Raw genomic sequence first — 121,896 nt, 5'->3', positions numbered from 1 at the left:
ATTTTTAAAATGTAAGTTTGTTAGACACCATTCAGAAAATATAAACCAAAAGAGGGGAGTATTGAGTTACATCAACTGCAGAAACTGTTGAAAGCTATGTGTTGAGAATTAATAAATACCAAAAAAATGTTTGACACATAGGCTACTGTCTGTAAGATTTTTTTTAATTAATGCTTTTACTCAGCAGATTTGAAGATTTTTTTCTTGAGCAGCAAATCAGCATGTTAGAATGATTTCTGAAGGACATTGTGACTGTAGACTGGAGTAATGATGCTGAAAATTCATCACAGGAATAAATAATATTTTAAAGTTTATGAAAATATAAAAAAACTGTTATTTTGAAAAAACAAAAAAACAAAAAAAAACAGTTAATCAAATGCAGCCTTGGTAAGCATAAGAGACTTTTTCAAAATAACAAAATAAAACAGGAGACAGGAGCTAATGGGCTCAGTGTCATTTTTATTAAATAGTTAAGGAACAAAAAACTACACACTGAAAAACCTACAACTCCTGAACACGGTGGATGGAGCCGACAGTAGGATGCATGGCATTCCAGTCACTGAAGCGGCGGAACTCGCCTCTCTCCAACAAGTACTGGTATCCCCTGTAGTTAGGATGCTCGAAGAAGACCCAGGCTCCATCCAAAACGTTACAGGACTGGACCTCACGGTGATGGAAGCGGTCATAGAGATAGGGCCAGTCCTCAATGGACTCCATAATCTGACCCTGAAATTCAGGCTGCTTATACAGACGGATACGGAAAGCTCCAGTGTGCAAAAACAGAGAAAGTAGTTTCCCAAATATCATAACAAATTCTTTTACGAAGAGCAAACAAAGCAGCATATCCAAAATACAAATCATCATAATGTTAATGCTAAACCTTCAATAGGGGTGGTTTAAATGGTTTACAGGACCGTCCACCACCCCCTTATTAAGTTGGTTTGTGAAAGCCAACTTACTGAAATCCTATTTAAACTTCTTCTTCTTCTTCTTCTTCTTCTTCTTCTTCTTCTTCTTCTTCTTCTTCTTCTTCTTCTTCTTCTTCTTCTTCTTCTTCTTCTTCTTCTTCTTCTTCTTCTTCTTTTTCTTAACCAAAATTTTCTGACTCTAACTCCTCCTAGAGTTTTAACTCTACAAACTCCAAACTCGGGTCAGACCTTCAGACTTTTCTGACTCGAGTTGCTATATCTTTTCAGACTGATTTGACTTTCAGTTTTCTTAAAAATTAATATTAAAAACCATAAAAATCCCATTGACTTTCATTGCAACAGTTCAAATTGAGCCATGGCTACGGTGGCCCAGTAGTGTACAACACAAAAACTCAAATCTAAACTCCCTGAAGCCCTAGATTCAATTAAACAACCATTCTATATGTACTAATGAACTTCTATCTATCTATCTATCTATCTATCTATCTATCTATCTATCTATCTATCTATCTATCTATCTATCTATCTATCTATCTATCTATCTATCTATCTATCTATCTATCTATCTATCTATCTATCTATCTATCTATCTAATAATCTTTCTTTTTTTCTTACTAATCTTTTTTCTTTCTAACTAATCTATCTTTCTTTCTTTCTAATTAATCTTTCTTTCTTTCTTTCTTTCTTTCTTTCTTTCTTTCTTTCTACTTAATCTATCTTTCTTTCTAACTAATCTATCTATCTTTCTTTCTAACTAATCTATCTTTCTTTCTCTTTCTTTCTAACTAATCCATCTTTCTTTCTAACTAATCCATCTTTCTTTCTAACTAATCTATCTTTCTTTCTTTCTCTTTCTTTCTTTCTTTCTTTCTTTCTTTCTTTCTTTCTTTCTTTCTTTCTTTCTTTCTTTCTTTCTTTCTTTCTTTCTTTCTTTCTTTCTAACTAATGTATCTTTCTTTCTCTTGCTTCTTTCTAACTTATCTATCTTCCTTTCTTTCTAACTAATCTATCTTTCTTTCTTTCTAACTAATCTTTCTTTTTTTTCTAACAAATCCATCTTTCTTTCTAACTAATCTTTATTTCTTTCCAACTAATCTTTCTTTCTTTCTAACTAATCTATCTATCTTTCTTTGTTTCTAACTAATCTTTCTTTCTTTCTAACTGATCTATCTTTCTTTCTAACTAATCTATCTTTCTTTCTTTGTTTCTAACTAATCTATCTTTCTTTCTTTCTAACTAATCTATCTTTCTTTCTTTCTAACTAATCTATCTATCTTTCTTAGTTTCTAACTAATCTATCTATCTTTGTTTCTAACTAATCTATCTTTCTTTCTTTCTAACTAATCTATCTATCTTTCTTTCTTTCTGACTAATCTATCTATCTATCTTTCTTTCTTTCTTTCTAACTAATCTTTCTTCCTTTCTTTCTAACTAATCCATCTTTCCTTCTAACTAATCCATCTTTCTTTCTAACTAATCTATCTTTCTTTCTTTTTTTCTAACTAATCCATCTTTCTTTCTAACTAATCTATCTTTCTTTCTTTCTATCTAATCTATCTTTTCTTTCTAACTAATCTATCTTTCTTTCTAACTAAACTTTCTTTCTTTCTAACTAATCTATCTTTCTTTCTAACTAATCTATCTTTCTTTCTTTCTATCTAATCTATCTTTTCTTTCTAACTAATCTATCTTTCTTTCTAACTAAACTTTCTTTCTTTCTAACTAATCTATCTTTCTTTCTAACTGTTACGTGTGGGTTTTTGTTGTGTCTTGTATATCACGTGATCGCTTGTTTGTCATGTGATCCTGCCATGTGTCTTGTCTTTTGTTTGTTGTTGCTCAGTGTCCACAGGTGTTCCTCGTCCATCTTTATTAGTCTCCCCAGGTGTTTCTCATTAACCGCGCCCCCTTGTTATCTTGTTTAGCTTGTTTGTCTGTGTATTTAAACCCCTGTGTTTCAGTTGTTGGCTGTCGGTTGTTCTTTATGTTACTTTTGTCCTGTTCTGAATTCCCTGGATTACCTGTTTGTTTTTGTTTAATTAAACGTGCTTGCGATTGGATTCGCTCTCTGTCTCGTTCCTGACTGGATGTAACACTAACTAGTCTATCTTTCTTTCTAACTAATCTATCTTTCTTACTAATCTCTTTCTTTCTAACTAATCAATCTTTCTTTGTTTCTTTCTACTTAATCTATCTATCTTTCTAACTAATCTATCTTTCTTTCTTTTTCTTTCTTTCTAACTTATCTATCTTCCTTTCTTTCTAACTAATCTTTCTTTCTAACTAAGCTATCTTTCTCTTTCTTTCTAACAAATCCATCTTTCTTTCTAACTAATCTATCTTTCTTTGTTTCTAACTAATCTTTCTTTCTTTCTAATTAATATTTCTTTCTTTCTAACTAATCTTTCTAACTAATCTATCTTTCTTTCTAACTAATCTGTCTTTCTTTCTTTCTAACTAATCTATCTTTCTTTCTTTCTAACTAATCTATCTTTCTCTTTCTAACTAATCTTTCTTTCTTTCTTTGTACTTAATCTATATATCTTTTTTTCTAACTTATCTATTTCTCTTTCTCTCTTTCTAACTTATCTATCTTTCTTTCTAACTAATCTTTCTTTCTTTCTAACTAATCTTTCTGTCTTTCTAACTTTTCTTTCTTTCCAACTAATCTTTCTTTCTTTCTAACTAATCTTTCTTTCTTTCTAACTAATCTTTCTTTCTTTCTAACTAATCTTTCTGTCTTTCTAACTAATCTTTCTTTCTTTCTAACTAATCTTTCTGTCTTTCTAACTTTTCTTTCTTTCCAACTAATCTTTCTTTCTTTCTAACTTTTCTTTCTTTCTTTCTAACTAATCTAACTTTCTTTCTAACTAATCTTTCTTTCTTTCCAACTAATCTTTCTTTCTAACTAATCTTTCTTTCTAACTAATCTTTCTTTCTAACTAATCTTTCTTTCTAACTAATCTTTCTTTCTAACTAATCTTTCGTTCTTTCCAACTAATCTTTCGTTCTTTCTAACTTTTGTTCTTTCCAACTAATCTTTCTTTCTTTCTAACTAATCTTTCTTTCTAACTAATCTTTCTTTCTTTCTAACTTATCTATCTTCCTTTCTTTCTAACTAATCTTTCTTTCTAACTAAGCTATCTTTCTTTCTCTTTCTTTCTAACAAATCCATCTTTCTTTCTAACTAATCTATCTTTCTTTGTTTCTAACTAATCTTTCTTTCTTTCTAATTAATATTTCTTTCTTTCTAACTAATCTTTCTAACTAATCTATCTTTCTTTCTAACTAATCTGTCTTTCTTTCTTTCTAACTAATCTATCTTTCTTTCTTTCTAACTAATCTATCTTTCTCTTTCTAACTAATCTTTCTTTCTTTCTTTGTACTTAATCTATATATCTTTTTTTCTAACTTATCTATTTCTCTTTCTCTCTTTCTAACTTATCTATCTTTCTTTCTAACTAATCTTTCTTTCTTTCTAACTAATCTTTCTGTCTTTCTAACTTTTCTTTCTTTCCAACTAATCTTTCTTTCTTTCTAACTAATCTTTCTTTCTTTCTAACTAATCTTTCTTTCTTTCTAACTAATCTTTCTGTCTTTCTAACTAATCTTTCTTTCTTTCTAACTAATCTTTCTGTCTTTCTAACTTTTCTTTCTTTCCAACTAATCTTTCTTTCTTTCTAACTTTTCTTTCTTTCTTTCTAACTAATCTAACTTTCTTTCTAACTAATCTTTCTTTCTTTCCAACTAATCTTTCTTTCTAACTAATCTTTCTTTCTAACTAATCTTTCTTTCTAACTAATCTTTCTTTCTAACTAATCTTTCTTTCTAACTAATCTTTCGTTCTTTCCAACTAATCTTTCGTTCTTTCTAACTTTTGTTCTTTCCAACTAATCTTTCTTTCTTTCTAACTAATCTTTCTTTCTAACTAATCTTTCTTTCTTTCTAACTAATCTTTCTTTCTAACTAATATTTCGTTCTTTCCAACTAATCTTTCTTTCTTTCTAACTTTCTTTCTTTCTAACTAATCTTTCTAACTAATCTTTCTTTCTTTGTTTCTAACTAATCTTTCTTTCTTTCTAACTAATCTTTCTTTCTTTCTAACTAATCTTTCTTTCTTTCTAACTAATCTTTCTTTCTTTCTAACTAATCTTTCTTTCTTTCTAACTAATCTATCTTTCTTTCTAACTAATCTTTCTTTCTTTCTAACTAATCTTTCTTTCTTTCTAACTTTCGTTCTTTCCAACTAATCTTTCTAACTTTCGTTCTTTCCAACTAATCTTTCTAACTTTCGTTCTTTCCAACTAATCTTTCTAACTTTCGTTCTTTCCAACTAATCTTTCTTTCTTTCCAACTAATCTTTCTTTCTTTCTAACTAATCTATCTTTCTTTCTAACTAATCTTTCTTTCTTTCTAACTAATCTTTCTTTCTTTCTAACTTTCGTTCTTTCCAACTAATCTTTCTATCTTTCTTTCTAACTAATCTTTCTTTCTAACTAATCTTTCTTTCTTTCTAACTAATCTTTCATTCTTTCGTTCTTTCCAACTAATCTTTCTTTCTTTCTAACTAATCTAACTTTCGTTCTTTCCAACTAATCTTTCTTTCTAACTAATCTTTCTTTCTTTCTATTTAATCTATCTTTCTTTCTTTATAACTAATCTTTCTTTCTTTCTAACTAATCTTTCTTTCTTTCTAACTAATCTTTCTTTCTTTCTAACTAATCTTTCTTTCTTTCTAACTAATCTATCTTTCTTTCTAACTAATCTATCTTTCTTTCTAACTAATCTATCTTTCTTTCTGACTAATCTATCTTTCTTTCTAACTAATCCTTTCTTTCTTTCTTTCTTACTAATCTATCTATCTTTCTAACTAATCTATCTTTCTTTCTCACTAATCTATCTTTTTCTTTCTAACTAATCTATCTTTCTTTCTTAACTACTCTATCTTTCTTTCTGTCTTTCTTTCTTACTGATCTTTCTTTCAGATCGATCTTTCTGTCTTTCTAACTAATCTTTCTTTCTATCTATCTTTCTTTCTAACTAATATTTCTATCTATCTTTCTTTCTAACTAATTTTTCTTTCTTTCTTTCTAATAAATCTTTCTTTCTAACTAATCTTTCTTTCTTTCTATTTATCTTTCTACCTAATCTTTCCTTTCTAACCAATCGTTTTCTTTCTTTCTAACTATTCTTTCTTTCTGACTAATCCATCTATCAAAATTCAAACTACTTTAAACTTCCAACTACTTTAAACTTATTCAAACTCTCTGGTCCAGCTTTCTCAAGCCAACTTAAAGTTTGTCTCATCAAACTTTTTTTTTCTAGTTATTCTTCTTCTTTTTCTTAACCAAAATTTTCTGACTCTAACTCCTCCTAGAGTTTTAACTCTACAAACTTCAAACTCGGGTCAGACCTTCAGACTGTTCTGACTCGAGTTGCTATATCTTTTCAGACTGATTTGACTTTCAGTTTTCTTAAAAATTATTATTAAAAACCATAAAAATCCCATTGACTTTTATTGCAACAGTTCAAATTGAGCCAAGGCTACGGTGGCCCAGTAGTGTACAACACAAAAACTCAAATCTAAACTCCCTGAAGCCCTAGATTCAATTAAACAACCATTCTATATGTACTAATGAACTTCTATCTATCTATCTATCTATCTATCTATCTATCTATCTATCTATCTATCTATCTATCTATCTATCTATCTATCTATCTATCTATCTATCTATCTATCTATCTATCTAATCTTTCTTTCTTTCTAACTAATCTTTTTTCTTTCTAACTAATCTATCTATCTTTCTTTCTTTCTAATTAATATTTCTTTCTTTCTTTCTTTCTTTCTTTCTTTCTTTCTTTCTTTCTTTCTTTCTTTCTTTCTTTCTTTCTTTCTTTCTTTCTTTCTTTCTTTCTTTCTTTCTTTCTTTCTTTCTTTCTTTCTTTCTTTCTTTCTTTCTTTCTTTCTTTCTTTCTACTTAATCTATCTTTCTTTCTAACTAAGCTATCTTTCTTTCTCTTTCTTTCTTTCTAACTAATCTTTCTTTCTAACTAATCCATCTTTCTTTCTAACTAATATATCTTTCTTTCTAACTAATCCATCTTTCTTTCTAACTAATATATCTTTCTTTCTAACTAATGTTTCTTTTTTCTAACAAATCCATCTTTCTCTCTAACTAATCTTTCTTTCTAACTAATCTTTCTTTCTTTTTAACTAATCTATCTTTCTTTCTAACTAATCTATCTATCTTTCTTTCTAACTAATATTTCTTTCTTTCTAACTAATCTATCTATCTTTCTTTTTAACTAATCTTTCTTTTTTTCTAACCAACCAATCTATCTTTCTTTCTTTCTAACTAATCTATCTTTCTTTCTTTCTAACTAATCTATCTTTCTTTGTTTCTAACTAATCTTTCTTTCTTTCTTTCTAACTAATCTATCTTTCTTTCTTTCTAACTAATCTATCTTTCTTTCTTTCTAACTAATCTATCTTTCTTTCTTTCTAACTAATCTATCATTCTTTCTAACTAATCTATCTATCTTTCTTTCTTTCTAACTAATCTATCTTTCTTTCTTTCTAACTAATCTATCTTTCTTTCTTTCTAACTAATCTTTCTTTCTTTCTAACTAATCCATCTTTCTTTGTTTCTAACTAATCTTTCTTTCTAACTAATCTTTCTTTCTAACTAATCTATATATCTTTCTTTGTTTCTAACTAATCTTTCTTTCTAACTAATCTTTCTTTCTTTCTAACTAATCTATCTTTCTTTCTAACTAATCTATCTATCTTTCTTTGTTTCTAACTAATCTTTCTTTCTTTCTAACTAATCTATCTTTCTTTCTAACTAATCTGTCTTTCTTTGTTTCTAACTAATCTTTCTTTCTTTCTAACTAATCTATCTTTCTTTTCTAACTAATCTGTCTTTCTTTCTTTCTAACTAATCTATCTTTCTTTCTTTCTTTCTTTCTAACTAATCTATCTTTCTTTCTTTCTTTCTAACTAATCTTTCTTTCTAACTAATCTATATATCTTTCTTTGTTTCTAACTAATCTTTCTTTCTAACTAATCTTTCTTTCTTTCTAACTAATCTATCTTTCTTTCTAACTAATCTATCTATCTTTCTTTGTTTCTAACTAATCTTTCTTTCTTTCTAACTAATCTATCTTTCTTTCTAACTAATCTGTCTTTCTTTGTTTCTAACTAATCTTTCTTTCTTTCTAACTAATCTATCTTTCTTTCTAACTAATCTGTCTTTCTTTCTTTCTAACTAATCTATCTTTCTTTCTTTCTTTCTTTCTAACTAATCTATCTTTCTTTCTTTCTTTCTAACTAATCTTTCTTTCTAACTAATCTATCTTTCTTTCTTTCTAACAAATCTATCTTTCTTTCTAACAAATCCAATCTTTCTTTCTGACTAATCTTTCTTTCTTTCTAACTAATCTATCTATCTTTCTTTGTTTCTAACTAATCTTTCTTTCTTTCTAACTAATCTATCTTTCTTTCTTTCTAACTAATCTATCTTTCTTTCTAACTAATTTTTCTTTCTTTCTTTCTAACTAATCTATCTATCTTTCTTTGTTTCTAACTAATCTTTCTTTCTTTCTAACTAATCTATCTTTCTTTCTAACTAATCTATCTTTCTTTCTTTCTAACTAATCTATCTTTCTTTCTTTCTGACTAATCTATCTTTCTTTCTTTCTTTCTAATTAATCTATCTATCTTTATTTCTTTCTAACTAATCTGTCTTTCTAACTAATCTATCTTTCTTACTAATCTCTTTCTTTCTTTCTAACTAATCTTTCTAACTAATCTATCTATCTTTCTTTCTAACTAATCTATCTTTCTTTCTCTTTCTTTCTTTCTAACTTATCTATCTATCTTTCTTTCTAACTAATCTATCTTTCTTTCTCTTTCTTTCTTTCTAACTTATCTATCTTCCTTTCTTTCTAACTAATCTGTCTTTCTAACTAATCTATCTTTCTTTCTCTTTCTTTCTTTCTAACTAATCTTTCTTTCTTTCTAACTAATCCATCTTTCTTTCTAACTAATCCATCTTTCTTTCTTTCTAACTAATCTTTCTTTCTTTCTTTCTAACTAATCTATCTATCTTTGTTTCTAACTAATCTTTCTTTCTTTCTAACTAATCTTTCTTTCTTTCTAACTAATCTATCTTTCTTTCTAACTAATCTATCTTTCTTTATTATAACTAATCTATATTTCTTTCTTTCTAACTAATCTATCTTTCTTTCTAACTAATCTATCAATCTATCTTTCTTTCTAACTAATCTATCTATCTTTCTTTCTTTCTAACTAATCTTTCTTTCTTTCTAACAAAACAATCTTTCTTTCCAACTAATCTTTCTTTCTTTCTAACTAATCTTTCTTTCTTTCTAACTAATCTATCTATCTTTCTTTGTTTCTAACTAGTCTGTCTGTCTTTCTTTCTAACTAATCCATCTCTCTTTCTAACTAATCCATCTTACTTTCTTTCTAACTAATCTCTCTTTCTTTCTAACTAATCGATCTATCTTTCTTTCAACTAATCTTTCTTTCTTTCTAACTAATGTAACTTTCTTTCTAACTAATCTATCTTTCTTTCTTTCTAACTAATCTATCTTTCTTTCTAACTAATCCATCTTTCTTTCTAACTAATCCATCTTTCTTTCTAACTAATCTATCTATCTGTCTTTGTTTCTAACTAATCTTTCTTTGTTTCTAACTAATCTTTCTTTGTTTCTAACTAATCTATCTTTCTTTCTAACTAACTAATCTTTCTTTGTTTCTAACTAATCCATCTTTCTTTCTTTCTAACTAATCTATCTTTCTTTCTAACTAATCTATCTTTCTTTCTAACTAATCTATCTATCTATCTTTCTTTCTTTCTAACTAATCCATCTTTCTTTCTAACTAATCCATCTTTCTTTCTAACAAATCCATCTTTCTTTCTAACTAATCTATCTTTCTTTCTAACTAATCTATCTATCTGTCTTTGTTTCTAACTAATCTTTCTTTCTTTCTAACTAATCTATCTTTCTTTCTTTCTAACTAATCTATCTTTCTTTCTTTCTAACTAATCTATCTATCTTTCTTTCTTTCTTTCTAACTAATTTTTCTTTCTTTCTTTCTAACTAATCCATCTATCTTTGTTTCTAACTAATTTTTCCTTCTTTCTAAATAATCTATCTTTCTTTCTAACTAATCTATCTTTCTTTCTTTCTAACTAATCTCTTTCTTTCTTTCTAACTAATCTATCTTTCTTTCTTTCTAACTAATCTTTCTTTCTTTCTTTCTAACTAATCTATCTATCTTTGTTTCTAACTAATCTTTCTTTCTTTCTAACTAATCTATCTTTCTTTCTAACTAATCTATCTTTCTTTATTATAACTAATCTATATTTCTTTCTTTCTAACTAATCTATCTTTCTTTCTAACTAATCTATCAATCTATCTTTCTTTCTAACTAATCTATCTATCTTTCTTTCTTTCTAACTAATCTTTCTTTCTTTCTAACAAAACAATCTTTCTTTCCAACTAATCTTTCTTTCTTTCTAACTAATCTTTCTTTCTTTCTAACTAATCTATCTATCTTTCTTTGTTTCTAACTAGTCTGTCTGTCTTTCTTTCTAACTAATCCATCTCTCTTTCTAACTAATCCATCTTACTTTCTTTCTAACTAATCTTTCTTTCTTTCTAACTAATCGATCTATCTTTCTTTCAACTAATCTTTCTTTCTTTCTAACTAATGTAACTTTCTTTCTAACTAATCTATCTTTCTTTCTTTCTAACTAATCTATCTTTCTTTCTTTCTAACTAATCCATCTTTCTTTCTAACTAATCCATCTTTCTTTCTAACTAATCTATCTATCTGTCTTTGTTTCTAACTAATCTTTCTTTGTTTCTAACTAATCTTTCTTTGTTTCTAACTAATCTATCTTTCTTTCTTTCTAACTAATCTTTCTTTGTTTCTAACTAATCCATCTTTCTTTCTTTCTAACTAATCTATCTTTCTTTCTAACTAATCTATCTTTCTTTCTAACTAATCTATCTATCTATCTTTCTTTCTTTCTAACTAATCCATCTTTCTTTCTAACTAATCCATCTTTCTTTCTAACAAATCCATCTTTCTTTCTAACTAATCTATCTTTCTTTCTAACTAATCTATCTATCTGTCTTTGTTTCTAACTAATCTTTCTTTCTTTCTAACTAATCTATCTTTCTTTCTTTCTAACTAATCTATCTTTCTTTCTTTCTAACTAATCTATCTATCTTTCTTTCTTTCTTTCTTTCTAACTAATTTTTCTTTCTTTCTTTCTAACTAATCCATCTATCTTTGTTTCTAACTAATTTTTCCTTCTTTCTAAATAATCTATCTTTCTTTCTAACTAATCTATCTTTCTTTCTTTCTAACTAATCTCTTTCTTTCTTTCTAACTAATCTATCTTTCTTTCTTTCTAACTAATCTATCTATCTTTTTTCCTTTCTAACTAATCTTTCTTTCTTTCTAACCAATCTATCTTTCTTTCTAACTAATCTATCTTTCTTTCTTTCTAACTAATCTATCTTTCTAACTAATCTATGTCTTTCTTTCTAACTAATCTATCTATCTTTCTTTCTAACTAATCTTTCTTTGTTTCTTCCTAACGAATCTTTCTTTTTTTCTAACAAATCAATCTTTCTTTATAACTAATCTTTATTTCTTTCCAACTAATCTTTCTTTCTTTCTTTCTTTCTATCTAATCTATCTTTCTTTCTTTCTAACTAATCTATCTTTCTTTCTTTCTAACTAATCCATCTTTCTTTCTAACAAATCCATCTTTCTTTCTAACTAATCTTTCTTTCTTTTTAACTAATCTATCTATCTTTCTTTCTGTCTAACTAATCTATCTTTCTTTCTAACTAATCTATCTTTCTTTATTATAACTAATCTATATTTCTTTCTTTCTAACTAATCTATCTTTCTGTCTAACTAATCTATCTATCTTTCTTTCTTTCTAACTAATCTTTCTTTCTTTCTAACTAATCTTTCTTTTTTCTAACAAAACAATCTTTCTTTCTAACTAATCTTTCTTTCTTTCTAACTAATCTATCTATCTTTCTTTGTTTCTAACTAATCTTTCTTTCTTTCTAACTAATCCATCTTTTTTTCTTTCTTTCTTTCTTTCTTTCTTTCTTTCTTTCTTTCTTTCTTTCTTTCTTTCTTTCTTTCTTTCTTTCTTTCTAACTAATCTTTATGTCCTTCTAACTAATCCATCTTTCTTTCTTTCTAACTAATCTTTCTTTCTTTCTTTCTAACTAATCTATCTATCTTGCTTTCTAACTAATCTTTCTTTCTTTCTAACTAATCTAAGTTTCTTTCTAACTAATCTATCTTTCTTTCTTTCTAACTAATCTATCTTTCTTTCTTTCTAACTAATCCATCTTTCTTTCTAACTAATCCATCTTTCTTTCTAACTAATCCATCTTTCTTTCTAACAAATCCATCTATCTTTCTTTCTAACTAATCTATCTATCTGTCTTTGTTTCTAACTAATCTTTCTTTCTTTCTAACTAATCTATCTTTATTTCTTTCTAACTAATCTATCTTTCTTTCTTTCTAACTAATCTATCTATCTTTCTTTCTAACTAATCTATCTTTCTTTCTTTCTAACTAATCTATCTTTCTTTCTTTCTTTCTAACTAATCTATCTTTCTTTCTTTCTAACTAATCTATCTATCTTTCTTTCTTTCTAACTAATCGATCTTTCTTTCTAACTAATTTTTCTTTCTTGCTTTCTAACTAATCTATCTATCTTTCTTTGTTTCTAACTAATTTTTCCTTCTGTCTAAATAATCTATCTTTCTTTCTAACTAATCTATCTTTCTTTCTTTCTAACTAATCCATCTTTCTTTCTAACTAATCAATCTTTCTTTCTAACAGATCCATCTTTCTTTCTAACTAATCTATCTTTCTATCTAACTAATCTATCTTTCTTTCTTTCTGACTAATCTATCTTTCTTTCTTTCTAACGAATCTATCTATCTTTCTTTCTTTCTAACTAATTTTTCTTTCTTTCTTACTAACTAATCTATCTATCTGTCTTTGTTTCTAACTAATCTTTCTTTCTTTCTAACTAATCTATCTTTCTTTCTTTCTGACTAATCTATCTTTCTTTCTAACGAATCTATCTATCTTTCTGTCTTTCTAACTAATTTTTCTTTCTTTCTTACTAACTAATCTATCTATCTTTCTTTGTTTCTAACTCATTTTTCCTTCTTTCTAACTAATCTATCTTTCTTTCTGACTAATCTCTTTCTTTCTTTCTAACTAATCTATCTTTCTTTCTTTCTAACTAATCTATCTCTTTTTTCCTTTCTAACTAATCTGTCTTTCTTTCTAACCAATCTATCTTTCTTTCTAACTAATCTTTCTTTTTTCTAACAAAACAATCTTTCTTTCTAACTAATCTTTCTTTCTTTCTAACTAATCTATCTATCTTTCTTTGTTTCTAACTAATCTTTCTTTCTTTCTAACTAATCCATCTTTTTTTCTTTCTTTCTTTCTTTCTTTCTTTCTTTCTTTCTTTCTTTCTTTCTTTCTTTCTTTCTAACTAATCTTTATGTCCTTCTAACTAATCCATCTTTCTTTCTTTCTAACTAATCTTTCTTTCTTTCTTTCTAACTAATCTATCTATCTTGCTTTCTAACTAATCTTTCTTTCTTTCTAACTAATCTAAGTTTCTTTCTAACTAATCTATCTTTCTTTCTTTCTAACTAATCTATCTTTCTTTCTTTCTAACTAATCCATCTTTCTTTCTAACTAATCCATCTTTCTTTCTAACTAATCCATCTTTCTTTCTAACAAATCCATCTATCTTTCTTTCTAACTAATCTATCTATCTGTCTTTGTTTCTAACTAATCTTTCTTTCTTTCTAACTAATCTATCTTTATTTCTTTCTAACTAATCTATCTTTCTTTCTTTCTAACTAATCTATCTATCTTTCTTTCTAACTAATCTATCTTTCTTTCTTTCTAACTAATCTATCTTTCTTTCTTTCTTTCTAACTAATCTATCTTTCTTTCTTTCTAACTAATCTATCTATCTTTCTTTCTTTCTAACTAATCGATCTTTCTTTCTAACTAATTTTTCTTTCTTGCTTTCTAACTAATCTATCTATCTTTCTTTGTTTCTAACTAATTTTTCCTTCTGTCTAAATAATCTATCTTTCTTTCTAACTAATCTATCTTTCTTTCTTTCTAACTAATCCATCTTTCTTTCTAACTAATCAATCTTTCTTTCTAACAGATCCATCTTTCTTTCTAACTAATCTATCTTTCTATCTAACTAATCTATCTTTCTTTCTTTCTGACTAATCTATCTTTCTTTCTTTCTAACGAATCTATCTATCTTTCTTTCTTTCTAACTAATTTTTCTTTCTTTCTTACTAACTAATCTATCTATCTGTCTTTGTTTCTAACTAATCTTTCTTTCTTTCTAACTAATCTATCTTTCTTTCTTTCTGACTAATCTATCTTTCTTTCTAACGAATCTATCTATCTTTCTGTCTTTCTAACTAATTTTTCTTTCTTTCTTACTAACTAATCTATCTATCTTTCTTTGTTTCTAACTCATTTTTCCTTCTTTCTAACTAATCTATCTTTCTTTCTGACTAATCTCTTTCTTTCTTTCTAACTAATCTATCTTTCTTTCTTTCTAACTAATCTATCTCTTTTTTCCTTTCTAACTAATCTGTCTTTCTTTCTAACCAATCTATCTTTCTTTCTAACTAATCTATCTTTCTTTCTTTCTAACTAATCTATCTTTCTAACTAATCTATGTCTTTCTTTCTAACTAATCTATCTATCTTTCTTTCTAACTAATCTTTCTTTCTTTCTTTCTTCCTAACGAATCTATCTATCTTTCTTTGTTTCTAACTAATTTTTCCTTCTTTCTAAATAATCTATCTTTCTTTCTAACTAATCTATCTTTCTTTCTTTCTAACTAATCTATCTTTCTTTCTTTCTAACTAATCTATCTTTCTTTCCTTCTAACTAATCTATCTATCTTTTTTACTTTCTAACTAATCTGTCTTTCTTTCTAACCAATCTATCTTTCTTTCTAACTAATCTATCTTTCTTTCTTTCTAACTAATCTATCTTTCTAACTAATCTATGTCTTTCTTTCTAACTAATCTATCAATCTTTCTTTCTAACTAATCTTTATTTCTTTCCAACTAATCTTTGTTTCTTTCTATCTAATCTATCTATCTTTCTTTGTTTCTAACTAATCTTTCTTTTTTTCTAACTAATATATCTTTCTTTCTAACTAATATATCTTTCTTTCTTTCTTTCTAACTAATCTATCTTTCTTTCTTTCTAACTAATATATCTTTCTAACTAATCTATCTTTCTTTCTTTCTAACTAATCTTTCTTTCTTTCTAACTAATCCATCTTTCTTTCTAACTAATCCATCTTTATTTCTTTCTAACTAATCTATCTATCTTTCTTTCTAACTAATCTTTCTTTTTTTCTAACAATCCATCTTTCTTTCTAACTAATCTTTATTTCTTTCTAACTAATCTTTCTTTTTTTCTAACTAATATATCTTTCTTTCTAACTAATATATCTTTCTTTCTTTCTTTCTAACTAATCTATCTTTCTTTCTTTCTAACTAATATATCTTTCTTTCTAACTAATCTATTTATCTTTCTTTCTTTCTAACTAATCTTTCTTTCTTTCTTTCTAACTAATCCATCTTTCTTTCTAACTAATCCATCTTTATTTTTGTTCTAACTAATCTATCTATCTTTCTTTCTAACTAATCTTTCTTTTTTCTAACAAATCCATCTTTATTTCTAACTAATCTTTATTTCTTTCTAACTAATCTTTCTTTCTTTCTATCTAATCTATCTATCTTTCTGTCATTCTTTCTAACTAATCTATCTTTCTTTCTAACTTATCTATCTATCTTTCTTTCTTTCTAACTAATCCATCTTTCTTTCTAACTAATCCATCTTTCTTTCTTACAAATCCATCTTTCTTTCTAACTAATCTATCTTTCTTTCTAACTAATCTATCTATCTGTCTTTGTTTCTAACTAATCTTTCTTTCTTTCTAACTAATCTGTCTTTCTTTCTTTCTAACTAATCTATCTTTCTTTCTTTCTAACTAATCTATCTTTCTGTCTAACTAATCTATCTTTCTTTCTAACTATTTTTTCTTTCTTTCTTTCTAACTAATCTATCTATCTTTCTTTGTTTCTAACTCATTTTTCCTTCTTTCTAAATAATCTATCTTTCTTTCTAACTAATCTATCTTTCTTTCTTTCTAACTAATCTATCTTTCTTTCTAACTAATCTATCTTTCTTTCTTTCTAACTAATCTATCTTTCTAACTAATCTATGTCTTTCTTTCTAACTAATCTATCTATCTTTCTTTCTAACTAATCTTTCTTTCTTTCTTCCTAACGAATCTATCTATCTTTCTTTGTTTCTAACTAATTTTTCCTTCTTTCTAAATAATCTATCTTTCTTTCTAACTAATCTATCTTTCTTTCTTTCTAACTAATCTATCTTTCTTTCTTTCTAACTAATATATCTTTATTTCATTCTAACAAATCTATCTTTCTTTCTTTCTTTCTTTGTTTTTAACTAATCTTTTTTTCTTTCTAACTAATCTATCTTTTTTCTTTCTAACTAATCTGTCTTTCTTTCATTCTAACAAATCTATCTATCTATCTTTCTAACTAATCTATATTTTTTCTTTCTAACTAATCTATCTATCTTTCTAACTAATGCATCTTTTTTCTTTCTAACTAATCTATCTATCTTTCTTTCTAACTAATCTATCGTTCTTTCTTTCTAACTAATCTATTGTTCTTTCTTTCTAACTAATCTATCTATCTTTCTTTCTAACTAATCTATCTATCTTTCTTTCTAACTAATCTATCATCTATCTTTCTTTCTAACTAATCTATCTTTCTTTCTAACTAATCTATCTATCTTTCTTTCTAACTAATCTATCTTTTTTCTTTCTAACTAATCTCTTTCTAACTAATCTGTCTTTCTTTCTTTCTTTCTTTCTTTCTAACTAATCTATCTATCTATCTATCTATCTATCTATCTATCTATCTATCTATCTATCTATCTATCTATCTATCTATCTATCTATCTATCTATCTATCTATCTATCTTTCTTTCTAAGAAATCCATATTTCTAAATAATCATTTCTTTCTTTCTAACTAATACTTTCTTTCTTTCTAACAAATCCATCTATCTTTCTAACTAATCCTTTCTTTCTTTCTAACTAATCCTTTCTTTCTTTCTAACTAATCCTTTCTTTCTTTCTAACTAATCCTTTCTTTCTTTCTATCTAACTAATCTATCTTCCTTTCTTTCTATCTATCTAATCTATCTTTTTTCTTTCTAACTAATTTTTTCTAACTAATATATCTTTCTTTCTTAACTACTCTATCTATCTTTCTTTCTTTCTTACTGATCTTTCTTTCAAATCGATCTTTCTGTCTTTCTAACTAATCTTTCTTTCTATCTATCTTTCTTTCTAACTAATGTTTCTTTCTATCTTTCTAACTAATCTTTCTTTCCAACTAATCTTTCTCTCTTTGTATCTTTCTAATTAATCTTTCTTTCTAATCTATCTCTCTTTCTTTCAAACTAATCTTTCTTTCTTTCTAACTAATCTTTCTTTCATTGAAACTAATCTTTCTATCTATCTATTATTTATCTATCTTTCTAACCAATCATTTTCTTTCTTTCTAACTATTCTTTCTTTCTAACTAATCCGTCTATCAAACTTCAAACTACTTTAAACTTCAAACTACTTTAAACTTTTTCAAACTCTCTGGTCCGGCTTTCTCAAGCCAACTTAAAGTTTGTCTCATCAAACTTTTTTTCTAGTTACTAATTACTCTATTAAACTAACTACTCTCCTCCATCCCCAGCTCCTCCTCTCGTCCAGTCAGTATTTGACATTCTAATTGCCCTTTGAATCAGAATAAATTCTCGAAATAAGCTGTCCCTGCTCTTATCTATACTAGGCTGCATGGATGCGCAGGGAGTTCTTGCCCAGAACAGAACCATTCCGCCAATCCTAACTGTATTCTAATTGTCAATCATATTTGTCGATAGTGGTCCTGGCAGAAACAGTGTTATTCAGCATCTAGTAGAGTTTATGGCCAGTCATACTGTTCCTGAATGATTAGTGTCAAACATATGTCCAGCATAGGTGACTGATTTTGCTGGAAAAGAGGAAAACAGACCTGCAGGGTTGACTCACATTTCGCACCATGCGGCAAGACCTAATAGAGTCATTGAACCCCATCCAGCGCTGGTAATCAGGATACTCTCCCCTGGTTAGAATGTACTGGCAGCCCATGAAGTTTGTATCCTCATACAAAACCCAGGCCCACCTCTTGACTTGGATGGAGTTACAGTGGCTGAAGTGGGACGACAGCTCTGGGCAGTCTATGCTGCATTCAAAGGAACGTCCCTGAAAGTTTTTGTCCTCATAAAAGACAATCTGTATGGGAGATGTAGAAACACAGATAAGCCATAAACAAGACTGTAGAGCCAGTTTATGCAAGCAAAATATTTCTTACTTTTCCCATTTTGTCCATGTTTGGGGATAATTTGATACCTCCTTTTGCTGTATGCTGTGTATTAAAAGGGCAATGAGCGAGATTTATATGTTTCACATTGAGTTGCTCTGCCAGGCAAATCATTGTTATATGAATGGCTCCAGCAATTGCATCATCAACAGCTGATACTGCGATTGTTTCTAGATTGTTCATGTAGATTAATGCAGTGGCCATTGTATGAAACCCTGACCTTTTGATTCTGCAATGGCTGAGTCCAGAAAATATTTATTGGGCCAAGTAAATTGTTTTACAGCTGCTGGTACTGGCAGAGTTCAAGCAGCATTGGCATCTAGTCACATTCTCATACTGTATGAGGCGTAACACTTCCTTTTGAATGAACTGATGCATTAGTGTTTGTGCTCCACCCCTAAATGTTCTGCTGTTGGACAGCAGGTTCATTTAGCTGCACAATAACACAGAAACTGTGAAACACAGAAACTAAGAGTAGGCTATACACAGTCATAAACACAGTCATTTATATATATATATATATATATATATATATATATATATATATATATATATATATATAACATAAATGTATGTATGTATGTACATACATACTATATATGTATGTATGTATGACACTGTGTATGAAACTGTCACTTTAAGCTGTTGTGAGTCTTTTATTAAGCACAACAAAACACCAGAGGCAATCAAGCTGCCATGATGTAAACCATCAAAATGGCAACAGATTAAACAAAGGTGTTTTGCTGTTTTCAGAAGAGGAATAAAATATGTTCCCTTTCAAGGGAACTCGAGCTGCGTCAAACGCTGTGGGAACGCCCCTGCCTTGTGCATCATGAAGCACGTATGGAATCAGCCCAATGGAGAGATGGAACGTCATAGGCGGTTGACGTCATCGACCAGGAAACTATAAAGCAACCCATAAACACAAGCGCAACAGCTTTCTGTGCCTTCAGTCGTGCTATATGTGAATCTGTCCCTGTGTGAATATTGTCTGTCTTTACATACTCTGCACCACACAAACAATTTATATATATATATATATATATATATATTAAGAGAGATATGGCAAACGAACAGCAGTTTAGGAAGTGTGTCCCTCCCTGCTCGCGTTATTTTACGAGTGGGGATACACACGTTCTTTGTGTTGTTTGTTTGGGAGTGCAGCATGCCCAGTCAGCTCTCGAGGGAGCTGATTGTGAGCATTGCGAGCGTCTGCCATTAAGGACGCTCCGCTCCCGCCGGGCGCTCTTCGAGGAGACCGGTTCGGTGCGCGCTCCCCGCGGTTCGGGTCCCGCTCTTGCCGAGCCAGAGCGATGACGCGTATCGTGGGGATCGCAGATGGATCTCTCGGCGGGGTTAGAGACGGGCTCTGCCTTATCTCTCCCTTCACCTGTGAGATCCAGTGCCTCAGTCCCGTGTTCGGAAGCACGCGCTGCGGTTTCTTCCGCTCGGGCTGAGGCACCAGTTATAAATGAGGGAGATGTGGAGGATTCGCCACCTTACACTCCCGAAAGTGATGAGCTAGTGGAGGTATTAACAAGAGCTGTAGAAAAACTCAGCATTGTATGGCAAGTGACTAGACAGGAGTCTGTTTCTAAATCAAAATTAGTTGAGAGATTTTTGCCGTCACGAGTGCAACCTCCACGCCGGTGCTTGCCGTTTTTTCCCGATCTCCACACTGAGGTGTCGAAATCGTGGAAAAAACCGGTGTCATATAGAGTGTTTAGTCCCCAGACTTCAACATATTCTAATATTGTGGGGGCAAAATCATATGGTTATTCGGCTATGCCTCGCGTGGAAGAGACGCTTGCGAGTTTTCTCTCCCTTGAGGCTGCGTCATCTGTTAAGGCACCGGCATTACCCACCAAGCCTCTTAGAAATATTTCGGTTTTTATGGGTAAAGCGTATTCGGCGGCGGGTCAGGCTGCGTCATGTCTGCATACTATGTCTATTATGCAGGCATACCAGGCTGACCTGCTGAGGGACGTGAGTGAGAGTGAGGAGGTCAGTGCTGACGTGGTTCGCGAACTGCGTCAGGCTGCTGATTTATCCCTGCGCGCAACCAGAGAGTCGGCCAAGCTAGTGGCTCTGGTGGCCGCAGAAAGACATCTGTGGTTAAATCAGACAAATATAAAAGAAAAAGAAAAAGCTTTCCTTTTAGACACTCCTCTCTCCCCCCTGGGTTTATTTGGCGATGCTGTAAATTCTGTCATCGATAAATTCCAGGAGAAGGAAAAGCAAACAACAGCTTTTAAGAAATTTCTCCCTTTAAAAATTCATGTCCCTGGGGCTGCTGGGCGGGAGCAGCCCCGGCCGTCTGCGAGCTCATCATATAGGGCGCTGAAGCAGAGTGTCGCGTCTCGTGCTCCCCCTGCTGGACAGTGGGCTCAGCCGCGGCACTCTCAGCCGAAATCTCCCAGTAATAGAACTGATCTGAGGACAGTTATATTAGCTAAGAAGGCTTCGGCTAAGAAGAAGTCCTGGCGTCACGGCGCGCAGGACACTGAGGGTGGTCCCCACCGAGGCGGAACGGTGTTCACCTCTTTCTACGGTGCCCATTCTACCTCGGTGCCCTCAGGGGCCCGTTCTGCCAACCCCGCCTTCATGCCGGGGCGCAGACGGTCCCAGCGAGCGATTTCCCGAGGGACGCTCGCTCCCTCTGAGGAGGGTTTCAGAGCGGTTAGACCAGTTGTTCCCTGCCGGTGTGCCGTTACAGGGCACTGCGTTTGCTGCTCAAGTTACACCAGAGGCCGGTCTCTAGAGACTGGTACCCTTAGTAGGATTTCTGGCAGAGTGGAAAAGCCTTCCAAAAATATCTCATTGGGTCCTGCAGACAATAGAAAGGGATCTGCTATTCATCTGAATAGCTATCTGAATTCCTATCCAATTCAGGTGTCGTCCACCAAGATTCAGAGGGGTTCTGCCTACAGTGGTGGGCCCCGAGCAGGCTTTGGTTATGGAACAAGAGGTGAAAGCACTCCTTCAAAAGGAGGCTATAGAACGGGTTCCTCCTCCCAGTGTGGAGTCAGGCTATTACAGCCGATATTTCATCGTTCCAAAATAGGTTGGGGGGTTGCGTCCAATTTTAGACCTGCGCCTATTGAATCGCTCGTAGGGAAGCCAAAATTCAAGATGCTCACTATCAAGCAGATCGTGTCACAAATCAGTTGCGAGGACTGGTCTGTCACGATAGATCTAAGGGACGCGTACTTCCACATTTCCATCCTTCCACAACACGGGAAGTTCCTGAGGTTCGCCTTCGGGGGCGAGGTGTACCAGCACAGGGTTCTTCCGTTTGGCCTAGCTTTATCTCCCCGCACTTTCACGAAATGCATGGACGCAGCACTAGTGCCCCTGAGGCTTCAGGGTGTTCGTGTCCTCAATTACATCAACGATTGGTTGATTTTAGCTCAGACAGAGCAGATGGCAGTTCGACATTGAGATGTCGTTCTCGTTCATATCAGGAAGTTGGGGTTGAGACTGAACGCAAAGAAAAGTGTATTATCTCCTCAGAAGACCACTTTTCTGGGTGTTGTTTGGGTTTCGGTTTCGATGCAGGCGCGACTCGCTCCGACCCGCATCGTTTCGATTCTCTCAGCTGTGAAACAAGTAAAGCTAGGCCAGCTACTTACTGTAAAACAGTTTTAGAGACTGTCGGGTCTGATAGCAGCGTCCGACGTTATACCTTGCGGCGGTGTTCCAGGCTCTGAAACACTTCCTAGCAGACCTGAGAGGTCATCATGTGTTAGTTCAGTCAGACAACACGTCGGTGGTCTCTTATAAAAATCATTAGGGGGGCCTGCGGTTTCGCCGGCTTTACAAGTTGACCCGTCAGATCCTCCTGTGGTCCCAAGGGAGGATACTATTTCTGAGAGCAATGTATCTTCCTGGGTATTTGAATGTGGTAGCAGACTCCCTGTCGAGACAGGGGCCGAGGCCGGGGGATTGGAGACTCCATCCCGAGGTGGTGGAGCTCCTTTGGTTAAGTTTCGGTCGCGCCGAGGTGGACCTATTCGCTTCCAAGGAGACCACGCATTGTCATCTGTGGTTTTCCATCAGATCCAGCCTCTGGGGTTGGACGCTATGGTGCAGCCGTGGCCGAGGTCACGTCTGTTCGCCTTTCCCCCGATTGCTCTGCTACCTGGAGTTCTGGAGAGGGTTCGCCGGGACGGGGTCAGCCTACTATTAGTAGCCCTGTTCTGGCCGGCCCGAGTATGGTTTGCGGACCTGATTTCTCTCCTGGACGGCTCTCCCTTGGAGCTCCCGGTCAGGAGGGATCTACTCTCTCAGGCGGGCAGCATGATATTTCACCCCCGCCCAGTATTGTGGGCTTGGCCTCTGAGGGGGCCCAGCTTATGAACTCTGGTCTCTCAACCGAGTTTGTTGAGACCATTCTTCACTCCAGAGCTCCAACCACGAGGAAGCTTTATGCCTTGAAGTGGAAACTCTTCACTTCTTGGTGTGGAGAGCACCTGCAGGACCCAGTTAACTGCCCAGTGGGTGCAGTGCTGGAATTCCTGCATGAGCGCTTCTCCACAGGGCTATCCCCCTCCACACTAAAGGTGTATGTGGCGGCACTGGCTGCTTACCACGTCCCTTTCAGTGGAGTTTCTCTTGGGAGACACCCGCTTATAACTCGTTTCCTTCGTGGCACACTGAGGCTGAGGCCAGCAGTTCGTACGAGGGTGCCGGCCTGGGATCTGGCCATCGTATTAGAAGGTCTTTCCCTAGCTCCTCACCTATCGAAGAAGTTCCTGAGAAGTTTCTCACGTTTAAGACTATCTTTCTTCTTGCTATCTCCTCAATAAAGAGAATCAGAGATTTGCAGGCTCTGTCGGTTTCACCCTCTATCTCAAAGCCTTACTGTCAGGAGTTTCCCTCAGTGACGTTTGTGATGCGGCTGGATGGTCTTCACCGCATACTTTCATTAAGTTCTACGACCTAGACTTAAGTTCTACCCCTGGGGCACAGGTGCTCTCGTCCTCTGTGCGCTAGTTCTCACATGGCGGTCACTTGGTCCTATGGCGACGTGGGTATTAGCGTTCCCACAGCGTTTGACGCAGCTCGAGTTCCCTTGAAAGGGAACGTCTCGGTTACGTATGTAACCCTAGTTCCCTGATAGGGAACGAGACGAGGCTATCTCACTTGCCTATGAGTCGGCTGGTCAGCCTTCACCTTTGGCTGTACGAGGCCACTCTACCAGGAGTATGGCGGCTTCTAAAGCCTTACTGTCAGGAGTTTCCCTCAGTGACGTTTGTGATGCGGCTGGATGGTCTTCACCGCATACTTTCATTAAGTTCTACGACCTAGACTTAAGTTCTACCCCTGGGGCACAGGTGCTCTCGTCCTCTGTGCGCTAGTTCTCACATGGCGGTCACTTGGTCCTATGGCGACGTGGGTATTAGCGTTCCCACAGCGTTTGACGCAGCTCGAGTTCCCTTGAAAGGGAATGTCTCGGTTACGTATGTAACCCTAGTTCCCTGATAGGGAACGAGACGCTGCGTCATTCCACCATACTCCCGGCATTCCCGCTAGCGCTTCCTTCAGGCCTATCAGAAGCTGTTTGCTTGTGTTTCTGGGGTGCTTTATAGTTTCCTGGTCGATGACATCACCCGCCTATGACGTTCCATCCCTCCATTGGGCTGATTCCATACGTGCTTCATGACACACAACGCAGGGGCGTTCCCACAGCGTTTGACGCAGCGTCTCGTTCCCTAACAGGGAACTAGGGTTACATACGTAACCGAGACGTTTTCATGACAGCCTACATAGTCTGATGAACAGGGCTTCAAACTTGTTTTCATGAAACATAATAGGATCCCCCTCTTTTAAAGCACAAAACATGCATGTGTAAACAGAATATTAAAACAAGGTAGCAGCTATTTATTGTACACTGAGTAAAAAAGGAGTTTGCAAAAGGATACCATTGCATTTAGTACAAATAGCAAAATACAATATTTTTACACTTAAATACAGCAGTGTAATCACTATCATGTTTATAATGTAAATAACATCATCAATAATCTAAATTATAAGGTAAAATATCTGCGCAATGGTGGACGGAATTACTGAAAATAACCTTTTGCACTCAAGAGTTAATTTACACTTATGTTATCTTAAAAGAAAATATGTAATCATTTATTTTTGTTTCTTGTTCAGAATATTTGGTGGAAAATAAATTACAATACACATTTTTATTAAAATAATACTTATGAACTCACAAAGCAGTCATTATTGGAACTATACATTAAAGACTGGTGTATAAGAATGCTTTTTAATATAATTTTCAGATTACATATGTTTCGAGCATTTCGGTTCAATTTAACTGGCAACAAGTCAAAAAAAAAACTCCCATAAATTGATGCCTCTTAAATTTTTTTATTTTTCAATACTTTTTCAGTAGTTGTGATAACGTTTTAATTTCAACAGTCTGTGCTGATCTGGCGAATGGAGCCCACAGTGGGATGCATGGCCCCCCATTCAGTGTGGCGTCTGTACTCTCCCTTCTCAAGGAGGCACTGACGGCCACGGTAGTTTGCATGCTCGAAGAACACACAGGGACCTTCATAGACCTTACAGGAATGGACCTCTTTGCAGAGAAAACGTTCCTGAATAGATGGGGTGCTGTCCGTAACTTTCCATGTTTGGCCATCAAAATTGGGCCTCTCAAAGAGTTGTAGTATATATATATATTTTTGTAGTATATATTTTATAGTCCCTTTAGGGAAATTCTTTTTCACATTTCCAGAAAACGTTTAGCCTCATACATGTGTATATTCACGGCACATATAGACATACATATTTCATACACAATAGACATTTGACATAGCCATATATGGGAGAAACATATATTATTACACTTTATACGAGTTTCAGCTTGAGATGTCCAGTTACCTGCAGGAAATACAAATCATGTCTCTATGTATACACCCAATCACACTGTTAACTTAGTTATTCAAAGTGATCATGTGTGGTGTTATTGGACTTACATGCCTGACTAAACGTCATTGAAGCCAATCCAATGGTGATAATCTGTAAATTGCCCTGGGGCCAGTATATACTGATAGCCCATGTAGTTTGGCCGCTCATACAGAACCCAAAAGCCCCCCTTCACCCTTGCAGAATTACAGCGGCTAAAAAAAGAATGAAGATCACTTGTGTCCCCCTTACACTCATAGGATCTTCCCTGGAAGTTCCTGTCTTTGTTGAACACGATCTGTCAAACACAGCAATGACAGTTTACATTGAGTTAAAACATTATGACAGACTGTGGGATAGGACAATCAGGGAGAAAGAGGCACTTACGCTCTCAGTCGTCATTGTCAGATGTGAAATGTTGGATGGAAAACTGCATGTAGTCTCTTTATATAAGTCCTGAACAAAGGCACAGGTTGTAAAAAAATGTAATCAGCAATTCAAAAAATGTATCCAAGCTCAATGTATTGTTTTAAAGCACTGAATCATAGATTTGTTCAACAATAAAATTGTGAGTACCAAGCATCCTAACCAAAACCAATGAATCCCATATTCAGGCTTTACAACATGCACATTGTTGGTATACTTAGTCAGCTCAGGCTGATTATTTGTTACTACAGAAATATCTTCTACATTCAAATATTTGCCAACAGCATCCTCACACTTACAGTTTCAGCAAAATAACTGTTTGGCAACGATTAGCAACCTTGATATTAAATTAAATTTAATTGAATGAGGCATCTATATAGCACTTTACTATGTACTACTACACCCAAAGCGCTTTACAATCATATCAGGGGTCTCTCCTTAAATACCAGTGTGCAACATCCACTTGGATGATGCAACGGCAGCCACAGAACAACAGCGCCAGTGCGCTCACCGCTATAGGTGGAGAAGAGAGAGAGAGAGTGATTGAGCCAATTCAATGGATGGGGATTATTAGGAGACCACGCTTGATAAAGGCCAATGGAGGGAATTTGGCCAGGACACGGGGGTTTCACCCCTACTGTTTTACGAGAAGTGCTATGGGATTTTTAATGATCACAGAGAGTCAGGACCTCAGGTTAACGATGGTCTTGTTACAGTATAGTGTCCCGTCACTACACTGAGGCATTAGGACCCACACAGACCACAGGGTGAGTACCCCCTGGACCCATACTCCCATGTCTCCATCCTTCCACAAAACAGGAAGTTCCTGAGGTTTGCTTTTGGGGGCAAAGCATACCAGTATCGGGTTCTTCTGTTCGGCCTAGTTCTATCACTACGTGGATGCAGCTCTGGCGCCTCTCAGACTGCAAGGGATTTACATTTTGAACTATATAGATGACTGTCTTATTCTAGCACAGTCGAAGGAGATAGCGGTTCAGCATCGAGATGTCATTTTCGCTCATATAAAGAAATTGGGGTTGAGACTGAATGCCAAGAAGAGTGTGCTTTCTCCAGTACAGAGGACCACCTTTCTCTGTGTGGTTTGGGATTTAGTGATGATGTGGGCCATGCTATCGCCTGCTCTTGTTGCTGCTAACCTCACAATCGTAAAAGCGATAAACCTAGATCAGTCGCTCACAGTTTCAGAGACTGTTGGGTCTGATGGAAGCTGCGACCAACGGGATACCTTTTGGATACCATGAGGCCCCTGTAGTAGTGGCTCAAGACCAAAGGGTTTTCTCCGAGGGGGGGACCTAATTCGTATGATCATACACTGTTCGTTCGTTGGCTAGATGAGAACTGGCCCCCTGACTGAGCCTGGGTTCTCCCAAGGTTTTTTCTCTTTTTCATCTGATGGAGTTTTGGTTCCTTGACACTGTCGCCTTTCTTCGCCTTTGTCGCCACTGGCTTTTGGCTTGCTTAGTTGGGGACATGTTTTTAATTGTAAAGCTGCTTTGAAACAATCTGTATTGTAAAAAGCGCTATATAAATAAAGATGAATTGACCTGACTTGACTCTGGTGACTTGTCCCAGAGTCCAGTGTAAGCGGTAATGGAAGGCCGCTCAGCTCAGGGTCTGTGGAGGAGTCATCATATTTCGAGGCATATACATTACATGGAGATAATGGAGGTCTTCATGGCATTGAAGCACTTCCTTCCCGTCCTCCCAGACCTAAGAGGCCATCATGTGTCCGTACAGACATCCAATCAGTGGTCTCTTACAGAAATCACCAGGGGGTGTCTGCGTTCGCGTTCACTATGCAAACTGGATTCTGAATGCATCAGAATGTAGGAGCAGACATCCTGTAGAGACAGGAGCTGAGGCCCGGGCAATGGAGACTTCACCCGAGATGGTGGAGCAAAAATGGGAGGTTTACGGTCAAGCAGAAACACGTCCACTGGGGCTGGACGCTATGGTTCAGAAAAAGCCGAGGCTACGTCTGTACTCCTTCTCCCCGATTGCTCTACTACCAGGAGTTCTGGAGAAGGTCTGCCAGGATGGAATAAGTCTACTGCTAGAAGCACCATACTGGCTGATTATGGTTCTCAGACCTAGTGTCCCTCCTCTGCGGCTCTCCCCTGGAGATTCTGGTCAGACGGCCTCAACGCTGACACACTAGAGCAGTTGTCCGGGGAGGCTCCTCAAGGGAGCTTCGCCAAATTTGTGGAGTGAGTGCTGGTTTCCAGTGAATCAGCGTTCGCTGTTGAGGACGCCGCCAGCCTCACTCCCAATCCAGCACTCAGCCAGAGCCACCCAGCCTACGAGGATCGACAGCCTGAGCCCACCATAGGCAGCTCTAGGGAATCCCCCGTGACGTTAGAGCCAACGTCCGAGAAAACAACCAAGGACCAAATCGCCGCGGAGCCCGAGCAGCGCGTGGTTGACCAGGTGTATGAACCGGCTAAGTCATCCATCGCCGGCGGACTGTTTTGTAAGTGAGCCCCGCCCACTATGCCGCTATTGAGAGTGAGCTGTTGGCAGAGGCACTGGTAAATTTTGAGTTTGGAGAGGATGTTATTTTGCCCTCATTACTATTATCTGAACCAGTCTGTCTTATGCCTGTCTCGCTGACCCCACCCAGCCCCCCTCCCACTACCTCTCCAGACAGAGTTTTTGAACGCATTTTTTTTTTTTTGGGTTTCTGTTTTCTGGTTTTCTGGTCTCCAGTCTCTTCCTCAGTTCTCAGTGTGGACCATCGGCCATTTGGTATTTAAGTATAAAGATAAAACTTAGAGGCCATGTCCTAAATGGCACACTTCATGTGCACTTGTGGACTCACAATGGCCGCTGCGTGCTTGTGTACGTTAAGTCAACAAGATCGTAGGGTGTCCCATTTGTAATTTGGGGGTGGTGATGGCGCAGTGGATAAGACACATGCCTTTGGTGTGAGAGACCCGGGTTCGAATCCACTGTGAGACACCAATGTGTCCCTGAGCAAGACACTTAACCCTTAGTTGCTCCAGAGGCGTGCGACCTCTGACATATATAGCAATTGTAAGTCGCTTTGGATAAAAGCGTCAGCTAAATTAATAAAAGTAAATGTAATTTTAGGTTTCAGAAGTGTGCTTGCGAGCGCCCCTTGGCATCTGACATACTGCATCTTGTCAATCCAAGATGGCGCCGCGGATGGCTGCCTCGGTGTGGAGCTCTCCAGCTATTGTGTTGTTTTTGTTCGTTTGTTCTGCGTTTAGTCATTCTTTTCCTATCAGTTTCACCAAAGACGAAGTACTGGACATTAGGAAACACACACCAGAAACCTTTTCTACAGTTTTTGATTATTCTGACGTTTTGCTGGACATTCTCGTCGGAGGGGCAGCGATGTTGTTCAAACGCGCGTTCAGACGCAAACGCGGGAAGCGAGCCGGCGCGCTGGTTAAACTCCGCGAGCGCGGCCTGCGCACTGCACTCCCCAGTATTCATCTCGCGAATCTCCGATCCCTTCCTAACAAAACGGATGAACTTCTTCTCCTCACCCACACTAACAAGGATTTTTTAAACTCTGCTGCTTTGTGCTTCACTGAAACCTGGCTGAGTGAAGCCATACCGGACAACGCAATACATCTGCCGGGCTTCCAGCTGTTCCGAGCGGATCGCATCGCGGAGCTAACGGGGAAAACGAGAGGTGGTGGATTGTGTTTCTAAATTAACGAAAGTTGGTGTTCAGATGTAACAACACTGAAGAAGATGTGCACTCCTAATTTAGAGGCACATTTCATAAACTGTAAACCCTTCTACTCGCCTCGGGAATTTTCCTCTTTCATTCTCGTGAATGTTTACATCCCTCCAGACGCGTGCGTGAGCGCGGCGCTACAACAGCTGGCTGAACAAATATCTGAAACGGAACAAAGGTACCCAGACTCTCTTTTAATCATTCTTGGGGATTTTAACAAAGCAAATCTTTCCCGTGAACTACCAAAATACAGACAGCACGTTACATGTCCCACCAGAGACAGTAATATACTGGACCACTGTTACACCACAATAAGAAATGCGTATCACTCCGTCCCACGGGCAGCTTTGGGGCTCTCTGATCACTCTTTGGTTCATCTCATACCGACCTACAGGCAGAAACTGAAATCAGCTAAACCTGGAATAAGGACTGTAAAAAGATGGACTAATGAAGCAGAGCAGAATCTACAGGCCTGCTTTGATTGCACTGATTGGACTGTTTTTGAAGCTGCTACCAATGATCTGGATGAGCTCACAGATAATGTAACATCATATATAAGTTTCTGTGAGGATACATGCATTCCTACCAGGACATTTTTATCATTCACTAATGATAAACCATGGTTTACTGGGAAACTCAAACACCTTCGTCCTGCCAAAGAGGATGCTTACAGAAGTGGGGATAAAATCTTGTATAACCAGGCCAGAAACAGATTGACAAAGGAGATCAGAGTTGCTAAAAGGAACTACTCTGATAAACTGAAAAAACAGTTTTCATCCAACGACCCATCATCAGTCTGGAATGGCCTGAGGAACATCACCAACTACAAGTCACCATCCCCTCGATCTGTGGACAATCAACACCTGGCTGACGATTTAAATTCATTTTACTGCCGGTTTGAAAAGCCCTCATTCACACCACACACCCGGTCTGATCTGCACTTCACACATTCACCATCACCTCCTGCACTCCAATTATCACTCCCCCCTCCTGCCATCCAACCTGAGCTTAAGGTCTGTGTGGAGGACGTGAGCCGATTCTTCAAAAAACAGAAGACTAGGAAAGCCTCAGGCCCAGACGGCATCTCATCTGCTTGTTTAAAAGCCTGCGCTGACCAACTGGCCCCGGTCTTCACGCAGATCTTCAACAGATCATTGGAGCAGTGTGAAGTTCCCTGCTGCTTCAAACGCTCCACTATCATTCCTGTCCCCAAAAAACCCCAAATCACTGGACTTAATGACTACAGACCTGTCGCTCTCACGTCTGTGGTCATGAAGTCGTTTGAAAGACTGGTGCTGGCCCACCTGAAGGACATCACTGGACCCCTGCTGGATCCCTTTCAGTTTGCTTACAGAGCAAACAGGTCTGTGGATGATGCAGTCAACATGGGACTGCATTATATCCTGCAACATCTCGACAGACCAGGGACTTATGCAAGGATCCTCTTTGTGGACTTCAGTTCGGCCTTCAATACCATCATGCCTGGTCTTCTCACAGCCAAACTGACCCAGCTCTCCATACCATCCTCGATCTGTCAGTGGATCACCAGCTTCCTGACGGACCGGCAGCAGCGAGTGAGACTGGGGAAACACATCCAAGACACTCACAATCAGCACCGGAGCCCCCCAAGGGTGCGTTCTCTCCCCACTGCTCTTCTCCCTGTACACTAATGACTGCACTTCTAAAGACCCCTCTGTCAAGCTCCTGAAATTTGCAGACGACACCACTGTCATCGGTCTCATCCAAAACGGTGACGAGTCTGCTTACAGACTGGAGGTTGAACAGCTGGCTGCCTGGTGCAGTTATAACAACCTTGAGCTGAACACGCTCAAAACAGTGGAGATGATCGTGGACTTCAGGAGGAACAGCCCAGCACTCCCCCCACTCACCATCATGAACAGCACTGTGGAAGCAGTGGAGTCATTCAGGTTCCTGGGCACTATCATCTCTCAGGACCTGAAGTGGGACAATCACATTGACTCCACTGTGAAAAAGGCCCAGCAGAGACTGTACTTCCTTCGCCAGCTGAGGAAGTTCAACCTGCCACAGGATCTGCTGATTCAGTTCTACTCAGCCGTCATTGAGTCTGTCTTGTGCGCTTCCATCACTGTCTGGTTTGGTTCAGCTACCAAATCAGACATCAGGAGACTACAACGGACAGCCCGGACTGCGGAGAGGATCATTGGTGCCCCCCTGCCAAACCTCCAGGACCTGTACTCTTCCAGAGTGAGGAAGAGAGCAGGTAAAATCATCGCAGACTCCACTCACCCTGGACACCACCTGTTTGAACTGTTACCGTCAAGACGGAGACTCAGATCACTGGCCACAAGAACATCTCGGCACAGGAACAGTTTCTTCCCACAGGCCATTTCCCTCCTGAACAGTTAACACTCCTCCCAAGGCATATGTAAGTGCAATACTCCCACTGTTTAGTGCAATATCCTACAACTCAGGTGATACTTATATGTAGATTTATTTATTTATAATATTCAAAACACTGTAAATAGGTTCATAATCTGTAAATCTGAAAATGTCTATTCTGACTAAACCCAACTGTGATAGTTTTATTCTCATATATTTATATTTTTATTTTTTATTCTTATAATTTGTAGTATTATGTTTCATGTTGTATTTGTATTTGTATATGTCCACTGGAAGCCTCAATACCAAAACAAATTCCTTGTGTGTGCAAGCACACTTGGCAATAAAGCTCTTTCTGCTTCTGATTCTGCATCACTGTGCACTTTTTCTGAGCCTTTACTGAAGCGAGCAATGCAGCAGACTTCTACCCAACATTCAAAATGGCATTTCATTGTGAAAGTGTGGACTCAGAGGAAGATCAGAAGGCGTTTTTAGCCAGTTGAAAATGCTAGACGCTCTGCTGAAAACGCCTTGCTGTGGGTGCTTGAGAGCGTTTTGGCAGCGCTGCATTTTTTCACTTGAGACGATTCGTTGCTATGATACAGAATAAAACTCCCATATTTGCTCCACCGCCTCAGGGTGGAGTCCCCTGGCCTCAGCTCCTGCCTCGACTGGAATATACAGTGCCCTCAGATAGCGTATTTTCTTGAGGGACCAAAATAAGAGGCCACCAACTTGAGATATGGAAGTATGCGTCTTTCAGATCTATCCTGACAAACCAGTCCTCGGATCTGATTTGAGTCACGATCTGTTTGAGTGTCAGCATCTTGGACTTGAGTTCCAGCACTGAACACTTCAACAGACGAAGATCTAGTATGTGACTCAGTTCTCCATCCTTTTTTGTAACAATGAGATAACGACTGTAAAGACCGACGCAATGTCAGGTGAGTACACCTGCTCTATAGCTTTCTTTGCTAACAGGGCCTTTACCTCTTGCTCCATTACTAGAGCCTGCTCGGGATGCACTAACGTGAGCAACACCCCGTTGTAACCTGGAGGACAAGAACCAAATCTGCCTCTTACTACCAACTGCAGGACCCATAGAGATATATTCGGCAGTAGCTTCCGAGCTGCCAGAAAATCTACCAAGGGAACCAGCCCCTCGAGGCTGGCCTCTGGTGTAATTGAGACAGCCAGTTTAGTGGGCCTGAAGCATACTGGCAGGAACCACCCGAACTGACTATTTTCGAACCCCCCTCAGAGGGCGCGAGTCCGACGCAATGTCGAGTTGACGCTGCGCCAGAAGCTCGCTGGAGACCGCTGCGCCCCGAAGCACCAAGGGTGGCGGGGTTGGCAGAACAATCCCCTGTGGGCACCGAGATGGAAAGGGCACCGTATAATGAGGTGTACACCGTTCCACCCCGGTTGGGGCTGCCCTCACTGGTCTGACGCAGGGGGCGCCAAGATCTTTTCTTTTGAGCCGAAGCCTTCTCAGCGTGAAGAACGGTCCTCGGATCCGGCTTCTGCTTTGAAGGCTTTGGCTGCTGTGTTGCGTATGAGAAACAAGACGCCTGGTGCTGCTCACGCCCAGCTTGTATCTTTCTCCATGATTTCCATCAACTTGAGCCAAAGGTGTCTCACAGTGACCACAAGGGCTGCCATAGACCGCCCAAATGTTCAGGCGGTCTCCTTAGTATCCCTGAGAGATAAATCTGTGGCCCGACAAAGTTCTCAAACCCCATCGGGACAAACTCCCTCACTTCTGTCCAAATACCCCAGCCGGTCTGCCTTATATGCTTGTAGCACTGCTATAGTGTGCAAGCAGCCTCCTGCTAGACCCACTGGCGTAAATGCTTTTCTCACTAGATTAAAAAATATATATTTTTTTAATGGTTTAGTGAGACAAGCCGACGCCTTCAGGGACGATACTAAACCGGGAGACAGATAGCTAGCAAGCGTCTGTTCTACCCGGGGTATTGCCCTATAGCCATACTCTCCAACCCCCTAATATCTGAATATACATGAACTTAGGGGCAAAAATACAAGAAGAATAAGGCTTTTTCCATGATCTAGACAGCTCCCTGTGCAGATCGGGAAAAAATGGAGGCCCCGTGATGGAGGTGAAAAAATAGAGGGAAGGAAACGCGTTCTTTATTTTTAGGACGAGCTCCCCTTTATTTCTGCTGGCCATTAAATATTTAATTTATCTACAGCCTTGGTAAGCACCTCCACCAGCTTTATTTTATTTTTATTTTATATATATTTTTTTTTTCTTTTTTTTCTCTTTTTATTAGTGCTGTCAAACGATTAAAATATTTAATCGCGATTAATCGCATTAATGCCATAGTTAACTCGCGATTAATCGCACATTTTTATCTATTCTAAATGTCCCTTGATTTCTATTTGTCTCATTATTTTTTCTAATTTTAATGCTCTTATCAACATGGAAAAGTGGATCAGCATTAAGTTTTTTCTTAGCTGTGGTATCCATGTGCTTCTGTCTGAAGTCATCCATTGTAGAGCTTAGATCGGGCCCAAAAAAATCAAGCCCGACCCGAGCCCGTGCGCATTGTGTCCGAGCCCGGCCCGACACATAAACTGTAATTATGAGCCCAAGCCCGATTTAAACCCGTCAATTTTTTTCATACGTGGGTCGTTATAACTGACGTTCTCAACTATTTTCTATGTTACTTTCTCCCGCCCGCAACATTTTTGTCCCGCTCCCGCCCGCAAATACACTCTTTTTTTTGTAGGCTACCTCCAAATACTTTCGCCTACGTGTCGCCACCATACACATCATCATAAATGCTCCTGATAAATTATTTGTTATTAAAGCATTAACACACAAACCACTGTTATAACATAAAAGCAAGCAGGCTACTGAGTGCATGGTTTGGCATGACTGAATGCGCGCAAAGTGCACTCCCTTAATAATTCCTAAAAAGCTGACATCAGTTCATCGCAATCTCACACATCTGTTATTATCAGTGAAGCTGACTGCACAATGCATCTTTCATAATATATACACTTTGTTTGTTATAATTTGAGGATTTGCCAGCTTACAGAATTCAGCACTGAACAAAAAGTCTGTCTTGAGCGGTGAGGGGAGTCTATTTTAAATGCTTCTGATGCTTCTTCATATGTCTGTGATTGGCTACATCCCTCAACGCTGCAAACATGTTATAAAAAGAAACTCTGGCCTGTAAATCGTTTCTATTTTGTTTTATTTGTTCTTGTAGTTTTTCTGCAACATATGAATAAAAATGTATTAGTTTTTATGTTTTATTCATAGATATTTCTAGTTTGCGGGAGTCCCGCGAATCGTTTTATTCTCCCGTATCCGCACACAGAGTGAGTGCATTACCGCTCGAGCCCGCCCTCGCACTCGGCCATCAAATCTAGTCCCGCGCCGCACTCTATTGCGTTGAGAGTGCACGTCTCTAGATCGGCGTCTCGCGCTCGCGCCATCCACTCAAAACGTACCGTTAGCCTACTACTCTTTGGCCGGCGCGCAAGCCCAAACAAGTACGTGCGGCGTGCCTGTTGTTTTGTTTCCGGTCTAGCTATCCGGTGTGGTGTTGTTTGCTAGGCCAAAAAGAGCGTTAATCTCGCGATAAAAAAATTTACGCCGTTAAAATGTGTTTGCGTTAACGCCGTTAATAACGCGTTTAACGCACAGCACTACTTTTTATATATACATTTATTTTATATATATATAAACTATTATATATGTGTATATATATTTCTCATACGCTGGGGAAAGAGATGGCAAATCCACTTCCCCCATGTAATGTGCTATGTTACTTTCAATGCCCAGCACATCTACCTCCTCAGAGGCGGAAGAGACCGCAGCACGGGCTTCCGAGACCGGAGAGAGAGCAATGGATCCCTCGTGGAAAGGGAGGAGATAAGATCCGCGGACCCGTCTCAAACCCCGTAAAGAGATCTGTTGTGTTTGTGTAGGACTCAATAACCACACCGTGAGGCTTCGTTCATGTTGGGTTTACTGAACTGACGCAAAACTCACATTTGTTGACCCTTGCCGTCAATCACTGCCGAAAGCCTTAAAGGCCCCGTAACATGTCACTAGCAGTGAATAGCATACAGAGTCCAACAGGAAACAATGCTGAACATTTTCAGACATAACATTTTCTCCCCCCCCCGGAAACTGAAACATAACATTCGGCCCACATTCCCCAGAGTCACAATCACCCTGTCACATAGTCCCCATGCCAGACGGGCGGGACCCTCATTCTCTGAAGGCGTGCTGGCCGTGAAGCTGCGTCGGGTGGCGCTGGTCGATTACCCCTCAACCGGTTAGCTCTTGGCCTGTGCTGCCAACCTAGAGCCACTGCTGAGGACAGAGGTAATACAGGTGCTGTGGGGGCTGCGACTCTGTGCAGGCGGTTTGAGTGCCAACGACTCCCATTCTCCAATCTGTAAGTGGCAGGACCCAACTGCTTAGTCACCCACAGGGTCTCTGACCAGTATGACTGCAGCTTATTTTGGCGGTGGAGGTGTTGAAAGTGAGGGGTTTTGCACTCTGTGCGTGGCATCAAACCTTGCTTTCATCCGAGCCTGCGAACCTTTCACCTGAGCTCTGGCTTTCTGGAGCCCTGGGCTTCCACGTGTAGGAGCTGGCTCAGCTCTCAAACAGTCCAGTGGTTGCTTTAGTTCACGCCCAATCATGAGCAATGCAGGTGACACACCAGTGGTGGAATGTTTTGATGCCCGGATGGTCAGGAGAGTTTGGTCGAGTGCGTTGCTCAAGGTTTTCCCTTCCTCCAAGCAAGCTCGGATTCCATTTTTAAGAGTTTTATTCAGTCTTTCAACCTCCCATTACTCTCTGGGTGATACACTGCTGTCCTGATGTGCTTGATGGACCGTATCGTTAGAAACTCAGTGAACTCTGCCGACGCAAATTGGGGCCCGTTATCCGTTGTGACAACACTGGGGAGGCCCCAGCGCCCAAACAGGTTGTCCAGGCGGTCGATGATGGAGTGTGCAGTAATGGAGCTCAGCTGAATAACCTCTGGCCACTTTGAATGAAGATCGTGCACAACCAGCAGGTAGCGAGCATGAGCAGGTGCCCCGTGAAGTTCTCCACAGAGGTCGACCTGAATATGTTCCCAGGGTGAAGACGGCCAAGGGGTCGGGGTGAGAGGGGCTGTGGCAGGCTGATCAGTTTTCCCATTCAGGAGGCAGCAGGCGCAGTTACGCACCAGCTCCTCAACATCAGAGTCTATGTGGGGCCACCACACTGTGTCACGGCAGCGCTGCTTCACCTTGACCACCCCCAGGTGCAGGATGTGGACCCAGTCTTCGTCGCTCTCTGACTAGACAGGAGGTCGGCCACCGTGTTGGCCCGCCCAGGCATAAACTCCAGACTGAAGTTATACTGATTCAGCCTGTCAGCCCACCGCAGAAGTCTCATGGGCCTGTGCCCCGAGCCTTTAGTCGCCAGCAGTGCCGTCAGTGCTTGGTGGTCTGTGCGGATGGTGAAAGGCCTCCCGTATAGGTAAACATGCCAGCGTTCGCACGCCCACAGGCAGGCCAGGGCTTCCCTCTCCCCCACCGAATACTTCTGCTCTGCTGGAGTAAGTGCCCGTGAGGCAAAAGCCACCGGGCGTTCCACCCCCTCTTGCATCTGTGAGAGCACAGCGCCTAGCGCCACCCTGGAGGCGTCGCAGGTGACCAAAGTGGGTGCGGTCAGGCTGAAGTGGGACAGTGTGGGTGGGAACGTGAGCTGCCGTTTGATGATGCACACGGCAGGCCGGGGTCCAGTCCCACGTAACATCCTTCCTGAGCAGCCGGTGGAGGGGGGCCATTGAGTCAGAGTAGTGTGGCATGGATCTGAGGGAATATGCGGCCATCCCCAGGAAGGAAGACAGCTGGGATGGTGAATGCGGGTCTGGCAGGGACAGAATGGCCTCAGTGTGGGACATAATCGGGGCGATGCCCTCCTTCGAGAGCCTGAAGCCCAGGAACTCGACCTCCTCAACCCCGAACATGCATTTCTCAGAGTTCAATGTGACCCCATGCTGTTCGAAACGCTGAAAGACCTGCTCCAGGCGATCGTCATGTAGTGCGGTGGAGGGCGCATGCACCACCACGTCATCCAGGTAGATGGAGACACCCTGGATACCAGCCAGTATGAGTGACATTATCTTCTGAAAACAGCTCGGGGCTGATGAAAGTCCAAATGGCATGCGTTTAAACCTTAAAACCTCCACGTGGGTGACAAATGCTGTAAGATCCATGCTGGCCGGTGCCAGAGGGACCTGGAGGTAGCCGTTGCGTAAGTCCATCTTACTGAAAACAGTGGAGCCGTGGAAATGGCTAGTGAGCTCCTCAGCCGTAGTTAGGGGGGACTTATCAAGGATGATGGCTCACCAGGTTAGACACCCACGGCGAGGCGTCGACGGGCTCTATGACGTTCGCCTCCACCAGGCGATGCAGTTCAGCCTCCACCTCGTCACGGAGGGCCAGGGGAATGCGCCGTAGGGGCTGGATAACAGGGCGGACTGACAGGTCCACAGTGGGCTGGTGTACAAAACCAGTCATGCGTCCAAGCCCGTTGAACAGTTGTGGGTAGCGGTCAGGCCAGGAGGCGGCAACCTGCAGGACATGCAGGCCCCTAGCATCACTCACAGTAAAACCCAGGGCAAGGAATAAGTCTAGGCCCATAATGTTAGCTCCCTTCCGGGTGATGCAGAACTTGATGGCAGGCGCACATTGTTGATCATACCTGACGGGCAGGCGGGCCACACCCAGAGTGGAGATGGGAAAATGGCCGTAGCCTAACAGGGGTTTAGCCGCTGCTTCCAGAGGCACGTGACTGAAAAAGCGGTCATATGTGCATTTGTTCAGAATTGACACTTTCGCCCCTGTGTCCATGAGGAGTGGAATGAGAGCTGTACCCACAAGGCATGTGCAGAGCTTGAACTAAGGTTGTGAGGTCTGTACAGTGTTTATGGGGACAGCCGCAGTATCATGGCAAGCAGGGGAGGAGAGACAGCAGCGTGCAAAATGGTTCAACTTGTTGCAGTTACGTCAACGTTTCCCCTGGGCAGGGCATGACTGATCTCTGGTTGCATGTTTAGGGGAGCCACAGTTGCTACAGCTCTTGTGCCCCCTCTCCCTGGGCCCCCTTTCCACTCTCTGTACATCCAAATGGTCACTCACCCAGTCAGCCGCCTCTGCAGTCTCTGTGTGCTGAACTGACGGTGGTGATGATGTCACAGGCTCGTGCACAGCACGGCCGAACTTGCACCGCTCAATTAGGGCCGTTTCTAACTGCTTTCCAATTACTAAAGCGTCAGTTAGTGTCGTGGACTCTGGCTCTAGTAAAAGTCTCTCCCTCAGTTGGTTACATGACGTTTTCTCTATTAACTGGTCAACTATAAGTCCGTCCTCCAAAGCCCGGAAAATCACAAAGTCTAGCTAGCTGACGTAATGCTGATACATAGTGGACAACGGTCTCAGTCGGCTTTTGTGTTCTCTGACGAAACTCAAAACGGTGCATCCGCCGGCTTCTTCTGGAGCTGAAGTGGGTCTTCAAGGCGGCCGTGGCTGTGACGTACTTATCATCCGATAAAGTGAGCGTGGCGAAGATTCGCTGTCCCTCCTGCCCGAGACAATGGCGCAGGAGAGCGCACTTCCTCGCCTCCGCTAGATCCGAGTGTCCCAAAGCTAGCAAATAATCCTCAAACGACGTCAGCCAGTGATCCCAAGGAACAGCTGGGTCACAGGGAACAGGTAGGAAAGGTGGCGGTGGTGGTAAGACGAGTTAAGACATCCTCGTTCGCCAAATGTTGTGTTTGTGTAGGACTCAATAACCACACCGTGTTGCTTCGTTCATGTTGCGTTTACTGAACTGACGCAAAACTCACATTTTTTTACCCTTGCCGTAAATCACTGCCGAAAGCCTTAAAGGCCCCGTAACATGTCACTAGCAGTGCATAGCATACAAAGTCCAACAGGAAATATAGCCGAACATTTTCAGACATAACAAGATCCTATTCGCGATACACAGGAATGCATTCTCCGCGCTTTCTCGGCAGACGCGGGTCCTGCACCCTGAGAATTGCAAGCCTGGCCACTTCCCTCGAAAAGTGACAGGCGGGAGCGAAGCGAAAGCTTCTCACAATGTTGGCAATCAGCCAAGGCTGATACCGCATGTTCCACTCCCAACACATCACACAAAGCTTGTGTGTGTCCCTACTCGTTAAATAACGCGAGCAGGGAGAACACAGAGTTTGTGCAATTGTTTCCATACTGTGTATATATGTATATATCAGACAGACAACAATAAATATTCACAGACAGTTTTGACACAGAGCGCTTTGCTGAGGCACAAAAGCTAACGCGAGTAACGCACCGGATGTGCTTATATCCTTTCCTGGTCATGACGTCACCTGCCCGTGGCGCTCATTCATTCAATTGGACTAGTTCACATACGTGCTTCAGAGGTAATCACGCGAAGGCGTTCCCAAAGCGTCATCGACGCATCGTGAGTTCCCTCGAAAGGGAATAAGTCATTTTCATTATGACTGCCAACACCTTTAAACAATTCAATTCAATTCAATTCAAATTTATTTGTATAGCGCTTTTCACAATACACATTGTCTCAAAGCAGCTTTACAGAAATTGCATTTCGGAAATGTACATAGAAAAATATAGTTAGTTAATCAAGTATTAATTTATGGCATAACATATCGCCGGCTTTGAGTCGTCTCTTCACAGGCGTCGAGTCGTCTCTTCACAGGCGTTGGGGCATCTGAAGTCTCCGTGAGAGGCTGGATACAAACTGGAGCTGACGAACGCTATTTACCTCGGGACTAGCGTCCCGAGATAACAGCAGAAAGGCAGATGGGAAATAATTAGCATAGCTGATGTTCATAATGTTAATGCATTCGAACTGATTCAGCAGTAGTATCAAAGGTTAAGCATTAAGTGAATGCTTGGTTAAAGAGATGCGTCTTTAATCTAGTTTTAAACAATTAAATAGAATTTAACAATTCTATTATAAGGTTTTATAGCAGACACATTTCTTGATTAAACCCTGGTCATTTGGTCAAAGACTGAATTTTAAGATCAGTGTATTAATAGGAGAGCATCTAGAGTCCTGTGTTTTAACCATACATGGTAACAAAATAAATTATGTTTCAGTATATCACACGCTAATGTAATGAAGTACAAATCTTAAAATTATTAACATAAGTATTTTTTAAGTACTTGAAAAATATTTGGTAATTTAAGTAATTCGTCAAACTTGGTAACTCTTGCCTGACCCGATTTCTGTTGCTCTTTCACACTCGTTTACTGTCTCTCTCTCTCTCTCGCTCTCTCTTTCTGGCTGTCTTTCATTCTGTTTGTTTCATGTAGTAGGTGATTGCACAATTTAAATTAACAAAAATCAAAGACCTGCTTGATCATCAGGTTCCAGGGTATTTGAATGACAAAAACCATTATCAGCCTATAAAGTATAAAAGGCAGCAGTTAGACAGACAGCAACTGGACAGAATCCCACAAAGAATAGCAAACATGGGCAAGGTATGTATTGGGTATAGCTGTCAAAAACAGCAAAAACCTCTATGATATGGTTAAATTCAAAGATTATTATTATTATTTTATTTTTTAATGTGGGAAAATGCCAAATTCATACAAATGTTTTAGGTCATTTTATTGAACATTTGCTGCATACACAAGCTCTAAATAAACATACCTGGCCTGTAATGCAAGCAACAACAACAACAACAAAAAAAAAGCAAGTAACTAATTATTAAAGGTTACAGTGAGTCCATCAACTTATATTTAAATATACACACTTTTATTGGTAGATTATCTTCTACGAGGACAGGAACTTCCAGGGTCGCTCCTATGAGTGCAGCAGTGACTGCGCTGACATGTCTACCTACCTCAGCCGCTGCAACTCCTGCAGAGTGGAGAGCGGTTGCTTTGTTGTTTTTGACCGTCCTAACTTCATGGGAAACCAGTTCTTTATGAGGAGGGGCGAGTATGCTGATTACATGCGCATGGGAATGAGTGATGGCATCAGGTCCTGTCGCATGGTTCCTCAGGTAACACATTTATTCAACCAGTAATCAATGCCAGTCCCAAAATGCAAACGTACCTTATGCTGGTGACCAGCAATGCTGGATTTTTCAGCATGGATTAAGTTATATGATTCAGTGCATTTGAATCAGAGTGTTCTGAATCATACATGCACTAAAATCAGACTGAATTAAAACATTTCTTTTTAATTTACAGTACAGGGGATCATATAGTATGAAGATCTATGAGAGGGAGAACTTTGGAGGTCAGATGTATGAGCTGACAGATGACTGCGATTCCTTCCTGGACCGTTTCCGCATGTCTGACTGCCAGTCCTGTCATGTGATGGGTGGCCACTGGCTCATGTATGAGCAGCCCAACTACAGAGGAAGGATGATCTACTTTAGGCCTGGAGAGTACAGGAGCTTCAGGGATATGGGATACAGCAACGTCAGATTCAGCTCTGTTAGAAGAATCATGGACTTGTGTTAAATTCACGGTTTAAAAACATAAATGATAATATAAGTATAAACAATAAAATTCTCATAATGCATTTATGTTGTTGTCTGTTATGTTGGCCTATATACACACCATATCCTTTTTACCAGTATATAGCACCAGTATAAAAACCAGTGGAAAATACAACATATCAAATAAATTTTAATTAAATTTTAACTCTCTCCTCTCGCTCTACTGCCCATTCCAAAAAAAATAAAAAAATAAAAAAATATATAAATAAATATATATACATGTTTATACATTAGCAATGTATGATTGTTTTTGACGTTTGCATGCATTTATTACAATACTTTTGTACCACAATGTATCATTCATACACTTCTGAATAATGAACCTGTCATACACACAAAAATGGAAAAGAGCAATTTGAAAAACTTATGTGGACAATGTTGGTAATTATATAAACTCTTAAAAAGATAATACTTTTTAACATCACAATCAGCTAATCTTCAAAATGTTTGCTCTTAAACATTAGTTTTGGATTGATCTAATTTTAGGGTTTACACTGAAAAAAATTCTATTTTATCAAAGAAGTCATGAGGCGCATTTCCATTACAGATTTGCACAAAACTTTTGCGTTTTTTTCTAAATGTCGACAAAAAACTATTGCGAAATGACGGTGTTTCCATTGTACGATGTTATACGACTAAAACGTAATTTTTTTCCTCTTGCGATAAATCATTCCAAAAATCACGACGATAGATGTTGGTAGGTTTATGTATATCCCAGCCACTGCAATGGCCATTACTATTAATCGAAGGACACGTATGTGTGTTATCCAAGCATTAATGGTAAGGAAAGACCCTTATACTTGGAGCGGCTGGTGTTTCTGGGTGTTTCTCCCTCACATCTGCTTCGAGGTCTTGATTGTGGCATTTCTTTGAGGTTTAGAATCCAGTGTTCCTGTAATTATTTTGTCTTTTATGAATTTAATAAAGAACTTTGTCTTGTATTCTGTCCAAACGTACCGCGTCATCTACGTTAGGTGACCTGTAAATGCGCAAAAACTGTTTCCATTGCAGTTTTGCGAAATATCTCTTTTTTGAATTGCCTGAAAAACCACCTCATGTCAGCGTAAAAACTTTTTTGCGATAAATGAAGCTCTAGCATAAGTTCTGGCGGGAGGACTCAATTGTTACGTCACTCATTACCTTCTCATTTGTCCAATCGTGTTCTAATATTGTGGTATATAAGATAGGTACTGACACATGTCTGAGATCGCAGATGCTGACGCTTCCATTTATGCTCCTGTTCAGCCGCCAACCAACATGTCTCAGGACACGTATTGTTTACAATTATCGAGTTCCGACGATGGATATGTCCCGCCGTCTTTCCTGCTGCACGCCACAGTTCCTGCAATCAGTGCCGCATCTCCCCGTGGGCACAGCGGTTTTAGGAGAGTTTTTGATAAGCCAAGGCCTCTAAAGAGATAATCTGGCAGGAAGAGAACTGCAAAATCATCCTCAACTTGTCCAGCAAAAGAACCTTGCTGTTTCCACGGGTGCATTTATCCCGCAGAATCAACGATCCACCAACATGAATCAACAACTCCGCAATTCACGAGAGGCGATCTTCTCACACTGGTTTTCAAGTTCCATCTCCACGTCCAAGGATTTCAAGTTGGGTTTTCAAATTTTGGTAGGCGCTTCCACCAGCCACTTTTAATATGTCCCATCTACCATGATTAAACTTCATTCAGGTATAGAAAAAAGAGGCCGCACTTTGCATAGACAGTTTATTTTACACAAACGCGTTTCGGCGTGTGCCTTCTTCAGTGTGCCTAACTTCATTCAGGTAAATATTTCTTTCCTGTTTCCTACACCAGCCGCAGAGTTAAAATTGATGTCTAAGGTGACGTGGCGAGTTTCTAATAACTGCTGATCTGCAGACTGCAACGCGGCATACAGCAAAGCTCTAAACAGCAGGGCCGGTTAGCTCACCTTAATGTTGTAACAAGTGTAAGCAAAGTTCCGTGTAACTAATATTCCACAGTACAGTTGTAATCTAATAATATCAGCGTCGTCGATACCACGCTCTCATGGGCAGTTGCAAATACCCACTAACAACTGCGTATCTCTATAGAAATAAAATAAGATTAAGAGCTTTTATGCATATGCCATATTCAGAGGTCGCACTCCTCAGAACGTCTGCCCATTCACCAGTGTTCGATTATATTCAATAATGTATAAAAAAATATATATATAAAAAAATAAAAAATAAACATCTGAAAATGCAGAGAGCAAGTTTGTCATTGGCCGTGATGCATATACCGTTGTAGATATCTCTACAATGGCAGTAAATTACATATTTACATAAATGTTGTAATTTCACAAACAACTATTTTTCACAATATTTAGGCCAACATAAAACGTACTCGGTTACTAACGTAACCTCGGTTCTCTCTAGAGAGGGAACGAGTACTGCGCAATATCTTACGCTACGGGGGAAAACCTCTTTTCCACGAGATATTGAAGCCAAAAATTATCCTTAATTTTGAATTAATGTAAAACGCTGTGCGGCAGCATGCAGACATAGGCAAGATTGGCTCACGCACCTATTGGCTGCCCTGCGGCAACAGCAGCAGCCTATCGAGAGAGGCCCTGCGTGATGTGATACCCAATGGGGGCGCTTCGCGCCCATTTCGTCACATCCCGCCAGAAAAGGCATGGCCTTGGCCTATAAATACGCTCGACAGGCTGATACAAACTGGTTTTCATCACTGAAGCGAACCAGCGCTGTTGTATGCACGGCACGGCAAGGCAAGGCACGACAAGATACGCAGTACTAGTTCCCTCTCTAGAGAGAACCGAGGTTACGTTAGTAACCGAGTACGTTCTCTTACGAGAGTATCTCTCGTACTGCGTAATATCTTAGGCTATGGGGAACAGCGGGGCAGATAGTACTGAATTCTAGACCGACAGCAGCTTGGCCTGTAAGGCGGGAACCTCTAGGTTATAAAACCTTATAAATGTAGACGGCGAGGCCCAGCCTGCCACCATACAGATATCCTGCAAGGAAATCCCGCTAGACCACGCCCACGACGAGGCCACGCCTCTCGTGGAGTGCGCTCTGACACCCAAAGGACACTGCAGGCCCTTAGAAGTGTAAGCCAGCGCTATGGCATCGACAATCCATCTGGATAGGCTCTGTTTTGATGCGGCCAGTCCCTTGGAGCGTCCGCCGAACAAAACAAAGAGCTGCTCGGTCTGTCTGAAGACAGACGAGCGGGATACATAAGCTCTCAGTGCCCTGACAGGGCAAAGGAGACTCGCATCCTCCTCCTCCTCATGAACCGGGAGGGCGCACAGGGAAATAACCTGGGCCCTGAAAGGTGTGTTGAGGGATTTGGGCAAGTACCCAAGCCTTGGTTTGAGTATGACTTTTGAGTCATTAGGCCCAAACTCCATATATGACGCGCTTACTGAGAGCGCTTGTAAGTCCCTTATGCGCTTCACTGAAGCGAGAGCCATAAGAACACAGTTTTGAAAGACAGTTGTTTCATGTCTGACAAATGGATTGGCTCGAATGGGGCACCTTTCATGGCTTCCAAAACCGTAGAAAGGTCCCACACAGGGACTAAGGGGGTCTGGGAGGATTCAGCCTCCGAGCTCCCCTGAGGAATCGCACGACCAGGTCGTTTTTCCCCAGTGACTGGCTAGACACAGGTTTTGCAAACGCCGCTATGGCCGCCACGTATACTTTGAGCGTGGATGGGGTTCTGCCCTTATCCAACAGCTCCTGAAGGAAGGAGAGCACTTCCGTGACCCCGCAGTCTACAGGTGAAAAGCCCTGAGCTTGACACCAAGCAGAGAACACTGACCATTTCGAGGAATAGAGCCGTCTAGTAGACGGGACTCTAGCCTGCGTGATCGTGTTTAACACTCCCTCCGGGAGGTTAGCGGGTACCCGTTGATGGCCCATGCATGTAGGGACCATAATTTCGGGCGAGGATGCCAAATTGGGCCCTTTGCCTGAAAGAGGAGGTCTCTCCTCACCGGTATAGGCCACGGGGAAGTGCTGGTCAGCCGCATTAGGACTGGGAACCAAATCTGGTTCGTGCAGAGCGGAGCCACGAGCAGCACTGGGCATCCGTTTTCCCTAATTCGTTCCAGCACTTGAGGCAGGAGCGAGACGGGGGGAAAAGCATAGAGGGGGCAGCGGGGCCATACGTGGGCCAGCGCATCCCTGCTCTTGGAGAAAAAGTTCGGACAGTGAGCGTTCTCTTGGGACGCGAACAGGTCCACTTGCGCTCTGCCGAATGTCTCCCACAGCAGTTGGATCGTCTGCGGGTGCAGCGACTATTCCCCTGCTGGGACATTGTTTCTGTACAGACTGTCTGGTCCCAGATTCAGGCGACCAGGCACATGCGCTGCTTTCAGTGAAAGCAGGTTGTGCTGAGCCCAGACCAGGAGGCGTTCCGTCAGCCTGTAAAGGTTTCGGGACCTGACGCCGCCCTGGCGATTTATGTATGCCACCACTGACATGTTGTCTGACCGGACCAAGACATGGTGGCCTTCTAAATGGGGACAAAAGCACCGTAGCGCGTTGTCGACTGCCAACAGTTCTACACAGTTTATGTGTAGATACTTCTCCCGTTCTGACCACTGGCCAAAGAACGGTCTGCCCTCGAGCAGCGCTCCCCATCTCGAGATGGAGGCGTCCGTGGACACCACCTTCACACTCGAGGGAGTCCCCAAACTCACGCCTGACTGATACCAGTCGGCTATTTTCCAAGGTTCCAGAGCCGAAACGCATTCCATGTCGACCTTGAGGCGAAACAGACCAGAGTTCCATTTCCCGGGTGGAACTCGCGCTTTCAGCCATAACTGCAGTGGGCGCATGCAAAGCAGGCCCAGCTAAAGTACCGAAGATGCCTTAGGCCATGAGGCCCAGCATTGTCTGAAACCTTTTGAGCGGGACTATAGTGCCGCAGCGGAAGGATTTCGCGGCGCGCTGAATGTCCAATCCGCGCTCTGGCGACGGACGTGCTGTCATAGACAGCGAGTCCAGCACTGTTCCCAGAAAAGAAATTTTCTGGCTGGGAAACAGCGAACTCTTCACCCAATTGACTGTGAGACCCAGATTCTCGAGATGCTCGAGTAATGTGGTTCTGTGTTCTATGAGCTCTGAGTGTGATCGAGCTAGAATCAGTCAATCGTCCAAGTAGTTCAAGACTCGCATGCCCTGAAGTCTCAGGGGTGCGAGAGCCGCGTCCATGCACTTCGTAAATGTACTTGGTGTGCAAGGGACAGGCCGAACGACAAGACTGTGTATTGATATGCCTGGCCCTCGAAGGCGAATCTCAAGAATTGCCTGTGACGTGACGCTATTTGTATTTGGAAATAGGCGTCTTTCAGATCTATTGACATAAACCAGTCTCCCTGGCGAACTTGCGCAAGGATTTTCCTGGACAAAGGACAAACCCCGTGGGGTTGAGCGTGTCTGTGAGGGAATATGGGCACGGGACAGCGGGCACACTCACTGCACTGAGAACACCGTCGGCTAGTGCTGACTGAATGTGTGTTGGTTTCGTTTTTATAGAAACCGTGGGACACGCATTGTGTAGTGTTTGTGGGCACTGTGTCGTGGGCACGTTCACTACATTTTTTGCACAATCGACATGAGTCGATCTCATTTGTGCGAACCCTGCACTGTGGCGGGCTTTGTTTGTGTGTAGAAATGAACACTGGGCTGTGGGCATTTTTATTACACTCATAACACCATTGCCTGTGGCTGGAATACCAGAAAATACACAGCTTATATGATTTTTCTGGGTTGCCGTGGAAACGGCATTTGTGTTCAGGCAAGCGGGCCATGGTACTGGCTTGTTTACTGCAAAATACACTGGAACAGTCGCATTTTCTTGGAACTGAATGAGCGAAAAGTTTTGTTGTAAGTCTGGCCGTGGCGAGACTAAATTTAAACTGCTGCGAGAGCTGGGATCGAACATGGGTCTCCAGTGCAAAGGATTTGGGTTTCACCAATGAGCCACAGGGGGAAACAACAAAAACTTAAATTAGCCCGAGCACATAAGAGAGCGCCATCACAGTTTTGTGTGTGTCGGCGTTTGTTTGCAGGCGTACGTGTTATACAACAGGCTCATTGCTGCAGAATTGAAATTTTCAGCCGATCAAACTAAGAGGAGCTGAGAAATGTTTGAGAAATGGAGATTGGTCCGGCCTCGGCGGGACTAAAACACACTCTTTCCTCATTTTGCCGGTGACGCACGCCCACGGGGGGCGTCGAGCAGATAAGAGAGCGTCATCACAGTTCTGTGTGTGTCGGCGTTTGTTTGCAGGCGTGCGTGTTGTACAACAGGCTCACTGCTGCAATATTGAAATTTCCAGCCGCTCAAACTAAGAGGAGCTGAGAAATGTTTGAGAAATGGAAATTGGTCCGGCCTCGGCGGGTCTAAAACACACTCTTTCCTCATTTCGCCGGTGACGCACGCCCACGGGGGGCGGGGTAGCTTTCTTATAACGTAAAGAAAACTAGCCGCGGTTTTGTTGCTGGCCCGTTTCCCTGACGACTCGCGGGCAGAAGGGGGGAGATCCAAAGAGCTCGCCCAATCCTCACTGTCCGACGCCAGGATAGGGCAGCTGGCCTTCTCTACAGATGCAGCTATCTCGTCGTCATAATGGCGGAGGCGGCGGCGCACGGCGGCCGTTGTCCGTCAGTGAGCGACTCGATTGAAGCTGATGAAGCTGGCGGGCGAACCGGCAAGCTTTCATGGGCTGGAGAAGGCTTTGGGACCCGCTGAGTATGGCGCTTTACGGCGCGGCACTACAGCGGGCGGGAGTGCAGACTCGGAGAAAAAATGCCAGGCGAGTCCTCAGAGTCACCATGGCAATAAGAGCTGCATGATCCTTACCCAGGCGGGAATCGCAGATGAAATGGCGGTCCCCGTCGCTGAGTGCGGCTCGGCACGAGCCACAGGAACGAAGCATCTTTAAAAAGACGCTGCTCTTTTAGATAAAGAGAGTTTACTCTCAGCAGAGTAAAAGGATATTGACGCCGGAAAGCGTAGCAGGTACGGCGGCTGAAGGCGGCGAGGTGAAGGCCAGCGGCTTCAGGCTCGAAGGCTCGTCCCGCAGAAGGCTTACAGTCAGACGGTGTGACTTCTCACTCCGGATCCAGCGATGCGTGAGCTTCGCTGAAGAGATGAAAATCAGTTTGTATCAGCCTGTCGAGCGTATTTATAGGCCAAGGCCACGCCTATTCTGGCGGGACGTGACGAAATGGGCGCGAGGCGCCCCCACTGGGTATCACGTCATGCAGGGCCTCTCTCAATAGGCTGCTGCTGTTGCCGCAGGGCAGCCAATAGGCGCGCAAGCTGTCTTGCCTATGTCTGCATGCTGCCGTACAGCGTTTTACATTAATCCAAAATTAAGGATAATTTTTGGCTTCAATATCTTGTGGAAAAGAGGTTTTCCCCGGTAGCGTAAGATATTACGCAGTACAAGAGATACTCTCGTAAGAGAACTCATATTATAAAGTCCTTTAATACTTAAAATTAGCTCTATTAAAGAATTACTTCGCCTCAAAATGAAAGTTTCATTCTTCATTAACAACCAACATTTTGAAGTCACGCTGAAGTGGCTCTGTGTTCACTAGGGCCGGTTCTGTGTGGCCCAAGGTGGCCTGGCTCTGTGCGGCCCAAGGTGGCCTTGTTCCGTGTGGTCCATCGCGGTCTTGTCTCTGTGTGGTCTGTCATGGCCGGGTCTGTGTTCCCTGGTTCTGTGTGGCCCAAGATGGCCTTGTCCTGTGTGGTCCTTCGCGGCCTTGTCTCAGTGCAGCCTATAACGGCTTGTGTTTCAGATTACCTGTCCCTATGTACCAAGTTAGACTAAATCTCAGTCATGTCACTATTCCACAACGCTCGCTTACCTTATTCACAGGGAAACTGGTTTTGAACAGACGTAAGTGCGTCTCGAATGTAACATAAGTTGCTTTGGATGAAAGCGTCAGCATGGATAAATGTATATACAGCAGCAGAACATAAATGCATACATGCATTATTGTCGTCTTCTCATAGTACCTTTCAGGCTCACTGTTCTCACTATGAAGTCGCCTCTTACTAATTAGCTATTGCCCTACGAGGCTTTCCACATTCCATTTACAAGCTCATTATTAACTCTTTTCTCTTTCTATGTTTTAGGCTCTACAGGATACACAACTGGTGGGTATATTTTCCTTTACCGTTCTTTGGGGGTGGGCCCCGTCCCGGTGGAATCATTCTTCCACCTTCTTTGGGGGTCGGCTACAGCCCTGCCTTCGTCTTCAGGCAGGAAATGCAGAGTCCATACTCTCAGATTGCGAGCTAGGGATGGGGCCTACGCCAAAGAACTTTACATATTGCTTGCTGGGCTGTTTATAAATGGTTAATTTTTACAGTATTATTCTTCTGAGTCTTTCTGGTAGAAATGAAGCTCTAGCATATGTTCTGCCGGGAAGACTCAATTGTTACGTCACTCATTACCTTCTAATCTGTCCAATCGTGTTCTGATACTGTGGTACAGTTGGTATTCAGCCAGAATAACACTTTTACCACCGCCGTTCCTGCGGGTGTGTATTCGGGTGTGTAAATTCGGTTGTGTATTTGCTGCCTTTTACCGCTAAGAGGCGCTACAATCACAGACTTTGAAAAGTGTCCATTTATTCTCTCTATTGCTTAATCTGCCGCCGCGCCGCGGTTCATTCAGAGCGATTGAAAGCTGGTAGCAGATGAACTCAAGTGAAACATTGTAGTTAAAATAATTCATAATCACAATACTGAAATTAAATTGAATAAATAATGAAAACATTTCAACATAAAACATTGCAATGGAAACATATTAGACTACATCAGTGAGGCTTTGTAAGAGCATAAGACGTTAACTTAACAGCGGTCGGACAGTAGCTTTGTGGTTAACGCAACAGCATGAGCCTTGCGGAGCTTCTAGTTATCTGAGATCGAATCTCGCTGTAGCCTACATGCTGTTAACCAATGTTGGATAACATTGTTTATGTTTTACCATTCTTGATGCTTAAATAGGTAACTTTATTAGCTAGTTTATTAACTGTTTATTTATTTAAAGTCAAACGTTGTGTTTAATTATCAATGGCACATTACAACATAAATTTGCTACATTCCTGTAGAGCCGCTGCACAGCCGAAAAAACTGATGAAGGAAGACTGTCAGCCGATTGTGTCAGAAAATGAAAATGAAGAAGCTCGTCTTTAGATTATTGTTTTGTGAATCATTCACGCAATTGAGTTGACAGTGATACCCGGCCATAGCAATGGAAGAAATTTTGCAAAAACAGATCCATACACTGAACAAATCAGAAAAAGACTGATTTTGTTGACTTGGCTACTCAAAATAACAGACTAACTAAATAGTAGCCTATTGCTTTCAATATAAAAACAAATAAAAATGTAAAAGAACACTAAAATTACTTTAAAAAAACCCATCGAACATTTCAAGATTTAAATAAAGTGTCGGGACAATTTTTTTTTATTTAAAACAGCTGCATCGAGTTTAGCGATGCAAAATAAGAAACACAAAATTATATTCTTGCAACATTTTAAATTTGTATTGCCGAAGAAATTTTCAACTTTAATATTAAATTCCACAGGGATCTTTGGATTCTTCAACCAGGGTGCATGCAATTTGTGAATTATTTTTTTTTCACAAAAAAAAGTATTATTCAAATAAATCTCGAACCACGGTGCTTCGTGGTGCTGCTGCTAAACTAAATAACATTTATAGAATAATTATGAACTTAAATGAAACAATATCAACAAATAAATTTCGATAAATTTTGATATATTAATAACATTTCGACAAATAAATTATTTGATTTGTTTTTACATTTTAATTCAGGGCAATTAAGCCTACATTTAATTAGAGTGAGATTTTCTCCCTTGTCCTTTCTTCATTGGGAAGTGCTCACATGATAGCTAAACATGTTTGAGTAGATCCTCTATACCTCTGGTTTTCATATGGATTACATAATGAGATAACATTTATTAGCCTAAATATTTAGACATTTAAAGGCTTTAGACATAGCCGATTTCTTATCATGACTGAGCTGAGGCAAGTGGCTTTCCGTTCATTTTTGTGATGCGCAGTTACCGGAGACAGAGACGACAGATAGGCATACACTTTTGTCGTTAGCCTTATATGAATAAAAGTTTACAGTTTTGAACTATGTAGGCTACTCTACTCTTATCTGTATGACCAAAAAATTACGGAGTAGCCTATTAAGTTATTTTATCTGTTATAGAGAAAAATAAATCCAAATGAACGCGCCACCGCGTTTGTCGGACACTAATTCAACATGCCAGTATAAAACCCGACTTTAGAAAAATGCATAGCGCCACTTGGCGTGGTGTGCCAAAACACTAATTATAAACTTCAATATTTCATTCAAAATAATCTGAAAATGTTTTGTGACATTTTGAAAAGCCGTGCATGCATTAAGGCCAGTGGAACTAATGAACAACGGAAACACTGGTTTTGATTTTATTGTTTGTCGTTTAAACGTTGCTGTTGCATATCTCTATTTTATATATTTTATATGGTCTATTGATGAAGTAGCCTATAGCATTGATTACTGTGGAGGGAGGGGGTGGGGGATTAAAATAATTCAGCAGAAGCAGGGATGTTTAGACCAGAAGGAAATTTTGAAGTCTGAGTATTTCACAATCTGCTCAGTTACTGGGATTTTCACGCACAACCATTTCTAGGGTTTACAAAGAATGGTGTGAAAAGGGAAAAACATCCAGTATGCGGCAGTCCTGTGGGCGAAAATGCCTTGTTGATGCTAGAGGTCAGAGGAGAATGGGCCGACTGATTCAAGCTGATAGAAGAGCAACTTTGACTGAAATAACCAATCGTTACAACCGAGGTATGCAGCAAAGCATTTGTGAAGCCACAACACGCACAACCTTGAGGCGGATGGGCTACAACCGCAGAAGACCCCACCGGGTACCACTCATCTCCACTACAAATAGGAAAAAGAGGCTACAATTTGCAAGAGCTCACCAAAATTGGACAGTTAAAGACTGGAAAAATGTTGCCTGGTCTGATGCGTCTCGATTTCTGTTGAGACATTCAGATGGTAGAGTCAGAATTTGGCATAAACAGAATGAGAACATGGATCCATCATGCCTTGTTACCACTGTGCAGGCTGGTGGTGATGGTGTAATGGTGTGGGGGATGTTTTCTTGGCACACTTTAGGCCCCTTAGTGCCCATTGGGCATCGTTTAAATGCCACGGCCTACCTGAGCATTGTTTCTGACCATGTCCATCCCTTTATGGCCACCATGTACCCATCCTCTGATGGCTACTTCCAGCAGGATAATGCACCATGTCACAAAGCTCAAATCATTTCAAAATGGTTTCTTGAACATGACGATGAGTTCACTGTACTAAAATGGCCCCCACAGTCACCAGATCTCAACCCAATAGAGCATCTTTGGGATGTGGTGGAATGGGAGCTTCGTGGCCCTGGATGTGCATCCCTCAAATCTCATCAACTGCAAGATGCTATCCTATCAATATGGGCCAACATTTCTAAAGAATGCTTTCAGCACCTTGTTGAATCAATACCACATAGAATTAAGGCAGTACTGAAGGCGAAAGGGGGTCAAACACAGTATTAGTATGGTGTTCCTAATAATCCTTTAGGTGAGGATATATATATATATATATATATATATATATATATATATATATATTTTTTTTTTTTTGTACAGAACTGCTTTTGAAATTACGATTGGTATTATTATACAGATGTAAAGTCGTTCTGTTGAATACTATTCGTTCCTTAGTGTAAAATGGAAATGCATGGTAATATTATTTTATAAATATAAGCAAAAAATTAGACCTATATGGTGTGAATCTCTCTGCATTAATAAATATAAAATTTACAGTAGTCCTGTTTGTTTGGGATTTGAACCCGTGTTATCTTAATGATCGAACCATAAGCCTACATCCAAGATGGCGCCGCGGATGGCTGCCTCGGTGTGGAGCTCTCCAGCTATTGTGTTGTTTTTGTTCGTTTGTTCTGCGTTTAGTCATTCTTTTCCTATCAGTTTCACCAAAGACGAACTACTGGACATTAGGAAACACACACCAGATACCTTTCCTACAGTTTTTGATTATTCGGACGTTTTGCTGGACATTCTCGTCGGAGGTGCAGCGTTGTTGTTCAAACGCGCGTTCAGACGCAAACGCGGGAAGCGAGCCGGCGCGCTGGTTAAACTCCGAGAGCGCGGCCTGCGCACTGCACTCCCCAGTATTCATCTCGCGAATCTCCGATCCCTTCCTAACAAAACGGATGAACTTCTTCTCCTCACCCACACTAACAAGGATTTTTTAAACTCTGCTGCTTTGTGCTTCACTGAAACCTGGCTGAGTGAAGCCATACCGGACAACGCAATACATCTGCCGGGCTTCCAGCTGTTCCGAGCGGATCGCATCGCGGAGCTAACGGGGAAAACGAGAGGTGGTGGATTGTGTTTCTACATTAACGAAAGTTGGTGTTCAGATGTAACAACACTGAAGAAGATGTGCTCGCCTAATTTAGAGGCACATTTCATAAACTGTAAACCCTTCTACTCGCCTCGGGAATTTTCCTCTTTCATTCTCGTGAATGTTTACATCCCTCCAGACGCGTGCGTGAGCGCGGCGCTACAACAGCTGGCTGAACAAATATCTGAAACGGAACAAAGGTATCCAGACTCTCTTTTAATCATTCTTGGGGATTTTAACAAAGCAAATCTTTCCCGTGAACTACCAAAATACAGACAGCACGTTACATGTCCCACCAGAGACAGTAATATACTGGACCACTGTTACACCACAATAAGAAATGCATATCACTCCGTCCCACGGGCAGCTTTGGGGCTCTCTGATCACTGTTTGGTTCATCTCATACCGACCTACAGGCAGAAACTGAAATCAGCTAAACCTGGAATACGGACTGTAAAAAGATGGACTAATGAAGCAGAGCAGAATCTACAGGCCTGCTTTGATTGCACTGATTGGACTGTTTTTGAAGCTGCTACCAATGATCTGGATGAGCTCACAGATACTGTAACATCATATATAAGTTTCTGTGAGGATACATGCATTCCTACCAGGACATTCTTATCATTCACTAATGATAAACCATGGTTTACTGGGAAACTCAAACACCTTCGTCATGCCAAAGAGGATGCTTACAGAAGTGGGGATAAAATCTTGTATAACCAGGCCAGAAACAGATTGACAAAGGAGATCAGAGTTGCTAAAAGGAACTACTCTGATAAACTGAAAAACCAGTTTTCATCCAACGACCCATCATCAGTCTGGAATGGCCTGAGGAACATCACCAACTACAAGTCACCATCCCCTCGATCTGTGGACAATCAACACCTGGCTGACGATTTAAATTCATTTTACTGCCGGTTTGAAAAGCCCTCATTAACACCACACACCCGGTTTGATCTGCACTTCACACTTTCACCATCACCTCCTGCACTCTAATTATCACTCCCCCCTCCTGCCATCCAACCTGAGCTTAAGGTCTGTGTGGAGGACGTGAGCCGAGTCTTCAAAAAACAGAAGACTAGGAAAGCCTCAGGCCCAGACGGCATCTCATCTGCTTGTTTAAAAGCCTGCGCTGACCAACTGGCCCCGGTCTTTACGCAGATCTTCAACAGATCATTGGAGCAGTGTGAAGTTCCCTGCTGCTTCAAACGCTCCACTATCATTCCTGTCCCCAAAAAACCCAAAATCACTGGACTTAATGACTACAGACCTGTCGCTCTCACGTCTGTGGTCATGAAGTCGTTTGAAAGACTGGTGTTGGCCCACCTGAAGGACCTCACTGGACCCTTGCTGGATCCCTTTCAGTTTGCTTACAGAGCAAATAGGTCTGTGGATGATGCAGGCAACATGGGACTGCATTATATCCTGCAACATCTCGACAGACCAGGGACTTATGCAAGGATCCTCTTTGTGGACTTCAGTTCGGCCTTCAATACCATCATGCCTGGTCTTCTCACAGCCAAACTGACCCAGCTCTCCATACCATCCTCGATCTGTGAGTGGATCACCAGCTTCCTGACGGACCGGCAGCAGCGAGTGAGACTGGGGAAACACACATCCAAGACACTCACAATCAGCACTGGTGCTCCCCAAGGGTGCGTTCTCTCCCCACTGCTCTTCTCCCTGTACACTAATGACTGCACTTCTAAAGACCCCACTGTCAAGCTCCTGAAATTTGCAGACGACACCACTGTCATCGGTCTCATCCAAAACGGTGACGAGTCTGCTTACAGACTGGAGGTTGAACAGCTGGCTGCCTGGTGCAGTTATAACAACCTTGAGCTGAACACGCTCAAAACAGTGGAGATGATCGTGGACTTCAGGAGGAACAGCCCAGCACTCCCCCCACTCACCATCATGAACAGCACTGTGGAAGCAGTGGAGTCATTCAGGTTCCTGGGCACTACCATCTCTCAGGACCTGAAGTGGGACAATCACATTGACTCCACTGTGAAAAAGGCCCAGCAGAGACTGTACTTCCTTCGCCAGCTGAGGAAGTTCAACCTGCCACAGGATCTGCTGATTCAGTTCTACTCAGCCGTCATTGAGTCTGTCTTGTGCGCTTCCATCACTGTCTGGTTTGGTTCAGCTACCAAATCAGACATCAGGAGACTACAACGGACAGTCCGGACTGCGGAGAGGATTATTGGTGCCCCCCTGCCAAACCTCCAGGACCTGTACTCTTCCAGAGTGAGGAAGAGAGCAGGTAAAATCATCACAGACTCCACTCACCCTGGACACCACCTGTTTGAACTGTTACCGTCAAGACGGAGACTCAGATCACTGGCCACAAGAACATCTCGGCACAGGAACAGTTTCTTCCCACAGGCCATTTCCCTCCTGAACAGTTAACACTCCTCCCAAGGCATATGCCTGTAAGTGCAATACTCCCACTGTTTAGTGCAATATCCTACAACTCAGGTGATACTTATATGTAGATTTATTTATTTATAATATTCAAAACACTGTAAATAGGTTCATAATCTGTAAATCTGAAAATGTCTATTCTGACTAAACCACCTGTGATAGTTTTATTCTCATATATTTATATTTTAACTTTTTTTATTCTTATAATTTGTAGTATTATGTTTCATGTTTCATGTTGTATTTGTATTTGTATAGTCCACTGGAAGCCTCAGTACCAAAACAAATTCCTTGTGTGTGCAAGCACACTTGGCAATAAAGCTCTTTCTGATTCTGATTCTGATTCTGATAAGTTCTACCACTCGGCCATGAATTTACTCAAAGTGTAATGCCCAATCATTTGTTTCACCAGCGTTCGCTCACATAAGCGAGGAAACGTTTTGTCGTTAGCCTATTGTGAGTGTAGATCTTTTACAGTTTTAAAAGATGATATCTTATCTGTATGGCCAAAAATTGCAGAGCAGGCTATAGCCTATTAATTTTTTTTTAGCTGTTATGAGAAAAATAAATTCAAGTGAACGCGCCGCCGCATTTGTTGAACTCTAATTCAACATGCCAGAATAAAACCCGATTTAGAATAATGCGTGGCACCACTCGGGGTGGTGTGCCAAAATACTTAATTATAAACTTCAATATTTCGTTCAAAACCATCTCAAAACGCTTTGTGACATTTTAAAAAGCCGTGAATGTATTAAGGCAACTGGAACCAGGATCGTAATTGAAACACGCTGCAGGTTATCTCTCAATACAGGAGCAGAAGCCGCTGGTTAAGATTTTATTGTTTGTTGTTTAAATGTGCGTGGTGCGTATAAATAGGCTATATTTGATGTGGTCTATTTAGGCTATAGCATTGATTACTGTGGAGGGGGGAAATCCACAGGCAAATCCTTCAGGCAATCACCTTGCTTACTACCAGTGATGGAAATAACGGCGTTATAAATAAACGGCATTACTAACGTCGTTATCTTTTTCAGTAACGAGTAATCAAATGAATTACTGTTTCCCCCGTTACAACGCAGTTACCGTTACTGACAAAATAATGTGGCGTTAGCCGCGTTACAATAATTGAACTCACTGAAGCGGTTTTCATCCGAGTAGGCTCTCTCTCCGCCATAGGACCTGCAAAGTTTTTTCTCTGGTGTGTGTGTGTTTATGGGGCACCAGAGTGGACTAAAGTGAAGCGAACGCCGCGAGTGCGCTCAATGCGCGCGAGAGACCGAGGGCCCTATTTTAACGATCTGAAACGCAGGTGTCAAAGTGCAAAGCGCAAGTAACTATACAAGCAAGTGTTGCTATTTTCCCGGCGGGATAAATGCCTCTTGCGCCTGGCGCAAATCTAAAAGGGGTTGTAGCGGAAGTAGCTTCATTATTCATAGGTGTGGTTTGGGCGTAACGGGAAACAAACCAATAAGAGCTTTATATCACATTCCCTTTAAGAGCATGATGAACGAGGTGCGCTTGTTCCATGGCGCAATACTATTATAACGGCGCATTTACCCAGGGCCGGCCCGAGGCATAAGCGAACTAAGCGGCTGCTTGGGGCCCCCTGGCCACCAGGGGGCCCACCCAATCGAGTTTAACTTTTTTTTTTTTTTGATTACTTAAACAAGTGACATAAATGAATGAATGAATGAATATGAATGAATAATTCAAGACAAGAAAAGTCTGATTTCATGATCAATATACCTGCCAACAACTGCTACTGTGTCTGCCAGCGTTTAAGACATGCGCATAATCTAGACACCTCGCGAGTGTAGACAATTCGTGCGCAACTGCGCATAGTCACGGTATCGGTTTAAGTTGGACAAAATAGCCGCAGGGGAACTTAACCTTCTAGGTGTAAGGGTAGCAGTTTGAATAAATAATAAACATAGCAGTTTGAACTCTTCTCCACTTTATTATACCACACATCAGATCACTAACTCCAAAAACCCGCGACACTCCAGTACCAAGTGCGCACGACCCATTCCTATATACAGCAAGCCCGAGGGGAAATTGCATATAATAGATTGCATACACACATACAACGAGCGCCAGTACATCATTGCCGGTATTATAGTAACAGACTTTGTTGGATTCTGACATGTACAATCCAACAAAGTCTGTTACAATAATAATAATAAAAAAGATTTTGAGGACATTTATCTGTATTGAGACAGTTGAGAAATAATAATAATATTTTTACAGTTTTCAACAATAATTGTCATTGTTGAACCCTTGCTCTTATTATGTTTCTGATTTCTCAGTTTTGTCATTCGTTTTTGCAAATAATTTATTTTATGTTTTGAGACAGTTTGTTTTAAGAAGTTTCAAAGAGGTAGTAAAAGAGTAAAGTAAAAGTTAAAAATTTTTAAGTAGGCATCTATTTTTTATTAAGTATTTATTTTGTATTAATACATAACCTCACTGTATTCATTTATAATGTATCATTATTGTGTGACATTTGTGTCAATAATCATCAAGCACAGGTGACTTCGCGTAGTGGGAGGGGGCCCCCAAATCAAATTCTGCTTAGGGCCCCCAAAAGGCTCGGGCCGGCTCTGCATTTACCAGGCGCGCTTCAGAATCGGTTCACAGCCGAGGAGATCGATGTTCTCGTCAGGGCTGTAAAAGAAAGAGAAGTGACATTGGGGTTGGGACAAACCCACCCAAATTAGCTTCTGTTAAACATGCATATAATAATTTGGGTAAATGTGTAAGCTTTATGCCTATTTTCCCTATCGTCATGGATACAACAATGATTTCCCTCGTGTTTTAATAGTTTTCCTTATAATAATGTATCATTTGCAAAAAGTTAAATGCATCTGTGTAGATGAGAGAATCATCTACAGTGTATGCGCGTTGTTCACACTCTGTATTATGGCCAAGCATGCGCGCTTAAAATGGCATCTGAATGTACGCGCAACGCGCAATTGACTTTAGACTAGTTTTTTTCTGGTCAGTGGCGCAATTGTTTTAGAACAGCAAGATAGCATGAGGGAAACTTTGCGCCGGAACACGCCTCCTCTTTGCGCTGAACCCCCCCGGGGAGCCCAAGTGTATTTCTTAGTTAACCGACGTGTGTCTGTGGAGGGAAAACGTCTCAGGTTACGTATGTAACCCTGGTTCCCTGATAGGGAACAAGACACTGCGTTTGAGCCGCGATGGGAACGCTCTGCGTGATTACGTCGTGAAGGACGTGTAAAATCAGTCCAATGGAAGCCCACTACGACATAGGTGACGTCATAGACCAGGAAACTATATAGCAGCCCTGAAATCAGACCGCGACAGCTTCTGAAAAACCTGAAGCAAGTCGATCAGGGCATGCAGGAAGTATGGCAGGCAAACGCAGCGTCTCGTTCCCTATCAGGGAACCAGGGTTACATACGTTACCTGAGACGTTCCCTTTCAAGGGAACTCGAGCTGCGTTTGAGACGCGATGGGAACCCCATACCCACTACGCCATAGTGACAAATGCCCGTTCTGTGTGAAGTCCTGCGCACACTAAGAAGCAAGCAACCTCGCCCCAGGAGTGGAGAGGTCAAGGTCATAAAGCCTGACAAATGTATGCGGAGAGGACCATCCTGCCGCATTACACACGTCAAGAAGGGAAACTCCCGAAATTAAGGCAATAGAGGCCGCCATACTCCGAGTAGAATGGGCCCGCACAGCCATAGGTGAAGGCTGTCCCGCCGCTTCATAAGCCAATGAATAGCCTCGACTATCCATTTACTCATCACCTGTTTAGATGCAGGGCATCCTCTCTTGAGTGACCCAAAACAAACAAATAATTGCTCAGATTTACGCCACAGAGAAGCTCTGTGAATGTAGGCATCTAAAGCCCAGACTGGACATAACAGGTTAAGCTGTTCCTGATCTGGGGTATTAAAGGGAGGAGGATAAATGGCCTGCCGCACTATTGGGCCCCCAACATTTAGTGGGACCTTAGGAATATAACCCGGTCTAGGGTAGAGGAATGCTTTCACCATAGACGACGAAAGATAGACGAAAATAGCAAGGAGAAATATAATCTTTAGAGTGAGGTATTTTTCTGAAACCTCCCATCGAAGGGAGCCAAGGCCAGACCCTCAAGTACAATGGCCAAATCCCAAGCCGGTGCTCTAGATTGCAGTGCAGGCCTGAGCCTCAATGTACCACGGAGAAAACAAATAATAAGAGGATCTCTCCCAAGAGAAGAAGCCCCGAGAGGGGTGATAAGCAGATATAGCCGCTACGAACACCTTTAAGGTGGAGGGAGATAATCCAGCAGAGAAACGGTCTTGAGGAAATCGAGAACTGTACCAACCGGGCAGTTAACAAGATTTAAAAAACGTTCTCCACGCCATGTAGAGAACAGTTTCCATTTCAATGTACATAGTTTTCTCGTGGAAGGAGCTCTGGATTGAAGGACGGTCTCAACGACCTCAGTCGAGAGACCGGATTCTATGAGCTGGGCCCCCTCAGAGGCCAAGCCCACCGTTTCCACAACTCCGTTCTCTCGAGACTGGCCTCTGGATTTGATTGAACAATCATTTCGGCGCCCTGAAGCGGCGAACCGGCAGGGAACAACCAAACTGACCGTTCTACAACCCTCCTCAGAGGATCGCACGGGGACGCTGACACCTCGGCGCCCTGAAGCGGCGAACCGGCAGGGAACAACCGAAGTGGCAGCGCTGCGACCCTCCTCAGAGAGTTGCACCCCAGCAGAACTCCCGGGAGCATTGATAACGGGGGGAATGTGTACAGGTGCAGCCTCGGCCACACCTGCACCATAGCGTCCAGTCCGAGAGGAGCTGGATATGTGAGGGAAAACCATAGCGAAAAGATCGACCTGAGCTTGACCAAAGATTTCCCATTGGAGCTCCACCACCACGGGGTGAAGTCTCCATTCCCCGGGCCTCAGCCCCTGCCTCAACAGGATATCTGCTCTGATTTACGAGATCGTCAGTGTGTTGTCCGGACCCTCCGCCGAGCGACCACTCATGATCACTTCCGACTTGTGAGGGAAGCATCCGTCGATAGCATAATGCGTCGACAAGAAACCCCCAACACTGGGCCTGGGCGAGGAACCAGGGTTCTTCCACATGACCGAGGCACGTAGGCATAGCCGCGTGACCTTGATCATGTGAAAACGGATTTCCCCTCGGAGAAAACCCCTTGGTCCTGAGCCACCACTGCAGGGGTCTCATGTACAGAAGGCCAAAAGTAATTACGTTGAACGCAGCTGACATGAGACTCACAGTCTGAAACTGTTTCACAATGAGTGACTGGCCTAGATAAACCCATATTACACCTAGAAAAGTGGTCCTCTGAGCTGGGAGGATCACACTCTTCTGGCGTTGAGTGGCAACCCCAACATCTTTAAATGAGACAGAACGACATCTCGATGCCAAACTGCCATATGCTCAAATTGAGCTAGGATCAACCAATCGTCGATATAATACAATACGCGAATGCCCTGGAATCTCAAAGGAGCCAGAGCTGCATCCACGCATTTTGTAAAGGTGCGGGGTGATAAACCTAGGCCAAATGGCAGAACCCGATACTGGTATGCTTCGCCCCATTTTTAAAGCGAACCTCAGGAACTTCCTGTGATGAATAGATACTTGGAAGTATGCGTCCTTCAAGTCTATTGTGACAAACCAGTCCTCGGACTGAATCTGTGATACAATCTGTTTGAGTGTAAGCACTTCCTGCTCCATAACCAGAGCCTGCTGTGAGTCCACTACCGTAGGGAGGACCCCCTGAAATCTGGGCGGACGAGAACCGCTGTAACCCTTTTCTATTATGTGCAGGACCCATAGAGAAATATTTGGCAGAAGTTTCCACGCTGCCAGAAATTCAGATAAGGGGAACCAGTCTCTCGAGACTGGCCTCTGGATTTGCTTGAACAATCATTTCGGTGCCATGAAGCGGCGAACCGGCAGGGAACAACCGAACCGACCGTTCTACAACCCTCCTCGGAGGATTGCATGGGGACGCTGACACCTCGGCGCCCTGAAGCGGCGAACCGGCAGGGAACACCCGAACTGGCAGCGCTGCGACCCTCCTCAGAGAGTCGCACCCCAGTGGGAGCCGAGGAGAAACGATTTCTCAAAACCGTCCCTCCTTTTATTTTTTCAACAGGACTTCTTGTCTAAGTTTTATTAGAGATGACGACAGTCCACTTTTTATTTAGGTCTTGCCTACCTCTAACAGCTTAGTTCCTACGACCCTCCTCGGAGGATCGTAGGAAAAAGCAGGCACCTCGGCACCCTGAAACGGCGATCCGGCAGGGAGACCGAACTGACTGCTCTACGACCCTCCTCGGAGGATCGTATGGGGACGCTAACACCTCGGTGCCCTGAACGGCGAACCGGCAGGGAACAACCGAACTGGCAGCGCTGCGACCCTCCTCAGAGAGTCGCACCCCAGAGGGCGCCGAGGAGAAACGATTTCTCAAAACCGTCCCTACCCCGGAGGGGACCACCCTTAGAAGCCTGATAGCCTCAGCATCACGTCTTCTTCTTTGCACTCTATGCCAGTTTAAGGAACATAGATTGGTGAGGAAGAAACCTCTGGAACGCCGCTGAAAGGTTTAGTTTTCTTGAAAGCGGAGCGTCCAGAAGAACAGACATTTTTATCTTTCTTTTTCTTTATTTTTATATCAGAAAAACGTATACATATAAATATATATATATATATATATATATTCTCGAATATATTCTCGAATAGAGTCAATGCTGACATCCTCACATTCATCTATGTCCTTAAATACTTTACCCACCAGTACTGCCTCATAAAATTTATTTATTATTAAAGATGGCTGGTGGGTAACGTCGGGGTTAAAAATGATGACGCCGACTCGGGAGAGAGAAAGCTCGCAAGCGTCTCTATAATCCAAGGCACTGTCAAACCATGATACTTAATACCCATAACATTACTCTAGTTAAGACGTTTGGGTATTAAACACATAAAATAGAAACCGGTTTATTCCACGATCTCGACACCTCAGTGTGGAGATAGGGAAAAACCAGCAGTCCCCGACGAGGAGGCTGAGATTTTCCTGTTTTTTTAGATACATTTCATCTAATAAACTCTTTTTATTTTCACTCTCATAATGTTCAGCTGTCCAGTAAATATTTAACTAGCAACAGCATTAGAAAAACCTCCTTTAAAAAGCTCATCTTTACTCAACAGAGTTATGAGCTGCCCATTTATTGAAAAATCAAACATCTGCCTTTTTCTTAATACTTTTATTTGTTTTGTTCACTTTTTCTTAACAAAACACAAACGATACCAATTCCTCGGAACTGGGTATCGCAGTACACTGGATCTGCAGGTGAAAGCTAAGATAGGGCGGAGCCTGTCCCAACCCACGCTGTCAGATCCGTTTGCGAACCCCAAAATGCGAGTCGCCGCCGTGTCTAGGCAACAGCGGGACCCGCGCGGGTAGCGCGAACCGAACCATTCTCCTCAAAGAACGATCGGCGAGAGCGGAGAGTCTTCATAGATAGACTCATACAATGCACACAATCAGCCCCCTCGAGGACTGACTGGGCATGCTCCACTCCCAAACAAGCAACACAAAGCTGATGTGTGTCCCCACCCGTAATATAACGAGGGCAGGGAACAACACACCGTCTATAATCTTGCTTGCTCGCCATAATAATGATAGATTGGGCTTGACAGACAACAATAAATAGACAAGGACAGATATACAGAGAGCGCTTGCTTAAGGTACAGAAGCTGTCGCGGTCTGATTTCAGGGCTGCTATATAGTTTCCTGGTCTATGACGTCACCTATGTCGTAGTGGGCTTCCATTGGACTGATTTTACACGTGCTTCACGACGTAATCACGCAGAGCGTTCCCATCGCGGCTCAAACGCAGCTCGAGTTCCCTTGAAAGGGAAGTCCGCTTTGCACGGATGCAAAATAGGAATGATACATGTGTCAGTGTACAAAGTAATTTGCGCCGGGTGCAAGATAGGGACCCATGGGTGTCCGAGCATTATATAGTTTGTTTACAGATAAATTACACATTTCAGCATTAGAATAATCTCTATAGCCTATTGGTACCATCTGCAACGTTTTAATTAATTTACATGGTTATACAAATAAAATCTAAAAAATAACCTGCAGGGGACGTTCTGGGAAGGTTATAAAAATAAAACCTAAAAATAACAGGGAACGTTCTGGGAACGTTCTCTTTAGGTTATAAAATAAAACCCGAAAATAACCTACAGGGAACATTCCCAGAAAACATCTTTGTTTGACGGTTGTAAACACGTGCGGCAATCATGCCTAGAATTTGGCTTAAATAACCTCTGATGATGAAGTTCTCTGTAGGTTCTAAAAATAAACACCCAAAATATTATATTTTATTATTAGTATAATTTTTTTGGTAAATTGTTCAGTATTATATTGAGAGAGCACTTCTTGTTAAACGGTTTACTTTTGTGAGGAAGAAAATACTTAGTCTACTAGTTGTGAAGTTGTGTAACAGTTTTAGCATTTTAATACGCACTACAAAGAGTATGTATCATTTTTATTATTATTTATTCATTTTTGGTACATTTCTTAAGTAGCATAATTTATTTTTAAACGTATTTGTTGGCCAGTTGTGGTCTGTGCGATATTAAGTATAAACCATCTTTTATGTTTTATTGTTCTACTATAGTAATGATAATATTTAGAATAATATATTTAATTTAATAGGTGTCTCTCACATTGTCCCACAGCAACATTAAAATAGTGTAGATTAGTGTTCAATGTTTATGTGGCGGGGGAGGCGTGGTTCAGCGAGGTCTGCGACGAGAGAGAGAGTGGAGAGACGAGCGGCGGTAAGTGGGTCAAGTGCAAAATGACTGACACCTGTGTCTCGTTGCAGTAATTGGCGTGGGGAGACCGTATAAAGTCAGACGGGAACCAGCGTTCGAAGAGAGAGGGCTGAGGACTCGTGGGGATCGTGGAGGAAAGAGGACTGTACTGACGTTGCCGAGTACTTTGGTTTGTGAAAGAGATTTATGTTGACGAGCGCATGTGGCGCGAGTGTAATTTGTGTTCAGCGAATAAAATAACCACGAGCCTCAGCCAGCCGACCCCGGTCTCCTTCCTTCTCACACATACACACAAGGGAAATACAACAGTTTTATAATAATAATTTATTCTATTAAGTGTCCATTTCATTCAACATATTTAATACTGGGGGCATGTAACTAAGTAATATGCCCAACACTACGTACTACCATACTTTTAAAAACTCTTTCTGTAGCCTATTTGGAACCCAATAAAGTTTTATTTTCATTTTTTTTTAACAGAACTGCTTTTGAAGATGTAAATTCAGTCAATCTGTTGGATAAGATTTGTTCCTTAGTGTAAAATGGAAATGCATGGTAATTTTATTTTATAAATTCCATGTTTATCGAAATTATTGAAACCTAAGTTCGACCACGACTTTTCTCACTGAGTGAGAAAAATGCCCAGAAGTTTGGTTGTTCAGTGTGCGCGCAATTGAGAGAAGCGCTCTTCAATCGTCTCATTCCTCAATAGTTTAGCTCATTGCACCTAATATATTTTCACTGACTGCGAGATAGGCCTATTTTAACTTTTGATTCATAAAATGTTCTGCTCTAAAAGTTTGTTATATTTTGTTTAAAATGTAGTCTACTTTTACATATTTACGTTTTGATTTCGTTAAATTTAAACGAGCCGTATGTCAGAATGTGGCCAAAACTGGTACTGCAATCACTTTCAAATTACTGTAGAGCGGTGTATCCCTTCCCCCTCCTCCCTGACTCCAGGTTGCCAGATAGGCTGCAGGACCCAGCAGGAACGTATACAGGCTGCTACAATAAGCTTTTTCTGTTAATTATGTTTATGCTTCAAATGAGAGATGTTTTGCAAAGTAATTATATCGCAAACATTTACTAATTGCGATTGGCCAAATATAATCGTAAAGATGTATGCTCGTATGTGACAGTACATTGTTAGAACAATAGCTGTTAGTCTAACTTGTAACGGTAGGTATCTGTCATTAACGTAAGTACAAGTGCCTCTGTCATTGTGTGTAACCGATATCAAAGATACAGCTATTCATTTAGCTGACGCTATAAGTGAAAGCGACCAGCTGTTATTTTCAACTTACCCTGCAGTACACGTCCATAACGCTAAAATATGTGATGTGAAAGATTACATGTCATTCTATTATTTTTGGCTGTAGAACTTGCATGATTGTTATGATCCTGGTTCTTCTATCTTTCTCTGTCTCCCTCTTGTGGTCGTTCACATACACTCACACACACACATTTACGCACCTTTACTCGCATTCACGCCCTCATTATCTCATCTCCTTCAGCTGATTCCACTCTCCTCATTCTCTGCGCTGGTTTTCACCAGCTGTTCCCTAATCTTCCCCTGATTGCTTCTCCTTCTTCTATCTCTTCCTGTCCGTGGCTCTTTGTCAGATTATTTGATGTAAAAGCTCATGCTATACGCTCACTCTATTCATCTGGGTCCTGTCTTGTCCTATCGTGGTGTGTGCTGATGCTCATTTACCTGCAAGTACTACTGTGTTATCTGCTCTCAGAATTCTGTTCAGGTCTGGATGCTGAGATCCTCTGCCTTGCCATAGACCTACAGCTGACGTCTACTCTCTTCACGGGAGGCTCGAGGGTTCTCTGATTCAGCAGTCGCCGACCGCATCTGCACTGTTTGCTGTTTAGAAGAGGGGATTTCTGTTCTCGTTAAGAGCCTAGTGGCCGATCCTGATTTCTCCAGTTTTTCCCCCGAACTAATGTCTTTTGGTAAGGACAGTTGAATGTTAATTAAAGACTGTTGATTGCCGCATCTCGCCGTTGGGTCCTCTTTCTACCTTTTCATAACAGAATAATCTGACCAGCAGAATGGACTCAGCGAGCAGCAATTCCTTTCAAGCGGCCGTCGAGATGCAGGGCGCTTTGCTGGGCAGGCACGAGGAGGACATCTCGTCAGCTAAACAGGCTGTCGAATCACTGGCTGCTCAGATGACGGTTCTCTCTCAGCGGGTTCATCAGTTGCGCAAGGAGCCGTCTTCTATTTCTGAGCCACGGATAAATAATCCGCCTGTTTATTCTGGTGAGCCCACTCAATGCTGCTCTTTTTTGACACAGTGTGAGGTGGTCTTTTCACTTCAGCCCTCTATGTATGCCACTGACCGGTCCAGGGTTGCCTATGTCATCTCACTCCTCACGGGCCGGGCGCGGGAGTGGGGTGCGGCCAACTGGGAGGCTGAGACTAACTGTGTGTTTGATTTTTCTCTCTTCAAGCAAGAAATGATTAGAGATTTTGATCGCTCAGCTTATGGTGAGGAGGCTTCACGTTTACTCTCTACGCTTCGTCAGGGGAGACGCGCTGTAACTGATTTTTCCATCCAGTTCCGTACACTGTCAACGACCTGCGGGTGGAACACTCCAGCCCTGGTGGCGCGTTTTCTGGAGGCTCTTAACCCAGAACTCAAGGATGAGATTCTCGCACGCAAGGTACCAACCCAACTCGACGCGCTCATCGATCTGGCCATTCGGGTGGAGAGACGTTTCGACTCACGTCGCAGAGCCCGCGGTTTGGAGTCCGCCCTTCTTTCTCCTCCTGACGTTACTCCTTTTCAGTCCTCTGGTCCGAATCCTAAAGCCTATGCAACTCGGAGGTCTTCGAATCTCTCCCAAGGAACGTGAGCGACATATTTCTAACCGTCTTTGCATGTACTGTGCTGCTGCAGGTCATTTTGTCTCAGACTGTCCAATAAAAGCCAGAGCTCGTCAGTAGGCGGAGGGTTACTGGCGAGCGCTATTTCTAGGATCTCTCCATCTAAGTCCTGTACCACGCTACCTGTTCGCCTTCGCTGGTCGACTTCCTCTGTGTCCTGTACTGCCTTGGTCGACTCAGGTGCTGAGGGTAACTTCATCGACGAGACATGGGCTCGTGAGCAAGGTATTCCCCTTGTTGACTTAAAAAGCTCCACCCCTCTGTTCGCCCTTGATGGTAGTTCCCTTCCTAGGGTGCGGAGAGAGACAGTTCCCCTTACTCTCTGTCTCGGGGAACCATAATGAGACTGTTTCTTTTTTAATTTTTCATTCCCCATTTACACCAGTGGTTTTAGGCCATCCTTGGCTTGTTCAACACAACCCCAATATTGACTGGTCTAACGGCTGCATTTTTTCCTGGAAACTGTCGTGTCATGTTAAATGTTTAACCTCTGCTGTTCCCCCCGTGTCTTCTGTTTCTGTTTTCCAGGAGGAACCAGGTGATTTGTCAGGAGTGCCGGAGGAGTATCACGATTTGCGGGAGGTCTTTAGTCGTTCTCGGGCCACTTCTCTTCCCCCTCATCGCCAGTACGACTGTAGCATAGATCTTCTAGCTTTAGGAGAGTGGCGGCAATGGTTAGAGGGTTCCTCTGTTCCGTTTCTCGTTTGGAGGGATCACCGTAATCTGGAGTATATCCGTTCTGCGAAACGATTGAACGCTCGTCAGGCCCGTTGGGCTTTGTTTTTTACTCGCTTTGACTTCTCGATTTCTTACCGTCCAGGTTCGAAGAACGTTAAGCCCGACACTCTTTCTCATTCTTTTTGACTCTTCAACTACTCCTGCTAATCATGAGACTATTATCCCTTCTGGTCGTTTCGTGGGGGCAGCCATTTGGGGAATCGAGAGACTGGTCAGACGGACTCTCTCTCGAGTCACCGCTCCTCCCGATTGTCCTAGGGGCCTCCTCTTTGTCCCCGGGTCGGCACGTCAGGCGGTCCTTAAATGGGGTCACTCTTCCAAATTAGTCGCCCATCCGGGTGTTCGGGGTTCTCTTGCCTCTATCCGTCAATGCTTTTGGTGGCCTACTTTAGAACACGACACGCGCCGTTTTGTTGCTTGGGTCGTATGTGCTCAGACTAAATCTGGTAATTCTCCTCCGGCCGGTCTCCTCCGACCCTTGCCTGTGCCTGCTCATCCGTGGTCGCACATTGCACTTGACTTTATCACCGGGCTCCCCTCTTCAGCTGGGAATACAGTAATTTTAACTGTCGTCGATCGCTTTTCAAAGTCTGCTCACTTCATTTTGCCCAGATTATGGTTGACCATGTCTTTAGGCTCCATGGTCTGCCCACCGATGTTGTGTCTGATAGAGGTCCTCAGTTTGCCTCATTGTTCTGGAAGGAATTGTGCCGTCTTATCGGGGCTACCGTCAGCCTTTCGTCTGGTTTTCACCCCCAAACTAATGGACAGGCCGAACGGGCCAATCAAATTGTCGCTCGCATTCTCCGCAGTCTGGTTTTTCGAAATCCCGCGTCTTGGTCTGAGCAACTTGCTTGGGCTGAGTACGCTTATAACTCTCATCCGTCTTCCGCTACGGGTCTTTCGCCTTTCCACGGTTGCCTCGGTTACCAGCCTCCGCTGTTCTCCTCGCAGGAGACGGAGTCTAGATGTCCGTCCGTTCAGACCTTTATTGCTCGCTGTAGACACACCTGGAGGAGAGTTAAATCAGCACTTTGCCGTTCTAAGAGACGCATGAGAGCAGCGGCTAATAGACGTCGGGTTAAGAGTCCTCGTTACGTTCATGGTCAGAGAGTGTGGCTTTCCACAGCCAATTTGCCTCTCCAATCCGAATCTTGTAAATTGGCACCCCGTTTCATTGGTCCTTTCCGCATTATCAAGATCATCAATCCTGTCACTATCCGACTTCGTCTTTCGTCCAATCTCCGTCGGGTCCACCCTGTTTTTCATGTCTCATGTATTAAACCTGTCATTCCTCCTCCCTCACGTCCCTCTTGCCCCCCCCGTTCATGTTGAGGGCGCTCCTGTCTATAGAGTCAGCCGAATTTTGGACAGGCGCCGACGGGGTCGTGGGTACCAATATTTAGTCGACTGGGAGGGGTATGGTCCTGAGGAGAGAAGCTGGGTTCCCTCCCGGGACGTCTTGGATCCCTCGCTTATCGAGGTTTTCCTTCGGTCTCAACGGTCTTCTGCCTCGGGAGCGCCAGGAGGCGCTCCTTGAGGGAGGGGTACTGTTATGATCCTGGTTCTTCTATCTTTCTCTGTCTCCCTCTTGTGGTCGTTCACATACACTCACACACACATTTACGCACCTTTACTCGCATTCACGCCCTCATTATCTCATCTCCTTCAGCTGATTCCACTCTCCTCATTCTCTGCGCTGGTTTTCACCAGCTGTTTCCTAATCTTCCCCTGATTGCTTCTCCTTCTTCTAGCTCTTCCTGTCCGTGGCTCTTTGTCAGATTATTCGATGTAAAAGCTCATGCTATACGCTCACTCTATTCATCTGTGTCCTGTCTTGTCCTATCGTGGTGTGTGCTGATGCTCGTTTACCTGCAAGTACTACTGTGTTATCTGCTCTCAGAATTCTGTTCAGTTCTGGACGCTGAGATCCTCTGCCTCGCCATAGACCTACAGCTGGCGTCTACTCTCTTCACGGGAGGCTCGAGGGTTCTCTAATTCAGCAGTCGGCGACCGCATCTGCACTGTTTGCTGTCCAGAAGAGGGGATTTCTGTTCTCGTTAAGAGCCTAGTGGCCGATACTGATTTCTCCAGTTTTTCCCCCAAACGAATTGTCTTTTGCTAAGGACAGTTGAATGTTAATTAAAGACTGTTGATTGCCGCATCTCGCTGTTGGGTCCTCTTTCTACCTTTTCATAACAATGATAAACAGTAATGGGCGTACTAATGTTGTTTTCCTCAGCGTCTCAGCATAATGACAGAGAAACGGGCTCTGATAATGCATCTAATGATAGTAATGACGACTCGCCGTTTTTATTACCCAAACAATTCCTCCAACAGATAGCCTACAAACAGAGATATATAATAGTTCACTATTCGTACAAATAAAAGTATGTATACTATAAATTGTATGATCGTTTGTTTAAATAACAGTAACCAAATTGTCTTTCTTTAATTAATAATACAATTTGTGGTGTTTCACACTTTAACAGAACACACTCCATGCGGTGTACAATTCACATCTCGAACTTTATTCTTCTTCATCATCACTCTATTTTTAACACAATTCCTCACTAGAGCCCCTAGTGGTGCAGTTCCACATTAATGTGTTATAGTTAGAAATTACTATGAATTGAACATCAAGTATTGTATGCTTCTCAACACAACATCTCCCCTGTTACTCAAACAGAATTACTACTCTTTTAAGATCATTACCTTATTCCAATTTTTGTTTACTCAAACAACAACTTATCTCAAATAAACATATTCAAATAACTTCTTATCAAACCAAACAACAGTCTGTTTCAAATAGGCATTTCAATGTAGCATAATGAAAGTTTCTAGCACACTTTTATCCTTTTAACATAACACAGAATAACATTCATCAAACATTTCAGAATTCAGTGTACATTCGATTTTTTTAAATAGGGCAGCGGTCCGCCTACACCCTTTACATATCTTCTTGGTCTGACTTCTTTATTTCTCTTCAGACACATTACTCCAACACATAGTCTTGAGTCCACAAAGGTGGGCGTCTCGGTCTTAAGCCCCTATTCAAGCTCAAAGCAGTGTTCTCCATTGTATAGTCTCTTTCAGGTATTTCATTCTGTGCAGAGTTTTCCTCTCTTTCTGGACATGGTGAAAGACGTGCTGAATTCCATGTTTTCCCATCACTTAAGATGAAAGTACTCGGTCCTATTTGTTGTTGTACTGACAACGGATCAGTGAACCGGGCTTCTCCTTTTTTCACGTGAAAAGGCTTTCTCACTCTCACCTTATCTCCAACCGCAATTTTAGGAAATTTAGCTCCTCTTTTACGATCGGTATATTCTTTACTTTTGTTCTGTCGTTGCGTCACACGAGCTCTCACCTGAGCAAATTGATCAGGGCTATCCTCAGGAAGAAGGACATTCAACTTTGTCCTCATAGGTCGGCCTCTCAAGAGCAGAAAAGGGGTCTCACCCGTTGTAGCATGGGGTGTCGCTCGATAGCTCTTCAGCATGGACAGGACTGCAGATTTCCAGGGCTTACGAACCGCTTCAGCAGCTTGAATACACCCTTTAAGCACCCTGTTGAACCGTTCGATGGCCCCGTTAGCCTGAGGGTGATAAACACTGGTCTTTATGTGCTTTATTCCCTGTGTTTTCACAAAATCAGCAAATTCAGACGAAGTGAACTGCGGCCCATTATCTGTCGTGATGCTGCAGGGGTTTCCTTCTCGAGCAAAGATAGTGGTCAGAAATTTCAGAACAGTCTCTGTTGTTACTGATGAAGCAAAACCAACTTCTGGCCATTTGCTGAAATAGTCAATCAATGTTATTGCAAACTTACAGTCAGTAGCTCCCTTTTCGAAAGGTCCTACTATATCAATAGCAACATGTTGAAATGGGCCTTTTGGGAACTCCACTGGCTGCATTGGAGCTGCAAAAGTTTTAGTCGATTTATCACTGGCCTGGCAGGTCACACATGCAGACAGGATTGTGTGACCAAGATCGTCCATTCGCGGCCACCAATACAGCTCCCTCAGACGCTGTTTGGTTCGCACCAGCCCCTGATGTCCCTCGTGCGCCAGGTGGATGAGGCGTTCCCGCAGTGCAATAGGAACAATCAAACGATTCCCTCTGAAAATCAATGGCGATTCAACCGCCAGTTCATGTCTGATGGGGAAATATGGACGCAAGTCACTTGAGACAGACTTTTGCAGTTTAGGCCAACCTGTCTGAATTGTCTGACGTAACTGAGACAGTTCTGGACAGTCCTCGCATTCAGCTTTAAAGTCCACTAGCGGCAACGCATTCAGAAAGGGCTGTATTTCTGCGATTTCAGAAATCAAATCCTGTTCAATGGATACAGTGGTGTCTGTGTGGCTCAATGGCATACGGGAGAGACAATCCGCCACACAGTTTTTTCTACCTGGACAGTACTGTACATCATACTGGAAGCACAGGAGCCTAGCAGACCAACGAGCTACCCTCATGCCTGCTCTATTCATGCCCTTTGTGGAGAGAAGCGTAGTGAGGGCCTGATGATCAGTTCTTAGAGTGAAATGATGTCCCCATACATACGTTCTCCACTTTTCTACCGCCCAAACACACGCAAGCGCCTCCTTCTCCACAGTAGAATATTTCCTCTCAGACGTTGATAGCGTCCTGGATGCAAAGGCTACCACACGTTCGACACCATTAGGATGTAACTGTGTCAGGACAGCACCAAGGCCGTAATCTGAGGCGTCTGTAGTAATGAATGTGGAAAGGGAAGGATCATAAATGGAAAGAGCAGGGCTCTCCAGCAGCATTCTCTTAAGTGTATCAAAGCTCTCAACAGTCTCTTTACTCCACTGTAATGGCGTTTTTGCATCAGCTCTGAGCATCTGCCTTAGCGGTTCAACCACAGTAGCGTAGCTTGGGAGAAATTTGCTGAACCATGAAGTGAGCCCTAGGAACGAACGTAAAGCTACCATATCTGTAGGTCGAGGTGCTTCTGAAATGGCAGTCAGGTGGTCTGGGCTGGGTCGTAGTCCTTCTTTAGAAATGACATGACCCAGGAACGGAATGCTTGCTTGGTTGAAAGAGCTTTTATCAAAGTTAATCTGCAAGCCAACCTCGTCTAGCCTTTGACGAACATCGTGGAGGTGCTTATCATGGGCCTCCTGAGAATTTCCATACACTATAATGTCGTCTAAGTAATTCTTTACCCCTTCAAACTCCTTTAGGACCGTTTGCATCATTTTTTGAAAGGCTGACGGCGCTGAAGCTAGTCCAAACGGAACCCGAGTGAAGCGGAAAAGGCCTTCGTGCGTTATGAACGCAGTCAGGTTACGACTGTCAGGATGGAGAGGCAGCTGGTGGTAAGCAGAGCTCAGATCAATTTGACTGTAATGTGAAGCACCTGCAAGTTCGGTAAACAAATCATCCATGTGAGGTAATGGGAAGCAATCCATAATCACACTCTTATTGGGTTCACGGAGGTCTACACAAAGTCTAATGTGTCCATCACGCTTACGTACCACCACCAACGGACTAACCCATTCTGAAGCATCAACTGGTTCAATTATGCCCGCTGTAAGGAGACGATTTAGCTCAGTGGACACCTCCTTGCGGATGCTAAGTGGTAAGCGTCTCAATTTTTGACGTACTGGTGTCACTGTTGAATTAACTTGCACTTTGTGTATGAATCCTTTCACACATCCAAGGTGAGTAGCAGGTACAGGTGAAACTGTGTACACAGGACTTGTGGAATGCTGAGACATATGGAGAGGTGCAGGTGAGATTCCACATTCATTGTCTATTGGCTTTACTTTTCCGCTTACAATGTTCAGGTTCAGCAGTCTTATTAAATCTAACCCTAACAAGGGAGATCCTGCAGTCACTACATAAAAAGTAGCTGGAACTACATTTTCATTTGCTGATACACCCACTAATGCTGATAAGCAGCCAATAACTGGTAGGTTCTCTTTTGCATAAGTGACAAGTTTAATTTTTGGCTTACTCAGGGTGCATTGTGAGAAGTGTTTCTTATACACATCTTCTGGAAGTATGGAAACTGATGCACCCGTATCTACAACCAGTTGTAACTTATGTTTATGACCTCCTGGTGCTTCAATATTCACTTCACAGGTGATCTTATCATTGGCTGTAACAGATTGTTTTAAGTTATCCACACAGAGAACAGTCACGTCTGGAACTACCACCTCTCTTACTTCACTCACAGCTGCTTTACACACTCTAGCAAAGTGTCCTTTTTTTCCACAGTGTCTGCATGTCACTTTAGCAGCAGGGCAGTTTTTATCATTTGCCAGATGTTTGTCCGATCCACATCTGAAGCATTGTCGACGTTGCTGATCGGTCGTTGTTTGTTTTCGATCCTCCGATCGTCTCTGAGCAACGTGTGACTGCTTAGTTGACCGTGCGCCCTTTCCCCCTCTGCCATACTTAGTATTCATAATAATGGCTTGTACCGACTTCATGGCAGTAGCAGTGGAATTACAGAGTAATGACGAATTTTTAACTGCAGCTTCCACTTGACATGCGATTGTAATCGCTTTCTCTAGAGTGAGGTCATCCTCTAACAGTAATTTGTCCTTTACTGCAGTCAACGTCGCATTTGCGATCAACTGATCACGGAGCATTTCACTCTCCATTTGCCCGAACGCACATGGGGCTGCTAACGCTCTTAAAGCGGCAACGTATTGCGTAACAGTCTCATCCGCTCTTTGCACACGTTGTCTGAACGTGTGTCGGCATGCAACTACGTTAACTTTAGGCACAAAGTGTTTCTCAAGTGCAGCCATTGCTTCATCAAAAGTAGTACCTTGGTCTGGCAGAGTATAAAACAGGCGCTGGCCTTCCGTCCCCAAGCAATGCAGCAAGACCGCTCGTCTGCGTCTCTCCGGCCATGCATCTCCAGTTGCCTGGATGACTATCATGTAATTATGAAAGATTTTCTGCCACGTATCAAATGGAATCGGTGGCTCCCCACTAACAGGAAGAAACGGGGGCGGGCTCGGCACTGAAGCGCTCATCCTCGTCGCCAATTTGTGGTGTTTCACACTTTAACAGAACACACTCCATGCGGTGTACAATTCACATCTCGAACTTTATTCTTCTTCATCATCACTCTATTTTTAACACAATTCCTCACTAGAGCCCCTAGTGGTGCAGTTCCACATTAATGTGTTATAGTTAGAAATTACTATGAATTGAACATCAAGTATTGTATGCTTCTCAACACAACACAATTATTTTTTTAACATGCAGTTTCAACTCCACCAAATCTTTGTTTGTTTCATTATTGTAAAGAAAATGTCAATATCTCTTGTTTTGATTTTTCATGTTTGTTGTAGGTTATTTGGAAATTACCATAGTTGTAATATTTCATCTTTACTGTTAATTGACATTAGCCCCACTTACATTTCAAAATGCAGCAATTGCTGCTGTTTTGCTAAATGTCCCTTCGCGCCACCTGGCAGTCATTTTGCGAACGACTTTGAAATGCGACTGGTTTAATTTTGCCGCGTGGATTTGCCGCAGCAGCTGGCGCGGCGGTAATAGGCATTCTGGTTGAGTAGGATAAGATAAGAAGATAAGAATCACTTTATTCGCCAAATGCATCAGCAGATACACAGGAATTTGATATGGCCATCAGTTACACACAAACTCAACACACAAACATATATGCGTATAGCTGGAAAAAGCATGCCTAAAACAATCAAATCCAATAATGAAATAGTCCAAATTGTGCTAGATCAGCTATTCATAAGGGAAATGGCTCTTGGAAAAAAAACTATTAAGATGGCGTGAGGTCCTTGTCCTCACTGCTCTGTACCTTCTTCCTGAAGGAAGCAACCTAAAAATGTCACTTGCTGGATGGGACTGATCAGCAGCAATTTTAGCTGCCCTCTTCCTGACTCTGGCCTCATATAGGTCGTTAAGTGACAGCTGCCTCTGTCCAGTCAGCCTCTCTGCTGTGCGCACAATACGCTGTAGTCTGACCTTTGCCTGTGCTGTAGCCAATGCAAACCAAACAGTAATCGATGCTGAAAGAAGGCTTTCCACAGTGGCCCTGTAAAATCTAGACCGAACAAAGCTGGAAACGTTCAGTTTATTTAACTGTCTCAGAAAAAACATTCCACTATGAGCTCTCTTAAGAATGGAGGAACTGTTTTCCTCCCATTTCAAGTCATTTGTGATAACGGTGCCTAAAAATTTAATTGACTCCACCCTCTTCACAACAGAGCTCTTAATAGTTAGAGGTGGAAGGGAGGCAGGTGTTCTGCGAAAATCTATCACCATTTCCACAATCTATTGCTGATTAAGCTCCAAGTTGTTCTCATCACACCACGCAACCAATTTAGACACTTCCTGCCTGTAAGCAGACTCGTCATTTCCCTTAATAAGGCCGACCAATGTAGTATTGTCTGCAAATTTAATCAGCTTGATGGAACCATTATTGGAAGTGCAATCATTGGTATACAGTGAGTAGAGAAATGGTGACAGCACGCACCCCTGCGGTGCTCCAATGTTAGTAGTCTGAGGATCAGACATGTGCTGGCCAAGCCGCACATACTGTTGTCTGTCACTAAGAAAATCCATAATCCAGCGGCAGATAGAGGGTCCCACCCCCATCAGTGACAGCTTCTCCCACAGTCGCTGGGGTAGAATGGTGTTAAAGGCTGCACTGAAATCCACAAACAACATCCTTACATAGGAGCCAGGAGAGTCAAAATGGTCCAGAGCATAATGCAGTCCTAAATTGACCGCATCATCTACCGAGCGGTTTGCCCTGTAAGCAAACTGCAGTTGATCAAGATAAGGAGCTATGATAGGTTTAAGATGTGACAGAACCAACCGCTCCAGACATTTCATGACCACTGATGTAAGGGCCACCGGTCTGTAGTCGTTTAGGTCCACAGCTTTGTTTTTCTTCGGCACTGGAATAATGATTGATAACTTAAAACAACTCGGAACCCTGCATAAAACAATTGATTGATTAAAAATGTCTTTAAAAACTGGAGCTAGCTGACTAGCGCAGTACTTCAGGGTGGCAGGTGAAATCCAGAGCGCTGGTCTCTGCACGTATGGTTAATCAACGGATACCCGTTGTCCTACCAGAAGGAGTGATGAACACGATTACGCAATCCAGAGCTCCCTCTACGAGGCGGCTTTACGCGTCTAAATGGTCTGTGATCTCCAAATGGTGTGCTGATAGAGATCTAGACCCACGAACCTGTGGGGTCCCGTGGTTGCTTGGCTTCCTTCAAGAGCTGTTGGATAAGGGCAGGTCCCCATCCACGCTTAAAGTATATGTGGCGGCCATTGCAGCGTTCACTGAGTCGACGCGTGGTCAGTCAGTAGGAAGAAACAAGCTCGTCATCCGCTTCCTTAGGGGAGCCAGAAGGATGAATCTCCCGCGACTCCCGTCGTTTCCCATGTGGGATCTTTCATTGGTCCTAGAGGCCCTGAAAGCTTTCCCCTTTGAACTGATAGACTCCGTGGACCTAAAGTACCTCTCGCTCAAAATCGTTTCTCTGACAGCTCTGTCATCAGTCAAACGTGTGGGGGATTTACACGCACTATCTGTTAGCGCGATTCTGCCGCGTGTCTTGAGTTCAGGCCAAATGACTCTAAAGTCATCCTCAAGCCAAGGCATGGTTATGTCAAGGCAAGTGTTGTGCACTCCGATCGTGAGGGTGATGTTAATCCCCTCTGCCCCGTCAGGGCGCTGAGGGATTACATTACGCGTTCCGCCCCTTTCAGGCGTTCGGAACAGCTGTTTGTCTCGTTTGGTGGGCGCATCAAGGGTCTCGCCGCCTCCAAAAAGAGCCTGTCCAGGTGGATAGTGGAAGCTATCGCATCTACTTGTCACAGGGTGAGACAAATAGGAACCTGAACTAGGAACCGGGTGAGACAAATAGGGTGCAGCTTCCGGTGTAACACCGGGACGGTTCCGATGGCATGTCATGGCCGCCAGTGTTGACGAGCGCCAGCTGTGGACACCAATCAGGCCGTTATCGGTGAGCACATGCGGGAAGAGGCACATATAAGGCGAAGTTTGAGGAGATAAGAAGTCGGGTGGGGTGGGTGTGTGAGTTTCTTGGTGCTTGGTGCTTGGATTTACACGTTGAGTTCCCAGGGCGTTTTTGTCAGCAGACAGCAGAAAGCAGCAACCGCAGTGCATACAAGTGTGGGGATGTTTACACATTGAAGACGGGTGAGTGCCCAACATATGGAACTGAGAAAACAGAGTGATTAAGGTCAGCGTTGAAGATCCATGCTGTTACCAAGGAGAGAAGTTAAGTTCACTTTTTTGCATCAACATACGAAAGGGGATGTTATGAAGATATACCAAGAACATTCTGAATACGGATTTGCACTAGTTGGGAGCATGTGTTGTCTATCTCGTTGTGAGTCTTAGAGACCAAGGAAGGAACTGGGCTTTATAGGATTGCTCTTGAAACCGGATACCCCCGCGTAGAAAGCCATCGGTGGGATTGTCTGACCCTGCAAAGATGGAGTGAAGGCCTGTTGTTCACGAGAGGTGATGTGGTGTGGCAGTGTCTGAAAGTGTGAAGTGAGCACGTGTAAAGAGTTATAGTACTGATACATGCACGAGTATGGGAGACCAAATCATAACCATCATTCTATGATCTTTGTTTGGGGAATCCGAACCAGTGGAGTATCAAAAATCGAATCTGATCCGTTGACTGTAAATTTGTGTCCAGGTTCCAACCCCCTGATGTTATATTGGAGGTAGGAGAAGTTTAGCTCTGTGTGTTGTTGGGAAGATCTGCATTCTGCTATTGCTGTTCTGTGGTAAGAGAAGACTCAGTTATTAACTGCTGGATTCTGTACTCACCATTGCTGTTCTGTGAACAGAGAGATTCCGCCATCGGCCGCCGCATTCTGCTATTGCTATCCTGTGGTAAGAGAAGACTCAGTTATGAACTGCTGGATTCTGTACTCACCATTGCTGTTCTGTGAACAGAGAGATTCTGCCGTCCGCCGCTGCATTCTGCTATTGCTGTCGGTCGGCAAGAGAAGACTCAGTTATTAACTGCTGGATTCTGTACTCACCATTGCTGTTCTGTGAACAGAGAGATTCTGCCGTCCGCCGCCGCATTCTGCTATTGCTATCCTGTGGTAAGAGAAGACTCAGTTATGAACTGCTGGATTCTGTACTCACCATTGCTGTTCTGTGAACAGAGAGATTCTGCCGTCCGCCGCTGCATTCTGCTATTGCTGTCGGGTGGCAAGAGAAGACTCAGTTATTAACTGCTGGATTCTGTACTCACCATTGCTGTTCTGTGAACAGAGAGATTCTGCCGTCCACCGCTGCATTCTGCTATTGCTGTCCTGTGGTAAGAGAAGACTCAGTTATTAACTGCTGGATTCTGTACTCACCATTGCTGTTCTGTGAACAGAGAGATTCCGCCATCCGCCGCTGCATTCTGCTATTGCTGTCCTGTAGTAAGAGAAGACTCAGTTATGAACTGCTGGATTCTGTACTCACCATTGCTGTTCTGTGAACAGAGAGATTCTGCCGTCCGCTGCTGCATTCTGCTATTGCTGTCCTGTGGTAGGAGAAGACTCAGTTATTAACTGCTGGATTCTGTAATCAACATTGCTGTTCTGTGAACAGAGAGATTCTGCAGTCCGCTGCTGCATTCTGCTATTGCTGTCCTGTGGTAAGAGAAGACTCAGTTGTTAACTGCTGGATTCTGTACTCACCATTGCTGTTCTGTGAACAGAGAGATTCCACCATCCGCCGCTGCATTCTGCAATTGCTGTCCTGTGGTAAGAGAAGACTCAGTTATTAACTGCTGGATTCTGTATTCACCATTGCTGTTCTGTGGCGGAGAGATTCTGCCGTCCGCCACTGCATCCTGCTATTGCTGTCCTGTGGTAAGAGAAGACTCTGTTGTTAACTGCTGGATTCTGTACTGACCATATCTGTTCTGTGAACAGAGATATTCTGCCGTCCGCTACTGCACCCTCACTGTCTGTCCTAAGAACGAGTTGAGAGACCCTGTGAACCATTCCTCTGAAGGAGAGTCTGCTGACTGTTGCATTCGATCTGCTGCCGCTCTACGAGCTGAGAGATCCTGTGAACCATTACTCTGAAGGAGAGTCTGCTGACTGCTGCGTCCGATCTGCTGCTGCTCTACGAGCTGAGAGATCTTGTGAACCATTACTCTGAAGGAGAGTCTGCTGACTGTTGCGTTCGATCTGCTGCCGCTCTATGAGCTGAGAGATCCTGTGAACCATTACTCTGAAGGAGAGTTTGCTGACTGTTGCGTTCGATCTGCTGCCACTCTACGAGCTGAGAGATCCTGTGAACCAGTACTCTGAAGGAGAGTCTGCTGACTGCTGCGCTCGATCTGTTACTGTTTGAGGAGCTGAGAAAGCTTGCTACTGTTACCCACCTGTTGTCCTCCGGTGGACAGGAGAGATCTGGTCCTCCGAGGCGGTGTTTCACCTCCGCCATCCTGCAAGGAAAGGGAGTGCATGGCTGTGCCAACGTTACGAAACCCAAAACCCATTCTCTGCTTCTTACCTTTCGCTGTCAGTCGTCACAGACCCTCTCGACCTCCTGCTGGCCAGAGTTCCCCTCGTCGGAGGCCCATGCGGGACATCCTGGAGTGAAGTAAAGAACCCAGAGTCATTCTGATGCTGTTTTAAGTGCTATTCATTTATAAATAAAAAGAAGAGATTTTATATTATCTGTTGCCTCGCCTGATTGGTGTCTTTGGTGTCTGCTCCTCCGGAGTGTGGTTATTGACCCTTGGCCTTGGGAAAACGGTTACATGCTTATAGGTCTAAAGGTGTGCAATGCCCCTTGGGCATCAGGGCACATTCCACCAGAGGCGTGGCCTCGTCGTGGGCTTGGTCCAGCGGAATTTCCATTCAAGAGATTTGTGAGGCAGCAGGCTGGGCCTCTCCGTCCACATTTGTTAGGTTTTATAACCTGGAAGTTTCCGCCTTGCAGGCTAGACTTCTGTCAGTATGGGCGGTGTGTATGTCCTTCCCAGATTTATCATGCGCAGGCTACTCTCACGCAACTTTAGCTCTCCTGTTCGAGCTGCACTGTATGGTGAATATACTGGTCATTCTCAAAAAATTAGCATATTGTGATAAAGTTAATTTTTTTCCATAATGTAATGATAAAAATTAAACTTTCATATATTTTAGATTCATTGCACACCAACTGAAATATTTCAGGTCTTTTATTGTTTTAATACTGATGATTTTGGCATACAGCTCATGAAAACCCAAAATTCCTGTCTCAAAAATTAGCATATCATGAAAAGGGTCTCTAAACAAGCTATTAACCTAATCATCTGAAACAACTAATTAATTATAAACACCTGCAAAAGATTCCTGAGGCTTTTAAAAACTCCCAGCCTGTTTCATTACTCAAAACCGCAATCATGGGTAAGACTGCCGACCTGACTGCTGTCCAGAAGGCCTTCATTGACACCCTCAAGCAAGAGGGTAAGACAGAAAGAAATTTCTGAACAAATAGGCTGTTCCCGGAGTGCTGTATCAAGGCACCTCAGTGGGAGGTCTGTGGGAAGGAAAAAGTGTGGCAAAAAACGCTGCACAACGAGAAGAGGTGACCGGACCCTGAGGAAGATTGTGGAGAAGGACTGATTCCAGACCTTGGGGACCTGCGGAAGCAGTGGACTGAGTCAGGAGTAGAAACATCCAGAGCCACCGTGCACAGGCGTGTGCAGGAAATGGGCTACAGGTGCCGCATTCCCCAGGTCAAGCCACTTTTGAACCAGAAACAGCGGCAGAAGCGCCTGACCTGGGCTACAGAGAAGCAGCACTGGACTGTTGCTCAGTTTTGCATGTCATTCGGAAATCAAGGTGCCAGAGTCTGGAGGAAGACTGGGGAGAAGGAAATACCAAAATGCCTGAAGTCCAGTGTCAAGTACCCACAGTCAGTGATGGTCTGGGGTGCCATGTCAGCTGCTGGTGTTGGTCCACTGTGTTTTATCAAGGGCAGGGCCAATGCAGCTAGCTATCAGGAGATTTTGGAGCACTTCATGCTTCCATCTGCTGAAAAGCTTTATGGAGATGAAGATTTCATTTTTCAGCACGACCTGGCACCTGCTCACAGTGCCAAAACCACTGGTAAATGGTTTACTGACCATGGTATTACTGTGCTCAATTGGCCTGCCAACTCTCCTGACCTGAACCCCATAGAGAATCTGTGGGATATTGTGAAGAGAAAGTTGAGAGACGCAAGACCCAACACTCTGGATGAGCTTAAGGCCGCTATCGAAGCATCCTGGGCCTCCATAACACCTCAGCAGTGCCACAGGCTGATTGCCTCCATGCCACGCCGCATTGAAGCAGTCATTTCTGCAAAAGGATTCCCGACCAAGTATTGACTATTGTGTGCATAACTGAACATAATTATTTGAAGGTTGACTTTTTTTTTGTATTAAAAACACTTCTTTTATTGGTCGGATGAAATATGCAAATTTTTTGAGACAGGAATTTTGGGTTTTCATGAGCTGTATGCCAAAATCATCAGTATTAAAACAATAAAACACCTGAAATATTTCAGTTGGTGTGCAATGAATCTAAAATATATGAAAGTTTAATTTTTATCATTACATCATGGAAAATAATGAACTTTATCACAATATGATAATTTTTTGAGAAGGACCTGTATATATGGACCGGCGACGCTGCTCTATATACCCAATATGTGCTTATAACATGTGCTGGCCCGCATTGCTGGCCACCTGTTTCCCACTTTTCTATATTCCCCGGCAATGTTCCCTCTAAGCTGCCCCAGTGCACCAGCCAATATATATATATATATATATATATATATATGTATATGTATTAGTGCTGTGCGTTAAACGCGTTATTAACGGCGTTAACGCAAACACATTTTAACGGCGTCAATTTTTTTATCGCAAATTAACGCTCTTTTTGGCCAAGCAAACTTTGTATTTTTATCAAATGCTGTTGCAACAACTAGTAACGTTAGAACAACTACAACATCACACCGGATAGCTAGACCGGAAACAAAACAACAGGCACGCCGCACGTACTTGTGTGGGCTTGCGCGCCGGCCAAAGAGTAGTAGGCTAACGTTACGTTTTGAGTGGATGGCGCGAGACGCCGATCTAGAGACGTGCACTCTCAACGCAATAGAGTGCGGCGCGGGACTAGATTTGATGGCCGTGTGCGAGGGCGGGCTCGAGCGGTAATGCACTCACTCTGTGTGCAGATACGGGAGAATAAAAAGATTTGCGGGACTCCCGCAAACTAGAAATATCTATGAATAAAACATAAAAACTAAAACTAATACATTTTTATTCATATGTTGCAGAAAAGCAACAAGAACAACTAAAACTAAATAGAAACAATTTACAGGCCAGAGTTTCTTTTTATAACATGTTTGCAGCGTTGAGGGATGTAGCCAATCACAGACATATGTGTTGATTTCTTGAACGCAATGGCCAATCAGAAGCATTTAAAATAGACTCCCCTCACCGCTCAAAACTAACTTTTTGTTCAGTGCTGAATTCTGTATACTGGCAAATCCTCAAATTATAAGTCAAGTCAAGTCAAGTCAAATATATTTATATAGCGCTTTTCACAATACAGATTGTATCAAAGCTGCTTCACAGTATCAATCAAAACAACTTAATGTTTGTTTATTACTGGAAAAAAGACATCCAAGTTTGGTAGAGCTGATCAATGGTATGATTGGTTAATTAATTTGAATATCCCCCATAACAAACAAAGTGTATATATTATGAAAGATACATTGTGCAGTCAGCTTCACTGATAATAACAGATGTGTGAGATTGCGATGAACTGATGTCAGCTTTTTAGGAATTATTAAGGGAGCACACTTTGCGCGCATTAAGTAATGCCAAACCATGCACTCAGTAGCCTGCTTGCTTTTATGTTATAACAGTGGTTTGTGTGTTAATGCTTTAATAACAAATAATTTATCAGGAGCATTTATGCTGATGTGTATGGTGGCGACACGTAGGTGAAAGTATTTGGAGGTAGCCTACAAAAAAAGAGTCTATTTGCGGGCGGGAGCGGGACAAAAATGTTGCTGGCGGGAGAAAGTAACATAGAAAGTAGTTGAGAACGTCAGTTATAACAACCCCCGTATTAAAAAAATGGACGGGTTTAAATCGGGCTCGGGCTCATAATTACAGTTTATGTGTCGGGCCGGGCTCGGACACAATGCGCACGGGCTCGGGTCGGGCTTGATTTTTTGGGCCCGATCTAAGCTCTACAATGGATGACTTCAGACAGAAGCACATGGATACCACAGCTAAGAACAAACTTACTGCTGATCCACTTTTCCATGTTGATAAGAGCATTAAAATTAGAAAAAATAATGAGACAAATAGAAATCAAGGGACATTTAGAATAGATAAAAATGTGCGATTAATCGCGAGTTAACTATGGCATTAATGCGATTAATCGCGATTAAATATTTTAATCGTTTGACAGCACTAATATGTATATATATATATATGCTACATGCTATCTGTTTCTGATGCAGAAAAGTTAGTTCATGCATTCATGACCTCGAGACTAGATTACTGTAATGCTTTATTAGCTGGCTGTCCTACATCCTCAATCAACAAGCTACAGTTAGTGCAAAATGCAGCTGCTAGAGTTCTTACTAGATCAAGAAAATATGATCATATAACACCTATTTTATCATCTCTACACTGGTTACCTATTAAGTTACGTATCAATTACAAAGTATTCCTACTGAACTATAAAGCCCTAAATGGTTTAGCTCCTGTGTATTTAACAGACCTTCTATCGCCATACAATCCATCGCGCTCTTTAAGATCACTAAATTCGAGGCTTCTGGTCATTCCTAGGATATCTAAGTCCACTAAAGGAGGGAGGGCGTTCTCGCATTTAGCTCCTAAACTCTGGAATAGCCTTCCTGATATTGTACGAGACTCAGACTCGCTGTCCCAGTTTAAAACTAGATTAAAGACGCATCTCTTTAACCAAGCATTCACTTAATGCTTAACCTTTGATACTGCTGAATCAGTTCGAATGCATTAACATTATGAACATCAGCTATGCTAATTATTTCCCATCTGCCTTTCTGCTGTTATCTCGGGACGCTAGTCCCGAGGTAAATAGCGTTCGTCAGCTCCAGTTTGTATCCAGCCTCTCACGGAGACTTCAGATGCCCCAACGCCTGTGAAGAGACGACTCGACGCCTGTGAAGAGACGACTCAAAGCCGGCGATATGTTATGCCATAAATTAATACTTGATTAACTAACTGTATTTTTCTATGTACATTTCCGAAATGCAATTTCTGTAAAGCTGCTTTGAGACAATGTGTATTGTGAAAAGCGCTATACAAATAAATTTGAATTGAATTGAATATATATATATATATATATATATATATATATATATATATATATATATATATATATATATATATATATATATATATATATATAAATATTAGGGGTGGGTAAAAAATATCGATTTCTCCATTTTAATCGATTCTCATTTTTACGAACCAATATCGATTCTTAAATCCCAAGAATCGATTAGGCTATAGTCATCCTGTTTTCAGTTGATGAATGAATGGAACATTGTAGCGCGCATCCCATCCAATAAACGCAATACTCTTTGTGCTTTGTTAATATTGATATGAAACAAAGTCTCATATTTCAAATTATGTCAATTTTCTTACGAAATTCAAAAACATAACTGTTTTGGCGCTGTGGCGTGAGATCGCTCTGGCGCGCGCAGCTCAGCTCAAGAGAAGCAGCAGCATGGAGCGCACATGATCTTCTCTTCCGCCTTAATAATACCAGTTACAGCGCGAAATAAACAAGAATGAGCATCTAAAAGTGAGTTAAAAGATATAGTACAACTTATCGAAATCCTTGTCACATGGAATCGCTCAATCAGTGTTTCAACCGTGGAAAGACGTCAGTGAAACAGCTTGTAAACAATGTCATGTAATGTCACATTCACCTCAGAAAAACCATATCCAGTGACCATGAACTCGTTAGTCAGTTAGAAAAATTAACTCTAGAGAGGAGCATTTTGCTAAATATATGCACCATATTAGATAATATTCATTATTATTTTTTAATGTTCTTCAATATTTAATGCATGTTTGAATAAATCTGGCAAGTTTTTATGACAGCCACCATTTAAATGTTTATATTTCATATAACTTTATTATTAGAAAAATAAATAGAAGTGTGGTTTAAATGTTTGTATACAAATCAGTAAATCTTTAACTTCAATATTAGGCTATAGTAGGCTAATTAAACAATTTTAAATTATATAACTGACTCCCATAGTTTACAGCATTGGTTAAGAGATTTGTTTTCCTTGAGAAAATGTGCCAAGTATTGTACCAAAATCCAAAATAATCATTATTGAATCGAATCGAATCGGAATCGAAATCGAATCGAATTGCAAGCTTGTGAATCGGAATCGAATCGAACTGTGAAATTTGTGTCAATACCCAGCCCTAATATATATATATATATATATATATATATATATATATGGTATATCTGGTATATATATATATATATATATATATATATACATAGTAATGTGCAAAGGTCTTAGGCACACTAGTATTTTCACACCAAAAAAAAAGTTTTAAGCCAGTTATTTATATCTTTTGTTGTAGTGTGTCAGAAGGTTGCCACAGTTCTTCTGGATTTAGTCTGTCTCAGTTTTTTCTGTTTCTTCATGTAATCCCAGACAAACTCAATGATGGTGAGATCAGATCATACCTGCTGTTGTCAGAGTCCTTGTGCATACACAAATCTCACTGTGCGTTCACACCGCCGCCGGCGAGCGCGGCAAATTTCGCTCTTGCCGCCCTGCCAACGTAGAAAGATTCGTGGACGCTTTGGTGCTCTGACGTAGATCGAATGCTTGGTCTTTTTTTTACTTTATTTAAAGGGGCCGCAAAGCAAACAAGCATGTTGATCAGTATTTGTGCAGACTAGCGACATGTAGGGTATAAGTTAACCTCATGAAATCTTTTTAATGTGAAAGTAAGAAAATGATCGATGGAAAGAACTTAACAATTATAGCTAATTTGCTAACGAAATAAACATTCTATTTGTGTGATGTGGCTTTTGTGTTCATGTTCAACTGCTTGTCTAATTTCAACATTTGATTTTTTATTTTTGTCCCTGTACGTAAACAGGAACAAGTCATACAGCAATGGGAAACCCGCAACAGAAATGATTAACTTCTCCTCCATATTGCTTGGGTATTAATGTGGTTGGAACCAAAGTTTACAGGATTGCGTTCTCTGGAATCCTCTGAGACGGAGGACTTCTACATTATGATTGGTTACCGCCAAACCGCGGCATAGCTTATTACCATGAAGTTGACCTGACTTCAACTCTCCTCGCCTCTCTCGCCATCCAAGACGCGCCGCTCCGCCCTCGCCAGGGCTCGCTGCCGGGTCACATTGAAAATGAATTCTGGCCACTTTGACGCTCTCGCTGGAGGCGGTGTGAACACACGGTCAGTAAGACTGGCGGCGGCAGCACCGGCCGCGGTGCTAACATGTCACTTCAAAATGTAGTGGCCGTGGTTAACATGTCACTTCAATCGAGGGTGACCAATAGAAAGCCTTTCATCCTGGTTGGTAGAGACCGCCCACTGAGGTGCAGCTTCACACGCAAGCAAAACTTTTCAACTCGCAAGCAAAAGATTAAGACCCGCAAAAGAAAACAGCAGAAAAGAGAGCAAAATGTGTGGGTTTGTGATGAAAAGTGTTCGAAGTGCACAAAGAAAAATAAAAATTTTCAAAGATTTACATGCACTGCAAATACTTTTGTTCCCTATCGGTCAGTCACTACAATGTAGTAGGTCTGACTGATCAATTGGAATCTCGCTAGAGAGGCCAATCTACATTGAGTGAAACTAAAACAAGCCAATACACATTGGCGTGCAATCATTTGCATCAGCTGCACGGCCTCGCAGCGCGGGTATATAATGAGCAGCTGTTGCAATTGCACTTCAGCTTTTTGCTTCGGAGCCAACACTTCGATGCTATCTTCAAGAGTGTATCTGCAAGCCTCTTACAACGGACCTCTTCACTTTGGTGCGGGCGTGACGGCGCAGCAGCGTGAACGTTTTTTTCTCTCCTTTTTTTGTTTTTATTTATTTGAGCAAAAAAAAAAAAGCTGTTATAACAGCTGGTAAGGGGGGCCTCTGAGCGCTCAAAAGCTGTTTTTACAGCTGGTAAGGTGCGCCTGAAGACGCTCAAAAGCTGTTTTTACAGCTGGTAAGACCCGTGGGAGAGAGACAGCGCACAGACAGGTGCACATTCCTGTCTGTGTTCGCGGTGACTGTTCCCCTGCGTGCCTCAGCACCTGTGAGAGCAGTTCCTAAAAGAGCTTACACAGATAGTTTGCGTCTTTTTCAAGATGATGTTTTATCTGTGTGTTTCTGGATGCGGCCGTTACCTGGGGTCATGGGATGGTCACGATCGCTGCCTCGTGTGTCTGGGCCTCGAACACGCTGAGGCAGCGTTCGTGGATGAGTCATGTATCCAATGTGGGAAGATGACCATCTCGGAGCTGCGGTCGAGACTCTTGTGCCTGCAAAGGGTGCCCTCATCTGCCTTCGGGCAGTAACACGGGAGACCTGAGGATCACGGTGAGCGTGCTTCCTTCGGGGAACCAACCCCCTAGGAACCCTCATCCCTCTCACGCTCCGCAGCCATTTGAGTTACCAACCGAATGTGCTGGACCATCCTCGAGATGTGTACCAGTTGTTTCCTTTGATGCTCCCCGCGACGACCAGATGTCGATCTGCTTTTCCGGGCCTCCAACAGGATCGGGCTTGAGTGGAACCATCCACCATGTCACGAGCGTTCGAGGCTGGATAAATGGTATCTCGGGGTGGTGCGAACTGGTTCTCAGCAACACACCCCTGTGCCTTTCTTCCCGGAAGTGCACGAGGAGCTCACGGGGACGTGGACGGCACCTTTTACTGCCAGAAACCGTCTCTGTGGCTCCTCCTACCTCACCACCCTTGATGGCGGGGCAGCTAAGGGATACATGCGTATCCCGTGTAAGGAACTTAGCTTTATGCAATAAAAAATAATCAATAATAACTTGTTAATTAATTAATTATGAATATTTGGGTCAGTTAATTGGATTTGCTTGACATGGCTAAATTAATATTATAATCAATTAATCAGTTCATCCAGCGAACTCTTTTAATTAGTATTTTATTCTAAGAAAAGGGTATCTTCCCTGGCCACAGAAGAATAATTATTTCTTAGCATGTACAGCATTTTGAGCATGTCGCAAGATCAAAAACCGTAAAGGGACTTCGTATTGCAAGCAAATCAGAACCAAATACATAAAGTGCATGAGTTTGATTAACTAAATCATAAACATAAATAAACTAAACAAACATATATACATAAATACAGAAATAGGTTAGTGATAGTATGAAATTGGAAACCAGAAGAGGGACTATGAGAAGAACCATCAGAATTTCATTTTCACATTTCATTGAATTAAATAATTGCATTTGTAGTGGGAACAATTCTTGAAGTTGTTGAAAATTCGGAAAGTCTGTTGAAAGTCGTTGATGGTTCCGGCAGTGTCAAGTGGAAGTTGGTTGAGAGTTCTCTTTCTCCTGAGATTGTCCTTGGTTCTTTGTGAGAGAGTCTTCTCTCTCCTGCATGAGCCCATATCTGGTTGGATTGAGGCCTGCTTTGCCCCAGTATCACCAGAACAGTGTTGCGGCTTGATGAAAGAACTAAGAGAGGGAGGTCACATGTGGACTGTCTCTAATAAAGCCTGGAAAAGATCCACCCCTAGGGGTTGAACTCGACCAATAAGAAAGGGGACATGTCTGAGAGGGAAAGTGGCCCTTAGTTGATTTACGAGTCTTTGTCCCAAGCGTGGTTATACCTTCATTAATGCTCAGATAGTTATAACACATCCACACTGCATTCTAGAAGAAGGTGATGTACATCAAAGTGTGAGTCATTAAATGAGGATTAACTAGGTAGGAGGCATGATACAGGTGAGGTTACATTGATCGTTAGTTGGTTGTATACCAGGGTACATACCATAATATATACATAATAGTACACAAGACAGTAAACCATGTACACTGTTTCTTTCACAGTTTTATGCATGTTCATTTATAGATCAGTTAGTCTATGATTAATGCAGCAAAGCCTGTTTTAAAGAGGGTTTCCCCATTGTCTCTCTCTGGTGCACGTGGCCACATTCCTGTGTAGGTTGTAAAATCTCCTTATCAGCTCTGTAACATGACAATGTTTCTGCCCTTGTGTTCGTTCATTTGGGCTGTTAGTTTTGGAGTTTCATAAACCTTTTGTATATAATGAATAATTAGTGTGTGTCTGATTGGTCTATACCCTACACCCGCCAGTGGAGCGGGCCGCTGCAATGCAGCTGTGCCCTAACTCCACTTGGCGTGGAGAACCGTGTCTTCCTTCCCGGGCCTGTAGGTTCTCGTCGGACCTATTCGTCGAGGCTTACAATGCCTGTGGGGAAGCTGCCTCTGCCAGGCACGCCGTGGCATTGCTGCAGGTCCATCCAGGTCCAGGGTGGTCATGATCCACAAGTTCTCCAAGAACTTTGTGCCGCAAAAGACCTCACGCTTCGTGCGACGAAGGTCACCGTGTGGTCAGTGGGTCGTGCGATGTCCACCTTGGTGGTCCAGGAACGCCATCTCTGGCTGTGTCTGGCTGACATGAGGGAGACCGACAAGCTCTGGTTCCGTGTCCCAGACCGGCCTCTTCGGTGACGCGGTCGAGAACTTCGCCCAGCAGTTCTCGGCTGTACAAAAGCAGACAGAGGCTATCAAACACATTCCGCGGCGGTGGTCAGCTGCTGCCTCTACCCCATCGCCCGCGGCTCTTAAGTCTGCTCGTCGCCGGGGACGTCCTCCTGTTTCTGCCCCTGCACCCACGCCACAGCAGCAGCCTCCACCTAAACCTAACCATGGAGCCAGTCGCAGGCAGGCCGCCCGGCCCGTCCAGGCCCCCGCCTAGAAGGGCGGCAAAGCCAGAGGTAAGTGGCCCCAGGACGGGCAACCCGGAGATGGATGGAACTGCTCTCTAGGAAACTGTGGCCTCACTGCTCCCTTCCCCGGAAGAGGGCTGGGCGGAAAAATGTTCTGTTACGCAGCTGGCCTCAAAACCAGCGGTACCCAAATTCTCAATAATAGAGCAGTTTCCTTCATCTCCGAGTCTGAAGAGGGCCCGGAGAACAGTGGGATGAGAATATCTTCACCACTCTCATCCACCTCTTCTATCACCAGTGAACAGCAGTGTGCAGTCCGAGAACGCCACAGAGCCACCTCCTGAACCTCCTGCCCCGTGGAACCAGGTAAGTGTTGCACAGCACACTCAGACTCCACTATGGGCCGCCTCCCAGAGAGAGCCTTCCGAGCCGTGTCCCTGTGTTCTACCTTGCTGCCCCACTCCGGGTACGCCTACGGTCCCTTTGGTCCCGCTTGTACTGTCCCTGCGAGCCTGGTTAGCGCTCCCCACACCCACCGTCTCGCAGGCTCATTCGGACCATCAGGCTCGGCTATGCGATTCAGTTTGCCCGGCGTCCCCCCCAAGTTTCAGGCCATCCACTCCACTACAGTGAGAGCAGCCGATGCCCATGTGTTGCGTGCGGAGATCGCAGTCCTAGTGGCGAAGGACGCGATAGAGCCGGTCCATCCAGTCGATATGAGGTCAGGGCACCACAGTCCCTACTTCATTGAAACCAAGAAAGGTGGTGGGTTACGACCAATCTTGGACTTGGAATTTTGAATCGGAGCATCCACAAGCTGCCGTTCAAAATGCTCACGTAGAGATGCATTTTCGAATGCTTCCGTCCCCGAGATTGGTTTGCAGCGATCGAACTGAAGTATGCGTACTTTCATGTCTCGATTCTTTCTCGACACAGGCCCTTCCTGCGCTTTTCGTTTGAGGGTCGAGCATATCAGTACAAAGTCCTACCCTTCAGGCTGTCCCTGTCTCCCCGTGTCTTCACGAAAGTCACGGAGGGGGCCCTTGTTCCCATGAGAGAACAGGTCGTTCGCATTCCTCAACTATCTCGACGACTGGCTCATACTAGCACACTCTGAAGATCAGCTATACGAACACAGGGACCTCGTCCTCAGGCACCTCAGCCGGTTGGGTTTTCAGGTCAACTTGGAAAAGAGCAAACTCTCCCCTGTGTAGAGGATCTCTTTTCTCAGTATGGAGTTGGATTTGGTCGCACAGATTTGGTCACTAAACAGTTTGGACTGCTTGAACACATTCAAAGGCAGGACAGCGAAATTCTTTTAGAGGCCCCTGGGGCATATGGCAGCGGCAGCAGCGGTAACCCCGCTTGGCCTGCTTCATATGAGACCGCTTCAGCACTGGCTTCACGGCCGAGTCCAGAGATAGCCGTGGGATCACGACACTCACCGGGTGGCAATCACACCGGCATGCCACCAGACCTACAGCCCGTGGTCAGATCCCTCGTTCCTGCGGGCAGGAGTCCCCTTGGAACAGGTATCCAGCAGGGCTCGAAATTAACTTTTTTACTTGGTAGCACTGGTGCTCCCAACTTCCGAAAGTTAGTAGCACCAGCAAAAATTTAGGAGCCCCTTCCAAATTTGACGTTTAGCTCTGCCAGTAGAGTGGAACGACCGGCAGTATTCTGGTGATTAAAATCCTTAATAATCAATCCTGATTTGTTTTCCACACACTTGTCCCTGCATTTTTTTGTGCTTGGCACTCTCTCCTTGTTTAACCAAGCTCTCGCGCTTAAAATGTATTGGTTTTCGGTGGTGGCCGATGGACAATGTCATCCTTTCTTGCCCTCGTTTTTATTTTATTTTATTTTTTAGCTGTCTTTTTTAGATTTTACCACTGTATTTCATAGCTTTGTAAGATAAAATCCTTCTTTGCTAAACCTAATAATTATTTTGGTATATTATATCAGTATCAAAAACGAGAATTAAAAAGTAGCATTAAAAAGTTTATTTTAACAAATTTTCTACCATAAACAATCGAATACAATTAGCAGCTAGCTAACAATAACTTGCTTTGCACTTTTTTCTGGTTTCACCTCACTCCAGTCTAAACTAAAAGTTTTTTTTTTTGGTAAGTTTTCTTCACATTGTCATATAAATAACCTGAAAATACTGTAGTTTATTAAGGTCTTACTAAAAATAGATGGGGTAAGCACACTACATTCTCATTTTAGAGGTGTTCAGGATAAATGTGGTTTGATTTGTTAACATTAGTTAATGCATTTAATTCTTGAAGTTGTTGAAAATTCGGAACGTCTGTTGAAAGTCGTTGATGGTTCCGGCAGTGTCAAGTGGAAGTTGGTTGAGATTTCTCTTTCTCCAGGAACACATGGCTGGTTTGGTTGAGGCCTGGGGCCCTGCTGAGGCCACGCCGAGCACCCAGGAGAAGTGAGGAAGTCGGAAGAGTGGGTGATTGGAGTCGTTATTGGTTGGAGTCTTTGTTCCAAAACTCCTGAGATTGTCCTTGGTTCTTTGTGAGAGAGAGTCTTCTCTCTCCTGCATGAGCCCATATCTGGTTGGATTGAGGCCTGCTTGGTCCCCAGTATCACCAGAACAGTGTTGCGGCTGGATGAAAGAACTAAGAGAGGGAGGTCACATGTGGACTTTCTCTAATAAGACAGAGACTGTTCACGTTCCGTCTGCCCAGTCAGAGACTGTTCACGTTCCGTCTGCCCAGCGAGAGACTGTTCACGTCACGTCTGCCCAGCGAGAGACTGTTCACGTCACGTCTGCCCAGCGAGAGACTGTTCAAGTCACGTCTGCCCAGCGAGAGACTGTTCACGTCACGCCTGCCCAGCGAGAGACTGTTCAGGTCACGTCTGCCCAGCGAGAGACTGTTCACGTCACGTCTGCCCAGCGAGAGACTGTTCACGTCACGTCTGCCCAGCGAGAGACTGTTCACGGTCCGTCCGCCTTCCTGGACTATCTGGAGCGTCTGGCTCGGATCCTGGACATGCCCGTGTCTGCTGTTCCAGAGCCGGATACAGTGTCTGCTGTTCCAGAGCCGGAGCCGTAGGCAGAGCCAATGGCCGTTCCAGAGCCGGAGGCAGAGCCAGTGCCCGTTTCCTGAGCCGGAGGCAGAACTATTGCCGGTTCCAGAGCCGGAGGCAGAGCCATTGCCGGTTCCAGAGCCGGAGGCAGAGCCATTGCCGGTTCCAGAGCCGGAGGCAGAGCCAATACCTGTTCCAGAGCCGGAGGCAGAGCCAGTACCCTTTCCAGAGCCAGAGGCAGAGCCAGTGCCGTCTGCCTTCTTGGATCTGGACTATCTGGAGCGTCTGGTTCGGATCCTGGACATGCCCATGTCTGCTGTTCCAGAGCCGGAGCTAGTGTCTGCTGTTCCAGAGCCGTTGGCAGAGACATTGCCCATTCCAGAGCCGGAGGCAGAGCCAATGCCTGTTCCAGAGCCGGAGACAGAGCCAGTGCCTGTTCCAGAGCCAGTGTCTGTTCCAGAGCCGGAGGCAGAGCCAGTGTCTGTTCCAGAGCCGGAGGCAGAGCCAATGCCTGTTCCAGAGCCGGAGGCAAGGCCATTGCCCGTCCAGAGCCGGAGGCAGAGCCAATGCCTGTTCCAGAGCCGGAGGCAGAGCCAATGCCTGTTCCAGAGCCGGATGCAGAGCCAGTGCCTGTTCCAGAGCTGGAGCCAATGTCTGTTCCAAAGCCAGTTCCTGTTCCAGTGCATGAGCCGGTGTCTGTTCATGAGCCGGTGTCTGTTGCTGTTCCTGTGCCATGGTCGCCCTCGCCCTGGTCGTGACCGCCCTGTCCGCCCGAGGGGTCTTCACCACCCTGGCCGCCCGAGGGGTCTTCACCGCCCTGGCCGCCCGAAGGGTCGTCTGCTTCGCACTGCCCGCCCGAAGGGTCGTCTGCTTCGCACTGGCCGCCCGATGGGTCGTCTGCTTCGCCCTGGCCGCCCGATGGACTGTCTGCTTCGCCCTGGCCACCCGATGAACTGTCTGCCTCGCCCTGGCCGCCCGATGAACTGTCTGCTTCGCCCTGGCCCCCGGCTAAACCATCACCCCCTGTTTCTGTTCCCTTTCATGGACCTGGCCCCCCATCCCTCCCCCTGATCCCCCTGACATGACAGACAAGAACCAGGAACAAGACACAAAACCCAAACCGTGCCATAGCCCCCCCCCCCCCCGTGACGTTCAGGTGGCCATGGCGGAGAAGCCCCTTCGGGCGGCCACGGCGGAGAAGCCACTTCGGGCGGCCACGGCGGAGAAAACCCCTCGGGCGGCCACGGCAGAGAAGACCCCTCGGGCGGCCACGGCAGAGAAGACCCCTCGGGCGGCCACGGCGGAGAAGACCCTTCGGGCGGTCACGGCGCTGAAGACCCTTCGGGCGGCCAGGGCGGTGAAGATCTTTCTGGTGACCGTGGGCCCCTGGGTTGCCACAGCGAGGACCTAGTGCCCCCCCCCCCCCCCCCCCAAACATTTCTTGAGGGTAGTTAGGGGGCTCAGGGACAGACACCGGCTCAGGAACAGGAACAGCAGACACTGGCTCCGGTTCAGGAACAGCAGACACTGGCTCCAGCTCAGGAACAGCAGACACTAGCTCCAGCTCAGGAACAGACACAAGGACAGACATAAACACTGAAACAAACATGGGTTCAGGAACAGACACGGGCTCAGGCTCAGGAACAGACATGGGCTCAGGTACAGACACGGGCTCAGGCACAGGAACAGACACCAGAACAGTAACAGCCACAAGGACAGACATTAACGGAGGATTGGCCGCGCTGGAGATTGGTCCTGTATGGCCATAGACCGATCTGGTGGATGGCTTGATTGCTGGTATGACGTGGAGCGCGGTCTGAGGGGACACTGTTGGTTCAGGGAGCTTCTTCTCCTCCTCGCCCACAGTAAACGAGGAACCGCTCCACAACAGGGCCAGGTCAACATACCTTTCTAATGACCCATGTGGTTCACCGTCAGGCATCAATGACCGGAGAGGCTCTGACAATCCCCCCCAGAAGAAGATTATCAAGCACTCGGTGCTCATTTGCGCAAGATGTGCCAGCTCGAGGAATTTTGCGACATAATCCTCATTGGCGCGATTCTCTTGGCGAAGACGGATGATCTGGACATCAGGACTCCAGGTAGGCATGGCTGCTGGATTCATTACGGTGAGTTATTCTGTAACGTTGAGGCAAGGATGAAGAGTGAATCCAATAGCAAGCACTTTTAATAATAATAATACAAAAAGGTAATCCAGGGAAAACTCAGAACAGGAACCTCAGACAGGAACAAAGAGATAGCTAACAGCAAACATTACAACATCACTGTACAGCCACACCAAAGCAAACAGGAGAGAATAAAGAGACGGGGCAAATATAATTTAGTTCAAAATTTAAATATAGAGTTTATTTATATAAACTGTATAATTGTGTATAAAGTTGGGTATCATAGTTTTATTACGATTCCCGGTCCCGCCAACTCCCGCTGACATTTTTTCCTTTCCCGTCCCTGGCAATCCTGTGATACATAGTGATTTTGTTTCCCAAAACATTTATTTGACACTTTTTCGGGAAGAATCCCGCGGGATAAAAAATGACAGCCTCTAGTGGACATAAGGTAAGCACTGTGCAGTAATTTGGGAACGTTTTGTAGAGAAATAAAAACAAGTCGCACCACAACCATTATTTGCACTCGCACAAATGCTCCCAAATATATTTTCAGGTCGCACAGATTAAATTTCAGGAGCATATGCGACCAAAATGGTCGCAATTTCGAACCCTGCCCAGGCACGCTGTGGTATTCACAGATGCCTCTGCCACCGGCTGGGATGCCACGTACAATGGGCATGCAGTGTCAGGGGTGTGGACGGACCCCCAACTGCATTGGCACATCAATTGCCTCGAGTTGCTACAGTACATCTCGCTCTGAGCCGCTTGAAAAGGTCGCTACAGGGCAGGGACGTGCTGGTCCGTACGGACAACACTGCGACCGTTGCGTACATCAACTAACAAGGTGGTCTGCACTCCCGTCGCAACGGAGGTTCTAGGTGACTTACCCCCAGAGGTACTTAACACCATCACTTCAGCACGAGCGCCGTCCACGAGACGTGTATATGACCTGAAGTGGAACCTGTTCGTCAAATGGATCATTCTCGCTGAGAAGCCCCCCAAAGATGTTTGATATGGTCTGTGCTTTCCTTCTTGCAGCAAGGGATGGAGCGAAGGCTATCTCCCTTCACCCTCAAAGTACATGCTGCAGCTATTTCAGCATATCACGACCACATATATGGCAAAACAGTTGGAAAGCACGACCTGGTCGTCAGGTTTCTTAGGGGGTTCCTCGACCTCCCTCCATACCCTCTTGGGACCTTTCCCTGGTGCTTCGAGCACTTCAGGATGCTCCCTTTGAACCTTTGCAATCAGCAGACTTAAAGCTTCTTTCCATGAAGACTTTGCTGCTGGTTGCACTGGCCTCTGTCAAGAGGGTAGGGGACCTGCACGCATTTTCGGTCGACGAATCGTGACTAGAGTTTGGGCCTGGTGACAACCATGTAGTATTAAGACCCCGGCCTGGCTACGTGCCCAAGGTTCCTACCACTCCTTTCAGGGACCAGGTAGTGAACCTGCAAGCACTGCTCTTGGAGGAGGCAGACCCAGCCCTGACTTTGCTCGGTCCCGTTTGCGCTCTGCGTTTGTACGTGGACAGAACTCAAAGTCTCAGGACCATAGACCAGCTCTTTGTCTGTTACGGAGGCCAGCAGAAGGGAAAGGCTGTCTCAAAGCAGAGGTTGGCCCACTGGACAATGAATGCCATCGCCTTGGCTTACCAAGCACAAAGCGTGCCCTGCCCGCTCAGGTTGCATGCACACTCCGCGAGAGGCGTTGCATCCTCCTGGGTGCTGGCACGTGGCTCCTCGCTAACATATATCTGTAGAGCTGCGGGCTGGGTGACAACACGTTCGCTAGATATTATAGCCTACGTGTAGAGCTGGTCTCCTCCCGTGTTCTCACCTTAAACGGGTAGAAGCACCGAGAGGCCCGGCTCTGTCGGCTTGCTGCACCCTACTGTGCACCCTTATTTCTCCAGAGTGAAAAACCTGTCGAGTCCTCCAATACCCTCGGCCTGGACATGGCGGAGTGTCCGGTACCAGGCCTTTATCCGCTGAATCTGAGAACCGGATCTGGGCTGGGTTCCATATGTGTGACCCTACAGGGATCCCATATGTGTATATTCTCCACGGCTGCTCTTAAGACGGAAGCCTTTGTATTACCCTTGGGCTAAGTCACCCATTATTCATATGTAGTATAACCTTTCGGTTAATCCATGTGTATTTTCCACATAACTCTTTGAAGAAGTGGCTTCCACAGCATTCTCCTTCCTAAACAGATAGGGCACGCTTTCCCAGTGCTATCCAATATCTCACTGTATGGGTTATCACGGAACAAGAGTGACAGATACACTCTGAGTAAGCCTCCTCCTATCGTCCTTCCACGCAAGGAGGTGTAGAGGCTTGAACGGGGTGCTGGATGGGGTTCAGCGGCTGTGGCGCTTTGGTAGGGATTCCTATTGGTCAGTCAGACCTATGTTGTAGTGACTGACCGATAGGGAACATCTCGGTTACATATGGTAACCGTCGTTCCCTGAGGGAGGGAACGGAGACGTGGGTCCCTTGGCCACATCTAATGCCACCCGCCGGGGCGGCCAGCTTATCAGTTTGGCTCCTCAGCAAAAACTGAAGTGCAATTGCAACAGCTGCTCACTATATACCCGCGCTACGAGCTCGTGCAGCTGATGCAAATGATTGCACGCCAATGTGTATTGGCTTCCTTTAGTTTCACTCGAAGTAGATTGGCCTCTCTAGCGAGATTCCTATTGGTCAGTCAGACCTACATCTCCACTTCCTCCCTCAGGGAACGAGGGTTACCATATGTAACCGCGACGTTATAAACTTCTTTATTTTTGAGCCGTTAGAAGGCTTTTTTGCAATCTTTTTTTATTTTTTATTAAAAAATAATTCGTTTTACTCTCACACACTTAACTCTGTTAAGACAATCTGCTAAAATAATTCATTATTGCACTAGTAATTTTTGAGTTTCCAGTGTTCCCTAAAGGCAAGACTCATGGCTTGACAATGTCAGATTGACAAAAGACAAACAATAAACAATAATAAAAAAAACGGCCCTTCCCTGGCTTTGAAGGTCTACAGGGAAAGGCAACAATAAACATGGCGGACATGTTTACTCTTTGGCAATTTCTCTTTGACACAAGTGGGTCAACTGTCAACCTACATCCAGAAAAGCCACAGCTGGTACAGGAGCAAACAGTTCTGGTAACTAATTGTAGACTGTTTAAAAAAAATAGGATTGCTGAGTAAGAAGTTCAAACAATGGTCTATAGATTTTTAGCAATCAAGTTGAGTATAAAAGCAACACCGTAAAACACTGATACCATTTAAACAAATGCAAAATCATGGGAAAGGTAGGGGCTTTCTATGTTGAAAAAAAATGTTATTGATTGTTTTGAATGGGTTTAATACAAAGACCAGATCCAAAATAATATCTACATTGATTTGACATAGTCAGCTGTTAATGGATGAACACAAGATCATAGTATTTTCAAATGGATTTACAGAGTAAAGAACAAAGAGTAGCATTCTATTGTAAGCATGCTTTTTTTGTTGCTATTCTTTCCAGATAATATTCTATGAGGACAGAAACTTCCATGGTCGTAACCATGAGATCAGTGGTGACTGCCCTGATGTGACCACATACCTGAGCAACTGCTGCTCCTGTAGGGTGGAAAGCGGCTGCTTCATGGTCTATGAATGCTCCAACTTCATGAGCCACCAAATGCTGGTGAGAAGAGGAGAATATCCTGATAACCAGAGGATCATGGGTATGAGCAAGAGCGACTGCATCAGATCTTGCAGAATGATCCCTATGGTAATTCTAAACAGTGTTTTTTTTTTTTTTATAAATTGATGTTGTTAATTGAATAACTAAATAAGACATAATGATACTTTTGTCATTGCAGCATAAAGGAACGTTTAGAATGAGAATCTTTGAAAGGGAGAACTTTGGCGGTCAAAAGTATGAGCTGATGGATGACTGTGAGTCAATCCAGGAACGCTTTCACATGTCTGACTGCCAGTCCTGCAATGTCACACATGGCCACTGGCTGCTGTATGAACAGCCTAATTTTGAAGGCAGAATGATATACATCAGGCCAGGGGAGTACAACAGCTTTAATAATATGGGTCTAGGCACAGTTAAAATTGGTTCCATCAGACGCATCATGGAGTCCTGTTAAAGGAAATTACACTTGCTTCAGGTGATGAAAGACAACAAATGATTTCCATATAGTTTCCCAACAAGAAATGCTGTGACATTGTCATTTATAATGTCAAAGATCACTTATGTTTTTGCACAAAATGAATGATAAAACCATACATTTTGTTGGTGAAAGCTGTACTGCCAAATGTTGATTTACATTTCATTAGCCTACATTTTGTAAATTATCTAATATGTGATGATAAGGTTCATTGCTTTTGCGGAATGTACATCTACATTTACACACTGTACCAAAACTGAACAAAGGGCAATGACTATCCGCTACTTATTGAACATTACCTGGCTACAGATCTCTCTGCCAGGAGAGAATAAAATAAAATATAGATACATCTAAATAAATGGTTCAAAAGATATTTTTTCTTGAAAACAATATAGAGACTTTAAATCTGTCTAATGTAAGAAGTCTTCAAATAAGCTGAAATAAAAACACATTATCTACTGATACTGACAAACAGTAGGATATGGCTACGTACACACTGCTGCTAAATTCGGTTGTCAATTCACCTTTTAGTGCCTACTTCTGTTCTGTACACACACAGTTCCCTTTCGTTGTCACTCCGAGTTACGTCGGATGACAACGAATGGGGTTTCGCTTAGAACACCTATCGACTTCGAGTATTACAAAACAACAAAGAAATGCCATGGGTCTGCGGAATTGGCATAGCGTAACTCCGCCCCACCTCGTGGGTATAAAAAGAGGAAGCCGGCAACATGCAATATGTTTTCGCTTCGGAGCCAAGAGTATTTCTTTACTCCACAGTCATCTCTGACTTCGCTCTACGAGACGAGCTTCTCTCTCCGGTGTTGGTGTGACGGGCGATCTGCAGCGAGCTCACAGTGCCTGCTGATCTGTGCAGTGATCTGCCAGTGTGTGTGTGTCTCCCTGTGCGCTTCAACATCACAGAGTTTTTTTCTCCTCTCATTAAAGAGCTCGCACGAGGCACGTCTTTTTAAAGACGGCTCGCCCGTGCATTTCTGGTTGCAGCGGACTGCTATCGGACTCTGATGGGCACGAGCGCTGTCTAGTGTGTTTGGGCTTTGATCATTCTTGAACAGCGCTCGTGGGTGACTCATGTTCTCGCTGGGAACGTGATCATTGCTTCATATATAGGTCGAGACTCGGTGAACTCGCAAGAGTGAGAGTCCCCTCATCCACCCCCCGATCTCGGCTGGTGGCCAGGGTGACCTGAGGGTGTTGGTCTGGAACTAGGCGTCGACTCTGTGTCCGCGACCCCAGCCCCCCTCTTTAATGACGGTGCCCGCAAGCCAACTGATGATTCCACGAGTCTACCCTCGGGTGGCCCATGTGTTTTCATTTGAAGCTACAGAGGATGATGCTGTGTCTGTAGCAGCATCACTAGGTGGGCTTGATTCTTCCGGAAATGATGATTCATCACAGCTGCCACGCTCTGGTGTGCATACGGCTGTGCCTGAGTCTGATCCGGTGATGACGGCCATGCTTTCCCGGGACGATTGGTTTTTGGGTGAGGCCGCCGACCCGCGTCCACGGCAAACACCAATATCTTTCCTCCCGGACGTGCATGATGAGATCACTGGTCCGCTCGTTGGTCTCATCCGCCTTTCTCCCCCTCAGGGGCCGCTGCCCATGGGTACACTGGGGTCCCCCCGGTCGAACGCTCTGTTGCCATGCTACTGTGTCCTCAGAGTGCTTCCCGGCGCAATCCTAAGCACCCGTCCAAAGCCTGTAGTTCTTTTCGTCACACTAATCTGTATATAGTGCCACAGGACAGGCAGCCGCCTCACTGCATCCCATGACCGTTCTGCTGGTCTACCTGACCCAGATGCTCATGGACATGCAGGAGGGCGGGACTGACCCGAGGCTCTTCAGTGAGCTGCGCGCTGCCACTGACCTTGCTCTCTGAGCAACGAAAGTGGCCGTACTCTCTCGGAGTCAGGTGACGTTCACCATTCTGGGGCTGACCGGTCTGATGTGCACGATGTTGGGCGGACCCGTCTGCTCGACACCCCCATCTCCCAGGTCGGCCTCTTCGGCGGTGCGGTTGAGTGCTTCTGCCCAACAGTTCTCAACCGCCCGTGAGCAGATCGAGGTTATTCTGCCCGACGGCCCCACAGTCCGCTCAGATCCCTCAGTCTGCCCACCGCCGAAGGCGCCCTCCCAAGGTTCCAACCCCGCCCGTTCACCTGGGCCTGGCTCTGGAAGACCGTAGCGGGGCTGCCACAGCCCTCTCCAGCCCCGCCCCCGCTAAACGCCGGGTTAAGCGGCACTTTTGAGATGGGCTGCTCAGAGATGACACTCAGTTGTTTCCAGGAGTTGGTAGCAGGGCCACTCCTTTCCCCGGTGGAGGGCTGGGGAAGAATCCTTATTCAGAAAGAGCTGAGTCTCTCGTCTCTGAGCATACAGAGTTCTCGGACGACAGAGAGTGCCGCCCACAAGCCGTGCTCTCCTCGCCCCCCTCTGTCCCAGAGGCGGTTGACACGGCGTGCCGTCCACGGACCGCTTCGCCCCTGTCCCCCTCTGTCGCCAGACCCCTGACAGAGCAGGCCTCCGTGGAACACTGGTCCTTCCCTGGCCTCCTCTGTCAGGGTGCAGTTTTGACCTTGCCCCCACACCGGGCCGCTATGCCGTCCACGTCTGGGCCGGTCATTCCGCTTCGCTGCACCACCGGGGGGACGTCTGTGGTTCTTGACGCCGCTGGAACAGTTAGGAGCCTGCCTAGAGCTTCCCTATCTGTTCCGCTGGGTTGCGCGAACCATCGGCTCGGCTATGCGATTCAGTTTGCACGGTCTCCTCCCCGCTTCAGGGGAGTCCGCTCCACTTTGGTCGTTGGCTATGCCCTATCATGAGAGCGGAGGTTGCTACCCTACTGGCGAAGGGTGCGATTGAGACTGTCCCTCCAGCCGAAATGAGGTCCGGGTTTACAGCCCCTACCTCGTTGTCCCGGAGAAGTCTGGTGGGTTAAGGCCAATCCTGGACCTACGCATCCGAACCGCTCCCTTCACAGGCTGCCGTGCAAGATGCTCCTGGCCAAACGCATTTCTGGATGTGTACGGCCACAGGATTGGTTTGCAGCGATCGACCTGAAGGACGCCTACTTCTATGTCTCCGGTCTCCTTCGACTCAGACCATTCCTACGGTTTGCTGTCAGGGCGCGTGCATATCAGTACGCTGTTCTCCCATTCGGGCTAGCCCTGTCTCCTCGCGCCTTCACAAGGTTGTTGAGGCAGCCCTTTTGTCCTCCATGGGAACACAGGGTTCACATCCTGAACTCTTCTCAGTGACTGGCTGTCTTAAGCTCACGCCTGAGACCAGGTTTGCGAATACAGGGACCCAGTGCTCCGGCACCTAGCTCGTCTGGGCCTTCGGGTCAACCGGGAAAGGAGTAAACTTTGCCCCGTGCAGAGTGGCTCTTTTCTCGGTATGGACTTGGTCGCCTTCTCCACTCAGCCATTGCTGACTTGCCTGAGACTATCAAGCGCAAGAGTACGGTTCCACTGAAGTTTTTTCAGAGGCTCCTGGGGCATATGGCATCTGCAGCCGCGGTACGCCGCTCAGATTGCTTCATATGAGACTGCTTCAGCTTTGGCTTCACGACCGAGTCCCGAGGTGGGCATGGCAACACGGCACCCTCCAGTTACGCCGACCTGCCGTCAGTACTCACCCCGTGGTCGAACCTCAGTTTTCTACGAGTCCGAGTGCCCCTGGAACGAGCTTCCCGGCATGTTGTTGTCTCAACAGATGCCTCCACAGGCTGGGGCGCCATGCGCAATGGACATGCTGTCACACTCTCATGTTGAGCAGAAATGCTCCTGAAAAATTCAGTGAGATTTATCACACCAGGTGTTGAGCAGAAGTGCTCCTGAAGTTCAGTGAATTTCTTCACACTTAGGTGTTGAGCAAGGTTGCTCCTGAAGCTCAGTGATTCTCGCATGTAGTGTTGAGCAGTATGGCATGTCTATTGCCTCGAGTTGCTGGCAGTGAACCGCTTCCGGGCGTTGCTCAGGGGTCAACACGTACTAGTCCGATCAGACAATACCGCCACAGTAGCGTACATCAACCGTCAAGGCCGTATGTCGCAACTCGCCCGCCACCTCCTCTTATGGAGTCAGAAGCATCTGAGGTCGCTTCGAGCCATTTTCATTCCTGGAGTCCTGAACTGTGCAGCCGACGAGCTCTCACGGCTTCAGCCCCTCCTTGGAGAATGGCGACTCCATCCCCAGTCGGTTCAGCTGATTTGGGACCAGTTTGGGGACGCACAGATAGATCTGTTTGCATCTCACGACTCGACCCATTGCGCCCAGTTTTATTCCCTGACCGAGGGCACGCTCGGCACGGATGCTCTGGCGCACAGCTGGCCGCAGGGCCGCAAGTATGCGTTTCCCCCAGTGAGCCTTCTTGCGCAGGTTTTGCGCAAGGTCAGGGAGGACAAGGAGCAGGTCATTCTGGTTGTCCCTTACTGGCCAAACCGGACCTGGTTCACCGAACTAGTACTCCTTGCGACAGTACCTCCCTGGCCGATCCCTCTGAGGAAGAACCTTCTTTCTCAGGGACGGGGCACCCTATGGCACCCTCGTCCCGATCTCTGGAACCTCCACGTGTGGCTCCTGGATGGGACGAGGCAGGTTTGAGTACCCTACCACCAGCGGTGGTGGCTACCATCACTTCCGCTAGGGCGTCGTCCACGAGACACGTCTATGCGTTGAAGTGGAACCTCTTCGTCAGCTGGTGCTCTTCTCACCGAGAAGACCCCCGGAGATGCTCGATCAGCGTTGTGCTTTCCTTCCTTCAACAGGGGTTGAAGCGAAGGCTGTCTCCCTCCACCCTGAAGGTCTATGTTGCCGCCATTGCCGCACACCATGACCTCATCGAAGGTAAGTCGGTGGGGAAGCACGACCTGGTCATCAGGTTCCTGAGAGGACCGAGGAGACTAAATCCGCCTCGCCCTCCTCTTGTTCCCTCTTGGGACCTCTCAGTGGAAGAGGCAGACCCAGCCTTGGCACTGCTCTGTCCAGTACGCGCTCTCCGCGCCTATGTAGACAGGACGCAGTGTTTCAGGACCTCAGACCAGCTCTTTGTCTGTTATGGTGGGAAGCTGAAGGGAAAGGCTCTCTCCAAGCAAAGGTTGTCTCACTGGATAGTGGACGCCATTGCTTTGGCATACCAGCAGCAAGGTCGACCGTGCCCCCTTGGTGTGACTGCCCACTCCACCCGGAGTGTGCCGACCTCTTGGGCTCTAGCGCATGGCGCCTCGCTAACAGACATCTGCAGAGCTGCAGGCTGGGCGACACCTAACACATTCGCCAGATTCTACAATCTCCGAGTGGAGCCAGTGTCCTCTCATGTACTCGCTTCAACCAGCTAGTACTGGACCCGCTCAGGTGTCTTCGCTTGCTCGCCATTCAACTCCACGGACTGGATACGTGCGATTTCTCCTCAGGTGAGCTTCTCCGAAAGCCCTGAGCTCCTCCAGCACTCCTGACGTCGGCGCCAGTGTCTATTGCCTGCGCGTCGGCTAGGTGCCTCCCGTGTGCATGGTCCCTCCTCTGAGCGACCCCCACATTTGTATTTCCACTGTAAGCCTCTCTGAGCATGTGTTTTTCCCTTGGCAAGCCACCTTGCCCCCCCTGGGGTTGAAATATTCCACCTGCGGCTGGACACCCCAGTGTTCTCCATATGCATCCCTCTGGGTCATATGTGTATTTTCTAAGTCCCCCCCTCTGGGTTGGCAATAATTGCATATTTCCTCTAAGATATGGGATATGCCTCCAAGTGTACCTTGGTATTCCTGTGCTAAATAGGAGTCCTTCGTCCGTGCCAGTCTCACGACAAGGATCTCAGATTTACGCAGGGCACTGGAAGACAGCCGAGAAGGTGGCGTGATTAGACTGGTAACCCCATTCGTCGTCATCCGACGTAACTCTGAGTGACAACGAAAGGGAACGTCTCGGTTACGTATGTAACCCTCATTCCCTGAGTAGGGAACGGAGACGTTACGTCTGCCTGCCACTTTCCGCTGTACCGCGGGGATCGCCTGAGCTCAGTCTTGGCTCCTCAGCGAAGAAACATATCTGCATGTTGCCGGCTACCTCCTTTTATACCCACGAGGTGGGCCGGAGTTACGTTATGCAAATTCCGCAGACCCTTGGCATCTCTTTGCCATTGGCTCGTTTTGTAATACTCGAAGTCGATAGGTGTTCTAAGCGAAACCCCATTCGTCGTCATCCGACGTAACGTCTCGACAAAAAAAAATCGACAACATGTATGTTAGACCCTATACCGACTAAACTATTGAAAGAGATGCTTCCAGAAGTCATAGATCATCTTCTTAACATCATTAATTCGTCTTTGTCTCTAGGATACGTACCAAAAACCTTTAAGCTGGCTATGATTAAACCGCTTGTTAAAAAAACGCAACTTGATCCTACAGAATTAGTCAATTACAGGCCAATCTCAAATCTACCTTTTCTGTCAAAGATACTAGAAAAGGCAGTATCCTCACAACTGTGTTCCTTTCTTGAAAGAAATGGTATCTGCGAGGACTCCAGTCAGGATTTAGACCGCACCATAGCACTGAGACAGCTCTCATTAGAGTCACAAATGATTTGCTCTTATCATCCGATCGTGGTTGTATCTCTCTATTAGTGTTACTTGATCTTAGTGCTGCATTTGACACCATTGAACACAACATTCTCTTAAATAGACTAGAAAACTATGTTGGCATTAGTGGAATTGCATTAGCATGGTTTAAATCATATTTATCTGACCGCTATCAGTTTGTAGCAGTAAATGAAGAGATGTCTTATCAATCACAAGGCTCAGTACTAGGACCGCTGCTGTTCACTCTGTACATGCTACCTTTAGGAGATATCATTAGGAAACATGGAATTAGCTTTCACTGTTATGCTGATGATACTCAGCTCTATATTTCTTCCAAACCTAACGAAACTTACCAAAAAACTCACCACTCACTGCTGGCGGTAGATCCTTTTCCTATTTAGCACCAAAACTTTGGAACAATCTTCCTAACATTGTCCGGGAAGCAGACACAGTCTGTCAGTTCAAAGCTAGACTAAAAACACATCTCTTTGACCTAGCTTCACATAACACTCTATAGACTTCTATAATTCAATATTAGGTTGCTTAGATTAGGTCAGCCGGAACTGGAAACACTTCCCTTAAATCCTGATGTACTCGTTACATCATAAGAAGAATGGCATCTACGCTAATTTTAGTGTCTTTGTTTATCCCGAGTTTTTCCCGCAGCTTGCCGGATCCAGGCCGTTTCCAGATCTGACGAAGGACTTTCGCCTGGACCTGATGACAATGCAGTGCTAAAGTGCCAACTAGCCTCTCCCTATGGAGGATCCCTATACCACTCTACAGATAAAGCGTTGTGGAATTTTTCGGTTCGCGTACCTACCCAAAGTGATAAGATAAAAGGAAATTCTGCATCAAAATCTATAGACAAGACAAGTTGTTTGTTTAGGCATGGTTTGTAAGGAATTACAAACCTGCGCACATATATTCAAACGCACATAACTATAGAATCAATTCTTAATACGCATGTGAACGCCATCAGCGTCTATCACAGGTTCACGTTTAAAGTCTGTTTAGAGAGAACGGGGTCGTCTTAGCGGCCCCTAATTTAATAACAAATGATCATTTGCACGGAAGTGAATCAATCAAAACTAACTTTAGCTGGAAAAACATTTTTCAAGAACCACTATAAAACCAAACCAATCTCTGTTACCTTAAATTATATGTTTATCTCTGTAAAGCTGCTTTGAAACAATCTACATTGTTAAAAGCGTTATATAAATGAGGATGACTTGACTTTACTTGACATAGAGCAACACACACACAAATTGAAAATATAACATTCGAATATTCGTTTTTTTGTTTGTTTTTTTGATCACCTGGCATCTCCCTCGAAACGGTTCTCATTCGCGCTTGAATATGTTTTACACTATAAAATCTGGTGAAATATAATACTTAACATATAAATTCGTTATAGCTACTTAATAAATAGATATTTGCTTCTTCTTGGACTACTAAAAGTGTTCCTGCAACGGGAGTATTCTCTGGCTAGAGAGCAGAACAGCGGAGTTTGTATGGGCAGAAGTGCATGCCTGAGGTTTATTTTGGGTTAAGCTGCGTTGCTTTGACATTGTGGAAAGTAGAATAATAGAAACAAAATGTATTATTCTTTTTACCCGTTATTATCAATCTAAATGAATCAACTGTGAAATATAGGAGAAATTTAGTTTTTCTATATTTAAATTTCGTTTTTATTTATTAAAATTTCGTTTTATTTATTTAAATTTCGTTTTTTTTTTAATTTAAATCTACTTTGTCAGTGAGAAAAATATTATAAGACTACCTCATTAAAAATATTGCTTAAGTTGAAAGACCTGTGTGTGTGTGTGTGTGTGTGTGTGTGTGCTTTATATCACACGTGCAGTGTCCATTCTCGGAGCATATAAGCTCTGGTCGCGTGAGGCGCTCCGCTTCTTTATTTAAATCTACCCTACTTTGTCAGTAATTTGTTAGTGAGAAAAACATTAGACTACCTTATAAAAAATATTGCTTAAGTTAACAGACCTGTGTGTGTGTGTTTTATATCACTAGTGCAGTGTCCGTTCTCGGATAAGCTCTGCTCACGTGAGGCGCACCGCTTCCCGCTCGCGCTGTTCTGTAGTTTATTAAAATTTTATTAATTCTGAACGTATCGCGTCTCACCTGTCTATCTATATTGCACCAAATACACTGCACTCCCTTGTGAAGTCGTTTGGATGAACGGTTCTCGAAATAATCAAAATACAAACAGACAGACAGACATCAGACATCCCAACTTGCAAGAAGACTGTTCGGTTTTGTTGACGGGAAAGTGTTTTACAGGCGCTTCAAGAGGCACACACGCACATTTGCACACACACGCAAGGTCTCTCCCTCTCTGTCGTGCGTGGGCTACACGGTTTGGAGCTCGCGAGCTCTAGATTCTGGGAGATTTGAACTAATTTGCTGGCATCAGTGAGCCGCTATCAATATGGGGGAGACTTGGGATGTCTGAGACATATAGAAATTCCGAAGCTTCGAATATTCGATGTTCATTACTACCAAAGCTTCAAAGCTCAAAAAATGGTATTCGGACCAGCCCTACTTTGGGCACAGGACTGGTCAAATGCACTACCCAAGACCTCATTCTGAAGGTCAGATCCTTCCACACCGAACGCAATCGTCTCTTCGACCATTGATTCACCACAAAACCAGGTAATTCTCGGCTTTCCCTGGCTGGAGAGACACAACCCTCGTATTTCTTGGACCACCAAACAGATTCAACAATGGTCATATTAACATTTAACCCTGTCAAAAGGAATGCCTGCAGTTCCAACTTCATGTCACAACCCCTGAATCTCCTTGCTCATCAGAGACCCCGGTCATATCAGACCTTCCAGCAGAGTATCAAGTTCTCTCTGAGGCATTCAGCAAATCAAGAGCCTCTCAACTGCCACCACATCGATCCAGTGATTGCGCCATAGATTTGCTTCCTGGAGCCATGGCGACGAGAGGCAGAGTATTTCCCCTATCACAACCTGAGTCTGAAGCTATGAAAGCATACATCGAGGAGGAGCTGGCCAAGGGCTTCATTAGACCCTCCACCTCTCCTGCATCAGCCGGGTTCTTCTTTGTCAAGAAGGACGGGGGTCTACGACCATGCATTGATTACCGAAGTCTCAACAATACCACAGTTAAATTCCGTTACACACTGCCTCTGGTCCCAGCTGCCCTGGAACAACTTCGTACTGCCAAGTAATTTACCAAACTCAACCTCCGCAGCACCTATAATTTAATTTGCATCCGAGACGGAGACGAGTAGAAGACGGCTTTCTTAACGACCACTGGGCACTATGAATATCTCGTCATGCCGTTCGGCCTCTCCAATAGTCCATCCGTCTTTCAAGCCTACATCAATGATTTGTTCCGGGACATGCTCAATCGCTGGGTTATAGTCTACATCGATGACATATTCATTTACTCAGACTCTCTGGAAACACACGTTCAACACGTCCAGGCAGTTCTAAATCGTCTAACTGAAGTGAGAACATTTGGAATACTGCTCATGTTCATCTACATGACGAACTAGGGAACAAGCCGACCGTTGAAGAAGGGGGGGGGGGCTGAATATGCACCTGGACAATGGGTCTGGCTCTCCACTAGAGACTTACGACTTCGACTGCCAAGCAAGAAATTAAGTCCCAGGTACGTGGGTCCATTTGAAATACTCAGACAAATCACTCCAGTTTCATATCGTTCAGCTTTACCTGCCAATTATCGTATCTCACCCACCTTTCATGTCTCCCTGCTTAACCTGTTAACCTTCAAGGCCACTTTTGAAAAATCCCCAGAAATGGCATACCCAAACTTAAACAGATACAGTTCATGAACCCTTTGCACTAAAAGCAAAAGTATGATCTCATTTGAAAGCTGACACCTAGTAGTTTATTGTAAATGTAGAATTAATTATTGTCATAATGAAAAAAAAAAATGTTTAAATAGCTTCAAAGTTTTGTAAAGTTATTAGAAATTAATTTTTATGAAACATCTTCATAAAAATAAAATTGAAGTTGGCCCTGGAGGAATCTAGAAATGCACTGCAGCTAAAGCCATATGTGTGACCATTTTATATTTAAAATCTGAAAATGATTAGTCTAAAACTCTGTATTTAGTTAAATGTTTTTCAAGATCATGTCAAATTACTTTATTTTGATTAGACTCTAAAATGCAAACTGATGTTTAGTCATCTTCTGAGTCATCTATTCAGTCTATTGTCTCTATTATTTTGTGGTGCAAACGAGCCCCATTCAGTATGAGTCTCTCCCTGCACACATTTACACCTCTCCAGACTGGTTATTGCTCTAAATATGCATTTCTTTTGTCTGCATTATAGCTACTAACGACTGGCTATTCACAGGCTATTCATAGGGTTTCAAACCCTAATTTATTTTATCAAAGTTCTCACTAAATATTTGAAACTGGTATCAAATGCACTGAAACATTTCAGTAAGCATTCCTATTTAGAAAAAAATCATAAAACAATAACTGCTGGTGGCAGGTGCACCTGGGCTAGCTAGCATGTTAGCTTAGCACACCATCAATACACGACCATTTATGAGATTAAAACCATGTTTGTGCTACAAACTTACTTTATAACGCAAGTCGAGTGTTTTAAATAATCTTCTGTGATTTAATTTGGCTTCAGATAAAAAAAAAATCCGACAGAAAATTTATTATTTATAGTGTTCTGCACGATGATGAAATCTATATCGATTAGCATTACATTATAAATATAATCTATTATTATGAAATACCTGGCATGGCTTGAAGAACACGGGTAACTCAAATATCATTGCAATCATGTTTATTGTCTTCAAAACATCTTTATCTGCATGTTACAGCGATCTCTGTCAGCTACTTTCTGTATCAGTGACGTCCTGGAATGTCACATGACTATGGGTCTTCTTCATGACCCATATATGGACTGTTATTGTGCATATAGCGCCCTCAGGCTATTGGTATGAATTGAAAACACAGCACATCTCAGTAAGAAGCGATCATAATGATTACATCGACGGATTTGGGTATAAATTCAATAAATATTATTCCTGTCTATAGAAATATGATGTGAATCTATGAGAATATATCAATATTTCTCCAAGTCTGCACATTTTTGAGCTAAAGCCCTGAGGGACGATGTTTTGTGAATCGCTGTCATGACGACAGCACGGAGTGTTTTTTATGAATGGACCAGCTGACGCTCATAATTCATATTAAAGGTATCGACTCATTTTTTCATTTCATAACTCCTGACACAAATTAAGACATAAATGTCACTATAAGTTTCTCAGAATACAATAGTGGTCAAATACTGAATCTTGAGTATTATATATTTTTAACGATGTATAGTTTGTCAAGGTATAACATTAAATCTGATAGTAAATTTGAACTAAATAAACAAAAAACGCGTCAGTGCGCCGGCGCACTGAAGAAGGTTAAGAGGTTAAGCCCGCAGGTGGTCCCAGAGGAGAGAGGGACCAGGAGGTCGTTGACGAGAGAACCCCTGCCACCATTGTGGACGGCGAGGAGGCTTACCAGGTCAAAGAGATTCTGGATTCTCTACGTTGTGGACGAGTGTTGCAGTATCTGATTGATTGGGAAGGATATGGCCCAGAGGAAAGATCCTGGGTCAACGCCCATGACATCCTGAATCCCACACTTACAACTGAATTTCACCCCAGACAGACCTGCACCACGTGCTCGTGGACGACCTCCGTGTCGAAAAGCCCCTAGCGTCCGGAGCTGCTCGCAGGGAAGGGTCTCTGACATGAATCAGACCTCTGTGGCTCTCTCTCTCCGTCTCTCTCTCTCTGTGGCCCCGGCTGACATTTCTAAGCATTTGCCCTGACATTCTGTGACCCTTCTGTGTATGATCTTGGATTGTTTGACTACTGTTGATTCTTCGCCGCCTGCCCTTGTGATCTTGCTCTCTGGAACTTCGACTGCTGTGTTGCCTGCCCTGACCCTTGCCCGGTATAATTTCTGTTTCTGCCCAGCCTCTGATATTTCTACCACTGTTGTTTGAATCTTGATTGTACGACCCTGATCTTGATTATTAAAGATAATCTGCAAATGGATCCACATGCTTCTGACCCCTCATTATAGTAGTAAGGTGAATAAATGGTATACTGTATGCACTGCAAGTGTAGTATTGTAATGGATATTGTATAGTAGGCCTTTCAAATGTCTGTATATTCACTACTTGCACACTGTGAAAATACAGTGACCCAACTGCAAAAGCCAAATAGGTTACAGTAAAAAACTCTAAATGAAAAGCATGTTATCACTCAGAAGATTTAGGCAACTGCGGAATCAAGGTAAATTAGAGATTGATTCTGCTTCAGCATCATGTCTTCATGTTGGGTCCGGCTGGAGGACTTTGTCCACATCACAGACAATATTATCTTTGCAGGCAAAGGAAAAAATCCTAAAGCCAGATCCAGCCTTGACAACTTTCACCACACCTGCTCTTCCTCATCCTCATCCTCTTCCTCCTTATTCACCACCTCTTACACACATCTTCCTTCTCTCCCTCTTATATTGTTTTCCATCCATTGTTGGTATCAACTTTCAGTGCAACTTTGAGTCAGTTTTGGCACTCTGAATGGACTTGTATTATGTACAGTTGGTTTGGTCACATCATTAGAAACAAGTGTGAACTATTTTGAGTCGTTGTGTGTAAACGATTACAACAGTGTTGTAGTTGTTTAACTTTTGTCTGCCTGTGTTTAGAGTTTTGAAACAAAAGTTCATCACTGTGCAAAATGTATTTTAGTGAGTGAGAAAGTGTTAAGAGATTTGCAAAAAGAGTTCATGAGATTTGTAAACAGTGTTTTATTTACCTGAACTTGTTGAATGTTTTATAGAAAGAGTGATGTATTTGAAAAATTGGTTTAGGCTATTGAGAAGTTGGTTCAGTGTTTTAGCAATTCAGAAAACTGTAATACTGACAACCCTCCTTTGTACAGGGACTCATTATTCCATTTCTGATCGTCAAATGTCTGTGATTTTTTTCCATTTTTTATCAAATTTACTGGAAATAAAATCAGTTGAAAATGAAAGAATGTTTTGTTTTGTGCTGAATTAATTAATAAATTATATTTATATTATATTATTATAGTTATGTAGTATATAGATTTATTACACAGCTCTCTAAAAATGCTTAATTCTGATTGGTAAGTCACAACATTCAGAGGTCAGGTATTTCATGATAATGACATTGTCAATAGCAACACATAATGGCCATTCATCCGGGTATGTGAGGCCGGCACGTCTTCCATGTCTCTCATATTACATTCTCTCTCTCTTTCATTCAAAATCAGCTGGTGCTATCTAGCGCCTTAGTTATCAACTGTATTTACTGTAAAATTTTATGGAAGGACTTCAGTATTAATAGTAGGCCTACGGTAATATTATTGAAGTGTTGAAGTGTAAGTACCATGTACACTGTAATGGGTTATAGTAAATGTGCTTCATAAATGTCTGTATTGTGAAAGGTCATGTTGAGAAATGGGTTTATAGTGCATGTTTGTGTCTGAATGTGTTTTCTGCTGAGTTCAGCATGAGCTGCTCTACAAAAATCACCATAAATGAGAATAAATTAATAATTCATAAGCGCTTTGGGTGTACAATGGTACATATGAAAGCACTATATAAGTGCCTCAGTCATTCATTCATTCACCCCATTGGGCTGACGTCCATACAGAAGCTCGGAGGCTTGCAGGAGCCATTTGTCCCAATTTTTGCCAACTTCATGAACGGACATGGTTTTTCATTAAAAATCATGGTTTTTAATATGGGATTAAATCATTCCACGTTCCGGGCCATCTGTTTGTGGGTGATAGACACTGGTGCGAATAGATTTAATGCCCGATCATTTCTAAAGTTTGCGTGATGTCCGTGACATAAATGCTGTGCCTTAATCAGTAAGAATCTCTTTCGGGATTCCCACTCGAGAGATGAAACGAAACAGTGCGTCCGCTATGCTGTCTGTGGAAATTTTGCGGACCACCACTGCTTCTGGGTATCGTGTTGCATAGTCCACCAACATTGATGCAAGGCGATGCCTATGTGCAAATCGTTGAAATGACCCCATGAGATCTAAATCTTTTGAAGCGGACCTGCATTAGAGGTAGAGGACACAAAGGTGCTTTTGGGGAGGCTGGTGGATTTACCACCTGACATTCACAACAAGCCGCGGTCCCAGGGGTCCCGGTTAAGCCTCTCCCACCTGGGCAACCACCCCCCTCCCATGCTCTCTGTTCCCACAAGAAATATACACACATAAATACCCCAATAAATCACTGAAAGACAGCCAATTTGTTTCCAAAAATGATGGATGTCGGAGGTGCGGGATAACTGCAAACTCTACTCTATGATTTTGTCCCCGAAATTGAATAACGGCAGACATTATCGGACTTTTAAATATTTTTATTCACTCAAACCCAGATACAGCGACCGGAAGCGCTGACAGTGTTGCTCGAAGACCAGGAGGTTCTGCATGGGCAGTTGCTGGGCTGCCTCTCCTGAGAGTAGTGGGTTGAGCCCCCCACATGCCTCGGCTGATTTCTCAAAGAGATCGAAGAAAGCTTTGGGGTCGTCCTGTGGTCACTTCTTTTTCAGAGGCTCATGAGTGGGTGTGGCCATGTTTGGTGGTGGAGCCCCTCCTGCCTGACCCTCCCGGCCTATCCAGCTCCGGAACAGCTCGTGGTCCTCCTGTTGCGCCTAGACAAGGAAACGTGAAAACGATTCTACTGGTCATCGGGGGTGGTAGAGCTAAGCTGAAGGGAAGAACCTAATATTGGCAAGCTTTGCCCCAGAAAGCAGACCTCAGGAAACTCTTGTGTTATGGCAGGAAGGATACATGGAAGTATGCGTCCTTGATGTGCCCACTGGGGGTGAGGGCTCATTTCACAAGGGGTATCACAGCCAACTTGAGTCTTAGGCAATAACAGGTAAAACTCGGACAGACTGGTTGAATGTAGTGCTTGCACCAGCTTTCCCTTCTCTGAGGTGATAACGTGTACTTTTTAGGTCCAGTTAGAGTTTCCCTTGATTGGTGAACCCTGGGCCACCCTTCTCCATCACTTAAGCACTATTGTGGTAAATTAGTTCGGCGGAGGAACTCACTACCAGGCCCATTACTCGTGGTATGCCCCTTTTCAAGTGAACCCTTGTAATATGGCAGAGTGCTAGCCATATGTATTGGTTCCCTAACAGCGACCCCATTCCACTGTTAAATTTCCCTCTCTGTGCACCAAGTGTCTTCCCCTGGATGGAGCCATTTCTGTCACCAGTTGCTGTGAAACCGGTAGTCTCCCCCTTATCAGGTGGAGCCCACCACACTACCACCCTACTCCCCTCTGGTAAGTCCATAGGATGTGTTTTCCACATGTGTTCCTTTCTCAGTGAGAAGGAGAACGCTTCCCAACGTTAACAACCAGGTTGACTCACTGTAATGGCCCCTGGAGCACCTGATCATTAAGGTACCGGGTATCACCTTGAACTGGTGTTTTATATCATGCAACTCCCTAACCTGAGGCCACACCCCTTTGGAAAGTCCTTACACACCTGTGTAAGCAGATGTGTGAAAATGTACAACTTGGTCTACCACTCAAATATGGATTTTTTAACAGTTAATTCAAACCAATGCGCATGACTGGGACATCATGATACTGTGTGTTTTATCCTAGATAACGCTGTCATGTGTCTAACTTTTGCTTATCACAAACTATTAGTGAACTATTAGTTTACATGGGTAGGTTAACCCTCTGGGGACGGTTTGGGCGGTACCGCCCAAAATGGCATACTTTTACAAATGTGCAATTATCTTAAAAACTATTAATGATAGAGAGGTGCTGTCTTTTTTGCCGTCTTCCTCAGATTCCACTGAAAACAGTGATAACAAACTTACCTGGCTTGTATACACACTTCCTTGTTTCGCAATACCACTACGTCAAAGGCCAATGAAATCGATGTTGTTTGGCAGATTCACGAGCAACAACCAATAGAAAAATTGCCGATGGAGGAATATTTTTCTTACCCAATCAGAGGAAGGTTACCATGACGTATTCTAGCAAATCGGAGAACTCTGTAGCCTTGCAAGGGGTGATATACTATTACGCAAACAGCGTTTTGTGGCAGAGACGACAGAAAGCGAACGGACGCGCCGTCGAGTATAAACAAGGCTTTACGGAGCGAGAGCGCACAGAGATATGAGAGAGAGACAGAAAAATTATAATATATTTATATATACACATACAATTATAGCATTATTTATTGTTTTAGCACTTTTATGATGGCAAGCAGTAAACGATTTACGGTGGAACAAGCTCTGGAACAATTACTGGAGAGTGACGAGGAGAAAGCATTGCTTAGAAAATTCTAAGCATTCCTAAAAAAAACGCCTGGGACTATTTGTAAATAAAGTTACATTTTTCATTGTTCTTTACACATTGTATTTAACAGTTACACATGTCTGTCAAGCAAAGGCTTTGAGAAATATTTTTTTTTTCAAAAACTGTTCACTATTGTTGTGTGATGTGTGATTTTCAGAAATAAATGCCAAAAATCGAATTTCCGTTTTGGAAAATCTCTAGTTTATTGTACATTTTCACGCATACTTCCTTGAAAAACATATTACATGCGTGCCTATGTTAGCTTAGGGTCTTCTGCATCCATAGATACCAAACACATAGTGTTCCATCTCCATTACATATAGTTTATAACCCCAGATGTAAAAATAGAGAAAACGGACCAAAAAGAGCTTAGTCCCCAGAGGGTTAATGTACAGGCTGACAAACTACAACTGCTCATTACAACTTCTTTCAGCTGATATTTAATCCACACTAGTGCCTGAAGGTTCAAATGCAACAGATAACTTCAACTGATTAGTAATGCATTTAATATTTCTGCGATGCATTCTGCATCTAAATATATAATGTGTTACTTGTAACACAATGCACCCTACACTGGACTTCACTGGACTTTTTCCTTTAACTGAATTTCTGAGCAGAAGACCCAAAAGCACCTGTCACACTTCCATTCAAAATTTTTGCACTGTTAATGGCCCTCTGGGATAAAATGTACTCACATAAAAAATCTTCTGTCCAAAGCCTGATGAACCCCACATGAATCTAGCTTAAAGGTGTCACAGTTCTATAAAGACCCAAAAGCGAAAGCTGGTTAACAGGTTTATTGGAAATAGAATAAATGGCAACACAGGCTGTCTGCCGATCACTGGCCGTCTTGGCGGACGCAGAACAGGATAACGAAACCCAAAGACCAGTTTGTAACCAGGCAGGATGAAAGGCACAGGTAGTTGCGGTCAAGAAGTGCACGCTGGTAAGGATGAGCACAGACTCCACTAGGCAGCAATCGCAGCAGAGACTGTCAGGCTTGACTCAGGATAGCAGGTGAAATCTCTCATCTGACATATACACACACAGGACAAGAATAAGCAGCAGTAATTCTCAAAGATGATGCGTCTGTAACGGGCATGAACGAACAAACAATAAACCGACAAAGGAGGGAAAAGAACACGAGATCTAAGTAGCCAGAAAATCAGGGCAAAGGAGAAACAGATGTGAGAAGAGCAGGAGCGTGAACGCTGGTTGCGAGGGCACACGTAAAGGAGAGGGAGAAGAGAAACAAGCAGAGGAATAAAACGACTCCTGACAAAAGGACTCTATGTATGTTTGCTTCTGTATTGTGAGAAAATGAAGCACAAAATCTTCAAGAAGTGTTCCACAACAGGACAAAGCAATACTGTTACGATTAACCTTATTGCTAATTGTATTTAAAGCTTCTGGAACTTATTTTATGTTTAACTATATTATACTAAAATGTTTAGTATTAATGTTTACTATAGTTATTAATATATATATATATATATATATATATATATATATATATATATATATATATATATATATATATATATATATATATATACAGGTCCTTCTCAAAAAATGTGCATATTGTGATAAAGTTCATTATTTTCCATAATGTAATGATAAAAATTAAACTTTCATATATTTTAGATTCATTGCACACCAACTGATATATTGCAGGATTATTTATTGTTTTAATACTGATGATTTTGGCATACAGCTCATGAAAACCCAAAATTCCTATCTCAAAAAATTAGCATATCATGAAAAGGTTCTCTAAACGAGCTATTAACCTAATCATTTGAATCAACTAATTAACTCTAAACACCTGCAAAAGATTCCTGAGGCTTTTACAAACTCCCAGCCTGTTTCATTACTCAAAACCGCAATCATTGGTAAGACTGCCGACCTGACTGCTGTCCAGAAGGCCATCATTGACACCCTCAAGCAAGAGGGTAAAACACAGGAAGAAATTGCGGCATAGCATGGAGGCAATCAGCCAGTGGCACTGCTGAGGTGTTACGAAGGCCCAGGATGCTTCGATAGCGGCCTTAAGATCATCCAGAGTGTTGGGTCTTGCGTCTCTCAACTTTCTCTTCACAATATCCCACAGATTCTCTATGGGGTTCAGGTCAGGAGAGTTGGCAGGCCAATTGAGCACAGTAATACCATGGTTAGTAAACCATTTACCAGTGGTTTTGGCACTGTGAGCAGGTGCCAGGTCGAGCTGAAAAATGAAATCATCATCTCCATAAAGCTTTTCAGCAGATGGAAGCATGAAGTGCTCCAAAATCTCCTGATAGCTAGCTGCATTGACCCTGCCCTTGATAAAACACAGTGGACCAACACCAGCAGCTGACATGGCACCCCAGACCATCACTGACTTTGGGTACTCCACTGCTGCTTCTCTGTAGCCCAGGTCAGGCACTTCTGCCGCTGTTTCTGGTTCAAAAGTGGCTTGACCTGGGGAATGTGGCACCTGTAGCCCATTTCCTGCACACGCCTCTGCACGGTGGCTCTGGATGTTTCT

The 121,896-nt window shown here is 43.1% G+C and overlaps 4 protein-coding genes across 4 annotated transcripts in view; 2 read left to right on the top strand and 2 right to left on the bottom strand.

The window, feature by feature from the left end:
• Window positions 1-499: 499 nt before the first annotated feature.
• crygs3 (crystallin, gamma S3) lies at window positions 500-102,526 on the bottom strand. Its single transcript, XM_077216296.1, has 4 exons — window positions 102,480-102,526; window positions 101,802-101,904; window positions 18,191-18,446; window positions 500-773 (listed from the first exon to the last, which is right to left on the bottom strand). Exons 1-4 carry the CDS (start codon window positions 102,524-102,526, stop codon window positions 502-504), a joined length of 678 nt encoding a protein of 225 aa, XP_077072411.1. The 3' UTR covers window positions 500-501.
• Window positions 24,903-25,891, bottom strand: crygs4 (crystallin, gamma S4). The gene is made up of 3 exons (XM_077216968.1): window positions 25,840-25,891; window positions 25,538-25,750; window positions 24,903-25,265 (listed from the first exon to the last, which is right to left on the bottom strand). Exons 1-3 carry the CDS (start codon window positions 25,852-25,854, stop codon window positions 24,957-24,959), a joined length of 537 nt encoding a protein of 178 aa, XP_077073083.1. The 5' UTR covers window positions 25,855-25,891; the 3' UTR covers window positions 24,903-24,956.
• Window positions 38,865-42,517, top strand: crygm3 (crystallin, gamma M3). The gene is made up of 4 exons (XM_077216305.1): window positions 38,865-38,885; window positions 41,360-41,524; window positions 41,812-42,051; window positions 42,242-42,517. Exons 1-4 carry the CDS (start codon window positions 38,865-38,867, stop codon window positions 42,515-42,517), a joined length of 702 nt encoding a protein of 233 aa, XP_077072420.1.
• Window positions 102,527-111,967: 9,441 nt separating the features above from the next.
• Window positions 111,968-121,896, top strand: part of LOC143723629 (gamma-crystallin M2-like) — a 16,143-nt gene continuing 6,214 nt past the window's right edge. Inside the window, exon 1 of the mRNA XM_077216293.1 lies at window positions 111,968-112,170. Within this exon, the coding sequence (XP_077072408.1) occupies window positions 111,968-112,170 (203 nt within the window). The remainder of the gene's footprint in view (window positions 112,171-121,896) is intronic.

Source organism: Siphateles boraxobius, unplaced genomic scaffold (assembly GCF_051911475.1).
Source record: "Siphateles boraxobius isolate OS27281-9 unplaced genomic scaffold, OSU_SipBor_1 7, whole genome shotgun sequence".
Taxonomy (NCBI): Eukaryota; Metazoa; Chordata; class Actinopteri; order Cypriniformes; family Leuciscidae; genus Siphateles; species Siphateles boraxobius.
This window is presented reverse-complemented; position numbering and strand designations above follow the sequence as displayed.

Coding starts and splice junctions, on each gene's coding strand:
- crygs4 (XM_077216968.1), bottom strand. Junction 25,266..25,537: donor ATTGGATTGGCTTCAATGAC/GTTTAGTCAGGC, acceptor AATGTGAAAAAG/AATTTCCCTAAAGGGACTAT.
- crygm3 (XM_077216305.1), top strand. CDS start 38,865: ATGAGGAGTGGAATGAGAGCT. Junction 38,886..41,359: donor TGAGGAGTGGAATGAGAGCT/GTACCCACAAGG, acceptor TTCATGTAGTAG/GTGATTGCACAATTTAAATT. Junction 42,052..42,241: donor CCTGTCGCATGGTTCCTCAG/GTAACACATTTA, acceptor TTTAATTTACAG/TACAGGGGATCATATAGTAT.
- crygs3 (XM_077216296.1), bottom strand. CDS start 102,526: ATGAAATGTAAATCAACATTTGGCAGTACAGCTTTCACCAACAAAAT. Junction 101,905..102,479: donor ACAGCTTTCACCAACAAAAT/GTATGGTTTTAT, acceptor TCTGGTTATCAG/GATATTCTCCTCTTCTCACC. Junction 18,447..101,801: donor CAGGAGCAGCAGTTGCTCAG/GTATGTGGTCAC, acceptor TCTCCCATACAG/ATTGTCTTTTATGAGGACAA.